This window comes from Heterodontus francisci, chromosome 30, assembly GCF_036365525.1.
Source record: "Heterodontus francisci isolate sHetFra1 chromosome 30, sHetFra1.hap1, whole genome shotgun sequence".
Classification (NCBI taxonomy): Eukaryota; Metazoa; Chordata; class Chondrichthyes; order Heterodontiformes; family Heterodontidae; genus Heterodontus; species Heterodontus francisci.
Window position 1 is genome coordinate 25,169,639 of NC_090400.1, and position 126,317 is coordinate 25,295,955.

General features: G+C 45.5%; 2 protein-coding genes across 3 annotated transcripts; one reads left to right on the top strand and one right to left on the bottom strand.

The window, feature by feature from the left end:
* Positions 1-10,593: 10,593 nt before the first annotated feature.
* Positions 10,594-121,032, top strand: LOC137346487 (fibrinogen-like protein 1-like protein). 2 transcript variants are annotated; one of them, XM_068009950.1, is made up of 3 exons: positions 10,594-10,678; positions 117,743-117,871; positions 119,879-121,032. In XM_068009950.1, exons 2-3 carry the CDS (start codon positions 117,811-117,813, stop codon positions 120,514-120,516), a joined length of 699 nt encoding a protein of 232 aa, XP_067866051.1. In that variant the 5' UTR covers positions 10,594-10,678; positions 117,743-117,810; the 3' UTR covers positions 120,517-121,032. The 2 variants fall into 2 exon arrangements, with proteins under 2 accessions (XP_067866051.1, XP_067866050.1); XM_068009949.1 differs by lacking the exon at positions 10,594-10,678 and adding an exon at positions 115,233-115,250.
* LOC137346488 (fibrinogen-like protein 1-like protein) lies at positions 10,795-13,941 on the bottom strand. Its single transcript, XM_068009951.1, has 3 exons — positions 13,919-13,941; positions 13,031-13,110; positions 10,795-11,485 (listed from the first exon to the last, which is right to left on the bottom strand). Coding segments are annotated over exons 1-3 (672 nt in total). The 5' UTR covers positions 13,921-13,941; the 3' UTR covers positions 10,795-10,895.
* Positions 121,033-126,317: the final 5,285 nt, after the last annotated feature.

Here is a 126,317-nt window from a genome sequence, read left to right on the forward strand (position 1 = left end):
TCCCTAAATGATCAGACAGCTTATCGGACATTCAGTACTGGATCAGCAGAAATTTCCTCCAATTAAATATTAGAAAGACTGAAGCCATTGTCTTTCATCCCTACCACAAACTCCACTCCTTGGCCATCAATTCCATCCCTCTGACTGAGACCAAGCAGACTGTTCGCAGCCTTGGTGTCATATTTGACCCCAAGATGGGCTTGCAACCATGCTGTCACTAAGACCGCCCTATTTCCACCTCTGTAACATCGCCTGTCTCCTTCCCTGCCTCAGCTTTTCTGCTGCTGAGACTTTCATCCGTGCCTTTGATACTGCCAGACTTGACTATTCTAACACACTTCTGGCCAGTCACCCGTAATGCCATCTAAAACTCTGCTGCCCTTGTCCTAACTCGTGCCAAATGCCATTCACCTATATCACCCCTGTGCTCACTGCCCTAGTTTAGCTCCCAGTTAAACAATGTCTCAATTTTAAAATTCACTTTCTTGTTTTCAGATCTCTCCATGGCCTCTCCCATCCCTATCTCTGTAATCTCCTCCAATCCTAAAACTCTCCGATATAGCTGTGCTCCCCTGATTCCAGCATCTTGAGCACCCCGATTTTAATCACTCCACCATTGGTGGCTGCGCCTTCAGTTGTCTAGGCCCCAAGCTCTAGAATACCCTCCATTCACCTCTCTGCCTCTCTACCTCACTTTCCTCCTTTCAGACACTCCTTAAAACCTATCTCTTTAACTAAGCTTTTATTCATCTGCCCTAATATCTCCTTATGTGACTCGGTGTCCTATTTTGTTTATAATGCCTCGGTGAAGCACTTTAGGATATTTTGTTACCTTAAAGGTGCTATATAAATACAAGTTGTTGTTGTTGGTGAAAAGATGGTAGGATCTGTGGGGCTAGCAGAGGGCAGTAATGCAGCGCAGGAACAGGAGTAAAACTCATAAACCAGAAACAACAGACCATGAAACACAGCAGAGCTAGAGAGAACCCTAACCTACACCCCAGTAACACAGTTTGTCCCCTTTTCTCACTTGTCCCCATCTTTTTCTTTTATTCATTCATGGGTGTGGCCATCGCTGGCCAAGCCAGCATTTATTGCCCATCCCTAATTGCCCTTGAGAAGGTGGTGGTGAGCTGCCTTCTTGAACCGCTGCAGTCCATTAGGGGTAGGTACACCCACAGTGCTGTTAGGGAGTTCCAGGATTTTGACCCAGCGACAGTGAAGGAACAGCGATATAGTTCCATGTCAGGACGGTGTGTGACTTGGAGGGGATCTTGCTGGTTCTGGATCTTGCAAGTGCATTTGCTGTCCTTGTCCTTCTAGTTGGTAGAGGTTGTGGGTTTGGAAAGCGCTGTCCAAGGAGCCTTGGTGCATTGCTGCAGTGCATCTTGTAGATGGTACACACTGCTGCCACTGTACGTCGGTGGTGGAGGGAGTGAATGTTTGTAGATGGGGTGTCAATCAAGCGGGCTGCTTTGTCCTGGATGGTGTTTCCAAGAGAGATTCTCTCCCACTCCCCCACAACAACAGATTCCTTTCTTTCTCTTCTCCAATTCATTTTTACTCTTCACTCCCCATCTCTCTCATGAGTAACCCAAAATTGCCGTTCTCCTTCACACCCACCCACTGAGGTTCTCACTCCCTTTCTTCACTCCCCCTTTCCCCAGGCAACAACACAGTTGAAATATATTTGGGAGTTTATTATTTGAAGTTGGCCTTCTGGGGCATATTGGGGCTGTTATATGTGTCATCATGTAAATGGCATTTAGAATTACTATATTTCTCTTTGTTGTTTATCCCTACATGAACCATCATTTTTGTGCCTTCCTGTTCTCTTCAATATCCTTTTCATCCTTAGTATATACTGCTCCAGCTCCAGGTAGGCACCCAACCACCCTATGGGTGTTGTCTTTATGAAACATAGGTCTGTCTACTTTCCTGAGCAAATAATCTCAAAAGACCACAATCTTTTTGTGACTTCCAGGATGCACCTTTCTCTGAGCTGTCTTCTCTGGTTTACTAACTGTCTCTTCTTCTATGATCTCGTATCTTTTTGCATTATTGGATAGTGCCTGGAATCTGTTAGTGAATGCAATGACATGGGCAGCTTCACAGGCTTTTTTTTTGCTAACTTTTCCAATCTTAATCCATTCAGTATCCCCATTTCCTTGGTTCACATCATCACATTTCCATTTCATGGAAACTCTGTCCTTGGTTGGACCATACTCCAGCTCTGATCCCTGATGATTCAATCCTGAAGACTAATGCAAGCCTGGAAGTATCACTGATATGTGATAATTCCTTTACTGAATATAATATTATCCACTTGACCTTGACAATCCCCTTACTTACATCTGCCCCTTTATGTTCTTGTATCTTCATCTCTAAAGCCTTAATCATTTCCTTGAGCTTTTTGATCAACATCTAGTTTTGGCATCTATTTATCTTTCTGTTGTACCCAATGTTCTCATTCACAAATATTGCACAGCAAACCAGTCACTCAGGTTCACTAACAGAACATGGAGGATAGACCATTGATGAAGGATGATTATTTTTCTCACTTTGGCTCCAATCTGTCTAACGTAAAAGGTTAGGATGATCCTAGCTGAACAAGTAGCAGAAGCTTACCTTGTATTTTGTGCTGGTCGGCTGTGTGGATTTTACTTGGCTGATCTCCAACTCCGTGTAAATTTTGGGGTTCCAAATGCTTGACTCTTGCCAGCCTGTACCAAAGCTCTCGAGCCTTAAATAAGTGAAGTGTATCCCTACGGGAAGAGAGTTTACTTTCTGTATCAAGCAAACTAAAAGTACTATTGTGGATTTCTTAGTAGTTTGGTGTGGATGCTCATAAGTATTCTTAAAATCGTTGAGCCTGGCAAAGTAAGTTGATAAAGCTATAAAGAAAGCATACAGGTTCCTAGGCATTATAAGTAGGGATAAGGAGTACATAAGTAATGAGGTCATATTAAACCTTTACAAGTCAGCAGTTAGATGGATGTTAGAATATTGTGTCCCGTTCTAGGCATCTAACTTTAGGAAAATCATGAAGAGGGTACACAAGAGATGATTAAGATGACACAAGGGATTAGAGACTTCAATTTTGAAGAGACTATAACTGAGCAAGTAGAGAGGAAACCTGATAATGATGTTTAAAATTATGAGGGATTTTGATAAGGTAAACAGGGGAATATGATTTTGAATGGTTACTAAGTCGGTAACTAGAAGCCATCGATATAAGATCATCACGAAAAGACTGAAAATAGAAGCAGATTTATTTTTTACACTGAGAGTTGTTAGGGCAGCAAGTGTCCATCTGAAGAAGGCGTAAAACCATAATCCATAATAGTTTTCAAAAGAGAAATGAATAGATATTTGAAAAATAAAAATGAAAAGAGTATGGGGAAAGGGACTTAAGTGAATAGCTCTTTCAGAAAACCAGCAGTGGCTAATAGGCTGAATGACCTTCTGCAGCAATGTCCTCGGGACGTGAGTGCGGTTTAGCTGAGTTTAGTACAGGTTATGAGGCAAAGATAAAGAGAAAAAGACTTCAGCAGCTGAACACAAAAGCTTCTCCTTTCATTCTGTCTTAGTTTAACTTTTACTTTGCTAGCATGTGTGTTCTACAGCCGCCTGCAGAGTACACAATGCACAATGCAGCTGCAATTTCAAAACACTACAACACTACATCCCTCCCTTTCTTTGTAAATGAGAGGCATAGCATGTTTCAATGATTTGTTTCTAAAATGTAAACAATAAACTTAAACATAATAGTTCACTTTGTAATATAGTCACTTAAGTATGGTGGGCAGTTTCTCTCAGGAGTAGGATATCGTCTGAGATCAGATGTAGTCTCATTTGACTTATGTTCTTCATCTGAGGTGTTGATATCGGAATCAGATTGAGTGCTTGCGAGTGGTGTTTTCAGTGCTTTGAAGAATGGCATGTTTCTTGTAATGATTTGTGAACCGCGCCCAGCAGTGATCATTGATCCTTTTGTGTTGGTCACAACAAATGGTTGGATGTCATAAGGGGTTGTTTGCTTTCCTTTCCAATATGACCATCACGTTTCACAAGTACTTTAACTCCTGGCTTAAGGGATGTGGTTCTAAGTTTTATGTTTTGCTCTGCATGTACTTTCATTTGATCCTTCTGTTCTCGGTGGCATTCGCGTACAAGTTGATCATTGGCTCTGCGGGATAGCTTAGGTTGATATGTGCGTATAGGATGTGTTAAAGACAAGTGTAGCTGGAGGTTTTCCAGTAATCGAGTGAGATGTCGCTCTGTAATTATGAAGAAAGTGATATAGCTCCTGCTTCCATGACTGTATGTATCACTGCTTTCAAGGTTCACATAAATCTCTCAACTTCACCATTAGCTTTTGGCCAACAGGGTGTGATTTTCCTATGAATGGGTCCTAGGTAGTTTGGGAATTTACTGAACTCATTGCTGCTGAATAGGGGTCCATTGTCACTTCTTACCGTTTGAGGGATTCCAAACAAGGTAAAGATCTGGTCAAGCTTTGGGATGACTGCTTTCATTGAAGTTGACATCGCTATTTCCACAATTGGGAATCTGCTGTAGTCGTCAGTGATGACAAGAAGGTGTTCACCTGTGGGCAAATCAGAAAATCAACACTGACTTCAATCCATGGTGCTGGAGGTAGTTCAGATGTCTTGAGGGGATCATGAAGATTTGACATTGTGATTGCTTGACATGGCAAACACTGACTGACTTTGTGCTCTATCATGCAGTCATTCCTGGGAACCATACGTTTACATTTATTTTTTATTTATTTAGAGATACAGCACTGAAACAGGCCCTTCGGCCCACCGAGTCTGTGCGGACCATCAACCACCCATTTATACTAATCCTACATTAATCCCATATTCCTATCACATCCCCACCTCCCCTAATTCCCCTACCACCTACCTATAATAGGGGCAATTTATAATGGCCAATTTACCTATCAACCTGCAAATCTTTAGCTGTGGGAGGAAACCCACGCAGACAGTACCTAGAATCGAACCCAGGTCACTGGAGCTGTGAGGCTGTGGTGCTAACCACTGCGCCACTGTGCTGCCCTAAGGAGTTGTTTGGTTTTGACAATTCCCTGAGTCCTTCAGGTGCTAAATCAACGACACATTCCCTCAATGAATTTGGAATGACAATACATTTGTTGCGTAATACAAAATCAGATGCGGTTGTAACGGTGAGCTCATTTCAAACATTGTGAAGACCTTGGAGTGTTTGAGCGATTTCGTTTGTGGACGCTTTCTCGATTGCATCTTTCCAATTTCATGATTCCATAGCCTTCATACATAGTTGCAAAACTTCAACTTATTGCTGCTTTGATGTCGGCTAGTTTTAGTGACTTTGGCACCACGTTTAGGCTTACGGTAGCTTACAGCAACCTTTTCCTCACGACTAGTAGGACTGACTGTCGGCAACGGATGTCATGAAAGGTAGTTCGCTGGATTGAGTTTGCTTGGCTGATACTTGACTTGGAACTCGTACTCTTGTAGTTTGAGTATCCAATGTTGTATTCAAGTGGGTAGTTTGCTACGTGAATTGTTGAACAAGCTCACTAGTGGTCTATGATCGGTTATTACTTTAAACTTGCTTCCATATAAATAGAGATGAAAGTGATTGAGAGTGCTTCTCTCTCTGTTTGTGAATAACATTGCTGTACGTGTGTCACTGATCTGCTTGCCATCGCAACGATTGATGGGTTACCTGTCTTGTCTTTCTCTACGAGAACTGCGTCTAAGCCAACTGGGCTTGCCTCCACGACTAGCTGGGTGGTTTTCGTAGGATCAAAATAGGCATTTGTGCAACTTGCTGACAAACATCTTCTGATCTGGTGTACCACCTGTTTGTGTGATTTAGTCCATTCCCACTTGGTGGTCCGCTTTGTCAGATCGCATGACAGGTGGGGGGCGGGCAGACAGAGTAGCGAGGTCAGGAATGAAGTGACAGCAGTAAGTGACGAGTCCTGGCAGAGTCCGGACTTCTAGCACGTTTGTAGGATCTGTAGTGTTTTCAATTGCTTCAAACTTTCCGAGGATCAAGTGATATTCTTTCACCACTGAACACACGAATGATGAATTCAACTTTGCTTTCATTGAACAAGTACTTGACTTTGTTCAAGATGAGGTTGCATTCTCTGAGATGTTGTAGGCATGCATGTAGGCATGTCTTGAGTTCCTTTTCAGTGTGGCCATAGATGAGAATGTCATCACTGATGTTCAGCGTGCCTTCAAGTCCTTGAAGTGCAGATTGAATGAAGTGCTGAAATACCTCAGCTACTGAGCTGACTCCAAGGTTGAGCCACTGTATCGGAAAAGTCCGATGAGAGTAGAGAATACAGTAAGATATCTCGATTCTTCTGCAAGCTTGATTTGATGGTAGCCTACATTGAGGTCAAGTTTAGCGAAGTGTTTAGCACCATTTACTTTCTCTATGATGTCATTGATTGTCAGTGTCAAATGTCTTTCTCATTGTATGGCTGGCTTTGATAATCGCATATCAACGCAGATTCTAATCTGGTTCTCGCTCTTGGGTTTCTTGCTGACTTGTATGGGTGAGACCCAAGGGATCGGTTTATCCCCAACTATCTCAATAATGTCAAGGTCAAGTAGGCATTGCAGTTCCTTTGCTCTGTCTGTTTCCTGACATGAAATGGTATTCGTCACCATTGATGTGCAACTGGGGACACATTAGGGTGGACATGCAGCTTGTATGTAACACCTTTCACTTTACCGATACCAGTGAAGCGATCAGCATACAGTTCAAGAATATTTTTGTTATGTAAAGGATTCGCGTATGCGATTGCAATCATGTGCAGATCTGTTGCTGTGTGGAAACTGATAAACTTGTCACATTCTCCAGATATGACATAGAATAGAGCATTCTTTCTAGTGTCTTTGAATCAGATTGGCATTTCAAATGTCCTTAGGATTTTCAATGGTTTGTCACAGTTGTAAGGAAAAGTTTTTGTGTTCCCGAGTTTGCAGAGAATGGGACAATCCTGAAGTTTGTTGAATGTTTTGTATCCCATGACATTGACAGCTCCTGTGTCTATGAGAGCACCTACATTCGAGTAGCCAATGGTCACAGTCACATATGGCTGTTTGCTGTGTCTGAGGGAGAGTGCAAAGGGTCATCCGCCTCTACGTTAGATACATTCTCTCGCCTTTTTACTGTGGTATGCATATGTGACACCCTTCTATTGATGTTGGTCTTAGTAGTTGATTTGGCTGATGAGTCACAAACACGAGCAAAGTGGTTGGGTTTTCCACAGGCTTTATACCATTTACCAGTAGCAGGACACTCTGGTGCGGGTGAGCACTACCACATTGGATACATTCTTTGGATAAGTCACAGCTCTGTTTGTGAGACGGCTGTTGTTGCTTTGAAGGTGGTTTCCTGGCATGTGAGTGATGAATAGTGTTCACAGGAGTTGAACTTGAAGTGTGGTAATTACTGTTAACCTCAACTTCAGTAGCTCTGGACTGTGAGAGTGATAATAATCTTGCTGACTCCAGCAGCTCTGACATCTTTCTGTCTTTCTTGAGTGCTTTTCAGAATAGTTGACTGGAGAGACAGCCTTCGATTATTTGTGTTCTGATTTCCCGTTCAACATGTTCAGCATCACCAAAGTCATATTTGGTTGCTAGTTGCCTCAAGCCCATGCAATATTAGTCAAGTGTCTCGTTTGCTTCTTGCTTAGTGTGTCGGAAGACAATAGTTTCGTATATGATGTTTATCTTGGGCGTGAAGTAGGTTGTCAACACATTTTTTGCTGAGTTGGAGTCATTTTGCTCAGGCATAAGTGTCTCAAATGTATCTTCTAGTTCTTCACCTCCATACTAGAGAAGTAAGACCTTTTTTCTTGCTTTGCCTGATTGTGAAACCTGTCTTCAGAAATTCGAAACGTCGCAGCCACTTTTGCCAATGTGGGGATACAGATGACAGCTCTGAATGCACATCAGAAGGTGGTAGGTTGGCATAGACAGAGCCATACTGATCAGCAAGGTAGTGACAAGGGATCCAGAATCGCACTCCTTTCAGAGGAAACTTCTCTGCAGTGATCCAAACTTATTTTTTTTTATTGGATGGCTATTTTGGAGAGATCAGTGTTTGAGTATACACTGTATTAGTTTCCTGTGTGCCACTAACAGTCTTCAAGTTAAAATGCTGTCTGTGAAAGTAGACAAAAACCTGCCAAAATTTTCATACCTGAAAGCAATGTTTGCGTTTTTTTTTCATCCTTTTTCTGTTTACCACATCATCATTGTGGTGTTCTCGGACTTGAGTGATGTTTAGTATAGGATATGAGGCAAAGACAGAGACTCAAGATTGCATCAGTTGTCTCGGTTTCAGTTTCTCTTTGCAAGCATGTGTGTTCTACAGCAGCCTCTAAAGTCCATAATGGAATTGCAGTTTCAAAACACAACTACATTACATCTGCTATGTTGAAAGATTTGATGATTCGGTGATGACAGGTTTCTGCACAGGTCAGACACCCGGCTGACTTAAGAAAATATATTTTTCATTTTTTTAAATTTGCCTTAGTACATCTTTCCCATAATTTATCTTTCCCTCAGTATTTCTCTCTCCTACTTCTTCAGTATTTAATTCTCTCTCAGTACAGGATAGCAATTCCAAGTGGCTCTGCTCTTTTGCAAACACTTAACATGCTGGTACCAAATTCTGCTCTGAACTATTTTAATATAGTAGTAATCTGTGTATGTTAACAATCCCCTCCCTCTGTCAGTATTTCTTCCACAGTCTTGGTTTTTAACTGTGCTTTGTTTTAGATTCTTCACCAACTGAAAAGATGTCACAGAGGGATGGTTCGCATTGTTTCTGAGTCTGCCGCTCTTTCTGTTGATGGTGGTGTTGGCTGAGACACACTAACTAACCAAGGCAGGAAGAATTTGGGTGAGAGAATGAAATGAGACCTGGGCCAGAATTTTAGGCTCCCCCTCCCAGGAGCGGACTGGGAGGTTTGGGGGGAGGGGACGTAAAATTAAGTGGGAGGTGGGGGGTGCTGTTCCAGTCGCCTATCCACCCCTGCTGGTGTAGCGGCAGGGGGTAGTGGCAAATGGCCTCCCCGTCTCAGGCCAAATGAGGCCCGTAAGTGGCCAATTAATTGTCACGTAAGCTCCTCCTCCTGCCACCGCTGGTATCTTGCCAGCGGCGGACGGACACTTTGACACCTGAATAGGCCGGCCAGTAATACCTGGTAGCCTCCTTGTGGGCTAGGGGGGTGTCCTCCTGATCGGGCATCCTGCAGAGGGCCCCCGCTCCTCCCACCCCCCGGCCCAGCAGCACAGCCCGCCCCTGCTAAAACTACACCCCCACCCTGCAGTCCAACCCTAGCCCTTACCCCTATCCCAGCCGATTGTCCCCGGCGAGGCCCGACCCCCACTTTCCCTGTGTCTGCGTGGGTTTCCTCCGGGTGCTCCAGTTTCCTCCCACATGCCAAAGACTTGCAGGTTGATAGGTTAATTGGCCATTATAAATTGCCCCTAGTATAGGTAGGTGGTAGGGAAATATAGGGACAGGTGGGGATGTGGTAGGGATATGGGATTAGTGTAGGATTAGTATAAGTGGGTGGTTGATGGTCAGCACAGACTCGGTGGGCCGAAGGGCCTGTTCAGTGCTGTATCTCTAAACTAAACGTAAACTAAACTACCTGCTCCTTGGCCAGCGTCCATGGTCCTCTTCTGGCTGGGTGCAATTCCAGCAGTGGCCACTGTTCCTGGTGGCACTGCTGGGACGGAAGAGCTGCCAGCCCTCTGATTGGCTGGCAGCTCTTGGAGGAGGGACTTCCTATCTTGGGGTGGTGGGGGTGGTACCGAAGTTCTGACAGAGGCCAATCAAAATTGCAGCGTGGTTTCCACGCCCCAGCGGAGGCAGGCTCGCCCCCGACTTTTCAGCCAGTGGGTGGGGCGGCACAGCAACACTGATGATATCAGTTATAAATTAAATCATTTAAATATGTGAATTGTTAACAATACTGCTTCATGCTAAAATCAGGCCAGAAACACCTGTAGTTTCTGAAGATACAAACACAAATCTTTGCTGATGCAAATTTATTGGATGGGATCACAGTAATCAAACAAACACTGAAGAGCTCTGATTATTAAAATACAGCAGATCTGGAAAAAGGCTGAAGCGGATTCATGAAATTCTCTCTGGATTAGAGTGCCATGTTAGTCCCAGTAATAACAACCCAAATGCTGCTTACAAGGTTACACTTTGCTGTAAATTATTTCCCAGACTGCAAACATGTTCACATATGCTTACACAATACAATTTGCTGCATTTGAATTTTGCAAAAGCTGATTGTGGTGTGAAAGATATCGAGATTGCCATGCATGTGATGAGATGCAGTGTTATTTTAGTGATGCGAAAGACTCAGAATTCATGAAAATCCCAGAAATATAAAAACCTTTTGCACCCTGAAGTAATAGGACATCACCACTGCCAGAGAGACTCAGTTCATTCTGTGACCATTAACCAGGGGATAGGGAACCAATGACAGGAGCAATGATGAATATTGTAGTGCCTGGAATGAATAGTAACCATGTAAGATAGTGTATATGAGTTGTTCAAAGAGTAGAATAAACAGCAAGAACTGGATCCAAATGCATTTGGGATCAGGAGAGTGGTGAGTAATGGGGCATCTGGGTAGGGGGAAAATATTTCAGGCTCCCTGTGGAATTGATCACTTCAGCATATAGTTGTAGCTAAGAGTGAAGTGGATACTGCACACTACTGGCATTTTATAATAATGGAGATAACTTGATTTCTCCTCTAATAACTAAGTGATGGCCACTGAATAAATAAGAGTGGCACAAAAACTGATACCTTTCCTTGAAGCCCCATTAACATGTTGGTTGAATCATCATGGTAACTTTCTGGATGGTCAATCCAGACCAGTATGGGTACTTGTAATTAAGATACACACTTCCACAGGCATCATACCACCATCCACCACGACTAGTGGCACAACAACGTTGGTAGTTATCATTATCTTTATCCTTTGTAGTAAATTTCTGGTTATCGGTAATTGTATTAGTTACAACACCCCCAGAGAAGTGCCCAAGTCTGATAGTATACTTGTCATTCTCATGTTCTAGGTAAAAAGAGGAATATTCTGCATATTTTATTTTGTTTTTATTGTCTGTAAACTCTATTCTCAGCTTGTACCTAGCCTGCCTAGTCAGAAGGTGGATGTATTCATTACCCAGCCAGTGATCATTCAACACATCACCAAAGCCATATTTATATGTGGTCCAGCTTTCTGTCCAGGTGATCTTGCTGTATTTGCTGTTTCTTTGAATCACTGTCCAGCTACCATTGCTTCTCATGACACAGTTGACCACAAGTGGAGGGGATTGTTCAGGCTTGATGACGTAAAGTCCCGAAATAGCATTTTTGTTCTTTCGTTGAATCTCTGTGCAGTCATGTGGCACTAAAAACAAACAAAATCATGAGAATCATTATAAGAAAATAAAGGATAAAAAAAGCCAAAGGCCTTTAAGTTCACTGAAGCTTGTCATCTGGTACCCAAACTCTCTCGTTACAGTCTCTAATGTATGTACCTGCATTGCTTTGCTTGGAAAGCAGTTCCAAGTATTTATTTCAGTGACCCGGGTTCGGTTCTGGGCACTGCCTGTGCAGAGTTTGCAAGTTCTCCCTGTGACCGTGTGGGTTTCCGCCGGGTGCTCCGGTTTCCTCCCACAGTCAAAGACTTGCAGGTTGATAGGTAAATTGGCCATTGTAAATTGCCCCTAGTGTAGGTAGGGGAATTGAGGGGATGTGGTAGGAATATGGGATTAATGTAGGATTAGTATAAATGGGTGGCTGATGGTCGGCACAGACTCGGTGGGCCGAAGGGCCTGTTTCAGTGTTATATCTCTAAATAAAAAAAAACTATTTCTTACTCATTTAAATTTATACATTCTGACCCTCAGTACTGATTTATTGAAGTCATAATCTGTGTTCAACTGACATATAACATTTAATAATTTTTTTATATCTCAGTGGGTTCCCCCTTTACTGTCTGGTCTTTAGACTGTAGACCTCTAATCTTCCTTCACAGCTGATCTCTTTGTATTGGAAGCAGACATGTTGCCCCTCTCTGCATCCATTTCAGCAGATGTATATATTTTTTTGGTGTGAGGACCAGAACTATGATGGCACTAATCTGAACAGGATAATTATCGGTAAAAGACTTAGAAAAAATAGTGACTGGTCCTAATGTTGATATTTGTAATTAATGGGCTGAATTTTCCCAACCCACTGGGGTCAGGCTGGGAGGAGGGAGGGTGGGCAATATGGCAGGGAAGGTGTTGGGAGGGGGGCCTTCCCACCGCCATGGCATATTTCCAGCAGCAGGCAACTCAACGGTTTGGCTGCCCACCGGATGGCCGATTGTACCAATCGTGGACAATTAATGGCCACTTCCTGCCCTCATGGGCATTTTGCCCACACCAGGGAGGCCCGCCGGCATGTGGGGAGACCACCAGGTAAATCCTGACGGCTGCTCAGCGGGTTCTGGACACTCCATGACCCATGGAGGGGAACCTGGAAATAATGGCTGCCCCGGCAGCAACGGCACCACCGGAGCACTGCAACCACCCTGCACCCCCGCCACCGCCCCACCCCTCGCCAATTGCAGGGGCCTGCCTGCCTGGCTGCAGCTTCCCCAAAAGATATCACCTTCTCTTCAAGGGTGCCTCACCATTGACGCTTCCTCATCCTGGAGCTGCAGCCTCAGCAGTGGCCACTGCTAGTGTTGGCGCAGCTAAGGCTGCTGAACAGTCAGCCCTCTGATTGGCCGGCAGCTCTTGGGGTGGGATGCCTTCCTCAATTGAACGGCAGTCCAGGCAGCACCGCCACCGGCAAATTGCTGCCCCGGGGTCCCGCCGCCTGCCGGAGCGGGGTAGGCTCCCACTTTTGGCCCTGGCGGCCGGACTTCAATGTGCTCTGTAAAATTCAGCCCAATGTTTCTTACCTGCTGAAATTGTTGCCATTATAAGTAAGAGGAAGAAACTAATCTGAAAGAGGGTTCCTTGCTCCATTTTCATCATTTTCCTGAAAGAAAAAGATCATTCATGAGATCTTAGTCACAGTGTTCTATTTTTTAAAAGACTTAGTGAAAGTGACTTAAAAGTCCACCTGTCACAGTGAATAAAGTACATCAACAACATCAATACATACTCTCCATTCATGGCTAGGTTACTTGTCCAGCTCAATGAGACTGGTTCCACTTTTACCTATTTAATGATGGTCAGAGCATCTCCAGCAAAGCCTTCTCTTCTGGTCGTTACACTGTTACCTCTTCTTATGAGGCTCGGTGTTGAATTTTGTCCGATAACATTCCTGTGAAGCACCTTTGAATGTCTTACTAGGTTAAGGGCGTTATATAAATGCAAGTTATTGTTGTTCCACTACTGAACACATATCTCATTGGCATATACTCCGATATTATTAATACCTCATTACCAAATACACCTATATTAATGAAATGCCTCATTACGGTATAACCCAGTAATGTTACTTATTCATCTCAGTACTGTATAATCCTATATGAGGTGCCTCATTACTGTTAAAGAATAATCCTATAACGTGTAAAGACAACAACAAACGTGTTCACATCAACAAGGATTTAACAATCCAAGAACAACCGGCAAAATGGTGTGGATCAGAACTCAGATCTGTTTGAGAACATTTCTGTAAATCCTGCACCTTGCACGTGGTTTGCAAGCTACATGCAGGTAGGGATTGTAATCCTGGATCAGGCTCTGCGCACAACATACATTCAAATCTGCGATGTTACAGCAGATTGTGAATTACAGTTCAGAACAACAAACAAGGCTGCACAGATACCTGAGTTACTTACATTGTGAACAGGATTCCAGTCACTGAGAAGTTGGAAGGCACACTGTATTTTAAGGGGTTGGGTGATGTATATTAAAGGGATACACATGTGACCTCCAATAGAGGCGTTCTCAACTACCTGTCAAACAGGCTTCACTAGAACATGATTTTAATGTAACTGGTTTATTAAATTTGCACAGAAATATAAATTGGGGAGAATGGTGCCATGAGGAAGTATAAATGGTGGAAAATGTGAGAGGCTGCTTTACTAAATCTGATTGTAGAATGTAAGTGTATTAAGAGTGAATTGGAGCTGAGATTTCTGCAGGATGTCTGAACCTTGCTTTTTCTTTTGGTCACAAGTGACTGATACACATGGAAAACTATTCACTTATTTAAGAGTCTCCAAATCAAGTTTACAGATTTTCTATTTACCCTGTATATAATGTACTCGCTCCCTATAAGGATACTCCCCACTTATCTAAGCCCAGAGGCCTTGGAAAAAGCCAAGACTTAAGGGCCCTGATGTGTAGCACTTTACTGCTAAAATTTTACATTTTATGATCACAGAACATTGGGAAGTTTTTTGCTGATTATGCAGCAAGAACCATCTTGCATTACGTCTTTGGTTCGCAGGATTATGTGAAATGAGTGGGAAACACCCCAACCCTCTATGACTTGTTTACCCTCCATTTCCCATCAGTGAGCCATGTTGGCTGGTCACTCATCAGCAGTACCTTGGACAGCTGTAGACTTGTCTGGCTCAGGTGTTGGGTAACCTAGTTTGCTGTGGAGGCTTGGCTTGATTTCAGTCATCTTTTGCCAGCCTTGTCAGTGTGGAACCAATTTGATCCTAAAAAGACTGCATGCCTTCCACTCACCCCTCCCTTTCCCCAAAGAGGGTGAACCTTGCCTTCCAGTTTCCACTATTCTTTCCTGATTCAGTAAAAATAATACAAATCCCAGACTGTAGGATTGTGTCGGTAAAATCTATTTGAATTATGCGTGGGTCAATGGAAATTGACAACTGTTTTTAACCTTTCAACCCTCTTAGTCCATGAAGCCCAAGATGACGTCACAAGCAATGGAAATGTCACATTGCAGTAGAATGGGTACACAGGAGAAACGTGAGGATTGTGGGAGCAGTGCAGATGAATTTGGTTCAAGTCAGAACTAATTTTTCTACATTATAATCAAACATGAACCAGGTTTGAAATGCTGGTTGTTTGCAAGTACTTTTAACAAACAAGAAGTAGGGCAAGGAACCTTTTAGTCTGTAGTTCCATTTAAAACATCCGGGGGTGGTGGGCGGGGAACGGTTTTAGCCAAATAGCGTTAAAGAGGTTGTCAAGATGGAGGTGTTAAGCTGAAATGCCAGTTTAGCTAGAATTTAGCACAAGACACCACCTTGGTAAAGAAATTGAAGCCAGCATATGGAACAGCCACCCAGAAGCTTTTTAAAGAGCTGATTGCCACCTAAAATGCCTACTAGGTCCCGTTAAAGAGTCTGCATAGCATTTTAGTGGCTAGTACGTCAACTGATGTCCTCTCCTATGAGTGGCCAGCTGTTGGGAGTAAACACGGCGTTGATGTTGATTTCATATGTTACCTCTAGGGATAGTCACCACTTTAAAGGGATATATTCACTATTTCATGTTCACTTGCTGCTGGAGCTGTGCGGAGGACCTCTAAAACACATCGGGAGATTTTCTGGACTTTGTCAAGACTTCAACATTCAAGCAACGTTTATTCTTGAAATCCTCTGAGGACGTCACCTATAAAAAGCTGTGCTACTCCACCTTTCGGACACCCTGGGCTGAATTTTATGAGGAGAGTCAGGACCCCAACATCAGGGTAAAAAGAGGGTCCTGAGCTTGCACTTGCTGGCAGCAGGACCTTCTTGGCAATTTTACCACAGGCAGGCTCCTAATTGGCCTCCTGCAGGCTCCTGATGCTGCTGGCCCAATCAGAGGGCTGACAGCCCTGAAGCCTCAGCAGTGCCACCAGGGGAGGTGGTCAGAGGAATGCAGGAGACCTGGGGCCTATAGGAGGTACTCCATTTAGCTGGCAGCCTCCCTACGCATCAGAGGGTCACTGTAAAATGGCCCTGAATTGGGCCTTTAATTATGGAAATAATTATGTAAAATTCCCAAAGGCAGGACCACGTCAAGGAGCCAATCCGACACGGCTCCCCACGATTAACCAACCCCCCCCTCCCATCTCCCAGGGGCTGGTAAAATCCTGGCCCTTATAGGTGTTCCCAGGATAAAAGGAGTGCTTGGTCATTGGTTTCCTGCTCAGGGTTCCCCTTGGTCTGGGCAAGAAATGGGAGGAGGACATGAGGGCAGGTAGAGCAGTACCAGCAGCTGCAGGGGAGAGGGACAAGATGGGAAGGAGGGCAAGGTGGCATCCTTCCTCCCTGCAGGTACAAGACATCCCTCCTCCACCAGAGCCTCCAACACCAGAACCTCCAGTGCCACATCCAAGAACCTATGTGCCCTCTCCCTTGGTCCCTCACCCACCTGCAAGATGTTGCTGACAGAGCACTCCACAGCTTCAGTGGAAATGAATACGAAAAGCCCACATATACTGCTCCACAAAAATTGCATCCAATCAGCATTTGAATGCTAAACCAGCAAGTTTCTGGTTAGCATCAGATTACCAAATCATTGCAATCAGCAGTTAGGACCAAAATTGTGTGCTCAATCCAGACTTTCAAACAGGCTAGTTTTATTAACACCGCACCCATCGAAGGCCTGTTTTCGCCCTTTGTCCAAAATAACCCTCAGTTCTCTGAAACACAAGAAAAATATTTAGTTTTTTTAATGTTCCTTATCACTAGACTATTGCCTTTCATTCAGATTTTAAAAGGATGACCTTGAGACTGGCTATCTCATAGACAATATAAATCTTTAATTTGCTACAGCCTCAGGATTTTAGTTATGTACATTTGAGTATTCTATTCAAGATTACACTGGAGAGTGGCATCATGTATCTATTTTGAGCATTCATCATTCAACTTTTATCTATTTCTCTTTGTCACGTTCACATTCCCATAGAGTATGATCATTTTCAGTAACTACATTTGAGATCCGGTAATACCCACAAGAAATGTTCCAGGACATCTGCTGGTACTTTCAGATTGGAATTTCTTGGACCGTCAAGAAGTTATATTGCATTCTTCTGTACGCTTATCTATCTAGATCATTATCTATCATAACTTCCTTATTGCCTAAGTACATTTTTCTTTGTTATTTAGTTTAGAGATACAGCACTGAAACAGGCCCTTCGGCCCACTGAGTCTGTGCAGACCAACAACCACCCATTTATACTAATCCTACATTAATCCCATATTCCCTACCACATCCCCACCATTCTCCTACCACCTACCTACACTAGGGGCAATTTACAATGGCCAATTGACCTATCAACCTGCAAGTCTTTGGCTGTGAGAGGAAACCGGAGCACCCGGCAGAAACCCACGCAGTCACAGGGAGAACTTGCAAACTCCGCACAGGCCACCCAGAACTGAATGCGGGTCGCTGGAGCTGTGAGGCTGTGGTGCTAACCACTGCACCACTGTGCCACCAAAGTGTTTTTGAGCATTGCATATTTGGTTTTACAGAAGTTGTTAACAACTTGAGGATGAATGAGGAAGAATTTTCCTAAGGAATCCACCTTCTAGTGGCTACTACATAGTTACTGATTTGGTCTTGGTGTCAATAAAACACCATAGCGCCAATGTTCTTCTCCAGTCCCACGCTAGGCACATAGCAAGTGCTGCATATCGGAGGAGCACTGCACTTGCTAGGGGGAGTTGTGTCCATGATCTTTCTGGTCTGGGAAGCGGAAGCCAGAATTTCACAAGGCCCAAAGATCATCCTGGGAACAGGGGCAATATTAAACTCAAATGGCCACTTGCCTGCTTTTCTTCCTGTGCTTTTCCAAGGATTCCTGCAGACAGTCCTGCCTGCCAGCCCAGTGATGGGGTTTATTTGGGGGTGCCCAGGAAATCTCAGGGCAGTATGTGGGGGAAGCTATCAGGTATAATAGGGTAATTTTTAACCTAACTCACAGGGTGGGAAATGCACTGGATCTGGTGGAACACTGATATTACACCTCTCCCAATGGGGGCAATTTTAACCCAGGAAACTGGCAGGATTGGGTGCAGTGTTGGGTCTTACACCCCGCCTGATTTTACTGTCCATTGAAGTCAATGAGTACAAGAACACAAGAAATAGGAGCAGGAGTTGACCATTTGGCCCATCAAGCCTGCTCCACCATTCAACTCCACTTTCCTGCCCACTCGCCATATCCCTTGATTCCCTGACAGACCAAAGATCTATCTATTCTAGCCAGAAATGTATTCAACAATGAAGCATCCACAACCATCTGGGGGGTAGAGAATTCCAAAGATTCACAACCATTTGAGTGTAGTAATTTCTCCTCATCTCAGTCCTAGATGATTGGCCCCTTATCGTGAGTCTGTGCTCCCGTGTTTTAGATTATCCAACCGGCAGAAACAATCTCTCGGTGTCTACCCTATCCAGCCCCTTCAGAATCTTGACGTTTCAATGAAATTGCCTCTCATTCTTCTAAACTCCAGAGAACACTGGCCCAATTTACTCAGCTGCTCATAATAGGACAACCCCTGTCATCCCAGGGACCAATTTAGTGAACCTTCGCTGCACTGTCTCCAATGCAAGTATATGTTTCCTCAAATGTGGAGATCAAAACTGCACACAGTGCTCCAGATGTGGTCTCACCCAAACCCTGTACAATTGTAGCAAGATCTCTTTATTCCTGTACTTTATTTATAAAATATAATATGGGGAGGGGTGTAAAATCAGTGTTCCGCCTGATCCCATATGTTTCCCACCCAGTGAGTCATGTTAAAATAGCCCCCTGTGGGTCTCTGCCCAATATCATTTGTTCATCGGTTGTCCAATTCTGTCTGCTTCTGCTTGCAGTGGTTCAATCATGGCTTGTTTTTCAAACTGGGAAGGTAGTTCTTGTTTGCCATCTGCAAAGTAATTGAAATTGAATAGGGACAAATGCATTTCCCTGTGGAATCTCTGGATGTTTCCCTTTGGCACCCATATTGTGATAAGATGAAGGTTCATTTGTCATGAACTAATGTTTGCATCCTCTGTTGAAATCACTGGACTGGAATCATATTGCATGATATAAATAATTAATGCATTCATAAGTTCTACCAACTACTTACAGGGCACAACACAAGAGGGCAGCTATTCAGGGAGGCTGTGATGCCACACCCTATATGAAATCATGGAAATGTCAGGAGCTGATACTTTAACTTTGTGTCAAGCGTCCCTTTGTGTGCACCATGAGATTCTCACAAGTTAATTAATTTGCTCTGAAATACAGAAGTGGCCAGATAGCAGATTGTTATAATTGGGATATCATAACAGCGTAATAAAAACAGCAATATTTTAAATTTATATAGTGACATTAATATAGAAAACATTTGGGCCAAAAAATTTGAATAGGTAGCACCTGTACTATGTATGGGCGCTGTCTTGTGTCCAAAGTGGAGACCGCGCCATGCGTGCACACTTCTGATGTGGGCTGCGCCATTTTGCTGAGGTACGAGTGATGGGATAATAGGCCAGAAGCATGCAAAATAGGCCCATCATGACATCAGTCAGCGTGGAATGCTGATTTGACTGTAGCAGTACCATTTTCAACCTCAATGGTTCAGATAGTGTCCTCTCTTCCTCTCTTAAAATCATTGAAATGTACAGCACAGAAGGAGGCCATTCAGCTCATCGTGTCTGTGCCAGCCGAGAAATAGCTATCCAGCTTAATCCCATTTTCCAGCTCTTGATCCAGAGCCTTGTGGATTATGGCATTTTCAAGTGTGTATCCAAGTATTTTTTAAATGTGATGAGGGTTGCTGTCTCTACACCCTTACAAAGCAGTGAGTTCCAGACCCTCACCAGCATCTGGGTTAAATAATTTCTCCTCAACTCCCCTCTAATCCTTTTACAAATTACTTTAAATCTATGCCCCCAGATATTGACCTCCCTGCTAAGGGGTATAGGTCCTTCCTATCCACTCTATCTAGGCCTTATACACTTCAATTAAATCTCCTCTCAGCCTCCTCTTTTCCAAAGAAAACAATCCCAGCTTATCCAACTTTTCCTTATAGCTAAAATTCTCCAGTCCTGGCAGCATCCTCACACATAGCCTCTGTATCCTCTCATAGTGTGATCACACCCTTCCTGTAATACAGTGACCAGAACTGTACGCAGTACTCCAGCTGTGGCCTGGCTAGTATTTCACACAATTCTAGCATAACTTCCCTGCCTTTATATTCTATTCCTTGGCTAATAAAGGAAGGTATCCTGTATGCCTTCTTAACCACTTTAACTATCTGATCGGTTATCTTCCTGGACCTGTGGACATGCTCTCCAATGTCTCTCTGTTACTTGGCACTTTATGTATTCCCTTGCCTTGTTTGCTCTCCTCAAATGCATTACTTCACACTTCTTGGATAGAATTCCATTTGCCACTTTTCTGTCCACCTGACCAGTCCATTGATATCTATGCTGACAATCCTTGATTAATGTGTGTTTTTCTGATGACAATTTGTTTTAAAGTTTACCCAGCACTGAGGTTAAACAGACGGACTTGTAATTACTCAGTCTTTCCCTTTCTCCCTTTTTAAACAACAGTACAATGTTAGCAAAGTCCTCCAGTTCTCCAACACGTACCGTGTCTGTAGCTAGAGAAGATTGGAAAATGATGATCAGAGCCTCCTTGCACTACTGAACATGTATTCAGCAGCAGGAAGAACCCCTCCCACCAGCACTTGGGGGTTCATTGCTGATTAGTTTCTACAGGCTATTGCTAAGTTGGTAGAAATGTTTGATGGTTTGTACGGTTATTTAAAATTGGTGAAGTCTACAGGCAGTGATGTGGCACGTGGTGTATACCTTGTTCTAACTTCAAGGGTTCTACTCAGACCATTTGCTCCCAGTCGTGGGTGCTGTAGTTTCTATCCAGATTGGCCTGCAGCATGACAGGGAGAATAAACAGAGGAGACACAGAGGAGGACAAGCCGCTCAAAGTGGGAGGAGGAGGGAGAAAAGGGATCTCAGCATGAGGCCATATCCACCTAAGGGCTTCAGGGAGCAATTCTTCTACCTCAACCTAAACAAGGAACAGTGCTTGCAATGTCTCCACTTCACTAAGGCGGTGCTCACTGAAATCTTCTATCTCTTGCAGGCAGACTTACAGCCTCAGAACAGGGTGAGGACAGCAGGTCTGTGGCTGGCTCCTTCCAGGCTGGAGGGACATCTCCAAAATCTTGCAGTCTGCTGTCCACTGTTGTGTAAGCAAGGTGACCGAAGAGAGGGGAATACATTCCCTTCTGTCTCTCTCCAGAGCGAAGCATACTGAGTGAGCACATAGCTTCACCAGGATAGTAGGTGTAGGGTACCATTGACTGCACACTTGTTGCTTTGCAGGTGCTGCATGTAAGTTCAGAGATGTGCCACAACTGCAAAGGGTTCTGCTCCCTCGCTCTCCAGCTGCTGTGCAACCATGCTTAGTGCATCATGCTTGTCAATGCATGGTATACTTGCAGCAGTCATGATGCCTTTATTCTGTACCAGTCTGCTGTACCATCAGCATATGAGCCACCATGAGTGACCAGACGATGGCTACTGTATGATAAGGATTACCTGATGACCACCTGGGTGTCTGCTGTTTTCATGTGGGAAAATTATCATTCTGCAAATTTGTTTCTATCAGTGACAGGATTGACCAATGGCGCCCCACCTGCCATAAGTAAACAATTAATGCTTATGAAGCAAATAACAACTGCCTCTTGGCTTCAGAAGCGAAAGGGTAATTCATCCATTAGGTCACAGCACAAAACTCATATCAGATTATAACACTGCTAGGAAAGATCTATTTTATCAATGCAACCCTGCAGGTACTTTTTCTGTTTTGTTCATATTGTGGTGCTCAGGTAGAACAACATTGTGTATTGGTCTGTGATAGAAGCATAGAATTAGTGTGGGAAATATATACAAAGGGGATCATGGACTTACAGCGAATACATATAAGAACATAAGAAATAAAAGCTGGAGCAGGGCATTTGGCCCCTCAAGCCTGTTCCTTCATTCAACAAGATCATGGCTGAACTTCTACCTCAACTCTACCAACCCACATTATCTCTACATCCCTAATTCCCTAAGTGCCCAAAGATCTATTGACTTCTGTCTTGAATATACTCAATGACTGAACATCCACAGTGGCTTTGAGAGGGCAACTTACATCAAGGAGGATGGCGGGAGGAGCTAGAGCTGAGCACAAGGAATATTCCTGGCTGAGGGGGAAAGGTGTGCAACTGCATTCAAAGGGCCGACCCATTCAATAACCATCAAGCTAACAGAGCCCTTGGAGGGCCAGAATCCGCTTGTGGCAATGGTAGAGAGAGGCAACCGCATGGCCCCAAGGTTCTCTGAAGACTCCCTGCATGCCCTCCTCCATGCGGTTGAGGCAAGGTGGAAGGTCTTCTTCCGAGCAGACAGAAGGAAGAGGCCTCCCAAAGTCACCAAGAAGGCATGGTTGGAGGTTGCGGAGGAGGTCAGCAGCCGTGAGGTTATGAGGAGGACATGGCTCCAGTGTCACAAGCGGGTCAATGACCTTCTGCGCTCTGCCAGGGTAAGGGGCATTCCGCAGTCATTGTAACTTTGAATGTAATGTTGATGCTGTAAAGTCGAAGCCATCCAACTGGAGTGAATGGCTGCAGCCCTGTCATGGGCCATATGCTGGGCACACCTGAGACGCACCATGGTCCAGAAGTGTGACAACCGTGCCCTTCAATGGCATTGATTCCAGATGCAGCATGCAGCACAAGGGATCAGCAGGTGCTCCTTCAAGTCAAGGAACTGAACTGATTTCCATGTGTTTCCACAGGAGAAGAGGGCACAGAATGCCCCAGAGAGGGCACAGACCAGTGGCGGTGTTGCCAACATCGCAATTCTCACCAGCGTGGAGGAGGATGCATTGCTGATTGCTGGGGGGGATGGAGGATGCTCAGTAGCCAATGGTGAGGCCGGAGCACCTGGCCAGGAGGGCGAGTTCCCCAGAGTGCAGGCAAGGGGGTGGGTGGGGGGCTGGCTCAAGAAATGAAGGTTGCTCGTGAGTTCAAAGTCACACACATGTGGCCACACTGCAGTCTATGACATGTCCTTCAGTCAGGAGTGCTGATCACACCTTATCATTCTGTTTTCCCCTGCAGGTGAAGCACAGCAGCAGCCAGGCAGCATCTCTGGGGTACAAACATCCACCTCTGAGGAGGAGGAGGAGACCTCAGAGGGTGCAGTGTCACATCCTTTCCCCACACCAAGCACCAACTCAGAAACAGTCACCTCAGTTGGCCTGTTAGTGTCCTTGGATTCGTGGTCACAACCTGGTGTCAGCACCGCACAAGTGCCAGACCAGCTGCCAGAGGCAATAACGGCCCAAGCCTCTGACATTCGGACGACTGTGGGAGGCCAGGCCAGTGCTGAGCCCAATGCTGATGATCAGCCTCTGCGGACATCCATTCAGCGGGAGATGCTGCAAGTGCAGCATGAGCTGCATGGAGATCTGGTGGAGTTACCGGAGACGGTGCATGCTCTGGCTTGGACTTTGAAGATCCCCGGCCAGGCCATGAGTACCGCACAGTCTCTGTCATCCACGCAACTGGCCTCTTCCATTGACAGCTTGGCAGCTGCAGTGAGGGCCCGATTCAGCAGGCCCTGCAAAACCTCATAGAGAAAGTGAGCTCCATGCAGCAGTGCCTCAGTAAGCTGTCAACAAGGCTCCTGCGACATCCAACAGCTGCTCATACCTCTGAGGTCAGCAGGGAGACTCAATTGAGCCTCGCAAGGGCACAGAAGCAGCAGCAGAATGCATCAGGGGGTTCCTCTCAGGGCGCTTCTGATACGTGCAGCAGCTTTTTGTCCCCTCCGCCAGTGACGTTAGCACCTCAGAATCCCAGGATGTCAGAGGGTGGTCCTGAGACAGTTCAGGGTCACCGCAACATTGCGGGGCCCACACGGCCTCAGGCAGTCAGAGGACACCCGCCAAGGTCATCCCACGTTAGGGGATTACTCACTCAGGGGTACCCTGGAGAGCCAGCAATCACAGCTCCGACCTTGCAAACAACGCAAAAATCCAATACCTCCAAATCCTTCACAGACACACTGGTTGCTGCTATTTTAAAGCTGCCGGGTTCCCGACTCCCCCTTCAATCCATTTGCCATAAGTAAAATGTGACAGCTGACGTATTAGATTTTCAAGTATTTCAATTGGCTCTTAATTGATGTAAATCAATTGAGATCAAGGCGCCGCCCGCCGTCCGACCTGTGTAAGATGGGGATTGGGTGTCATGACGTCGGGGACCCGACCCAATGTCCTCGCCCGCAATTTTCAGCTTGGCTGCCTTGGAAGATGCCCAATTTGACCAGGTAAAATTACGGCCTGTATAAAAGATTAAGGAATTTCAATTTAGAGATCCTTTGTTCAGTGCTAGCGTTTAAATTGCTGGATTGTGCCGAAGGGGTCGCATATGGACAGGCTCCTGGCTCTAACTGGTATTTCGCTCTCGGAGACAGATTCCCTGTTGGATCAGATGTCTGCGACCTTGAAAGAATTCCTTAAGAAACAGTCACTTCCTGCAGCCTTGGTGGAACAAATGGAACATTCTACGGTGACACAGAGAAAAGATGACTCAATGATTGTCAATTTTCGAAATGGTCCAGATATTGGACGCAGTTGTCAGCATAATGGAAGGGTTATAGACAGGCAGAATATGGATGAAAGCACTGTTACGCTAATGTGAAGTGCAGCGATTGAAATTACAGAACTCACCCTGAAGAGTTATAAGAACAAAGAACAAAGAACAAAGATAATTACAGCACAGGAACAGGCCCTTCGGCCCTCCAAGCCTGCGCCGATCCAGATCCTCTCTCTAACATGTCGCCTATTTTCTAAGGTTCTGTATCTCTTTTCTTCCTGCCCATTCATGTATCTGTCTGGATACATCTTAAAAGACTCCATCGTGCCCGCATCTACCACCTCCGCTGGCAATGCGTTCCAGGTGCCCACCACCCTCTGCGTAAAGAACTTTCCACGCATATCCCCCCTAAACTTTTCCCCTTTCACTTTGAACTCGTGTCCTCTAGTAATTGAAACCCCCACTCTGGGAAAAAGCCTCTTGCTATCCACCCTGTCTATACCTCTCATGATTTTGTACACCTCAATCAGGTCCCCCCTCAACCTCCGTCTTTCTAATGAAAATAATCCTAATCTACTCAACCTCTCTTCATAGCTAGCGCCCTCCATACCAGGCAACATCCTGGTGAACCTCCTCTGCACCCTCTCCAAAGCATCCACATCCTTTTGATAATGTGGCGACCAGAACTGTACGCAGTATTCCAAATGTGGCCGAACCAAAGTCCTATACAACTGTAACATGACCTGCCAACTCTTGTACTCAATGCCCCGTCCGATGAAGGAAAGCATGCCGTATGCCTTCTTGACCACTCTATTTACCTGCGTTACCACCTTCAGGGAACAGTGGACCTGAACACCCAAATCTCTCTGTACATCAATTTTCCCCAGGACTTTTCCATTTACTGTATAGTTCACTCTTGAATTGGATCTTCCAAAATGCATCACCTCGCATTTGCCCTGATTGAACTCCATCTGCCATTTCTCTGCCCAACTCTCCAATCTATCTATATTCTGCTGTATTCTCTGACAGTCCCCTTCACTATCTGCTACTCCACCAATCTTAGTGTCGTCTGCAAACTTGCTAATCAGTCCACCTATACTTTCCTCCAAATCATTAATGTATATCACAAACAACAGTGGTCCCAGCACGGATCCCTGTGGAACACCACTGGTCACACGTCTCCATTTTGAGAAACTCCCTTCTACTGCTACTCTCTGTCTCCTGTTGCCCAGCCAGTTCTTTATCCATCTAGCTAGTACACCTTGGACCCCAAGCGCCTTCACTTTCTCCATCAGCCTGCCATGGGGAACCTTATCAAACGCCTTACTGAAGTCCATGTATATGACATCGACAGCCCTTCCCTCATCAATCAACTTTGTCACTTCCTCAAAGAATTCTATTAAGTTGGTAAGACATGACCTTCCCTGCACAAAACCATGTTGCCTATCACTGATGAGCCCATTTTCTTCCAAATGGGAATAGATCCTATCCCTCAGTATCTTCTCCAGCAGCTTCCCTACCACTGACGTCAGGCTCACCGGTCTATAATTACCTTGATTATCCTGCTACCCTTCTTAAACAAGGGGACAACATTAGCAATTCTCCAGTCCTCCGGGACCTCACCCGTGTTTAAGGATGCTGCAAAGATATCTGTTAAGGCCCCAGCTATTTCCTCTCTCGCTTCCCTCAGTAACCTGGGATAGATCCCATCCGGACCTGGGGACTTGTCCACCTTAATGCCCTTTAGAATACCCAACACTTCCTCCCTCCTTATGCCGACTTGACCTAGAGTAATCAAACATCTGTTCCTAACCTCAACATCCGTCATGTCCCTCTCCTCGGTGAATACCGAAGCAAAGTACTCGTTTAGAATCTCACCCATTTTCTCTGAGTCCAAGCATAACATTCCTCCTTTGTCCTTTAGTGGGCCAATCCTTTCTCTAGTTACCCTCTTTCTCCTTATATATGAATAAAAGGCTTTGGGATTTTCCTTAACCCTGTTTGCTAAAGATATTTCATGACCCCTTTTAGCCCTCTTAATTCCTCGTTTCAGATTGGTCCTACATTCCCGATATTCTTTCAAAGCTTCGTCTTTCATCAGCCGCCTAGACCTTATGTATGCTTTCTTTTTCCTCTTAGCTAGTCTCACAATTTCACCTGTCATCCATGGTTCCCTAATCTTGCCATTTCTATCCCTCATTTTCACAGGAACATGTCTCTCCTGCACGCTAATCAACCTCTCTTTAAAAGCCTCCCACATATCACATGTGGATTTACCTTCAAACAGCTGCTCCCAATCTACATTTCCCAGCTCCTGCCGAATTTTGGTATAGTTGGCCTTCCCCCAATTTAGCACTCTTCCTTTAGGACCACTCTCGTCTTTGTCCATGAGTATTTTAAAGCTTACGGAATTGTGATCACTATTCCCAAAGTAGTCCCCGACTGAAACTTCAACAACCTGGCCGGGCTCATTCCCCAACACCAGGTCCAGTATGGCCCCTTCCCGAGTTGGACTATTTACATACTGCTCTAGAAAACCCTCCTGGATGCTCCTTACAAATTCTGCTCCATCTGGACCTCTAACACTAAGCGAATCCCAGTCAATGTTGGGAAAATTAAAATCTCCTATCACCACCACCCTGTTGCTCCTACATCTTTCCATAATCTGTTTACATATTTGTACCTCTATCTCACGCTCGCTGTTGGGAGGCCTGTAGTACAGCCCCAACATTGTTACCGCACCCTTCCTATTTCTGAGTTCTGTCCATATTGCCTCACTGCTCGAGTCCTCCATAGTGCCCTCCTTCAGCACAGCTGTGATATCCTCTTTGACCAGTAATGCAACTCCTCCACCCCTTTTACCTCCCTCTCTATCCCGCCTGAAGCATCGATATCCTGGGATATTTAGTTGCCAATCATGCCCTTCCCTCAACCAAGTCTCAGTAATAGCAATAACATCATACTCCCAGGTACTAATCCAAGCCCTAAGTTCATCTGCCTTACCTACTACACTTCTTGCATTAAAACAAATGCACCTCAGACCACCAGTCCCTTTTTCTTCATCATCTGCTCCCTGCCTGCTCTTCCCCTTAGTCACACTGACTTCATTATCTAGTTCCTTACAGGCTTTAGTTACTACCTCCTTACTGTCAACTGACCTCAATTGGTTCCCATCCCCCTGCCACATTAGTTTAAACCCTCCCCAACAGCGTTAGCAAAAGCACCTCCAAGGACATTGGTTCCAGTCCGGCCCAGGTGTAGACCGTCCAATTTGTAATAGTCCCACCTCCCCCAGAACCGGTCCCAATGTCCCAAAAATCTGAACCCCTCCTTCCTGCACCATCTCTCAAGCCACGCATTCATCCTGACTATTCTTTCATTTTTACTCTGACTATCACGTGGCACTGGTAGTAATCCTGAGATTACTACCTCTGAGGTCCTACTTTTTAACTTGGCTCCTAACTCCCTAAACTCTGCTTGTAGGACCTCATCCCGTTTTTTACCTATATCATTAGTGCCTATGTGCACAATGACAACTGGCTGTTCACCCTCCCCCTTTAGAATGTTCTGCAGCCGATCTGAGACATCCCTGACCCGTGCACCTGGGAGGCAACATACCATTCGGGAGCCTCGTTTTCGACCACAGAACCGCCTATCTACTCCCCTTACAATCGAATTCCCTACGACTATAGCCCTTCCACTCTTTTCCCCGCCCTTCTGAACAGCAGAGCCAGCCACGGTGCCATGGACCTGGCTACTGCTGCCTTCCCCTGGTGAGCCATCTCCCTCAACAGTATCCAAAACGGTATACTTGTTTTGGAGGGAGATGACCGCAGGGGACTCCTGCGCTGCCTTCCTGCTCTTTCTCTGCCTTTTGGTCACCCATTCCCTTTCTCCCTCAGCAATCCTAATCTGCGGTGTGACCAATTCACTAAACGTGCTATCCACGACCTCCTCAGCATCGCGCATGCTCCAAAGTGAGTCCATCCGCAGCTCGAGAGCCGTCATGCGGTCTAACAAGAGCTGCAGTTGGACACACTTCCTGCACGTGAAGGAGTCAGGGACATCAGCCATGTCCCTGAGCTCCCACATTGAGCAAGAGGAGCATGACACGGGTCTGAGATCTCCTGCCATTTTTAATCTTAAGCTTAACTTAGTTAAATGAAAAAGGAACGAAAAGTTTTTACCAATCACAATAAAACCAGAGAAATCGAAAAAGCCTTACCTTATAAACACCCCACCGAGTCCTTTTTTTTTTGGTTAGAGGAGGAGGGCGGGTGGGAGACACGACAAGTGTGGTGTCTCAGGTTCAGAAACCGCCCAAATATATAGTGTTTTACTTACCCAGCAGCCCCCTGGCCTCCGCCGAAAAACAAAAGGAAATTAAATTTACTTTCAAACTGACCTTCCCAGCTGCTCACTCGCTCACACTCTGCTCCCGAGAAAGCTGCTGCAATGAAAGGAAAGTTATTTTAAACCGCCCAAATATATAGTGTTTTACTTACCCAGCAGCTCCCTGGCCTCCGCCGAAAAACAAAAGGAAATTAAATTTACTTTCAAACTGACCTTCCCAGCTGCTCACTCGCTCACACTCTGCTCCCGAAAAAGCTGCTGCAATGAAAGGAAAGTTATTTTAAACCGCCCAAATATATAGTGTTTTACTTACCCAGCAGCCCCCTGGCCTCCGCCGAAAAACAAAAGGAAATTAAATTTACTTTCAAACTGACCTTCCCAGCTGCTCACTCGCTCACACTCTGCTCCCGAAAAAGCTGCTGCAATAAAAATGGAATTTATTTTTAAAAAGTAGACAATGTGCTAAAACATGGCCGCCAAAGGTTAAAAGACCTGGCTTTGTATATTCAAACTGTCTGGCAAAGACAAAAGAATGCATTCAAAAGAAGAGGTGTCAATTATACCCATCCTGAACCCATCAGGAAACATTTTTGCATTGAATACCTCTGTATGAAGTAGCCACATCCTGGGCTATTGTCAGTCATCACAGAGAGGAAAATCCCTGTCTCCCAGCAGAAGCGAGATGTGAGAAATTTTTAGCTTTAACGGTATCTTTCTGAGGAGAGACAGAGAGACACCCAAGAAGAAGTATCACAAAAGCTATCCAGCTGCGAGCTGGGAAAAGATCCAACAAACCAAGAAGGCCCTGCTGTAAATTCTACATTTTCAACTTGTGCAGCAGTGAATTGGAAGTGATTCTCTGACTTCAAACTGAACTTCCAACTAACAGAGAAATCTACAAATACCTCAGGCCAGCAACCAAAGAGAACTTGACCTCCGCGACAATTCAACAGGTTCACCGCAAACCCCAAAACTCTACCTCACTTAAAAACTTACCCGTTTTCCTCTCTACCTGTCTCTTCTTGTGTGAATGTGTGTGAGTGAATGTGAGTGGATGTGGTTGCAATGATTTCAGGATAAGGCATATTGGTCAATAAATGATTAATCTTCTGTTTTAAACCTACAAGAAATTTATTTGACAAATAAAGCACAAAGGGGTTAAACCCTAACAACAAAAAAACTTGCTCTGGTCAGGTGGAAGTTGAACAGTGGGAACCACCCACACCCCTCACCACGTGGTCGTAACAGCACGATTAGCAGATCTGGCTATTCCAGCAGAAGACAGAATTGGAACAGCAATAATAGGTGAATGAATCCCAGGAGTTCCTGAGGAACTGTTAATAGGTGTTTCAGGTGTGACTCAAAGTATCATAACACGCTGAACTGTCCAAATTGGAGAGGCAGGGTCCTCAAAATAACCTATGACGCAGAGAATTCTGAGGCAGAAGATGAATTGTACTAGTCTCAAAGAGTTTTATTCCAGTGATAAATGTGTTAATCACAGGCTTGTTCAACTGTGCTGTGCTAGATAGTACTTGCCCATCAATAGTATGTGCAACAGATTGGTTAAAATGTTAGCTAGGTTCACTAAGTATTGAGAATCGATGCACGGTTAAGGAGTATAAAAGTAGCACTTGTTTTAGGTTTGGTGATGGCAACACATTGAGGTCAGTAGAGAGAGTTGTAATTCCATGTAAAATAGCTGGAGATGTAGTCTCTAGACTACATTGGCTGTTGAGTAAACCTTTTATGAAAAAGACACAAATGATACTTGACATAGAGCATGATAAGGCAATTGGAAAGTCAGTGAATCTGCAGTTTACCCAATCAGGATATTATTGTATCCCCTTACCAAAACCTCATGTTTCTCGTCAGAGTGTAAGACAAGTAGTAATGGCATTAGGTGATAAGAATCAGACAGAAAAAAAGCAAATTGTCTTAAATTTACATAGACAATTTGCTCACCCTAATTGTCAAAGATTAAAAGCCCTGCTAAAGGATGCCGATGTGGTTAATCAAGAATATACAAAGCGAATAAAAAAGATTAGTGAGAAGTGTGAATTCTGTAAAAAGTATCGGAGGATGCTGTCATGTCCTATTCTAAATCTTCCATTGGCATGTGACTTTAATGAAGTAGTTGCCTGGATCTAAAGGTATGAGACAAAGACAGAAATATTTTCATTCTACATTTTAGAATTGGGGCGGCACAGTGGCGCAGTGGTTAGTACTGCAGCCTCACAACTCCAGCGACCTGGGTTCAATTCTGGGTACTGCCTGTGCGGAGTTTGCAAGTTCTCCCTGTGACCGTGTGGGTTTCCTCTGGGTGCTCCGGTTTCCTCCCACAGCCAAAGACTTGCAGGTTGTTAGGTAAATTGGTCATTATAAATTGCCCCTCGTGTAGGTAGGTGGTAGGGGAATTGAGGGAAGGTGGGGATGTGGTAGGAATATGGGATTAATGTAGGAATAGTATAAATGGGTGGTTGATGGTTGGCACAGACTCAGTGGGCCAAAGGGCCTGTTTCAGTGCTGTATCTCTAAATGAAAAAATAAACATTTTATAGGCCTGGCAACACAATTTAGTCTTTCTACAATAATACATAGTCAGGACAAAAATGTGATCATAGACAAAATCATGACAAAATGGATAGGGACTGGTCTGGGGGCACCAGCTAAGTTTCTGATAATGGAGGGGAATTTGCCAATGAGGAATTCAGAGACATGTGGGAAAACATGAACATTATGATCATGAATACTGCAGCTGAAAGTTCTTTCAGCAATAGACTCTGTGAAAGGAATCATGTGGTGATTGATGAAATGCTGCATAAAATCTTAGCTGATCAAACCAGACTGCAAATGGACAACTGCCCTGGCATGAGTGGTTGGAGGGTATAGTCCCTATCAATTGGTCTATAGGCAAAATCCCATACCAGTTGTTATCAAACATGGCAATCAAACTGTTAAGGTTCATTCCTCACAATTAATTGGGATTGATTACAAAATCTCAGAATCTGAGCAGCTGATAGAAGGAAACAAGAAACCTTGTACCTCAAATACTTGTGTGTTTTGTGATGAAGGTCTTGAGGAACAGAATATGACAGGTCAAGGGCTGGATAGTGGTAATGTGAGCGATCATGACACACAGGACAGAGCTATCACATCCAAAGACCAATTGTCCAGAGTATGTTCTCAGGTGATATATATTCCAGAGAGGTCAAGTGGATTGAGGGATGTGACAATTGTAGGACTTGAAGGAGAAGCTACTGGCAACTTAAATATTGGTTGAATGTTCAGGATGATGGTCAAGAAGCAGCGTCCATGGATGGGCAGAATGGGGTAAAAGAGTGGAGAGTAAGAAAGCACAGTGCCAGTTCTAATAGTGGGTCTGGAGGTGACCCTTGCGTCAGCAAATGATCACATACCAGGGAAAGAGCCTCCAATAGAGCGAGAGAGAGAGATCTCACAGTAGGAATCCCGACAGACATAAAAATGCAAATAGAGGCTGATGGGATTGAAAGGGTGGTTGAATGTTGCTCTTGGAAGTACATGGGCTAAATTCGATAGCCCCTGAATTTGGGCACAGGGATTGTGATGCGCTATGATCCCAGATTGAAGTGATGCAGACAGCATGCAAACTTCCTGCTGCCTGTTTGTTTCCATAATTGCAACTGAACATGCTGCTGAGTGGCTGCATGCTTCAGCAGGGCACCCAAGTCTGTACGAGGCTAGCACCACTTAAAGCTATCCTGCATTACTTAAAGCCAGGCTGCACCTCTTAAAGTGGCACGAGTGAGCTGCAGCCAGGTCAGGAGGAAAGGATTTTGTGTGTGCGAGCTCACCAGAGGGCAAGGTCTGCTTCATCTTACTCTGTATCTGTCTTGTCATCCAGGGAGCTCTGGCTTTGGTTGCTCTATCTTTTCCGCCCTGTGGGAATTTACCTTAACTGCACCCGAACCATCTCACCTTTAAAGGCAGCCCATTGTTCCGCTACAGTTTTGCCTATGAATGCTTGATTCTAATTTACCTGGGACAGATCTGTTCTCATGCACCTGAAATTTGCCCTCCACCAATTTAGTCTTTTTTTTACATTGCTCCTTGTCCTTTTCCATGGCTAACCTAAACCTTATGATACCATGATCACTGTTCTCTAAATGTTCCCTAAACCACTTGACACGCAATCTACTTGACCCACTTCATTCCCCAGTACCAGATCCATCAACGCTTCCTTCCTTACTGGGCCAGAAACATACTGATCAAGAAAGTTTTCTGGCACACACATCAGAAACTCTTCCCGCTCTCTGCCTTTTACACTATTACTATTTCAGTCTCTATTAGAATAATTAAAGTCCCCCATTATAACTATACTATAATTTTTGCACCTCTCTGTAAATTTGTTGCAAATTTTCTCTTCTATACCTTTTCCACTGGTTGACAGCCTATAGAATATACCCAGCAGTGTAATGGTACCTCTATTGTTTCTAATCTCTAAGCAAATAGATTCAGTCCTTGACCTATCTCTCCAGCACTGTAATATTCTCCGTAATCATTACAGCCATCCCTCCTTCTTTCTTTCCTTTCCTATCTTTCCTGAACACCTTACATCCAAGAATTTTTAGTACCCAGCCCTGCCTGTTTTTGAGCCACGACTCAATTATCTCCACAACATCATGTTCCCATGTGGGCATTTGCACCTGCAACCTTATTTACCACTCTTTGTGTATTTACATACAAGCACTGTAAACCTAATTTAGCCTTCTTGCATTACCTTTTAGTCTGACCCTACTTAATACCTGATTATTTCTTACTCTAGTGTGACCTGCTTCACCCAAACTTTGGTGCACCTTGGTTATCCTTTCTAATGCTAAATCCTGACTCCCATCCCCCTGCCAAATTAGTTTAAACCCTCCGCAACAGCGCTAACAAAGTGCCCCGCAAGGACATTGGTCCCGGTTCTGTTTAGTTGCAAACCATTAAACCCATGTATAGGTCCCACCTCCCCCAGAACCATTTCCAATGTCCCAGGAATCTAAAGCCCTCCCTCCTGCACCATCTGTACAGCCATGCACTCATCTGCTCTATCCTCCTATTTCTATACCCACTGGCACATGGCACCAGGAGTAATCCTGTGATTACTACCTTTGAGGTCCAGCTTGCTAGTCTCTTTCTTAGCTCCCTAAAATCTCAACCGTCTTTCTATCTAAGTTGTTGGTACTGATATAGACCATGACCGCTGGATGTTCACTCCCCCCCCCCCCCCCCTCAGAGTGCTCTGCAGCTACTTAGTGACATCCTTGACCCTGGCTCCAGGGTGGCAATATATCACGCTGGATTCATGTCTGTGGCCACAGAAACACTTTTCTATTCCCCAAACTACAGACTCCCTTATCACTATTGCTTTCCCAATCATCCTCCTGGCCCCCTGTAGAGCTGAGGCACTCGTGGTGCCATGGACCTGGCACTGCACCACGAAAAACTGAATGCTGGTTGGAGAGTGAGATGCACACAGGGGACTCCTGCCTGATCCTGTTTGACTGCCTTACGGACACTCATTCCCTTTCTGCGTGTGCACTCTTAAGCTGTGCGGTGTCCACATATAGAAATGTTCTATCCATGTAGCTCCCAGCCTTGCAGATGTACCGCAATGATGCCAGCTGCTTAAACCCAGAGCTTGAGCTGCTCCAGCTGATGACACGTCCTGCACATGTGGTTGCCCAGGAGAGGAGAAGTGTCCTGGAGTTGCCAAATGGCAGAGAACATACACTCTACGGGACTGAGGTGCCCTGCCATGCCTCTATTTATTAGACTAACTAAACCTAACAAAAAATAAATGAAAGACTTATTAAAGGTTTAAATAGAAAAATACACTAGCGACTTAGCAATTAGCACCTTCCCTTGTGCTGATGTCACTTTTTGTTTTGTTTTAGCTCACTCCCAGAAACCCGTGCTCACTCTGCTTTGCTGCTTCATTCCGTACTCCTTCAGGTATGTGCTGCATACCTCTGAGCTCTCCAAACAACTGATCACCTATCTGCTGTGCTGTGATGCCACTCCTTGATTTGCTCTCACAGTGTTCTCTCTTTGACTCCCATGGACTCCCTGCCACTGCTTTTACCTGTTGGACTCTGACACTACTTCCCCTCAGACTTGCTCTCTCTGATTGAGATTGATAGATTTTTGATCTCTCAGGGAATTAAGGGATATGGGGATTGGGCAGGAAAGTGGAGTTAAGGTAGAAGATAAGTCTTGGTCTTTACTGAATGGCAGAGCAAGCTTGAAGCACCAAGTTGGAGATGGACTCCTCCATGCTCCGCCACATTGTAGGAAAGCTGTCAGGCAGCCTTTCCAGTGTACCAAGCATTTTCTGGTGTATGCCTATTAGCTTTCTTCAGTATTCTGGCCCACATAAATCTGTATTTGAGTCCTCTGCAGCAGAACTAATATGCAACCTCGCCCTCCAGCAAGCTGACACCTTTGGTGACTTTCCACTTTCCCCAAGCTCCAGCTGAAAGAGGATGACCCTCCTCCTCTCCATTTCCTTCATCAATGTTTCCAGTGTGGCATCAAAAAAACCTGGTGCCTGCTCTCTCCTTGCTTCAGCCATTTGAATATCAGGTACAACGACAGTTTTTCCAGGCAGAATGCACCTTCCCTTCAAGAGGGACTTGTGGCCTTTAACTGGCATCGTGACCTCCCAATGTTGGGTCCCCCATTCATGCATGCAACCTATAGCAGCGTGGGTACACACAGCAATCATAGAAATAGGCAAGCAGCAAGAATTTTAGGAGATGCCTCAACAGCACACCACAACATCCATGCAACTTAACTTCCATGTATGTTTTGCCACACTAATACATTTTGGGCCATTAACTGTTCATTTACCTATTCTTTGCCACTTGCGGTGCTTGCTGTGTGCAAAATGGCTTTTGAAGCTGATTCCAAAATAACAGAGGCAGACAGCAAATTCCTCCCAATATGCAGGAATTTCACAATGCTATAAGATGTGTTCCACACAGTAAAATAATAAGGTGATGGAATCAGTTAGAAATCTCAATGTGCCACATTCCTTAGGAGCACATTGTGAATACAAAAAAGATTATTGTTTCTCTTGTGAGCATTTCAGCTGTTGCCAGTAAGGAAGATGTCAACTAACGTGTCAGGTTTATGATGGGCTGATGGGCCTGTTTCTGTGCTGTATAACTCTATGACTCTATATCTGTGTCAGTTGTGTTAAATCAACAGAATTGCCAAGAAGGAAATGTATGTGTTTATCTGCATTGAGGTAGAATCCTGTGGGGGCAATTTTAACTTTGTCTGCCACATTGGCTGGCAATCATTAGCAGAGCCTTTGAGTACCGTAGACTTGCCTGTCTTAGGTATTGTGTAATCAGGTTTGTTATGGAGGCTTGGCTTGATTTGAATCTTCTATTGTCAGCCATGTTATGTTGGAGCCAATTTGATCCTAAAACACTATTTGTCTTCCATACACTGCTCCCCTTTCCCCCAAAAGGGTAAACCTTGTCTTCCATTTTCTCAATTTTTTCCAGGTTTGGTACAAATAATACAAATCCCTGACTGCAGGATTGTGTCAGTAAAATATAATTGAAGTATGCATGGGTCAATGGAAACTAACACGTCTTTGGAATCTTTCAAACCTCTTGGTTGATGAGGCCCCGGGATGGTGTAATGAGCAATGGAAATGTCGCACTATAGTAGAATGGGGTGCACAAGAGAAACTTGGTTTGAGGTGGATTGTGAATTTGGTTCAAGAAAGAACTGACTTCTCCATTTTCGAATAAAATGTGAACGAGGTTTGAAATACGTGTTGTTTGTAAAATAAAAAGGTACTTTTAATACACACATCACTGGCATTAGGACAAGTATTCTGTGACCCCAGAGTCTCATTTCCAAAATGTCTGGAAAACAAGAAAATTCCTTAGTTTTTTTTTACAGTTCATTATCACTGGACTTTGAGCATTGTGATGATTCAGATTTTGTTGAGACTCGGTACCTTTTAGACAATATAAACCTTTAATTTGTTAGAGCCTCAGGATGTACATCTGAATATTACATCAAAGAAAAGTTTGCAGGGAAGACTTTCAAAAGGCCTCTGATAAAGTACCACATAGTAGGTTTGTTAACAATAATGAAGCTCATTGGATAAAGGGGTAGCAGCACATAGATACAAAAGTGACTATGGGATAGAAAGCAGAGTTGTGGTGAAGCAGAGGGAGATTTACAGTGGTGTTCCCCAGGGTTCAGTACTAGGATCAGTGCTTTTTTTGATATACATTAATGACTTGGATTGGGTGTACATGGCACAATTTTGAAATATGCTGATCACATGAAACTTAGCAATGAATAGTGATAGTAACAGACTTCAGGAGGACGTAGGCAGGCTGGTGGATTGGGGAGACACACGGAAGATGAAATTCAATGCAAAAAAGTGTGAGGTGCTACATTTTGGTCAGAAGAATGAGGAGAGACTACAAGCTAAATGATACAATTTTAAAGCATGTGCAAGAACAGAGAAACCTGGTGGGGTTTGTGAACAAATCTTTGACAGGACAGGTTAACAAACTAGTCAATAAATCATATGGGATCCTGGGCTTTATAATTAGAGACATAACGTACAAAAGCCTGGTTGTTATGCTAAACCTAAATAAAATATTAGCTCGGCCCTAGAGGAGTATTACATCCAATTCTGGGCCCATACTTTAGGAAGCACATGAAGGTTTTGGAATTAATACAGAAGAGATTTACTAGAATGGTTCCAGGGATGAGGTATTATGGTTTATGTGGTGAAGCTGGGAATGGTCTCCATAGGGGAGAAAAGGCTAAGAGAAGACTTGACAGAGTTGTTAAAAATCATGTAGGGTTTAGATAGAGTAAATAAAGAGAAACTGCTTCTAATGCGAGAAGCAGAGAGCATAAATTTAAGGTGACTGGCAGAAGAACAAACAGCGACTGGAGGAAAAACTTTTTTAGGCAAAAGTGGTTAGGATTTAGAATGCAATGCATGGTAGGGTAATTGGTACAGATTTAAATTGTAGCCTTCAAAAGGGTGTTGGATAATTCTACAATGAGAAAAAATTTCAAGTTTATGGAGAAGAGTGGGGAAATGGGATTAATTGGATTTCTCTACAAAAGATCCGCCATAGGCACGATTAGCCAAATGGTCTCCTTCTATATCTGGATTATTTGATGATTCCATGTACATATTTTGAATATTCACCTTTTAACTTTATGTGTTTCACTTTTGGAACAAGTATATACACATTGCATGCAGTAAGAGGCTGGGGCCTAAAGTTGCTGTTGGGTGGAGAGATGGAGTAGGAGGCAAGGGTGGGAGAGAGTTAGTTGACTGACCAGGAATGGGTGAGCATCAAAGGGAAGCTGAGTTTCTGCCCCTTTACAGTTCATGACAATGGCTGTAGTTAACTGGGGAAAGCAGGGAGGAAGAGACCGATAGCTTGAATCCCCAAAGTGGGACATCTGTCGCCTTTGGCTAGTGATATCAAGTTGTAAAGGAGGCACAGAAAGAGGAAAGCTGGATGAACACTCACCATCATTGGAGAACAACAAAACTGAAGAAGTTCATAGCCCACAGAGAATATGGTTATCACAGACCAATCAGATTATTAAGGTGTTATAAAGGCATTGGTTGCACAATTTTCAGGGATAAATCAAGTCGTTAATAGAATAGTGGAGACATGAATCCTGTGATTCCCAGAAATCAATTAGATTTCTAATAAGTAGCATTCACTCAAGGTGACAAATTGGATGGCCAGAGGAGGACCTAAATTCAATATTTTGTTTATATGTTAGTAAATATGGTAAAAAAATCAAATTTCTTTCCCGTAGGTCAGCCTCTCAGGTCAATTCTCCTTCCCTGACATTCCACAACTTCATGGATAAGGAGCTTTTTGTCGGTCCCAGAGTAACTCTCTTGAAAACATAGAGACTGCTGCATCCCCATCCATAAGATGGTTTTCTGGGATTGTAAACATGAAGACTGGCTCATGGTGTTGTCTGAAGCTTCCACACAAATTACAAATTCACTTTGGGATGAAGAACCAAATCTCATATCATGTAAATAACTGAGAATAGAAGGTTTTGGGAAGAAAGGAGAATAAATAATAATTTTTCTTCATTCATGGGATGTGAACATCACTGGCAAGGCCAGCATTTATTGCCCATCCCTAATTGCCCTTGAGAAGGTGGTAGTGAGCTGTCTTCTTGAACTGCTGCAGTCCGTATGGTGTAGGTGTAATGCTGTTAGGAAGGGAGTTTCAGAATTTTGATGCGGCCATGATGAAGGAACTGCGATACATTTCCAAGTCAAACTGGTGTGTGACTTGGAGGGAAACTAGCAGGTGGTGGTGTTCCTGTGCACCTGCTGCCCTTGTTCTTCTAGGCGGTAGTGGTCATGAGTTTGGAAGGTGCCTTCGAAGGCGGCTTGGCAAGTTGCTGCAGTGCATCTTGTAGATGATACACGCTGCTGCTACTGTGCGCTACTGGTGGAGGGAGTGCATGTTTAAGGTGGTGGATGGGGTGCCAACCAATTTGGCTGCTTTACCCTGGATGGTGTTGCGTTCTGGGGAGTAAGGGGGTGACTTGCTTGCCACAGAATTCCCAGTCTCTGACCTGCTCTTGTAGCTACAGTTGGCTATTCTAGTTAAGTTTTTGGTTGATGGAAACATCCAGGATGTTGATGGTAGGGATTCAGTAATGGTAATGCCATTGAATGTCAAGGGGAGAAGACTAGATTCTCTCTTGTTGGAGGCAGTCATTGGCTGGCACTTAGATGGTGTGAATGTTACTTGTCACTTATCAGCCCAATCCTGAGTGTTGTGCTGGGTATGACTCCAACCAATGGAGAGTTTTTCTTGATTTCCATTGACTTCTATTTTACTAGGGCTCCTTGATGCCACACTCAGTCAAATGCTGCCTTGATATCAAGGGCAATCAATTTTACGTCACCTCTGGGATCCAGCTCTTTGTCCATGTTTGGACCAAGGCTCTAATGAGGTCTGGAGCCATGTGGTCCTGGCGGATTGGTGAGCAGATTATTGGTGAGTAAGTGCTGCTTGATAGCACGACTGACGACACCTCCCATCACTTTTCTGATGATTGAGAGTGGACTGGTGGGGTGGTAACTGGCCGGATTGACTTTGTCCTGCTTTTTGTGAACAAGACATACCAGTACATGAAAAAATTACATGAATCCAAGTAATCCACTGCAGGAAGTTAGGGTTAGGGAGGGAATTTATTTGCACCTTAAGCAATTTTGTAAAGAAATGTAACCGATAAATTCAGCACAAATGGGTTGTGTAATATTTTTACCTCCCGAAGTCATGTGTTACATACCTCGCAGCACATATTATTATCTACCACACCCTCAGTCTCAGTATGTTTTTCGATGTTGTGTTTTTGTTTGTTACATATTTGGCATATGTGGTTTCACAGAAGTTGTCAACAAAGTTGGAGAGTAATGAGGAAGAACTTTCTTAAATAATCGACCTTCTAGAGGCTGATACATTGTTATTGATTTGGTTTTGGTGTCAATGATAACACCATAGGGTAAATGCCCTTGTTCAGCCCCTGGCAGGCACAGAGGAGGTGCTGCACCCTGAGGAATATTGCAGTTGTCAGGGGAGCTGTGCCCATGATCTTTCTAGTCTGGGAAGCAGCAGCAAAAGTTCCCGAGGCCCAAAATTTGTACTAGGAACAGGGGAAATATTGAAATTAAATGATCACTTGCCTGCTTTTGTGCTTGTCCAAGGATTGCTGCAGACCCTCCTGTCTGCCAGTCTAGTGATGTTTATCTGGGGGATGTCCAGGGAATCTCAGGGTGTTTTAGGGGCAGAAATCATACATAACGGATTTTGCCATGGAGGAGGGGGCAGGTTAGGAGGCAGGTGTGGTGGTCATTTTTGCGCAGGAGCGTAGTGTGCCAGTTGCCTGACGTGTTCCTGCCTCTGCGTGATTTTTCCGGAGGAGGCATCTCAGGGAGGAAGGCTACCTGCGGGGAAGCAGTGAGACATCTATTAGTCTCATTATTAATCCAATTAAGTGGTCTATTTCCTCATATCTGCAATTTTTCCAATAGTGGACGGGGCCACTACTAAAGCTGAAGCCTGGCTGCTGCCTGGAGGCGGCCTCAGCCAGAACCTTGGTGGTGGGAACGCCAGCAGAGCCTCCTTTAAATCCTACCCTGCCTGGAGCCATGGGGATCAGTGGGCCACAGGGCTCCCCCTCCACAATGATGGCCTGGCAGCTGTGGCCTCACATTCTTAAACATTTTAGAATTCTTCAGAGGGCACCTCTTACATGCATTGGGAGTGCCCACCTCTCCTGGGGGGGCTGCCAGCCGCCCACAGCCTTAGGTGCTCCGACTGGCCCTCCTACCTGTGCAACCCACCCACCATCTCATTTAATGGGGTCCCGAAGGCACCTGATAATTGGCCGCCTCCAGAAAAATTGCGCAGGTGAACAGGACTCGGACACGATCGGCCTCGGAACCTGCATATGGTCCCAATATTAGGGTCCAGACACCTGCCAGAAAATTCAAGTGATTGGGCCCAATCGTAACTTGGAGGTGGCGAGGCAGTGGGAGGGAGGTTTTGCAGTTGGTGAACCCAAAGAATGGGTTTCCCTCAGATCCTGATGAACTTAACAAAGGACCTGCTTACCATTTGTAATTCTGTTTCTTGGCAAGAGCCAACCAGATTGAGAGTCTGCCAGACACCAGGCCTTAGTTGAGAGGAGGGAGGGAGGAATTGGAAAGACCGCAGCGGGGTGTGGGGGGAGAGGGTGAGGATCATGTGGAAAATCAAAGGCCAGATTGGAGACCAGGGCCGGAGGAGGATCGGGGTTCTCAGTGGGGGGGTGGGGATATTGATTAGAGATCAGGGTTGGAGGCAGATTGGAGGCCAGAGATAATAGTGGAGACTGGTGCAAGGGGGAGATCGGAGGACATAGGAGAAATCAGAGATGGGGGTCAAAGGAAAATCGGAGGCCAGAAGGCAGATCGGAACAGTTGGCAGGGAGATTGGAAGGTTGACCGATCACAGGGGTTGGGTGAAGCAGGTAAACTGAATCCAGCAGAAAAGCAGAAAGGCACTTACCTCCTGGATTCAGCAATCCTCCTTTTAATCACCGAGTTTCCCGAGGACCAGGAAACCCAGCCAGCTAGGGTTATATTTAAAATTGTGGTTAAATATGAAGCATGGAGCCTCATTATAATATATAAATGGCCAGTTCATCTCTGAGGAACAGCGTGGCTGCCCGCTCTCCCGACACACCTCTGTTAAATTCTGGACTTTTAACATTTTAACATCCCATCTGAACCAAACAGACATGTTTTTCGAGGTTAAAATTCACCTCAGTGGGTCTCTGCCTCAATATTCCCTGCTTTATACCTGGAAACAAATAGTTCCCTAAATGCAACAAAAAGGAAAAATCTCTCTTCATTTGTTCACAGCCTGTCCAATTCTGTCCGTTTCTGCTTGTAGTGATTCAGTCATGGTTTGTTTCTCAAACTGGGAAGACAGTCATTGTTTGTCATCTGCAAAGTGCTTGAAACTGAGTATGTTTCCTTGTGAGACTCCTGCATGTTTATCCGTGGAACCTCTGCACGAATATTGTGATAAGATAAATATCCATTTGTCATGATCCAGTATTGCATCCTCTGTAGAAATCACTGGACGGAAATCACACTGCACGACATAAATAATGAATGGTTTGCAGGTTCAACCAACTACTCACAGGGTACAACACAAGAGAGCAGCTTTTCCAGGAGGCTGTGATACCACACCCTATATAATATCCTACAAACACCAAAGGCTGCTACTTTAACTTTGTGTTGAGCATCCCTTTGATTCTCAAGTCCTGTTAGCTCGAGCCTCTGAGTCAGAAGCTTGTGCGATCTAAGTCCCACTTTGGAGACTTGAGCACAAAAATCTTGACTGACACTCCAGTGCAGTACTGAGGGCGTGCTGCACTGTCAGAGATGATGGGCTGAATTTTGCAGCAAGGCCCAAGGTCCCACCGCCAGGAGTGGAAGCTGCAGCTCGGGCGGGGGCGTGCTCGAGAACACGATTCAGTTGCGGCCGATCAATTAACTGCCAGGAGGTGGAGGCGGTGTGAGGTCACACCACTGGAAGTACTGGCGTCATATTTAAAGGGCTGCCAGCACTCTCTCAATTCATTCCTCCCACTAAGGCAGAACCTGTTGAAGCCTTGAGGGAGAAGGTTCTTTGGAGAAATGGCAGAAGTAAGGTCCCGGCTGGCCCCAAAGTACAGTGACGCCTCCCAGTATGTTCTCCTCCAGGTTGCTCGGGCAAATAGGGAGTTCCTCTTTCCCCGGGATGGGAGAAAGAGACCAAGCAAGTCTGGACAGAGATTGCAGAGCAGGTCAGTAACTGTGGTGTTGTCCTTCCAACCTGACTGCAATACTGCAAGTGGGTTAATAACCTCAGGCGATTTGCCATGGTGAGTGTACCACAATTACTTTCCTTATAGCCTTATGTTATGACCAGGTGAGAAAGGGCTCTCAGCCTTCACCTGGTCTTACTGTAACTTCTTTGACCTCCTTATCTTGAGAGACAATGGGTAAGCACCTGGAGGTGGTCAGTGGTGTGTGGAGCAGCGCCTGGAGTGGCTATAAAGGCCAATTCTAGAGTGACAGGCTCTTCCACAGGTGCTGCAGAAAAATTTGTTTGTCGGGGCTGTTACACAGTTGGCTCTCCCCTTGCGCCTCTGTCTTTTTTCCTGCCAACTGCTAAGTCTCTTCGACTCTGTAACAGGGCTTAATTTTTAACATACCATTTTTTTTAGTTCCCCCTTAGTGAATCCTTGTTCACTAACTTCCAATTATAAGGCAAAGAAACAAGCCAAACAGGTTTTCTTAGGTTTAAAGAAAAAAGGTTGAACTTTATTAAACTTAAACTCTAATTCAGTTAACGCCTATGGAGACATGACGTGCCTACTCTAGCATGCATACACATTGTATAAAGAGTTTGAACTGAAGAAAAAGACTGTTTGCTCCTGGAGTGAGAAGGCCTCACCTGTCTGCTCCCATTCTCTTTCTCACAAGCCTCTGGACCCGCTGAGGACACCTGAACTTCAAGACAGAAAAGTCTCCTATATCGAACAAGATTTAAGAAGAATACTGGGCCCCAATGAAAAGCAAGACCTACCTACTCTCAAGGACTTTACAGCGAGCTCGAAGAACAGTAACCAAAACCATCTTCAGAAATTGCCTCAAACATTTCCACTTTATTTCTTCTGCTCGTTTCTGTTTAACAAGTCATTTCCTCACTCCAGCAACAGTTTAAAATCAATGTTCATATGACAAAATTAATATGCCTCATTCTTGGCAGGTGGAGCCTGCATGACACTTATATGTGACTAGGCCGTGAATGTGAGATTGGTAGAAAGAGAATGCCAACCTCCCTCAGTACCAATTGTCAGGCGGTAGCATTGCCTGTCAGAGGCATGGCAGACTCTCTGTGAAGGGCCCTGATGAGTCAGAGTTTCTGGGTGGCAGGAGGTATTCCTGTGGCACCACCATAGACAGTCAGGCTGCCACCAGCAGAAGCATTATGCTTGTCTTTGTTGGGTGACTAACAATGGATATTTATGTGCTTGCAGGAGGAGGTAGCACACAATGCGAAAGCAAGGACCAGGATCAGTGGCAGCATCCTTTTCCTCACCATCCTGACACCAATGGCGGAGGAGGCTCTGGAGCTTCATGGGGGCTGTTTCATAGCTGATGGTGAGACAGGAGTTAAGACACAAGAGAGTGAGAGGCCTAATGGCTGGGCACAAGAGACTCCCCTGGCGAACATGCGGCATAGTGCAGATGTGTCCACCACAGTCACATGGAGCTCCACACTAGGAGTAGGCTGAAGGATGTCATGGAATGCACATAAACATCTAATTAATCTACTCTCTCACGTAGATCAAATACAAGACCAGACAGATCCAGCTATCCACTTCTGAGGAGGAAGAAGGAGCCTCAGCAGGTGCACTGTAACATAATTCCCCCGCACCCTCCACCAGCGCAGATACTGTCATGTCAGGGGGGATCGGTTCATGAATAGATCTGTGATCACAACCTAGTAAGCTAAGCAGAGACGCACCTGAGCAGCTGATGGAGGCTGTGACAGCCGAGGCCATCGACACTCAGAGGCCTGTGGGAAGCCAAGGTTATGCTGAGCCTCAGGCTGATGACATGCTTCTGGAGTGATCAGCAAGGCAGCAGATGCTGGAGCTGCAGCGTGAGATGTGGGAACATCTGGGGGAACTTTGAGAGGCTATGCGCACACTGGTATGGACGATGGAGTCCACCCAGGCCATATTTCTGGCGTGAGGGTGCTTGGCTTCCTCTATCGAGAGATTGGCGACCCTCATGGAGAACCATATCCAGCAAATCACTCAGTGGATGCTGGAGATGCATGTGGACCTGCCTGCCATTGACACCTCCATGGACCTTGTGCAGCAATGGTTGGGTAAGAAGGGTGGCAGGATGCCTGGACTCACTGCCAGGTCCTTGGACTCCTCAGGTGAGCAGGGAGTACATGTACCCTGAAAGGGTAGAGGAGCAGCAGCCTGATGAATCTGGGGACTCCTCTCAGGGTGCACCTGGTGTGGATAGTTTCTCCTCAGCCCCTCCTTCAGTGACACCAGCACATCACTTAGTTTCAATTACAGAGGAAGCCCTCTACATGCCGGGGCCCTTCAGGCCTCAGGCAGCCAGAGGACGACTGCCAAGGTCATCCAAAGCCATGAGGGCAACAGCTTCAGCAGCCTACCTCCAGCTAAGCCGACAGCACAGGGGCAACACAATGTAGAAGCATGTGTAAGAGATTTAAGAAGAGCACCTAGCTGCACTCAGGATTCACAGGTTATTATCTTGTTGAAGCATGCTTCCTTGCAATCTGTTTGCTCTCCAATAAATGTGGAATGTGACAAGGCAACAGTAATCCTTCCATTTCTCACAGGCCTTGAGCAGTACCCTCAAAGGGTGTGATGGGAAGAACCACACTGCGTGAGGTCGATGCATTCCCCATACCACAGTCTAATGTCCAACTGGGTGTGGGTAAATGGTAAAGGCAATGAAGGTACAGGCAATAGTGGTGCAGAATTTTGTAGCTTTATTGGATTTCGTGGATTTGATAGTAAGGATCATCTGAAATGTGCCTGTATCAGCATACTCCGAGCGTCCCTCGCAAATATCTCATGGAACCTTGTCTGTGGTCCCTGGAGTTCTTCAGCATGCAAAGCCTGGTCATCATCTTCCCCATATCCTCACCATTGGAGGAGGCATCAAGCTGCACAATATCTTCATTAGTCAAAGCTCACCCTTCTGTAGCCAGATTGTGCAGAGAACAGCGCACCAACACGATACGTTTGCTGAGGCATACTGGAGGGTACCAATGGATCGATCCAGGCATCTGAACCCCATCTGCAGAGGCCCTCTAGCCTGCTCATTGGTTGCTTGTGTTGTCCCCTGGCAGTATTGTACCTCTCCTCTGCATCAGTGCTTGGGTTCCTCACGGGCATCAGTAGCCATGTCTTCACTGGGTAGCCCTTGTCACCCAGTATCCATCCTTGAAGGCATATGGGAGCCCTGAAACACTCTGGTACCTGGGACTGCCTTAGTATGTAGTCATCGAGACTGCTTCCCAGGAACGATGCAAACACCCCCGTGGGAACCGCTTGCGGTGATCACAGATCTGTTGTACATTGATGGAGTGGAAGCCCTTCCTGTTGCTGAAGGCTGCAGCCTGGTCTATGGGAGCCTTAATGGCCACATTCATGTGGTTGATGACATCCTGAACCTGGGGAAATCTAACGATGGCCCTGAACCCTATGTCCCTCTTAGCTTGACTGTCCAGATCAGTGTAAAAGTGCACATATTGGCTGGCACCCTTCAACATGGCATTGATGACCATCTTAGTGCAGTGATGAGCCGCAGACTGTGAGATCCCACACATATCCCCAGTGGATCCCTGGAGTGATCCTGAGGGGTAGAAATTCAATGCCACAGTGACTATCAGCACAACTGGCATTGGGTGACCACCACTTCCCCTGGGGCTCAGCTTTTCCTCCATCATGGCACACAGCCCTGTGATGGCTTCCCTGGAGAGCCACAGTCTTCAACAACACTGCAGCTCTGACATTTGTAGGTAGCTGAGTCTCAGATGGTGGACCTTCTCTGGAGGGTAACCTCTTCTGAGCACAGGTGGCTGGTTGTGTACCCCCGCTGTGCCCTCCTTCTGCCACCTTCCGCCCTCACCCTGAGGCTGGTGCTCCTGTTGGCCTTCAGGAAGCTGCTGTCCTGCTGCCTGTGACTACAGCTCTCTCCTTCTCTGATGCTCCTCCTCACTGGAGGTCCCAAAGCCTCAGTGAAAGATGCTCATGGCAGGTAGCTGCACTTAGTTTTCAGGGCTTCTTACCATCCCTGCTTTATTCACACAAGTACCACTTCTGAGATGTCACTCTAGTGGTATGCCCCCGATGTGCTGTCAACCTTGTCCCTGCTCTTAACTGACACTGCCAATACCCACGCTGTTCCACCCTCACTGCTAAGTCACACTAGCGTTCACGATGGCTGCCGTCTGGAGCCAGAACTGACCTCCCACTAACTCACTGACTCATTATCCATGTCAAGGCTCTGAAGCCCCATGGTACCCGTACACTCTTTCTAAAATTTGAAAACCCCTGTAAAATTGCAATTAATTGCCTATCAACTGGCTTAATTACCTTCCCACCATGTTTGAGCGCGAGGTCCTCCAGCCATGCCCACTGCTCTTCAGAATATCCAGTAGCCATATAGACGTTGGGCTTCCGTCCCAATGCCTTTCGTCACGATATTCCAACTCCTCCCGCCTCCCAGCCCGTTGCCATAGAGCTGGGAAAATTCAGCCCAATGTCTTTCGGATGAGCTATTAAACCGAGGCCATGTTTGCTCTTTAAAGTGAATGTAAAAGCTCCCCTGCACTACTTTGAAGAAAGGCAGGGAAGTTATCCCTCCTGTCCTGATCAATATCTATCCCCTCAATCAACATCACTAAAAACAGACTCTGTAGCCATGATCACTTTGATGTTTGTGGGAGCTTGTGTTTGTAAATTGGCTGCCGTGCTTCCTACATTATAGAGACCATACTTCAAAAGTATTTTTGAAAATTGTCTGTAAAGTGCTTTGTCTTGTCCTGAGGTTGTAAAAGGTGCTATATAACTGATATTCAATTTTTTTCTTTCAAGTCAACTGATTTACTCTGAAGCCAAAAACTGACCAGATAGAAAATTGTTTTCATCAGATGCCATATCAATGCAACAATAATGACAATGGCAATTTTATGTAGTGTCTTAAAATAGAAAATATCCCAAGACACTATACATTTGGTATATAGTTACCATGAGCCTATAATTAACAGCAGGAATACTGGCCTGCAGTTACTAAGATCTGACTGATCCCTTTCCTTTGAATAGGCACAATATTTGCTAATGTCTGGGGCTAAACAAGACTGTTCATAATCTTGGTGTCATATTTGACCCCGAGCTGTGCTTCCAGCCACAGATCCACTCCATCATCAAGACTGCCCACTTCCATCTTTGTAACATTGCCTGATTCCGCCATTGCCTCAGCTCACCTGCTGCTGAAACACTCATCCAGGACTATGTTACATTTAGACTTGACTATTCCAACACCTTCCCGTTCACCCAACATCCCTGTGCTTGCTGACCTACATTGACTCTCAGTTGAGCAACAACTCAATTATAAAATTCTGATCCTTGTTTGCAAATGTCCCCATGGCCTTGCCTTTCCCTATCTCTGTAATCACCTCCAAGATATCTGTACTTCTCCAATTCTGGCCTCTTATGCATTCCCAGTTTTAATCGCTCCATCATTGGTGATCATGCCTTCAGCTGACTGGGCCCTAAGCTCTGGAATTCCCTCCCTAAAGTTCTCCGAATCTCTACATTTCTTTCCTCTTTAAGACGCTCCTTAGTACCTGCCTCTTTGGTCATGCTTTTGTCATCTGCACTAATATCTCCTTATGTGGCTTGATGTCAAATTTTGTTTGATGAAGATCCAGTGATGCACCTTTGGACGTTCTACAACCATATTTATGCCAACCGTCACTCATCATCCACACTGTTCTATTCTGACATGTGCATTAGGATACAGACTAGCACACTCTTTCTTCTTACAGGACAATCTGGCCCACAATAATAGGGAATTGACTGACACAGGAGGAGGGCCAGCATTGTTTCAAGTGCTCTCTCCAATAAAAGAAGCTGCCCTTGATGCAGTGGCCAGAGGGTGGGCCAGAAGTGTGGTAAGACAGGAGAACACATTCCATAGGGTATTCAACCATTTTACATTCCTTTACTCTTCTCACTGAACTCTGTCCCTCACACACTCTGCATAACTTGGTGGTACTCTAAGAAGGGGAAACAATGCAGTCAAAGATGTACTGTCACTTGAGATTACACTTGCAAGCACTGACTCAGAAATTGCAACTAAGGTCGAGCTTGTGCTCTAGCCCAGCTGTATAGGACATAGACGAAGACCCCCAGGGCCTAAGCTATAAAAGAAGGCTGATGGCTGTGCACCACAAACTGCTCAATGAATTGGACAGTCTGCCAGGAAGCCAGCGCTCAATGTTGGACAGTGTGGAGGAGGCCATCTCCAACTGGTCTGGAGTCATCATGTCTGGCACTGAATCAATGAAGTCAACCATGAAGTGTGTGGTGACATCTATACACAGTGTAGCAGGGTCCTCAGTTATGGAACCTGTGGTGACAGTTCTGATGGAAGCTCAGACTGCTGCCATTCAGGCTCTGGATTCCAAAATTCTCGTATCCAAATTGCCTCCAGCTTGCTATCCGTGAAGGAAAGCATGGATGGAACACTTTGTGGTACAGCTTGAGCAAGAAGCAGCAGCGGCGGTGGTGAGAGGAGCCGGAGTATAAAAGGAGCGGAGAGTCGAGGCCCGAGAACAGAAGCAGTGGCAGTGGTGAGAGGAGCCAGGGTATAAAAGGAGCAGAGAGTCGAGGCCCGAGAACAAAAGCAGTTGCGGTGGTGAGAGGAGCCGGGGTATAAAAGGAGCGGAGAGTCGAGGCCCGAGAACAAAAGCAGTTGCGGTGGTGAGAGGAGCCGGGGTATAAAAGGAGCGGAGAGTCGAGGCCCGAGAACAGAAGCAGTTGTGGTGGTGAGAGGAGCCGGAGTATAAAAGGAGCGGAGAGTCGAGGCCCGAGAACAGAAGCAGTGGCAGTGGTGAGAGGAGCCGGGGTATAAAAGGAGCGGAGAGTCGAGACCCGAGAACAGAAGCAGTTGCGGTGGTGAGAAGAGCCGGAGTATAAAAGGAGCAGAGAGTCGAGGCCCGAGAACAGAAGCAGTTGCGGTGGTGAGAAGAGCCGGAGTATAAAAGGAGCGGAGAGTCGAGGCTCGAGAACAGAAGCAGTTGCGGTGGTGAGAAGAGCCGGAGTATAAAAGGAGCAGAGAGTCGAGGCCCGAGAACAGAAGCAGTTGCGGTGGTGAGAGGAGCCGGGGTATAAAAGGAGCAGAGAGTCGAGGCCCGAGAACAAAAGCAGTTGCGGTGGTGAGAGGAGCCGGGGTATAAAAGGAGCGGAGAGTCGAGGCCCGAGAACAAAAGCAGTTGCGGTGGTGAGAGGAGCCGGGGTATAAAAGGAGCGGAGAGTCGAGGCCCGAGAACAAAAGCAGTTGCGGTGGTGAGAGGAGCCGGGGTATAAAAGGAGCGGAGAGTCGAGGCCCGAGAACAGAAGCAGTTGCGGTGGTGAGAGGAGCCGGGGTATAAAAGGAGCGGAGAGTCGAGGCCCGAGAACAGAAGCAGTTGCGGTGGTGAGAGGAGCCGGGGTATAAAAGGAGCGGAGAGTCGAGGCCCGAGAACAGAAGCAGTTGCGGTGGTGAGAGGAGCCGGAGTATAAAAGGAGCAGAGAGTCGAGGCCCGAGAACAGAAGCAGTGGCAGTGGTGAGAGAAGCCGGGGTATAAAAGGAGCAGAGAGTCGAGGCCCGAGAACAGAAGCAGTGGCAGTGGTGAGAGGAGCCGGGGTATAAAAGGAGCAGAGAGTCGAGGCCCGAGAACAGAAGCAGTTGCGGTGGTGAGAGGAGCCGGGGTATAAAAGGAGCAGAGAGTTGAGGCCCGAGAACAGAAACAGCAGCAGCGGCAGTGGTGAGAGCACTCTATTCTGTTCAATTCTGAGGACTGGGGTGACCAGCAAAAATTGAAGCACAGGAGACCTCTTAAGTGATTGGTGGGTATTTCTTCTGTGTCTCTTTTTTGTTTTTTTTGTTTTTGTCTTGACCAAGTGATTTAAATCAGGAGACGTCATTACAGGTTAAGAGTGCACTTAAATAATTTTTGTTTTGAATACCAAGATCCAAATTAATTAATTAAATAGAATAGAGATGGTTGGACAGGCGATGTGTTGCAGCTGTAGTATGTGGGAGCTGGTGGATGCCGGGGCAATCCACGATGACCACATTTTCAGCAAGTGTTGGCTGCTCGAGGACCTTTGACTCAGAGTTGATGAGCCGGAGTCTGAGCTGTGGATACTGCAACACATCAGGGAGGGGGAGAGTTACCTGGACACAATGTTTCAGGAGACAGTCAGACCCATTAGGTTAATTACATCCAATCTCTCCCGTGGTCAGGGACAAGAGGTTGTGACTGCGAGTGAGGCAGGTATGGGGATCCAGAATTTAGCTTTGGAGGAGCCTCAGCCTGTGCCCTTATCCAATAGGTACGAGGTTCTTGCTCCCGATGTGGACGAGGGCACAGACTGCAGGGAGGATGAGTGAACTGACCACAGCACCGTGGTTCAGAGCGCCATTCAAGTGCGGGGAGAAAATAGAAATGTTGTAGTCATAGGGGATAGCAGAGGTAGGGGAATAGATACTGGTCTCTGCAGCAAAGATAGAGAGTCCTGAAGGCTGTGTTGCCTACCTAGTGCCAAGGTTAAGGGCATCTCTTCTGGGCTAGAGAGGAACTTGGTGTGGGAGGGAATGGATCCAGTTGTAGTGGTCCATCTAGGTACCAACAACATAGGTAGGACTAGGAAAGAGGTTCTGCTGAGGGACTATGAGCAGTTTGTTGCTAAATTAAAAAGCAGAACCACAAGGATAATAATCTCAGGATTACTACCTGAGCCACGTGAAAATTGGCATCGAGTAAGTAAGATTAACTAGGTAAATGCGTGGCTCAAAGATTGGTGTGGGAGAAATGGGTTCCGATTCATGGGACACCAGCACCAGTACTGGAGAAAGAGAGCTGTTCCGTTGGGATGGGCTGCACTTGAACCATGCTGGGACCAGTGTCCTGGCGAATCGTATAACTAGGGTTGTAGATAAGGCTTTAACTAAATAGTGGGGGGGAGGGTTCAATTGAAGGGAAGTTTAAAAAGTCGAAAAGTAACAAGAGAGCAGAGGTGCAGCATAGTGAAGGGGCATACATTAATCAGAGTGTAACAGATAAGGAAAGAGAATATGAGCATCAGAGTACAGCAAAAATTAGAACCAGAGTAGGTAAAAATGGTAATAAGTCAAAGCTTAAGGCTCTTTATCTGAATGCACGTAGCATTTGCAACAAGATAGATGAGCTGACGGCACAGATAGAAATAAATGAACATGATTTGATAGCTATCACTGAGACGTGGTTGCAGGATGACCAGGACTGGAATCTAAATGTTCAAGGATATTTGACGTTCCGGAAGAATAGGCAGAAAGGAAAAGGAGATGGGGTAGCTTTGTTATTAAAGGAAGGGATCAGTGCAGTTGTGAGCAATGATATAGGTGTAATAGATCTTGATGTAGAATCAGTTTAGGTGGAAACAAGGAATAGCAAGGGGAAGAAATCATGGGTGGGAGTGGTCTATAGGCTCCCAAGGAGTTGCCTGTCTGTAGGACAAAATATTAATCAGGAAATAATGGAGACGTGTAAGCAATTATCATGGGTGATTTTAATCTACATATATTTATATTTAATTTTATTTAGAGATACAGCACTGAAACAGGCCCTTCGGCCCACCGAGTCTGTGCCAACCAACAACCACCCATCTATACTAACCCCACAGTAATCCCATATGCCCTACCACCTACCTACACTTGGGGCAATTTGTAACAGCCAATTTACCTATCACCTGCAAGTCTTTGGCGGTGGGAGGAAACCGGAGCACCCGGAGGAAACCCACGCAGACACAGGGAGAACTTGCAAACTCCACACAGGCAGTACCCAGAATTGAACCCCGGTCCCGTGAGGCTGCGGTGCTAACCACTGCGCCACTGTGCCGCCCTAATATAGATTGGACAAATCAAATTGGCAAGGATAGCATAGAAGATGAATTTGTAGAGTGCATCAGGGATTATTTCTTAGAACAATACATTGCAGAGCATACCCGGGAACAGGCTATTTTAGATTTGGTAATGTGTAATGAGGTCGGATTAATAAGAGATCTCGTAGTTAAGGATCCTCCAGGGGGAAGCAATCATAACATGGTAGAATTTCAAATTCAGTTTGAGGCTGAGCAACTCGGGTCTCAAACCAATGTCTTCAACTTAAACAAGGGCAATTACAGAGGTATGAAGAAAGCGGGCTGGGATAATAGACTAGAGGGGAAGTCAGTAGATGAGCAGTGGCAGACTTATAAGCAGATATTTCACAACACTCAGCAAACATTTATTCTGGTCAGAAGGAAGGACTCGAAGAAAACGATGAACCACCCGTGGATAACAAAGGAAGTTAAGGAGAGGATCAAATCAAAAACAAAGGTGTACAAAGCGGCGAAAGCTAGTGGTCGGCCAGAGGATTGAGAATTTTTTTGGAAACCAGCAGCGGATGACTAAAAAAACTAATAAAGAGAGAGAAATTTGATTATGAGAGCAAATTGGCAAGAAATATAAAAACAAACAGTAAGAGCCTCTACGCGTATATAAAAAGGAAGAGAGTAGCTAAAATAAATTAGAGGATGAGACTGGGGAATTAATAACAGGGAACAGGGAAATGGCAGATAATTTAAACCAATATTTTGCATCGGTCTTCATGATGGAGGGCACTATAAACATCCCAACAAGAATAGATGAGCAAGGCGTAAATTGGAGGGAGGAACTGGTAACAATCTCTATCATGAGGGAAAAAGTGCTGGACAAACTGATGGGACTAAAGACAGACAAGTCGCCAGGACCTGATGGCCTGCATCCAAGGGTTTTAAAAGAAGTGGCTGCAGAGATAGTAGAGGCATTGGTCATAATATACCAAACTCACTGGATTCCGGTAGGGTACCAGCAGATTGGAAAACCGCTAATGTGACGGCCCTATTCAAGAAAGGAAGGAGAAAGAAAGAAAGCAGGAAACTATAGACCAGTTAGCTTAACATCTGTCATTGGAAAAATGCTAGAGTCCATTATTGAGGAAGAAATAGCAGGACATTTGGAAAAACATCAAACAGAGTCAACATGGTTTTATGAAAGGGAAATCATGTTTGACAAATTTTAGAGTTCTTTGAGGATGTAACAAACAAAGTGGATAAAGGGGAGCTGGTAGAAGTAGTGTATTTGGATTTTCAGAAGGCATTCGATAAGGTGCCACATAAAAAGTTATTGCACAAAATAAGAGCTCAGGGTATTGGGGGCAATGTGTTGGCATGGATTAAGGATTGGCTAACACACAGAAGGCAGAGAGTCAGGATCAATGGGTCTTTTTCATGTTGGAAAGCCATAACTAGTGGGGTGCCACAAGGATCGGTCCTCAGGCCTCAACTATTTACGATCTATATTAATGACTTGGAGGAAGGGACAGAGTGTAGTGTATCCAAATTTGCTGACAAAACAAAAATAGGTGGGAAGGCATGTTGTGATGAGGACACAAAGAATCTGCAAAGGGATATAGATAGGTTAAGTGAGTGGGCAAAAATTTGGCAGATGGAATTCAATGTGGGAAAGTGTGAGGTCATCCACTTTGGTAGGAAGAATAAAAAGTCAGATTATTATTTAGATGGAGAAAGACTACAAAATACTGCAGTACAGAGGGATCTGGGTGTTCTTGTCCATGAAACACAAAAAGTTAGCATGCAGGTACAGCACGTAATTAGGAAGGCAAATGGAATTTTGGCCTTTATTGCTAGAGGGTTAAGGTTTAAAAATAGGGAAGTCTTATTACAACTGTACAGGGTGTTGATGAAGCCACACCTGGAGTACTGCGTACAGTTTTGATCCCCGTATTTCAAGAAGGATATACTAGCATTGGAGGCAGTTCAGAAAAGGTTCATTAGGCTGATTCCTGGGATGAAGGGGTTGTCTTTTCAAGAACGGCTAAACAGGTTCGGCCTTTATTCATTGGAGTTTAGAAGAATGAGAGGTGATCTTATTGAAACATATATGATTCTAAGGGGGCTTGAAAGGGTAGATGTTGCGAATATGTTTCCACTGGTGGGGGAATCTCGAACTAGAGGACATAATTACAGAATAAGGGGGCACACATTTAAAACTGAGATGCGAAGGAATTTCTTCTCTCAGAAGGTGGTGAATCTCTGGAATTGTCTACCTCAGAGAGTTGTGGAGGCCAGGTAACTAATTGTATTTAAGGAGGAGGTAGATAGATTTTTGAAGTCTTGGGGAGTCGAGGGTTATATGGAGCAGGCCCGAAAGAGGAGTTCAGCCATGATCTTATTGAATGGCGGGACAGTATCGAGGGGCTGAATGGCCTACTCCTGCTCCTACTTCTTGTGTTCTTGCATATGCAGATTTGTCATTATATGCTGCATGCTTACGACCACCTATGAACCAAGAAAGTCAGGAGGAGGAACAGGAAGAGGAGGAAACTAATAGGATGAAGAGGAGGAGAGGCAGCGACCAAGAAAGCCTGTATTTGCTGAGCTCTCAGAGACCAGCTCATCAAGGAGCTGTTCCACTAAATCAAATCTCCCATTCCCCATTCACCAACAGTCCCAGAATCCTTATCCCTCTTACACCTCCATCACATTGCCTTCTTTCACTGCACAATTATTGGTCTTGTGCCCACTGCATTTCAAAGATAAATACCAAAACCAAACCAAATTTATCAAATAATGTCATAATTTACTGAATAAAAATTACTATTCACCCTTTCTACAAATAGATAAAAAGGAGGCCATTAGCAAAGTAAGTGTGGGTCCCTTAGAGGCAGAGACATGGAAAATTATGATAGGGAATAAGGAAATGGCAGAGATGTTCAAACAAATATTTTGTGTTTGTCTTCACAGTAGAAGACACAAATAAAATACTGGAAACTCAGAGTCTAATGAGACTTAGCAACTTAAATGAATTAATATTAATAAGGAAAAAGTACTGAAGGATAATGGACTGAAAGCCACCAAATTCCCTGGATCTGATTGCCTACATCCTGGGGTTTTAAAAGAGGTGCCTGCAGAGATAGTTGATGCATTGGTTTTGATATTCCAGAATTCCCTCGATTCTAGAATGGTCCCAATGATAGGAAGGTAGCAAATCTATTCAAGAAAGAAATCTATAGGGAGCTATAGGCTGGTTAGCCTACCTTCAGTGGTTGGGAAAAATGCTAGAATCTATTATTAAGGATATGGTAACAGGACACTTAGAAAATCTTAACATGTATTAGGCAGAGTCAACACAGTTTTATGCAACGTAAATTATGTTTGACAAATGGATTTTAGAGATTTTTTGTGTGTAACTAGTAGCATAGATGACGGGAAAGCAGTGTATGAACTGGGAACAGAGGAACAGAGGAACAGCAGTAGGCCATTCAGCCCCTCGAGCCTGTTCCACCATCCAATGAGATCATGTCTGATATGCGGCCTAACTCCATATACCCGCCTTTGCCCCATATCCCTTAATATCTCTGACTAACAAAAATCTATCAACCACAATTTTAAAATTAACTATTGATCTAGCATCAATTGTCGCTTGCGGAAGAGAGATCCTTAATTCTACTACCCTTAGCGTGAAAATGTTTCCTAATTTCAATCCTGAAAGATTTGACTCTAATTTTTAGACTACGCCCCCCTAGACTAAGACTCCCCAAATAGCGGAAATTTCTCACAAAACACCCTATCTGTTCCCCTTAATATCTTGAAAACTTCGACCATATTATCCCTCAACCTTTTAAATTCCACAGAATACAACCCTAATTTATTTAATCTTTTCTCATAACTTAATGCTTGGAGACCAGATATCATTCCAATAAATCTATGCTGCACTGCCTTCACTGCTAATATATACTTCCAAAGATGAGATGCCAAGAAGGGCTTTGTATAACTGAAGTATGACTTCTACCCCCTTGTATTCTGTTCCTCTATATAGAAAAGCCAGCATTTGATTTTCTTTTTGATTATTTTCTGTATCTGTTCATGACATTATAATGATGTGTGTACCTGGATCCCAGGTCTCTTTGGACCTCTGCTGATACTAGCTTTTCACCATTTCAAAAGTATTCTTGTTAGGTTAATTGGTCTATAATTCCCTGGTTTCCCTCCCTCAACTTTCTGAAATAGTGGAGTGAAGTGTGCAATTTTCCAATCTAAAGGAACGGTTCCTGAAGCGAGAGAACTTTGGCAGATTATAGTTAGGGCATCTGCAATGTTCTCACCTACTTCTTTTAAATCCTGCTCCTGTGGATTTGTTGTTCTTTAGTGTCATTCATTTCTCATTAAATGGCTTACCTTAATTTTGTTGAGTCCTTGTCCTGGATTCAGTAATAGTTTCCTTGGATGTCTAGATGCTGATGTAAATACTGATTGAACATAAGTCGGCCTTTTCCTTATTTTCATTGACACATCACCATTATCAGTTCGATTTTCAAATTAGGGTTCATGGGATTGGTTGTAATTTATTCGCTTGGACTGAGGATTCGTGAACAGACAGAAGGCTGCAGGTGCTCACTCATTTGGTATGTTCAAGACTGAGATCAACAGATTTTTGATTTCTAAGGGAATAAAGGGATATAGGGATGGTCAGGAAAGTGGAGTTGAGGTGGAAGGTCAGCCTTGATCTGATTGAATGGCGGAGCAGGCCCGAGGCGCCAAGATAGAGAGGGACTCCTCCGTGCTCCACCACATTTTGGGCAAGCTGTCTGGTAGGCTGCCTTCTGTACCAAGCATTTCCTGGTGTATGCCCATTCACTTTCTTCAGTACCCTGGCCCATCGAAGTCTGCATTTGATTCCTTTGCAGTTAAAGTTGTATACAACCTCGCCCTCTACAAGCTGGCACCTTTGGTGTCCTTTCTGTTGTCCCCTAGCTCTGGTAAAAGAGGATGACCCTCCTTTTCTTGACTTCCTTCACTAGTGTTTCCAGTGCGCCATCAAGGAACCTTGGTGCCTGCTCGCTTCCTGCTTCAGCAATTTGAATATCAGGTACAACTACAGTTTTTCCAGGCAGAATGCACTGGAAAAGGAGGTACTGGCTGACTTTAATTATCATCATGGCCTCCTGATGTCGGAGGCTCCCCCTTCACGCCTGCAGCCAATGAACATCACAGATAGCGTTGGTGCATTCAGCAATCATGGAAATTAATTTTATGTGCTGACTCTTTTGTGCTCAAATGCAATGGGTTAACCATGCACCATGCCATCCGCATCCACACAACACATCTCCTGTGTACATTTTGCCATGCTCATAAAATTTGGGGCCAATAACTGTTCTCTTATTTACCCTTTTCCATTCGTGGTGCCTTGCTGTGTCCAAGGAGGCTTTTGAGTTTGTTTCCAAAACAACAGAGAAAGAGAGCAAATTCCTCCCAATAGGTATGCAGCAATTTCACAAAACTACAAGGTGTGTTCCGCATAGCAAAATAAAACATGAGGGTTGTGTGATGAAATTGATTAAAAATCTAAACGTGCAACATTACTCAGGATTTTATCATGCGTATAAGAATGATTTATGTTTACCTTGTGAGCATTTCAACTGTTTCCAGTAAAGAAGATGTCAACTAACGTGCCAGGTTCAAACATATCTGTCAGTTGTCAACAGAATTGCCAAGAAGGAAATGTTTATATTTACCTGCATTGAAATAGAATCCTCTGGGGGTAATTTTAACTTTGTGTGCCAGTTTAAAATGGTGATAATGAAATCTCTCCCAATATTGATTTCTATTTTAACAACCTACCAATTCACTATCACCCATTCTATACCATTATACAAAGTTAAAATGACCGCCCTTCAATGTCCAGATCACAGTTGGTCAATGCAATGTATGAATGGTGCAAAACAATGGTCTTCACCAGTCACTGTTATATTCAATGGGGAGTACAACAAAGAATAAAAACGGAAATTCCATCACAACCAATCTTTTGCTTATTCCTACCTTTGGAAAATTATTGTGTAAATAAACAAGACTGTTAAATTTGTATGTTCGGAGAATTTTGTGCTCAGTTGAAGCACTTTTCCACTTTTCACACCCAGTGTGAGCCACAAATCCTTTCAAGTCAAATATAACACGGATTTGATTTGGACTAAAGCTTCCACGTGCAGAACCATATCAATGTTTCTTAATCCCAATGTCCGAAAAGTATTTTTATTGCACCACTGTGACATTACCGTTTCCCCCACCAGCCAACTTAATGCTGTCTCTGAATGAAACTTTTATCAATTGCTTCGGTAGATTTGTGCTGCACCATAGGAACTGTGTTGAGAAATCCCACATTCCTCTCAGGGACCCTTGCAGTTTAAAGACAGAAAGGAAATTAAGTGCTCCCTAGGCACAACAAAAAGAAAAACCTCTCCTCATTTGTTCACAGGCTGTCCAATTCTGTCCATTTTTGTTTCCAGTAATTCAGTCATAGCTTTTTGCAAGATTATCTGAAACCAGGGGGAAATATCCCAACCCTCAGTGACAGGTCTACTCTCCCTTAGCCATCAGTGAGCCACGTTGGCTGGCAATCATCAGCAGTGCCTTGGAGTGTTATAAACTTGCCTGGCTTAGGCATTGAGTAACCTAGTTTGCTCTGGCTTGATTCCAGTCTTCTATTGCCAGTCTTGTCATGTGGGAGCCAATTTGATCCGAAAAGCTCTATTTGTCTTTCATACACCCATTCCCTTTTCCCAAATAGGTTAGGAACATAGGAACATATGAAATAGCAGTAGGAGTAGGCTATTCGGCCCCTCAAGCCTGCTCCACCATTCAACCAGATCATGGCTGATTGTTTACCTGTCATTTTCCTGTTTCCCTTGATATCTTTAATATCTAGAAATCTATTGATCTTTGTCTTCAATATACTCAATGACTGAGCCTCCACAGCCCTCTGGGGTAGAGGATTCCAAAGATTCACCACTCTCTGAGTGAAGAAATTTCTCCTTACCTCAGTCCTAAATGGCCAACCTCTTATTCTGAGACTGCGTCCCCTAATTCGTATGTTTGTATTCTGGTGTTCTACTGTGCTATGCACAATCTGGCGCAGCAGAGGGATAAGGCCTTGCATGAAGAGGACATGATCACAGAATCACAGAATTGTTACAGCGCAGAAAGAGGCCACTCAGCCCATTGTGTCCACACTGACTCTCTGAACGAGCAATTCACTTAGTGCCATTCCCCCGCCTACTCCCCGTAACCCTGAGCATTCTCCCTTGTCAGATAACAGTCTTTTCAAAGCCTCAATTGAACCTGCCTCCACCACACTCTCAGACAATGCATTCCAGAATTTAATCACACGCTGCGTGAAAAAGTTTTTCCTCATGTCACTTTTGCTTCTTTTGCCAATCAATTTAAATCTGTGCCCTCTTGTTCTTGATCCTTTCATGAGTGAGAACAGTTTTTCTTTATCTACTCTGTCCAGCCCCCTCATGATTTTGAATACCTCTATCAAATCACCTCTCAGCCTTCTATTCACCAAGGAAAATATTCCAACTTTAGTTTAGTTTAGTTTAGAGATACAGCACTGAAACAGGCCCTTCGGCCCACCGAGTCTGTGCCGACCATCAACCACCCATTTATACTAATCCCACATTCCTACCACATCCCCACCTGTCCCTATATTTTCCTACCACCTACCTATACTAGGGGCAATTGCTAATGGCCAATTTACCTATCAACCTGCAAGTTTTTTTCATGTGGGAGGAAACTGGAGCACCCGGAGGAAACCCACGCAGACACAGGGAGAACTTGCAAACTCCACACAGGCAGTACCCAGAATTGAACGCGGGTCGCTGGAACTGTGAGGCTGCGGTGCTAACCACTGCGCCATCGTGCCGCCCCTTGTCTAATCTATCTTCATAACTGAAGCTCCCCATTCCTGGAACCATTCTCGTGAATCTTTTCTGTACTCTCTCCAATGCCCTCGCATCTTTCCTCAGAACTCACACAATACTCCAGCTGAGGCTGAACTAGTGTCTTATACAAGTTCAACATAACCTTCTTCATGTACTCTGCCCTGTTAATAAAACCCAGGATACTGTATGCTTTATTAACCACTCTTATCCTGTCCTGCCACCTTCAATGACTTATGCACATATACACCTAGGTCCCTCTGCTCCTGCACCCCCTTTAGAATTGTACCCTTTATTTTATATTGTCTCTCCATGTTCTTCCTACCAAAATGAATCACTTCACATTTCTCTGCATTGAACTTCTGCGTTCTGGGGAGTAAGGGGGTGACTTGCTTGCCACAGAATTCCCAGTCTCTGACCTGCTCTTGTAGCTACAGTTGGCTATTCTAGTTAAGTTTTTGGTTGATGGAAACATCCAGGATGTTGATGGTAGGGATTCAGTAATGGTAATGCCATTGAATGTCAAGGGGAGATGACTAGATTCTCTCTTGTTGGAGGCAGTCATTGGCTGGCACTTAGATGGCGTGAATGTTACTTGTCACTTATCAGCCCAATCCTGAGTGTTGTGCTGGGTATGACTCCAACCAATGGAGAGTTTTTCTTGATTTCCATTGACTTCTATTTTACTAGGGCTCCTTGATGCCACACTCAGTCAAATGCTGCCTTGATATCAAGGGCAATCAATTTCACGTCACCTCTGGGATCCAGCTCTTTGTCCATGTTTGGACCAAGGCTCTAATGAGGTCTGGAGCCATGTGGTCCTGGCGGATTGGTGAGCAGATTATTGGTGAATAAGTGCTGCTTGATAGCACGACTGACGACACCTCCCATCACTTTTCTGATGATTGAGAGTGGACTGGTGGGGTGGTAACTGGCCGGATTGACTTTGTCCTGCTTTTTGTGAACAAGACATACCAGTACATGAAAAAATGACATGAATCCAAGTAATCCACTGCAGGAAGTTAGGGTTAGGGAGGGAATTTATTTGCACCTTAAGCAATTTTGTAAAGAAATGTAACCGATAAATTCAGCACAAATGGGTTGTGTAATATTTTTACCTCCCGAAGTCATGTGTTACATACCTCGACCACATTTCCGTATTTCAGCAATGAGTGAATTGCCATGATTACCTAAAATGTGATGGTTATTTTCAGTAAATACATCTGAGGTCCCGGAATATCTGCAAGAAATAATACAGGGCATCTGCTGGCATTTTCAGATTAGAATCTCTTGGCACATAAATAAATTATATTCTGCAGCACATATTATTATCTACCACACCCTCAGTCTCAGTACGTTTTTCTATGTTGTGTTTTTGTTTGTTACATATTTGGCATATGTGGTTTCACAGAAGTTGTCAACAAAGTTGGAGAGTAATGAGGAAGAACTTTCTTAAATAATCGACCTTCTAGAGGCTGATTGTTATTGATTTGGTTTTGGTGTCAATGATAACACCATAGGGTAAATGCCCTTGTTCAGCCCCAGGCAGGCACAGAGGAGGTGCTGCACACCTGAGGAATATTGCAGTTGTCAGGGGAGCTGTGCCCATGATCTTTCTAGTCTGGGTGTTTCTTTCTAGTCTGGGAAGCAGCAGCAAAAGTTCCCGAGGCCCAAAATTCGTACTAGGAACAGGGGAAATATTGAAATTAAATGATCACTTGCCTGCTTTTGTGCTTGTCCAAGGATTGCTGCAGACCCTCCTGTCTGCCAGTCTAGTAATGTTTATCTGGGGGATGTCCAGGGAATCTCAGGGTGTTTTAGGGGCAGAAATCATACATAACGGATTTTGCCATGGAGGAGGGAGCAGGTTAGGAGGCAGGTGTGGTGGTCATTTTTGCGCAGGAGCGTAGTGTGCCAGTTGCCTGACTTTATTAAACTTAAACTCTAATTCAGTTAACGCCTATGGATACATGACGTGCCTACTCTAGCATTCATACACATTGTATAAAGAGTTTGAACTGAAGAAAAAGACTGTTTGCTCCTGGAGTGAGAAGGCCTCACCTGTCTGCTCCCATCTCTTTCTCACAAGCCTCTGGACCCACTGAGGACACCTGAACTTCAAGACAGAAAAGTCTCCTATATCGAACAAGATTTAAGAAGAATACTGGGCCCCAATGAAAAGCAAGACCTACCTACTCTCAAGGACTTTACAGCGAGCTCGAAGAACAGTAACCAAAACCATCTTCAGAAATTGCCTCAAACATTTCCACTTTATTTCTTCTGCTCGTTTCTGTTTAACAAGTCATTTCCTCACTCCAGCAACAGTTTAAAATCAATGTTCATATGACAAAATTAATATGCCTCATTCTTGGCAGGTGGAGCCTGCATGACACTTATATGTGACTAGGCCGTGAATGTGAGATTGGTAGAAAGAGAATGCCAACCTCCCTCAGTACCAATTGCCAGGCGGTAGCATTGCCTGTCAGAGGCATGGCAGACTCTCTGTGAAGGGCCCTGATGAGTCAGAGTTTCTGGGTGGCAGGAGGTATTCCTGTGGCACCACCATAGACAGTCAGGCTGCCACCAGCAGAAGCATTATGCTTGTCTTTGTTGGGTGACTAACAATGGATATTTATGTGCTTGCAGGAGGAGGTAGCACACAATGCGAAAGCAAGGACCAGGATCAGTGGCAGCATCCTTTTCCTCACCATCCTGACACCAATGGCGGAGGAGGCTCTGGAGCTTCATGGGGGCTGTTTCATAGCTGATGGTGAGACAGGAGTTAAGACACAAGAGAGTGAGAGGCCTAATGGCTGGGCACAAGAGACTCCCCTGGCGAACATGCGGCATAGTGCAGATGTGTCCACCACTGTCACATGGAGCTCCACACTAGGAGTAGGCTGAAGGATGTCATGGAATGCACATAAACATCTAATTAATCTACTCTCTCACGTAGATCAAATACAAGACCAGACAGATCCAGCTATCCACTTCTGAGGAGGAAGAAGGAGCCTCAGCAGGTGCACCGTAACATAATTCCCCCGCACCCTCCACCAGCGCAGATACTGTCATGTCAGGGGGGATCGGTTCATGAATAGATCTGTGATCACAACCTAGTAAGCTAAGCAGAGACGCACCTGAGCAGCTGATGGAGGCTGTGACAGCCGAGGCCATCGACACTCAGAGGCCTGTGGGAAGCCAAGGTTATGCTGAGCCTCAGGCTGATGACATGCTTCTGGAGTGATCAGCAAGGCAGCAGATGCTGGAGCTGCAGCGTGAGATGTGGGAACATCTGGGGGAACTTTGAGAGGCTATGCGCACACTGGTATGGACGATGGAGTCCACCCAGGCCATATTTCTGGCGTGAGGGTGCTTGGCTTCCTCTATCGAGAGATTGGCGACCCTCATGGAGAACCATATCCAGCAAATCACTCAGTGGATTCTGGAGATGCATGTGGACCTGCCTGCCATTGACACCTCCATGGACCTTGTGCAGCAATGGTTGGGTAAGAAGGGTGGCAGGATGCCTGGACTCACTGCCAGGTCCTTGGACTCCTCAGGTGAGCAGGGAGTACATGTACCCTGAAAGGGTAGAGGAGCAGCAGCCTGATGAATCTGGGGACTCCTCTCAGGGTGCATCTGGTGTGGATAGTTTCTCCTCAGCCCCTCCTTCAGTGACGCCAGCACATCACTTAGTTTCAATTACAGAGGAAGCCCTCTACATGCCGGGGCCCTTCAGGCCTCAGGCAGCCAGAGGACGACTGCCAAGGTCATCCAAAGCCATGAGGGCAACAGCTTCAGCAGCCTACCTCCAGCTAAGCCGACAGCACAGGGGCAACACAATGTAGAAGCATGTGTAAGAGATTTAAGAAGAGCACCTAGCTGCACTCAGGATTCACAGGTTATTATCTTGTTGAAGCATGCTTCCTTGCAATCTGTTTGCTCTCCAATAAATGTGGAATGTGACAAGGCAACAGTAATCCTTCCATTTCTCACAGGCCTTGAGCAGTACCCTCAAAGGGTGTGATGGGAAGAACCACACTGCGTGAGGTCGATGCATTCCCCATGCCACAGTCTAATGTCCAACTGGGTGTGGGTAAATGGTAAAGGCAATGAAGGTACAGGCAATAGTGGTGCAGAATTTTGTAGCTTTATTGGATTTCGTGGCTTTGATAGTAAGGATCATCTGAAATGTGCCTGTATCAGCATACTCCGAGCGTCCCTCGCAAATATCTCATGGAACCTTGTCTGTGGTCCCTGGAGTTCTTCAGCATGCAAAGCCTGGTCATCATCTTCCCCCATATCCTCACCATTGGAGGAGGCATCAAGCTGCACAATATCTTCATTAGTCAAAGCTCACCCTTCTGTAGCCAGATTGTGCAGAGAACAGCGCACCAACACGATACGTTTGCTGAGGCATACTGGAGGGTACCAATGGATCGATCCAGGCATCTGAACCCCATCTGCAGAGGCCCTCTAGCCTGCTCATTGGTTGCTTGTGTTGTCCCGTGGCGGTATTGTACCTCTCCTCTGCATCAGTGCTTGGGTTCCTCACGGGCATCAGTAGCCATGTCTTCACTGGGTAGCCCTTGTCACCCAGTATCCATCCTTGAAGGCATATGGGAGCCCTGAAACACTCTGGTACCTGGGACTACCTTAGTATGTAGTCATCGAGACTGCTTCCCAGGAACGATGCAAACACCCCCGTGGGAACCGCTTGCGGTGATCACAGATCTGTTGTACATTGATGGAGTGGAAGCCCTTCCTGTTGCTGAAGGCTGCAGCCTGGTCTATGGGAGTCTTAATGGGCACATTCATGTGGTTGATGACATCCTGAACCTGGGGAAATCTAACGATGGCCCTGAACCCTATGTCCCTCTTAGCTTGACTGTCCAGATCAGTGTAAAAGTGCACATATTGGCTGGCACCCTTCAACATGGCATTGATGACCATCTTGGTGCAGTGATGAGCCGCAGACTGTGAGATCCCACACATATCCCCAGTGGATCCCTGGAGTGATCCTGAGGGGTAGAAATTCAATGCCACAGTGACTATCAGCGCAACTGGCATTGGGTGACCACCACTTCCCCTGGGGCTCAGCTTTTCCTCCATCATGGCACACAGCCCTGTGATGGCTTCCCTGGAGAGCCACAGTCTTCAACAACACTGCAGCTCTGACATTTGTAGGTAGCTGAGTCTCAGATGGTGGACCTTCTCTGGAGGGTAACCTCTTCTGAGCACAGGTGGCTGGTTGTGTACCCCCACTGTGCCCTCCTTCCGCCACCTTCCGCCCTCACCCTGAGGCTGGTGCTCCTGTTGGCCTTCAGGAAGCTGCTGTCCTGCTGCCTGTGACTACAGCTCTCTCCTTCTCTGATGCTCCTCCTCACTGGAGGTCCCAAAGCCTCAGTGAAGGATGCCCATGGCAGGTAGCTGCACTTAGTTTTCAGGGCTTCTTACCATCCCGGCTTTATTCACACAAGTACCACTTCTGAGATGTCACTCTAGTGGTATGCCCCCGATGTGCTGTCAACCTTGTCCCTGCTCTTAACTGACACTGCCAATACCCACGCTGTTCCACCCTCCCTGCTAAGTCACACTAGCGTTCACGATGGCTGCCGTCTGGAGCCAGAACTGACCTCCCACTAACTCACTGACTCATTATCCATGTCAAGGCTCTGAAGCCCCATGGTACCCGTGCACTCTTTCTAAAATTTGAAAACCCCTGTAAAATTGCAATTAATTGCCTATCAACTGGCTTAATTACCTTCCCACCATGTTTGAGCGCGAGGTCCTCCAGCCATGCCCACTGCTCTTCAGAATATCCAGTAGCCATATAGACGTTGGGCTTCCGTCCCAGTGCCTTTCGTCACGATATTCCAACTCCTCCCGCCTCCCAGCCCGTTGCCATAGAGCTGGGAAAATTCAGCCCAATGTCTTTCGGATGAGCTATTAAACCGAGGCCATGTTTGCTCTTTAAAGTGAATGTAAAAGCTCCCCTGCACTACTTTGAAGAAAGGCAGGGAAGTTATCCCTCCTGTCCTGATCAATATCTATCCCCTCAATCAACATCACTAAAAACAGACTCTGTAGCCATGATCACTTTGATGTTTGTGGGAGCTTGTGTTTGTAAATTGGCTGCCGTGCTTCCTACATTATAGAGACCATACTTCAAAAGTATTTTTGAAAATTGTCTGTAAAGTGCTTTGTCTTGTCCTGAGGTTGTAAAAGGTGCTATATAACTGATATTCAATTTTTTTCTTTCAAGTCAACTGATTTACTCTGAAGCCAAAAACTGACCAGATAGAAAATTGTTTTCATCAGATGCCATATCAATGCAACAATAATGACAATGGCAATTTTATGTAGTGTCTTAAAATAGAAAATATCCCAAGACACTATACATTTGGTATATAGTTACCATGAGCCTATAATTAACAGCAGGAATACTGGCCTGCAGTTACTAAGATCTGACTGATCCCTTTCCTTTGAATAGGCACAATATTTGCTAATGTCTGGGGCTAAACAAGACTGTTCATAATCTTGGTGTCATATTTGACCCCGAGCTGTGCTTCCAGCCACAGATCCACTCCATCATCAAGACTGCCCACTTCCATCTTTGTAACATTGCCTGATTCCGCCATTGCCTCAGCTCACCTGCTGCTGAAACACTCATCCAGGACTATGTTACATTTAGACTTGACTATTCCAACACCTTCCCGTTCACCCAACATCCCTGTGCTTGCTGACCTACATTGACTCTCAGTTGAGCAACAACTCAATTATAAAATTCTGATCCTTGTTTGCAAATGTCCCCATGGCCTTGCCTTTCCCTATCTCTGTAATCACCTCCAAGATATCTGTACTTCTCCAATTCTGGCCTCTTATGCATTCCCAGTTTTAATCGCTCCATCATTGGTGATCATGCCTTCAGCTGACTGGGCCCTAAGCTCTGGAATTCCCTCCCTAAAGTTCTCCGAATCTCTACATTTCTTTCCTCTTTAAGACGCTCCTTAGTACCTGCCTCTTTGGTCATGCTTTTGTCATCTGCACTAATATCTCCTTATGTGGCTTGATGTCAAATTTTGTTTGATGAAGATCCAGTGATGCACCTTTGGACGTTCTACAACCATATTTATGCCAACCGTCACTCATCATCCACACTGTTCTATTCTGACATGTGCATTAGGATACAGACTAGCACACTCTTTCTTCTTACAGGACAATCTGGCCCACAATAATAGGGAATTGACTGACACAGGAGGAGGGCCAGCATTGTTTCAAGTGCTCTCTCCAATAAAAGAAGCTGCCCTTGATGCAGTGGCCAGAGGGTGGGCCAGAAGTGTGGTAAGACAGGAGAACACATTCCATAGGGTATTCAACCATTTTACATTCCTTTACTCTTCTCACTGAACTCTGTCCCTCACACACTCTTGATAACTTGGTGGTACTCTAAGAAGGGGAAACAATGCAGTCAAAGATGTACTGTCACTTGAGATTACACTTGCAAGCACTGACTCAGAAATTGCAACTAAGGTCGAGCTTGTGCTCTAGCCCAGCTGTATAGGACATAGACGAAGACCCCCAGGGCCTAAGCTATAAAAGAAGGCTGATAGCTGTGCACCACAAACTGCTCAATGAATTGGACAGTCTGCCAGGAAGCCAGCGCTCAATGTTGGACAGTGTGGAGGAGGCCATCTCCAACTGGTCTGGAGTCATCATGTCTGGCACTGAATCAATGAAGTCAACCATGAAGTGTGTGGTGACATCTATACACAGTGTAGCAGGGTCCTCAGTTATGGAACCTGTGGTGACAGTTCTGATGGAAGCTCAGACTGCTGCCATTCAGGCTCTGGATTCCAAAATTCTCGTATCCAAATTGCCTCCAGCTTGCTATCCGTGAAGGAAAGCATGGATGGAACACTTTGTGGTACAGCTTGAGCAAGAAGCAGCAGCGGCGGTGGTGAGAGGAGCCGGGGTATAAAAGGAGCAGAGAGTCGAGGCCCAAGAACAGAAGCAGCGGCAGTGGTGAGAGGAGCCAGGGTATAAAAGGAGCAGAGAGTCGAGGCCCGAGACCAGAAGCAGTTGCAGTGATGAGAGGAGCCGGGGTATAAAAGGAGCGGAGAGTCGAGGCCCGAGAACAGAAGCAGTTGCGGTGGTGAGAGGAGCCGGGGTATAAAAGGAGCAGAGAGTCGAGGCCCGAGACCAGAAGCAGTTGCGGTGGGGAGAGGAGCCGGGGTATAAAAGGAGCGCAGAGTCGAGGCCCGAGAACAGAAGCAGTTGCGGTGGTGAGAGGAGCCGGAGTATAAAAGGAGCAGAGAGTCGAGGCCCGAGAACAGAAGCAGCGGCAGTGGTGAGAGGAGCCGGGGTATAAAAGGAGCAGAGAGTCGAGGCCCGAGAACAGAAGCAGTTGCGGTGGTGAGAAGAGCCGGAGTATAAAAGGAGCAGAGAGTCGAGGCCCGAGAACAGAAGCAGTTGCGGTGGTGAGAGGAGCCGGGGTATAAAAGGAGCGGAGAGCGAGGCCCGAGAACAGAAGCAGTTGCGGTGGTGAGAGGAGCCGGAGTATAAAAGGAGCGGAGAGTCGAGGCCCGAGAACAGAAGCAGTGGCAGTGGTGAGAGGAGCCGGGGTATAAAAGGAGCAGAGAATCGAGGCCCGAGAACAGAAGCAGTTGCGGTGGTGAGAGGAGCCGGGGTATAAAAGGAGCGGAGAGTCGAGGCCCGAGAACAGAAGCAGTTGCGGTGGTGAGAGGAGCCGGAGTATAAAAGGAGCGGAGAGTCGAGGCCCGAGAACAGAAGCAGTTGCAGTGGTGAGAGGAGCCGGGGTATAAAAGGAGCAGAGAGTCGAGGCCCGAGAACAGAAGCAGTTGCGGTGGTGAGAGGAGCCGGGGTATAAAACGAGCGGAGAGTCGAGGCCCGAGAACAGAAGCAGTTGCAGTGGTGAGAGGAGCCGGGGTATAAAAGGAGCAGAGAGTCGAGGCCCGAGACCAGAAGCAGTTGCGGTGGGGAGAGGAGCCGGGGTATAAAAGGAGCGCAGAGTCGAGGCCCGAGAACAGAAGCAGTTGCGGTGGTGAGAGGAGCCGGAGTATAAAAGGAGCAGAGAGTCGAGGCCCGAGAACAGAAGCAGCGGCAGTGGTGAGAGGAGCCGGGGTATAAAAGGAGCAGAGAGTCGAGGCCCGAGAACAGAAGCAGTTGCGGTGGTGAGAAGAGCCGGAGTATAAAAGGAGCAGAGAGTCGAGGCCCGAGAACAGAAGCAGTTGCGGTGGTGAGAGGAGCCGGGGTATAAAAGGAGCGGAGAGCGAGGCCCGAGAACAGAAGCAGTTGCGGTGGTGAGAGGAGCCGGGGTATAAAAGGAGCGGAGAGCGAGGCCCGAGAACAGAAGCAGTTGCGGTGGTGAGAGGAGCCGGAGTATAAAAGGAGCGGAGAGTCGAGGCCCGAGAACAGAAGCAGTGGCAGTGGTGAGAGGAGCCGGGGTATAAAAGGAGCAGAGAGTCGAGGCCCGAGAACAAAAGCAGTTGCGGTGGTGAGAGGAGCCGGGGTATAAAAGGAGCGGAGAGTCGAGGCCCGAGAACAGAAGCAGTTGCGGTGGTGAGAGGAGCCGGAGTATAAAAGGAGCGGAGAGTCGAGGCCCGAGAACAGAAGCAGTGGCAGTGGTGAGAGGAGCCGGGGTATAAAAGGAGCGGAGAGTCGAGACCCGAGAACAGAAGCAGTTGCGGTGGTGAGAAGAGCCGGAGTATAAAAGGAGCAGAGAGTCGAGGCCCGAGAACAGAAGCAGTTGCGGTGGTGAGAAGAGCCGGAGTATAAAAGGAGCGGAGAGTCGAGGCCCGAGAACAGAAGCAGTTGCGGTGGTGAGAAGAGCCGGAGTATAAAAGGAGCAGAGAGTCGAGGCCCGAGAACAGAAGCAGTTGCGGTGGTGAGAGGAGCCGGGGTATAAAAGGAGCGGAGAGTCGAGGCCCGAGAACAGAAGCAGTTGCGGTGGTGAGAGGAGCCGGAGTATAAAAGGAGCAGAGAGTCGAGGCCCGAGAACAGAAGCAGTGGCGGTGGTGAGAGGAGCCGGGGTATAAAAGGAGCAGAGAGTCGAGGTCCGAGAACAGAAGCAGTGGCAGTGGTGAGAGGAGCCGGGGTATAAAAGGAGCAGAGAGTCGAGGCCCGAGAACAGAAGCAGTTGCGGTGGTGAGAGGAGCCGGGGTATAAAAGGAGCAGAGAGTTGAGGCCCGAGAACAGAAACAGCAGCAGCGGCAGTGGTGAGAGCACTCTATTCTGTTCAATTCTGAGGACTGGGGTGACCAGCAAAAATTGAAGCACAGGAGACCTCTTAAGTGATTGGTGGGTATTTCTTCTGTGTCTCTTTTTTGTTTTTTTTGTTTTTGTCTTGACCAAGTGATTTAAATCAGGAGACGTCATTACAGGTTAAGAGTGCACTTAAATAATTTTTGTTTTGAATACCAAGATCCAAATTAATTAATTAAATAGAATAGAGATGGCTGGACAGGCGATGTGTTGCAGCTGTAGTATGTGGGAGCTGGTGGATGCCGGGGCAATCCACGATGACCACATTTTCAGCAAGTGTTGGCTGCTCGAGGACCTTTGACTCAGAGTTGATGAGCCGGAGTCTGAGCTGTGGATACTGCAACACATCAGGGAGGGGGAGAGTTACCTGGACACAATGTTTCAGGAGGCAGTCAGACCCATTAGGTTAATTACATCCAATCTCTCCCGTGGTCAGGGACAAGAGGTTGTGACTGCGAGTGAGGCAGGTATGGGGATCCAGAATTTAGCTTTGGATGAGCCTCAGCCAGTGCCCTTATCCAATAGGTATGAGGTTCTTGCTCCCGATGTGGACGAGGGCACAGACTGCAGGGAGGATGAGTGAACTGACCACAGCACCGTGGTTCAGAGCGCCATTCAAGTGCGGGGAGAAAATAGAAATGTTGTAGTCATAGGGGATAGCAGAGGTAGGGGAATAGATACTGGTCTCTGCAGCAAAGATAGAGAGTCCTGAAGGCTGTGTTGCCTACCTAGTGCCAAGGTTAAGGGCATCTCTTCTGGGCTAGAGAGGAACTTGGTGTGGGAGGGAATGGATCCAGTTGTAGTGGTCCATCTAGGTACCAACAACATAGGTAGGACTAGGAAAGAGGTTCTGCTGAGGGACTATGAGCAGTTTGTTGCTAAATTAAAAAGCAGAACCACAAGGATAATAATCTCAGGATTACTACCTGAGCCACGTGAAAATTGGCATCGAGTAAGTAAGATTAACTAGGTAAATGCGTGGCTCAAAGATTGGTGTGGGAGAAATGGGTTCCGATTCATGGGACACCAGCATCAGTACTGGAGAAAGAGAGCTGTTCCGTTGGGATGGGCTGCACTTGAACCATGCTGGGACCAGTGTCCTGGCGAATCGTATAACTAGGGTTGTAGATAAGGCTTTAACTAAATAGTGGGGGGGAGGGTTCAATTGAAGGGAAGTTTAAAAAGTCGAAAAGTAACAAGAGAGCAGAGGTGCAGCATAGTGAAGGGGCATACATTAATCAGAGTGTAACAGATAAGGAAAGAGAATATGAGCATCAGAGTACAGCAAAAATTAGAACCAGAGTAGGTAAAAATGGTAATAAGTCAAAGCTTAAGGCTCTTTATCTGAATGCACGTAGCATTTGCAACAAGATAGATGAGCTGACGGCACAGATAGAAATAAATGAACATGACTTGATAGCTATCACTGAGACGTGGTTGCAGGATGACCAGGACTGGAATCTAAATGTTCAAGGATATTTGACGTTCCGGAAGAATAGGCAGAAAGGAAAAGGAGATGGGGTAGCTTTGTTATTAAAGGAAGGGATCAGTGCAGTTGTGAGCAATGATATAGGTGTAATAGATCTTGATGTAGAATCAGTTTAGGTGGAAACAAGGAATAGCAAGGGGAAGAAATCATGGGTGGGAGTTGTCTATAGGCCCCCAAGGAGTTGCCTGTCTGTAGGACAAAATATTAATCAGGAAATAATGGAGACGTGGAAGCAATTATCATGGGTGATTTTAATCTACATATATTTATATTTAATTTTATTTAGAGATACAGCACTGAAACAGGCCCTTCGGCCCACCGAGTCTGTGCCAACCAACAACCACCCATCTATACTAACCCCACAGTAATCCCATATGCCCTACCACCTACCTACACTTGGGGCAATTTGTAACAGCCAATTTACCTATCACCTGCAAGTCTTTGGCGGTGGGAGGAAACCGGAGCACCCGGAGGAAACCCACGCAGACACAGGGAGAACTTGCAAACTCCACACAGGCAGTACCCAGAATTGAACCCCGGTCCCGTGAGGCTGCGGTGCTAACCACTGCGCCACTGTGCCGCCCTAATATAGATTGGACAAATCAAATTGGCAAGGATAGCATAGAAGATGAATTTGTAGAGTGCATCAGGGATTATTTCTTAGAACAATACATTGCAGAGCATACCCGGGAACAGGCTATTTTAGATTTGGTAATGTGTAATGAGGTCGGATTAATAAGAGATCTCGTAGTTAAGGATCCTCCAGGGGGAAGCAATCATAACATGGTAGAATTTCAAATTCAGTTTGAGGCTGAGCAACTCGGGTCTCAAACCAATGTCTTCAACTTAAACAAGGGCAATTACAGAGGTATGAAGAAAGCGGGCTGGGATAATAGACTAGAGGGGAAGTCAGTAGATGAGCAGTGGCAGACTTATAAGCAGATATTTCACAACACTCAGCAAACATTTATTCTGGTCAGAAGGAAGGACTCGAAGAAAACGATGAACCACCCGTGGATAACAAAGGAAGTTAAGGAGAGGATCAAATCAAAAACAAAGGTGTACAAAGCGGCGAAAGCTAGTGGTCGGCCAGAGGATTGAGAATTTTTTTGGAAACCAGCAGCGGATGACTAAAAAAACTAATAAAGAGAGAGAAATTTGATTATGAGAGCAAATTGGCAAGAAATATAAAAACAAACAGTAAGAGCCTCTACGCGTATATAAAAAGGAAGAGAGTAGCTGAAATAAATTAGAGGATGAGACTGGGGAATTAATAACAGGGAACAGGGAAATGGCAGATAATTTAAACCAATATTTTGCATCGGTCTTCATGATGGAGGGCACTATAAACATCCCAACAAGAATAGATGAGCAAGGCGTAAATTGGAGGGAGGAACTGGTAACAATCTCTATCATGAGGGAAAAAGTGCTGGACAAACTGATGGGACTAAAGACAGACAAGTCGCCAGGACCTGATGGCCTGCATCCAAGAGTTTTAAAAGAAGTGGCTGCAGAGATAGTAGAGGCATTGGTCATAATATACCAAACTCACTGGATTCCGGTAGGGTACCAGCAGATTGGAAAACCGCTAATGTGACGGCCCTATTCAAGAAAGGAAGGAGAAAGAAAGAAAGCAGGAAACTATAGACCAGTTAGCTTAACATCTGTCATTGGAAAAATGCTGGAGTCCATTATTGAGGAAGAAATAGCAGGACATTTGGAAAAACATCAAACAGAGTCAACATGGTTTTATGAAAGGGAAATCATGTTTGACAAATTTTAGAGTTCTTTGAGGATGTAACAAACAAAGTGGATAAAGGGGAGCTGGTAGAAGTAGTGTATTTGGATTTTCAGAAGGCATTCGATAAGGTGCCACATAAAAAGTTATTGCACAAAATAAGAGCTCAGGGTATTGGGGGCAATGTGTTGGCATGGATTAAGGATTGGCTAACACACAGAAGGCAGAGAGTCAGGATCAATGGGTCTTTTTCATGTTGGAAAGCCATAACTAGTGGGGTGCCACAAGGATCGGTCCTCAGGCCTCAACTATTTACGATCTATATTAATGACTTGGAGGAAGGGACAGAGTGTAGTGTATCCAAATTTGCTGACAAAACAAAAATAGGTGGGAAGGCATGTTGTGATGAGGACACAAAGAATCTGCAAAGGGATATAGATAGATTGAGTGAGTGGGCAAAAATTTGGCAGATGGAATTCAATGTGGGAAAGTGTGAGGTCATCCACTTTGGTAGGAAGAATAAAAAGTCAGATTATTATTTAGATGGAGAAAGACTACAAAATACTGCAATACAGAGGGATCTGGGTGTTCTTGTCCATGAAACACAAAAAGTTAGCATGCAGGTACAGCAGGTAATTAGGAAGGCAAATGGAATTTTGGCCTTTATTGCTAGAGGGTTAAGGTTTAAAAATAGGGAAGTCTTATTACAACTGTACAGGGTGTTGATGAAGCCACACCTGGAGTACTGCGTACAGTTTTGATCCCCGTATTTCAAGAAGGATATACTAGCATTGGAGGCAGTTCAGAAAAGGTTCATTAGGCTGATTCCTGGGATGAAGGGGTTGTCTTTTCAAGAACGGCTAAACAGGTTCGGCCTTTATTCATTGGAGTTTAGAAGAATGAGAGGTGATCTTATTGAAACATATATGATTCTAAGGGGGCTTGAAAGGGTAGATGTTGCGAATATGTTTCCACTGGTGGGGGAATCTCGAACTAGAGGACATAATTACAGAATAAGGGGGCACACATTTAAAACTGAGATGCGAAGGAATTTCTTCTCTCAGAAGGTGGTGAATCTCTGGAATTGTCTACCTCAGAGAGTTGTGGAGGCCAGGTAACTAATTGTATTTAAGGAGGAGGTAGATAGATTTTTGAAGTCTTGGGGAGTCGAGGGTTATATGGAGCAGGCCCGAAAGAGGAGTTCAGCCATGATCTTATTGAATGGCGGGACAGTATCGAGGGGCTGAATGGCCTACTCCTGCTCCTACTTCTTGTGTTCTTGCATATGCAGATTTGTCATTATATGCTGCATGCTTACGACCACCTATGAACCAAGAAAGTCAGGAGGAGGAACAGGAAGAGGAGGAAACTAATAGGATGAAGAGGAGGAGAGGCAGCGACCAAGAAAGCCTGTATTTGCTGAGCTCTCAGAGACCAGCTCATCAAGGAGCTGTTCCACTAAATCAAATCTCCCATTCCCCATTCACCAACAGTCCCAGAATCCTTATCCCTCTTACACCTCCATCACATTGCCTTCTTTCACTGCACAATTATTGGTCTTGTGCCCACTGCATTTCAAAGATAAATACCAAAACCAAACCAAATTTATCAAATAATGTCATAATTTACAGAATAAAAATTACTATTCACCCTTTCTACAAATAGATAAAAAGGAGGCCATTAGCAAAGTAAGTGTGGGTCCCTTAGAGGCAGAGACATGGAAAATTATGATAGGGAATAAGGAAATGGCAGAGATGTTCAAACAAATATTTTGTGTTTGTCTTCACAGTAGAAGACACAAATAAAATACCGGAAGCTCAGAGTCTAATGAGACTTAGCAACTTAAATGAATTAATATTAATAAGGAAAAAGTACTGAAGGATAATGGACTGAAAGCCACCAAATTCCCTGGATCTGATTGCCTACATCCTGGGGTTTTAAAAGAGGTGCCTGCAGAGATAGTTTATGCATTGGTTTTGATATTCCAGAATTCCCTCGATTCTGGAATGGTCCCAATGATAGGAAGGTAGCAAATCTATTCAAGAAAGAAATCTATAGGGAGCTATAGGCTGGTTAGCCTACCTTCAGTGGTTGGGAAAAATGCTAGAATCTATTATTAAGGATATGGTAACAGGACACTTAGAAAATCTTAACATGTATTAGGCAGAGTCAACACAGTTTTATGCAACGTAAATTATGTTTGACAAATGGATTTTAGAGATTTTTTGTGTGTAACTAGCAGCATAGATGACGGGAAAGCAGTGTATGAACTGGGAACAGAGGAACAGAGGAACAGCAGTAGGCCATTCAGCCCCTCGAGCCTGTTCCACCATCCAATGAGATCATGTCTGATATGCGGCCTAACTCCATATACCCGCCTTTGCCCCATATCCCTTAATATCTCTGACTAACAAAAATCTATCAACCACAATTTTAAAATTAACTATTGATCTAGCATCAATTGTCGCTTGCGGAAGAGAGCTCCTTAATTCTACTACCCTTAGCGTGAAAATGTTTCCTAATTTCAATCCTGAAAGATTTGACTCTAATTTTTAGACTACGCCCCCCTAGACTAAGACTCCCCAAATAGCGGAAATTTCTCACAAAACACCCTATCTGTTCCCCTTAATATCTTGAAAACTTCGACCATATTATCCCTCAACCTTTTAAATTCCACAGAATACAACCCTAATTTATTTAATCTTTTCTCATAACTTAATGCTTGGAGACCAGATATCATTCCAATAAATCTATGCTGCACTGCCTTCACTGCTAATATATACTTCCAAAGATGAGATGCCAAGAAGGGCTTTGTATAACTGAAGTATGACTTCTACCCCCTTGTATTCTGTTCCTCTATATAGAAAAGCCAGCATTTGATTTTCTTTTTGATTATTTTCTGTATCTGTTCATGACATTATAATGATGTGTGTACCTGGATCCCAGGTCTCTTTGGACCTCTGCTGATACTAGCTTTTCACCATTTCAAAAGTATTCTTGTTAGGTTAATTGGTCTATAATTCCCTGGTTTCCCTCCCTCAACTTTCTGAAATAGTGGAGTGAAGTGTGCAATTTTCCAATCTAAAGGAACGGTTCCTGAAGCGAGAGAACTTTGGCAGATTATAGTTAGGGCATCTGCAATGTTCTCACCTACTTCTTTTAAATCCTGCTCCTGTGGATTTGTTGTTCTTTAGTGTCATTCATTTCTCATTAAATGGCTTACCTTAATTTTGTTGAGTCCTTGTCCTGGATTCAGTAATAGTTTCCTTGGATGTCTAGATGCTGATGTAAATACTGATTGAACATAAGTCGGCCTTTTCCTTATTTTCATTGACACATCACCATTATCAGTTCGATTTTCAAATTAGGGTTCATGGGATTGGTTGTAATTTATTCGCTTGGACTGAGGATTCGTGAACAGACAGAAGGCTGCAGGTGCTCACTCATTTGGTATGTTCAAGACTGAGATCAACAGATTTTTGATTTCTAAGGGAATAAAGGGATATAGGGATGGTCAGGAAAGTGGAGTTGAGGTGGAAGGTCAGCCTTGATCTGATTGAATGGCGGAGCAGGCCCGAGGCGCCAAGATAGAGAGGGACTCCTCCGTGCTCCACCACATTTTGGGCAAGCTGTCTGGTAGGCTGCCTTCTGTACCAAGCATTTCCTGGTGTATGCCCATTCACTTTCTTCAGTACCCTGGCCCATCGAAGTCTGCATTTGATTCCTTTGCAGTTAAAGTTGTATACAACCTCGCCCTCTACAAGCTGGCACCTTTGGTGTCCTTTCTGTTGTCCCCTAGCTCTGGTAAAAGAGGATGACCCTCCTTTTCTTGACTTCCTTCACTAGTGTTTCCAGTGCGCCATCAAGGAACCTTGGTGCCTGCTCGCTTCCTGCTTCAGCAATTTGAATATCAGGTACAACTACAGTTTTTCCAGGCAGAATGCACTGGAAAAGGAGGTACTGGCTGACTTTAATTATCATCATGGCCTCCTGATGTCGGAGGCTCCCCCTTCACGCCTGCAGCCAATGAACATCACAGATAGCGTTGGTGCATTCAGCAATCATGGAAATTAATTTTATGTGCTGACTCTTTTGTGCTCAAATGCAATGGGTTAACCATGCACCATGCCATCCGCATCCACACAACACATCTCCTGTGTACATTTTGCCATGCTCATAAAATTTGGGGCCAATAACTGTTCTCTTATTTACCCTTTTCCATTCGTGGTGCCTTGCTGTGTCCAAGGAGGCTTTTGAGTTTGTTTCCAAAACAACAGAGAAAGAGAGCAAATTCCTCCCAATAGGTATGCAGCAATTTCACAAAACTACAAGGTGTGTTCCGCATAGCAAAATAAAACATGAGGGTTGTGTGATGAAATTGATTAAAAATCTAAACGTGCAACATTACTCAGGATTTTATCATGCGTATAAGAATGATTTATGTTTACCTTGTGAGCATTTCAACTGTTTCCAGTAAAGAAGATGTCAACTAACGTGCCAGGTTCAAACATATCTGTCAGTTGTCAACAGAATTGCCAAGAAGGAAATGTTTATATTTACCTGCATTGAAATAGAATCCTCTGGGGGCAATTTTAACTTTGTGTGCCAGTTTAAAATGGTGATAATGAAATCTCTCCCAATATTGATTTCTATTTTAACAACCTACCAATTCACTATCACCCATTCTATACCATTATACAAAGTTAAAATGACCGCCCTTCAATGTCCAGATCACAGTTGGTCAATGCAATGTATGAATGGTGCAAAACAATGGTCTTCACCAGTCACTGTTATATTCAATGGGGAGTACAACAAAGAATAAAAATGGAAATTCCATCACAACCAATCTTTTGCTTATTCCTACCTTTGGAAAATTATTGTGTAAATAAACAAGACTGTTAAATTTGTATGTTCGGAGAATTTTGTGCTCAGTTGAAGCACTTTTCCACTTTTCACACCCAGTGTGAGCCACAAATCCTTTCAAGTCAAATATAACACGGATTTGATTTGGACTAAAGCTTCCACGTGCAGAACCATATAAATGTTTCTTAATCCCAATGTCCGAAAAGTATTTCTCTTGCACCACTGTGACATTACCGTTTCCCCCACCAGCCAACTTAATGCTGTCTCTGAATGAAACTTTTATCAATTGCTTCGGTAGATTTGTGCTGCACCATAGGAACTGTGTTGAGAAATCCCACATTCCTCTCAGGGACCCTTGCAGTTTAAAGACAGAAAGGAAATTAAGTGCTCCCTAGGCACAACAAAAAGAAAAACCTCTCCTCATTTGTTCACAGGCTGTCCAATTCTGTCCGTTTTTGTTTCCAGTAATTCAGTCATAGCTTTTTGCAGGATTATCTGAAACCAGGGGGAAATATCCCAACCCTCAGTGACAGGTCTACTCTCCCTTAGCCATCAGTGAGCCACGTTGGCTGGCAATCATCAGCAGTGCCTTGGAGTGTTATAGACTTGCCTGGCTTAGGCATTGAGTAACCTAGTTTGCTCTGGCTTGATTCCGGTCTTCTATTGCCAGTCTTGTCATGTGGGAGCCAATTTGATCCTAAAAGCTCTATTTGTCTTTCATACACCCATTCCCTTTTCCCAAATAGGTTAGGAACATAGGAACATATGAAATAGCAGTGGGAGTAGGCTATTTGGCCCCTCAAGCCTGCTCCACCTTTCAACCAGATCATGGCTGATTGTTTACCTGTCATTTTCCTGTTTCCCTTGATATCTTTAATATCTAGAAATCTATTGATCTTTGTCTTCAATATACTCAATGACTGAGCCTCCACAGCCCTCTGGGGTAGAGGATTCCAAAGATTCACCACTCTCTGAGTGAAGAAATTTCTCCTTACCTCAGTCCTAAATGGCCAACCTCTTATTCTGAGACTGCGTCCCCTAATTCGTATGTTTGTATTCTGGTGTTCTACTGTGCTATGCACAATCTGGCGCAGCAGAGGGATAAGGCCTTGCATGAAGAGGACATGATCACAGAATCACAGAATTGTTACAGCGCAGAAAGAGGCCACTCAGCCCATTGTGTCCACACTGACTCTCTGAACGAGCAATTCACTTAGTGCCATTCCCCCGCCTACTCCCCGTAACCCTGAGCATTCTCCCTTGTCAGATAACAGTCTTTTCAAAGCCTCAATTGAACCTGCCTCCACCACACTCTCAGACAATGCATTCCAGAATTTAATCACACGCTGCGTGAATAAGTTTTTCCTCATGTCACTTTTGCTTCTTTTGCCAATCAATTTAAATCTGTGCCCTCTTGTTCTTGATCCTTTCATGAGTGAGAACAGTTTTTCTTTATCTACTCTGTCCAGCCCCCTCATGATTTTGAATACCTCTATCAAATCACCTCTCAGCCTTCTATTCTCCAAGGAAAATATTCCAACTTTAGTTTAGTTTAGTTTAGAGATACAGGACTGAAACAGGCCCTTCGGCCCACCGAGTCTGTGCCAACCATCAACCACCCATTTATACTAATCCCACATTCCTACCACATCCCCACCTGTCCCTATATTTTCCTACCATCTACCTATACTAGGGGCAATTGCTAATGGCCAATTTACCTATCAACCTGCAAGTTTTTTTCATGTGGGAGGAAACTGGAGCACCCGGAGGAAACCCACGCAGACACAGGGAGAACTTGCAAACTCCACACAGGCAGTACCCAGAATTGAACCCGGGTCGCTGGAACTGTGAGGCTGCGGTGCTAACCACTGCGCCATTGTGCCGCCCCTTGTCTAATCTATCTTCATAACTGAAGCTCCCCATTCCTGGAACCATTCTCGTGAATCTTTTCTGTACTCTCTCCAATGCCCTCGCATCTTTCCTCAGAACTCACACAATACTCCAGCTGAGGCTGAACTAGTGTCTTATACAAGTTCAACATAACCTTCTTCCTCATGTACTCTGCCCTGTTAATAAAGCCCAGGATACTGTATGCTTTATTAACCACTCTTATCCTGTCCTGCCACCTTCAATGACTTATGCACATATACACCTAGGTCCCTCTGCTCCTGCACCCCCTTTAGAATTGTACCCTTTATTTTATATTGTCTCTCCATGTTCTTCCTACCAAAATGAATCACTTCACATTTCTCTGCATTGAACTTCATCTGCCACCTGTCTGCCCATGCCACCAACTTGCCTATGTCCTTTTGAAGTTCTACACTATCCTCCTCATAGTTCGCAATTGTTTCAAGTTTCGTATCATCTGCAAATTTTGAAATCATGCTCTGTACACCAAGATCTAGGTAATTAATACATATCAGGAAGAGCAAGGATCCCAACATTGTCCCCTGGGCAACTCCACTACAAACCTTCCTCCAGCCTGAAAAACATCCATTAACCACTATTCTCTGTTCCCTGTCACTCAGACAGTTTCGCATCCATTTACTCCTGTCCCTTTTATTCCATGAGCTACAAGTTTGCTCACACATCTGTTGTGTGCCATTATATTAAACGCCTTTTGGAAGTCCATGCACACCACATCAATAGCATTGTCTTCATCAACCCTCTCTGTTGCCTCTTTGAAAAACTCCAACAAGTTAGTTAAACACGATTTTCCCTTAACAAATCCACACTGGCTTTCCTTAAGTAACATGCATTTGTCGATGTGATTATTAATTTAGTCCCGAATTATTATTTCTAGAAGTCTCCCCATCACCAAAGTTAGACTGAATGGCCTGTCATTGCTGGGCTTATCTTTACATTCGTTTTTGAACAAGGGTGTACCATTTGCAATTCTCCAGTCCTCTGGCATCACCCCTGAGTCTAAGGAAGACTGGAAAAATATGGCCAGTGCCTCCGCAATTTCCACTCACACTTCCTTCACTATCCTTGGATGCATCTCATCTGATCCTGATGTTTTATTCACTTTAAGTATAGACAGCCTATCTAATGCCTCCTCCTTATCAATTTTAAATCCTCCTCGTGTATTAATTACCTCCTCTTTCACTGTGGCCAGGGTAGCATCTTCATCCTTGGTAAAGACAGATACAAAGTATTCATTTAATACCTCAGCTGTTCTCCCTGCCTCCATACGTAAATCCCCCTTTTTGTCCCTCATTGGCCCTACTCCACCGTTTACCACCCTTTTACTATTTATATGTCTATTGAAAACTTTGGGATTCCCTTTTATTTCAGCTGCCAGTCTCTTTTCATATTCTCTCTTTGCTTCTCTTATTTGTTTTTTCACTTCCAGTCTGAACCTTCTATATTCAGCCTGGTTCTCTATTGTACTATCTATCTGACCTCTGTCATAAGAACACTTTTTCTTCACCTTCACCTTCATCTCTATCTCTTTTTTCATGCAGGGAGCTCTGGATTTGTTTACCCGACCTTTCCTCTTCGAGGGAACATGCTTTGACTGTGCCCAAACTATCTCTTCTTTGAAGGTAGCCCATTGTTCAGCTACTGATTTTCCTGCCAACCTTTGATTACAAGTTATTTGGCCCAGATCCACTCTTACCCCATTGAAGTTGGCTTTCCCGCAGTTAATTATTCTTACTCTAGATCATTCTTTGTCCTTTTCCATAACCAGCTTAAACCTTATGATACAAGTATCATGTCCCCTAAATGTTCTCCTCCTGATATTTGATCCACTTGGCCCACCTCATTCCCAAGAACCAGGTCGAGCAGTCCCTCCTTTCTCGTTGGACTGGAAACATACTGCTGTAGAAAATTTTCCTGAACACACTCTAGGAACTCTTGCACCTCTCTGCCCTTTACACTACTACTATTCCAGTCTATATTGGGATAATTAAAGTCTATCATTACAACTACTCTAGAATCCCCCACTATCAATATCCTAGGGGCTACCATTGACCAGAAACTGAACTGGAGTAGCCATATAAATACCGTGGCTACAAGAGCAGGTCAGAGGCTAGGAATCCTGAGGCGAGTAACTCACCTCCTGACTCCCCAAAGCATGTCCACCATCTACAAGGCACAAGTCAGGAGTGTGATGGAATACTCTCCACTTGCCTGGATGGGTGTAGCTTCAACAACACTCAAGAAGCTCGACACCATCCAGGACAAAGCAGCCTGCTTGATTGGCACCCCATCCACTAACATTCACTCCCTCCACCACTGACGCACAGTGGCAGCGGTGTGTACCATCTACAAGATGCACTGCAGCAATGCACCAAGGCTCCTTAGACAGCACCTTCCAAACCCGCGACCTCTACCAACTAGAAGGACAAGGGCAGCAAATACATGGGAACATCACCACCTGCAAGTTCCCCTCCAAGTCACACACCATTCTGACTTGGAACTATATCGCCGTTCCTTCACTGTCGCTGGGTCAAAATCCTGAAACTCGCTTCCTAACAGCACTGTGGGTATATCTACCCCAAATGGACTGCAGCGGTTCAAGAAGGCAGCTCACCACCACCTTCTCAAGGGCAATTAGGGATGGGCAATAAATGCTGGCCTGGCCAGTGATGCCCACATCCCATGAATGAATTAAAAAAAAAGAATTCTTGCATCTCTCTGTAATTCCTTGCAAATTTATTCCTCTTCATCCTTTGCATGAGTTGGTAGCCTATAGACTACACCAAGTAATGTAATTGCACCTTTTTGTTCCTTCGCTCTAGCCAAATAGATTCCATCTTTGACCGCTCTAGGATATCCTTTCTCTCCAGCACTGCGATGTACACCTTAATCAATACCGCTACTCCTCCCACTTTTCTTCCTGTTCTCTTTCCTGAATACTTTGAATCCAGGAATATTTAACACCCAAATAAAAGCAAAATACTGTAGATGCTGGAAATCTGAAATAAAAACAGAGAGTGTTAGCGGGCGGCACAGTGGCGCAGTGGTTAGCACCGCAGCCTCACAGCTCCAGGGACCCGGGTTCGATTCCGGGTACTGCCTGTGTGGAGTTTGCAAGTTCTCCCTGTGTCTGTGTGGGTTTCCTCCGGGTGCTCCGGTTTCCTCCCACAAGCCAAAAGACTTGCAGGTTGGTAGGTAAATTGACCATTATAAATTGTCACTAGTATAGGTAGGTGGTAGGGAAATATAGGGACAGGTGGGGATGTTTGGTAGGAATATGGGATTAGTGTAAGATTAGTATAAATGGGTGGTTGATGGTCGGCACAGACTCGGTGGGCCGAAGGGCCTGTTTCAGTGCTGTATCTCTAATCTAATCTAATCTAATCTAATCTAAATACTCAGAAGGTCAGGGAGCATCTGTGGAGAGAGAAGCAGAGTTAACGTTTCAGATCTGTGACCTTTCAGCAGAACAGATCTGTCACACCGACAGGACAGACTCACCAGAAGTGGCGGCACAGTGGTATGCAGTCAGGAGGGAGTTGCCCTGGGAGTCCTCAACATTCACTCCGGACCCCATGAAGTCTCATGGCATCAGGTCAAACACGGGCAAGGAAATCCTCTGCTGATTACCACCTACCGCTCCCCCTCGGCTGATGAATCAATGCTTCTCCATGTTGAGAACAAATTGGAAGAAGCACTGAGGGTAGCAAGGATACAGAATGTACTCTGGGTGAGGGACTTCAATGTCCATCACCAAGAGTTGCTCGGTAGCACCAATATTGACCGAGCTGGCAGCGTCCTAAAGTACATAGCTGCTACACTTGGTCTGCGGCAGGTGGTGAGGGAACCAACAAGAGGGAAAAACCTTCTTGACCTCATCCTCACCAATCTACCTGTCACATATGCATCTGTCCATGACAGTATTGGTAGGAGTGGCCACCACATAGTCCTTGTGGAGACAAAGTCTTGTCTTCAGATTGAGCGTATCTGCCATCGTGTTGTGCGAAATGGGATAGATTTCGAACAGATCTAGCAATGCAAAACTGGGCATCGATGAGGCGCTGTGGGCCATCAGCAGCAGCAGAATTGTATTCAACCACAATCTGTAACCTCATGGCCTGGCATATCCCCCACTCTAACATTACCATCAAACTGGGGGACCAATGAAGAGTGCAGGAGGGCATGCCAGGAGCAACCCCAGGCATATTTCAAAATGAGGTGTCAGCCTGGTGAAGCTACAATACAGGACTGAGTGCCAAACAGCGTAAGCAGCATGCGATAGACAGAGCTAAGCGATTCCATAGCCAACGAATCAGATCTAAGCTCTGCAGTCCTGCCACATCCTGTCGTGAATGGTGGTGGACAATGAAACAACTAACTGGAGGAGGTGGCTCCACAAATATCCCCATCCTCAATGATGGGGGAACCCAGCACATCAGTGCAAAAGTTAAGGCTGAAGCATCTGCATCCATCTTCAGGCAGACGTACTGAGTGGATGATCCATCTGGGCTTCCTCCTGATGTCCCCCAGCCAATCCGATTCACTCCATGTGACATCACAAAACGGCTGAAGGCACTGGATACTGCAAAGGCTATGGGCCCTGACAACATTCCAGCAATAGTACTGAGGATTTGTGCTCCAGAACTCGCCGCGCCCCTAGCCACGCTGTTCCAGTACAGCTACAACATTGGCATCTACGCGACAATGTGGAAAATTGCCCAGATATGTCCTATACACAAAGAGCAGGACAAATGCAACCTGACCAATTGCCACCCTATCGGTCTCCTCCTGATCATCAGCAAAGTAATGGAAGATGTCGTCGACAGTGCTATCAAGTGGCACTTGCTTAGCAATAACCTGCTCACTGATGCTCAGTTTGGGTTCTGCCAGGGCCACTTAGTTCCTGACCTCATTACAGCCTTGGTTCAAACATGGACAAAAGATTTGAAGTCCAGAGTTGAGATGAGAGTGACTGCCCTTGACATCAAGGCAGCATCTGACTGGACATGGCATCAAGGAGCCCGAGCAAAACTGAAGTCAATGGGAATCGGGGGAAAACTCTCCACTGTTTGGAGTCATACCGAGCACAAAGGATGATGGTTGTGGTTGTTGGAGGTCAATCATCTCAGTCCCAGGACATCACTGCAGGAGTTCCTCAGAGTAGTGTCAAGGGCCCCAACATCTTCAGCTGCTTCATCCATGAACTTCCCTCTGTCATAAGGTCAGAAGTGGGGATGTTCGCTGATGTTCGCACAATATTCAGCACCATTTGCGACTCCTCAGATACTGAAGCAGCCCATGTACATCTGCAGCAAGACCTGGACAACATTCAGGCTTGGGCTAAGTGGCAAGTAACAGTTGCGCCAAACAAGTGCCAGGCAATGACCATCTCAAACAAGAGAGAATCTAACCATCTCCTCTTGACGTTCAATGACATTACCATCGCTGAAACCCCCACTATCAACATCCTGGGGGTTACCATTAACCAGAAACTGAACTGGACCAGCCACATAAATACCATAGTGACAAATGCAGCTCAAAGGCTGGGAATTCTGCAGCGAGTAACTCATCTCCTGTCTCCCCAAAGTCTGTCCACCATCTACAAGGCACAAGTCAGGAGTGTGATGGAATACTCTCCACTTGCCTGGATGGGTGCAGCTCCAGCAACACTCAAGAAGCTCGACACCATCCAGGACAAAGCAGCCCGCTTGATTGTCACCCCATCCACTGATGCACAGTGGCAGCAGTGCGTACCATATACAAGATGCATTGCAGCAACTCACCAATGCTCCTTCGACAGCACCTTCCAAATCATGACCTCTACCACCTGGAAGGACAACGGCAGGAGAGGCATGGGAACACCACCCCTGCAAATCCCCCTCCAAGTCACATACCATCCTGACTTGGAACTATATCACCGTTCCTTCACTGTCGCTGGGTCAAAATCCTGGAACTCCCTTCTTCACAGCCCTGTGTACCTACCCCAAATAGACTGCAACGGTTCAAGATGGCAGCTCACCACCACCTTCTCAAGAGCAATTAGGGATGGGCAATAAATGCTGACATAGCCAGCGACGTCCACATCCCACAAACGAATAATAATAAAAAAAATCTATCTCTCCCAGTATTCTGTTCATTTTGGTACTCCTCTCTGATATTTCCTCCTGATTCCCATACCCCTGTCAAGTTAGTTTAAACGCTCCCCAATAGCACTTGTAAATCGCCCTGCAAGGAAATTTATCCCAAATTTGTTCAGGAGCAACCCATCTGGCCTGCACAGGTCCACCTTCTCCTGTTCACCACCACCTTCTCAAGGACAATTAAGGATGGACAATAAATGATGGCCTAGCCAGTGATAGTGGGATGGGCTAGTAGTAACAGCAGTAGTGGGGTGGGCTAGTAGTAACAGCAGCAGTGGGATGGGCTAGTAGTAACAGCAGTAGTGAGGTGGGCTAGTAGTAACAGTAGCAGTGGGATGGGCTAGTAGTAACAGCAGTAGTGAGGTGGGCTAGTAGTAACAGTAGCAGTTGGGTGTCCTAGTAGTAACAGCAGTAGTGGGGTGGGCTCGTAGTAACAGTAGCAGTGGGGTGTCCTAGTAGTAACAGCAGTAGTGGGGTGGGCTCGTAGTAACAGCAGTAGTGGGGTGGGCTAGTAGTAACAGCAGCAGTGGGATGGGCTAGTAGTAACAGCAGTAGTGAGGTGGGCTAGTAGTAACAGTAGCAGTGGGGTGGGCTAGTAGTAACAGCAGTAGTGGGGTGGGCTCGTAGTAACAGCAGTAGTGGGGTGGGCTAGTAGTAACAGCAGCAGTGGGGTGGGCTAGTAGGAACAGTAACAGTGGGGTGTCCTAGTAGTAACAGCAGTAGTGGGGTGGGCTCGTAGTAACAGCAGTAGTGGGGTGGGCTAGTAGTAACAGCAGCAGTGGGGTGGGCTAGTAGTAACAGTAGCAGTGGGGTGTCCTAGTAGTAACAGCAGTAGTGGGGTGGGCTAGTAGTAACAGTAGCAGTGGGGTGGGCTAGTAGTAACAGTAGCAGTGGGGTGTCCTAGTAGTAACAGCAGTAGTGGGGTGGGCTCGTAGTAACAGCAGTAGTGGGGTGGGCTGGTAGTAACAGTAGCAGTGTGGTGGGATAGTAGTAACAGCAGTAGTGGGATGGGCTAGAAGTAACAGCAGCAGTGGGATGGGCTAGTAGTAACAGCAGTAGTGGGATGGGCTAGTAGTAACAGCAGCAGTGTGGTGGGCGAGTAGTAACAGTTGCAGTGGGATGGGCTAGTTGTACCAGCAGCAGTGTGGTGGGCTAGTAGTAACAGCAGTAGTGTGGTGGGCTAGTAGTAACAGTAGCAGAGGGATGGGCTGGTAGTAACAGTAGCAGTGGGGTGGGCTAGTAGTAACAGTAGCAGTGGGGTGTCCTAGTAGTAACAGCAGTAGTGGGGTGGGCTAGTAGTAACAGTAGCAGTGTGGTGGGATAGTAGTAACAGCAGTAGTGGGGTGGGCTGGTAGTAACAGTAGCAGTGTGGTGGGATAGTAGTAACAGCAGTAGTGGGATGGGCTGGTAGTAACAGTAGCAGTGGGGTGGGCTAGTAGTAACAGCAGCAGTGGGATGGGCTGGTAGTAACAGTAGCAGTGGGGTGGGCTAGTTGTAACAGCAGCAGTGTGGTGGGCTAGTAGTAACAGCAGTAGTGTGGTGGGCTAGTAGTAACAGTAGCAGAGGGATGGGCTGGTAGTAACAGTAGCAGTGGGGTGGGCTAGTAGTAACAGTAGCAGTGGGGTGTCCTAGTAGTAACAGCAGTAGTGGGGTGGGCTCGTAGTAACAGCAGTAGTGGGGTGGGCTCGTAGTAACAGCAGTAGTGGGGTGGGCTGGTAGTAACAGTAGCAGTGTGGTGGGATAGTAGTAACAGCAGTAGTGGGATGGGCTAGAAGTAACAGCAGCAGTGGGATGGGCTAGTAGTAACAGCAGTAGTGGGATGGGCTAGTAGTAACAGCAGCAGTGTGGTGGGCGAGTAGTAACAGTTGCAGTGGGATGGGCTAGTTGTAACAGCAGCAGTGTGGTGGGCTAGTAGTAACAGCAGTAGTGTGGTGGGCTAGTAGTAACAGCAGCAGTGTGATGGGCTAGTAGTAACAGCAGTAGTGTGGTGGGCTAGTAGTAACAGTAGCAGAGGGATGGGCTGGTAGTAACAGTAGCAGAGGGATGGGCTAGTAGTAACAGCAGTAGTGAGGTGGGCTAGTAGTAACAGCAGTAGTGGGGTGGGCTAGTAGTAACAGCAGTAGTGGGGTGGGCTAGTAGTAACAGTAGCAGAGGGATGGGCTGGTAGTAACAGTAGCAGAGGGATGGGCTAGTAGTAACAGCAGTAGTGAGGTGGGCTAGTAGTAACAGTTGCAGTGGGATGGGCTAGTAGTAACAGCAGTAGTGGGGTGGGCTAGTAGTAACAGTAGCAGAGGGATGGGCTAGTAGTAACAGCAGTAGTGGGATGGGCTAGAGTAACAGCAGTAGTGGGGTGGGCTGGTAGTAACAGTAGCAGAGGGATGGGCTAGTAGTAACAGCAGTAGTGGGATGGGCTAGAGTAACAGCAGCAGTGGGATGGACTAGTAGTAACAGCAGCAGTGGGATGGGCCAGTAGTAACAGCAGCAGTGGGATGGGCTAGTAGTAACAGCAGTCGTGGGGTGGACTAGTAGTAACTGCAGTAGTGGGATGGGCTAGTAGTAACAGTTGCAGTGGGATGGGCTAGTAGTAACAGTAGCAGAGGGATGGGCTCGTAGTAACAGCAGCAGTGGGGTGGGCAAGTAGTAACAGTAGCAGTGGGATGGGCTAGTAGTAACAGCAGTCGTGGGGTGGACTAGTAGTAACTGCAGTAGTGGGATGGGCTAGTAGTAACAGTTGCAGTGGGATGGGCTAGTAGTAACAGTAGCAGAGGGATGGGCTCGTAGTAACAGCAGCAGTGGGGTGGGCAAGTAGTAACAGCAGTAGTGGGGTGGGCTAGTAATAACAGCAGCAGTGGGGTGGGCTAGTAGTAACAGTAGCAGTGGGGTGGGCTAGTAGTAACAGCAGCAGTGGGGTGGGCTAATAGTAACAGCAGTAGTGGGGTGGGCTAGTAGTAACAGTAGCAGTGTGGTGGGCTAAGTAACAGCAGTAGTGGGATGGGCTAGTAGTAACAGCAGCAGTGGGATGGGCTAGTAGTAACAGCAGTTGTGGGGTGGACTAGTAGTAACAGTTGCAGTGGGATGGGCTAGTAGTAACAGTAGCAGAGGGATGGGCTCGTAGTAACAGCAGCAGTGGGATGGGCTAGTAGTGACAGCAGTAGTGGGGTGGGCTAGTAGTGACAGCAGTAGTGGGGTGGGCTAGTAGTAACAGCAGTAGTGGGATGGGCTAGAATAACAGAAGTAGTGGGATGGGATAGTAGTGACAGCAGTAGTGGGGTGGGCTAGTAGTAACAGCAGCAGTGGGGTGGGCTAGTAGTAACAGCAGCAGTGGGATGGGCTAGTAGTAACAGCAGTAGTGGGGTGGGCTAGTAGTAACAGCAGCAGTGGGGTGGGCTAGTAGTAACAGTAACAGTGGGGTGTCCTAGTAGTAACAGCAGTAGTGGGGTGGGCTCGTAGTAACAGCAGTAGTGGGGTGGGCTAGTAGTAACAGCAGCAGTGGGGTGGGCTAGTAGTAACAGTAGCAGTGGGGTGTCCTAGTAGTAACAGCAGTAGTGGGGTGGGCTAGTAGTAACAGTAGCAGTGGGGTGGGCTAGTAGTAACAGTAGCAGTGGGGTGGGCTCGTAGTAACAGCAGTAGTGGGGTGGGCTGGTAGTAACAGTAGCAGTGTGGTGGGATAGTAGTAACAGCAGTAGTGGGATGGGCTAGAAGTAACAGCAGCAGTGGGATGGGCTAGTAGTAACAGCAGTAGTGGGATGGGCTAGTAGTAACAGCAGCAGTGTGGTGGGCGAGTAGTAACAGTTGCAGTGGGATGGGCTAGTTGTAACAGCAGCAGTGTGGTGGGCTAGTAGTAACAGCAGTAGTGTGGTGGGCTAGTAGTAACAGCAGCAGTGGGATGGGCTGGTAGTAACAGTAGCAGTGGGGTGGGCTAGTTGTAACAGCAGCAGTGTGGTGGGCTAGTAGTAACAGCAGTAGTGTGGTGGGCTAGTAGTAACAGTAGCAGAGGGATGGGCTGGTAGTAACAGTAGCAGTGGGGTGGGCTAGTAGTAACAGTAGCAGTGGGGTGTCCTAGTAGTAACAGCAGTAGTGGGGTGGGCTCGTAGTAACAGCAGTAGTGGGGTGGGCTGGTAGTAACAGTAGCAGTGTGGTGGGATAGTAGTAACAGCAGTAGTGGGATGGGCTAGAAGTAACAGCAGCAGTGGGATGGGCTAGAAGTAACAGCAGCAGTGGGATGGGCTAGGAGTAACAGCAGTAGTGGGATGGGCTAGTAGTAACAGCAGCAGTGTGGTGGGCGAGTAGTAACAGTTGCAGTGGGATGGGCTAGTAGTAACAGTTGCAGTGGGATGGGCTAGTAGTAACAGTAGCAGAGGGATGGGCTCGTAGTAACAGCAGCAGTGGGGTGGGCAAGTAGTAACAGCAGTAGTGGGGTGGGCTAGTAATAACAGCAGCAGTGGGGTGGGCTAGTAGTAACAGTAGCAGTGGGGTGGGCTAGTAGTAACAGCAGCAGTGGGGTGGGCTAATAGTAACAGCAGTAGTGGGGTGGGCTAGTAGTAACAGCAGTAGTGGGGTGGGCTGGTAGTAACAGTAGCAGTGTGGTGGGATAGTAGTAACAGCAGTAGTGGGATGGGCTAGAAGTAACAGCAGCAGTGGGATGGGCTAGTAGTAACAGCAGTAGTGGGATGGGCTAGTAGTAACAGCAGCAGTGTGGTGGGCGAGTAGTAACAGTTGCAGTGGGATGGGCTAGTTGTAACAGCAGCAGTGTGGTGGGCTAGTAGTAACAGCAGTAGTGTGGTGGGCTAGTAGTAACAGCAGTAGTGGGATGGGCGAGTAGTAACAGTTGCAGTGGGATGGGCTAGTTGTAACAGCAGCAGTGTGATGGGCTAGTAGTAACAGCAGTAGTGTGGTGGGCTAGTAGTAACAGTAGCAGAGGGATGGGCTGGTAGTAACAGTAGCAGAGGGATGGGCTAGTAGTAACAGCAGTAGTGAGGTGGGCTAGTAGTAACAGCAGTAGTGGGGTGGGCTAGTAGTAACAGCAGTAGTGGGGTGGGCTAGTAGTAACAGTAGCAGAGGGATGGGCTGGTAGTAACAGTAGCAGAGGGATGGGCTAGTAGTAACAGCAGTAGTGAGGTGGGCTAGTAGTAACAGTTGCAGTGGGATGGGCTAGTAGTAACAGCAGTAGTGGGGTGGGCTAGTAGTAACAGTAGCAGAGGGATGGGCTAGTAGTAACAGCAGTAGTGGGATGGGCTAGAGTAACAGCAGTAGTGGGGTGGGCTGGTAGTAACAGTAGCAGAGGGATGGGCTAGTAGTAACAGCAGTAGTGGGATGGGCTAGAGTAACAGCAGCAGTGGGATGGACTAGTAGTAACAGCAGCAGTGGGATGGGCTAGTAGTAACAGCAGCAGTGGGATGGGCTAGTAGTAACAGCAGTCGTGGGGTGGACTAGTAGTAACTGCAGTAGTGGGATGGGCTAGTAGTAACAGTTGCAGTGGGATGGGCTAGTAGTAACAGTAGCAGAGGGATGGGCTCGTAGTAACAGCAGCAGTGGGGTGGGCAAGTAGTAACAGTAGCAGTGGGATGGGCTAGTAGTAACAGCAGTCGTGGGGTGGACTAGTAGTAACTGCAGTAGTGGGATGGGCTAGTAGTAACAGTTGCAGTGGGATGGGCTAGTAGTAACAGTAGCAGAGGGATGGGCTCGTAGTAACAGCAGCAGTGGGGTGGGCAAGTAGTAACAGTAGCAGTGGGATGGGCTAGTAGTAACAGCAGTCGTGGGGTGGACTAGTAGTAACTGCAGTAGTGGGATGGGCTAGTAGTAACAGTTGCAGTGGGATGGGCTAGTAGTAACAGTAGCAGAGGGATGGGCTCGTAGTAACAGCAGCAGTGGGGTGGGCAAGTAGTAACAGCAGTAGTGGGGTGGGCTAGTAATAACAGCAGCAGTGGGGTGGGCTAGTAGTAACAGTAGCAGTGGGGTGGGCTAGTAGTAACAGTAGCAGTGGGGTGGGCTAATAGTAACAGCAGTAGTGGGGTGGGCTAGTAGTAACAGTAGCAGTGTGGTGGGCTAAGTAACAGCAGTAGTGGGATGGGCTAGTAGTAACAGCAGCAGTGGGATGGGCTAGTAGTAACAGCAGTTGTGGGGTGGACTAGTAGTAACAGTTGCAGTGGGATGGGCTAGTAGTAACAGTAGCAGAGGGATGGGCTCGTAGTAACAGCAGCAGTGGGATGGGCTAGTAGTGACAGCAGTAGTGGGGTGGGCTAGTAGTGACAGCAGTAGTGGGGTGGGCTAGTAGTAACAGCAGTAGTGGGATGGGCTAGAATAACAGAAGTAGTGGGATGGGATAGTAGTGACAGCAGTAGTGGGGTGGGCTAGTAGTAACAGCAGCAGTGGGGTGGGCTAGTAGTAACAGCAGCAGTGGGATGGGCTAGTAGTAACAGCAGTAGTGGGGTGGGCTAGTAGTAACAGCAGCAGTGGGGTGGGCTAGTAGTAACAGTAACAGTGGGGTGTCCTAGTAGTAACAGCAGTAGTGGGGTGGGCTCGTAGTAACAGCAGTAGTGGGGTGGGCTAGTAGTAACAGCAGCAGTGGGGTGGGCTAGTAGTAACAGTAGCAGTGGGGTGTCCTAGTAGTAACAGCAGTAGTGGGGTGGGCTAGTAGTAACAGTAGCAGTGGGGTGGGCTAGTAGTAACAGTAGCAGTGGGGTGGGCTCGTAGTAACAGCAGTAGTGGGGTGGGCTGGTAGTAACAGTAGCAGTGTGGTGGGATAGTAGTAACAGCAGTAGTGGGATGGGCTAGAAGTAACAGCAGCAGTGGGATGGGCTAGTAGTAACAGCAGTAGTGGGATGGGCTAGTAGTAACAGCAGCAGTGTGGTGGGCGAGTAGTAACAGTTGCAGTGGGATGGGCTAGTTGTAACAGCAGCAGTGTGGTGGGCTAGTAGTAACAGCAGTAGTGTGGTGGGCTAGTAGTAACAGCAGCAGTGGGATGGGCTGGTAGTAACAGTAGCAGTGGGGTGGGCTAGTTGTAACAGCAGCAGTGTGGTGGGCTAGTAGTAACAGCAGTAGTGTGGTGGGCTAGTAGTAACAGTAGCAGAGGGATGGGCTGGTAGTAACAGTAGCAGTGGGGTGGGCTAGTAGTAACAGTAGCAGTGGGGTGTCCTAGTAGTAACAGCAGTAGTGGGGTGGGCTCGTAGTAACAGCAGTAGTGGGGTGGGCTGGTAGTAACAGTAGCAGTGTGGTGGGATAGTAGTAACAGCAGTAGTGGGATGGGCTAGAAGTAACAGCAGCAGTGGGATGGGCTAGAAGTAACAGCAGCAGTGGGATGGGCTAGGAGTAACAGCAGTAGTGGGATGGGCTAGTAGTAACAGCAGCAGTGTGGTGGGCGAGTAGTAACAGTTGCAGTGGGATGGGCTAGTAGTAACAGTTGCAGTGGGATGGGCTAGTAGTAACAGTAGCAGAGGGATGGGCTCGTAGTAACAGCAGCAGTGGGGTGGGCAAGTAGTAACAGCAGTAGTGGGGTGGGCTAGTAATAACAGCAGCAGTGGGGTGGGCTAGTAATAACAGCAGCAGTGGGGTGGGCTAGTAGTAACAGCAGCAGTGGGGTGGGCTAATAGTAACAGCAGTAGTGGGGTGGGCTAGTAGTAACAGTAGCAGTGTGGTGGGCTAAGTAACAGCAGTAGTGGGATGGGCTAGTAGTAACAGCAGCAGTGGGATGGGCTAGTAGTAACAGCAGTTGTGGGGTGGACTAGTAGTAACAGTTGCAGTGGGATGGGCTAGTAGTAACAGTAGCAGAGGGATGGGCTCGTAGTAACAGCAGCAGTGGGATGGGCTAGTAGTGACAGCAGTAGTGGGGTGGGCTAGTAGTGACAGCAGTAGTGGGGTGGGCTAGTAGTAACAGCAGTAGTGGGATGGGCTAGAATAACAGAAGTAGTGGGATGGGCTAGTAGTGACAGCAGTAGTGGGGTGGGCTAGTAGTAACAGCAGCAGTGGGGTGGGCTAGTAGTAACAGCAGCAGTGGGATGGGCTAGTAGTAACAGCAGTAGTGGGGTGGGCTAGTAGTAACAGCAGCAGTGGGGTGGGCTAGTAGTAACAGTAACAGTGGGGTGTCCTAGTAGTAACAGCAGTAGTGGGGTGGGCTCGTAGTAACAGCAGTAGTGGGGTGGGCTAGTAGTAACAGCAGCAGTGGGGTGGGCTAGTAGTAACAGTAGCAGTGGGGTGTCCTAGTAGTAACAGCAGTAGTGGGGTGGGCTAGTAGTAACAGTAGCAGTGGGGTGGGCTAGTAGTAACAGTAGCAGTGGGGTGGGCTCGTAGTAACAGCAGTAGTGGGGTGGGCTGGTAGTAACAGTAGCAGTGTGGTGGGATAGTAGTAACAGCAGTAGTGGGATGGGCTAGAAGTAACAGCAGCAGTGGGATGGGCTAGTAGTAACAGCAGTAGTGGGATGGGCTAGTAGTAACAGCAGCAGTGTGGTGGGCGAGTAGTAACAGTTGCAGTGGGATGGGCTAGTTGTAACAGCAGCAGTGTGGTGGGCTAGTAGTAACAGCAGTAGTGTGGTGGGCTAGTAGTAACAGCAGCAGTGGGATGGGCTGGTAGTAACAGTAGCAGTGGGGTGGGCTAGTTGTAACAGCAGCAGTGTGGTGGGCTAGTAGTAACAGCAGTAGTGTGGTGGGCTAGTAGTAACAGTAGCAGAGGGATGGGCTGGTAGTAACAGTAGCAGTGGGGTGGGCTAGTAGTAACAGTAGCAGTGGGGTGTCCTAGTAGTAACAGCAGTAGTGGGGTGGGCTCATAGTAACAGCAGTAGTGGGGTGGGCTGGTAGTAACAGTAGCAGTGTGGTGGGATAGTAGTAACAGCAGTAGTGGGATGGGCTAGAAGTAACAGCAGCAGTGGGATGGGCTAGAAGTAACAGCAGCAGTGGGATGGGCTAGGAGTAACAGCAGTAGTGGGATGGGCTAGTAGTAACAGCAGCAGTGTGGTGGGCGAGTAGTAACAGTTGCAGTGGGATGGGCTAGTTGTAACAGCAGCAGTGTGGTGGGCTAGTAGTAACAGCAGTAGTGTGGTGGGCTAGTAGTAACAGCAGTAGTGGGATGGGCGAGTAGTAACAGTTGCAGTGGGATGGGCTAGTTGTAACAGCAGCAGTGTGATGGGCTAGTAGTAACAGCAGTAGTGTGGTGGGCTAGTAGTAACAGTAGCAGAGGGATGGGCTGGTAGTAACAGTAGCAGAGGGATGGGCTAGTAGTAACAGCAGTAGTGAGGTGGGCTAGTAGTAACAGCAGTAGTGGGGTGGGCTAGTAGTAACAGCAGTAGTGGGGTGGGCTAGTAGTAACAGTAGCAGAGGGATGGGCTGGTAGTAACAGTAGCAGAGGGATGGGCTAGTAGTAACAGCAGTAGTGAGGTGGGCTAGTAGTAACAGTTGCAGTGGGATGGGCTAGTAGTAACAGCAGCAGTGGGATGGGCTAGTAGTAACAGCAGTAGTGGGGTGGGCTAGTAGTAACAGTAGCAGAGGGATGGGCTAGTAGTAACAGCAGTAGTGGGATGGGCTAGAGTAACAGCAGTAGTGGGGTGGGCTGGTAGTAACAGTAGCAGAGGGATGGGCTAGTAGTAACAGCAGTAGTGGGATGGGCTAGAGTAACAGCAGTAGTGGGATGGGCTAGTAGTAACAGTAGCAGTGGGATGGGCTAGTAGTAACAGCAGTAGTGGGATGGGCTAGAGTAACAGCAGCAGTGGGATGGACTAGTAGTAACAGCAGCAGTGGGATGGGCTAGTAGTAACAGCAGCAGTGGGATGGGCTAGTAGTAACAGCAGTAGTGGGGTGGGCTAGTAGTGACAGCAGTAGTGGGGTGGGCTAGTAGTGACAGCAGTAGTGGGGTGGGCTAGTAGTAACAGCAGTAGTGGGATGGGCTAGAATAACAGAAGTAGTGGGATGGGCTAGTAGTGACAGCAGTAGTGGGGTGGGCTAGTAGTAACAGCAGCAGTGGGGTGGGCTAGTAGTAACAGCAGTAGTGGGGTGGGCGAGTGGTAACAGCAGTAGTGGGGTGGGCTAGTAGTAACAGCAGTAGTGGGGTGGGCTAGTAGTGACAGCAGTAGTGGGATGGGCTAGTAGTGACAGCAGTAGTGGGGATGGGCTAGTAGTAACAGCAGTAGTGGGATGGGCTAGTAGTGACAGCAGTAGTGGGGTGGGCTAGTAGTAACAGCAGTAGTGGGGATGGGCTAGTAGTAACAGCAGTAGTGGGGTGGGCTAGTAGTAACAGCAGTAGTGGGGTGGGCTAGTAGTGACAGCAGTAGTGGGATGTGCTAGTAGTGACAGCAGTAGTGGGGATGGGCTAGTAGTAACAGCAGTAGTGGGATGGGCTAGTAGTGACAGCAGTAGTGGGGTGGGCTAGTAGTGACAGCAGTAGTGGGGATGGGCTAGTAGTAACAGCAGTAGTGGGATGGGCTAGTAGTGACAGCAGTAGTGGGGTGGGCTAGTAGTAACAGCAGTAGTGGGGATGGGCTGGTAGTAACAGCAGTAGTGGGATGGGCTAGTAGTGACAGCAGTAGTGGGGTGGGCTAGTAGTGACAGCAGTAGTGGGGTGGGCTAGTAGTAACAGCAGTAGTGGGGTGGGCTAGTAGTAACAGCAGTAGTGGGGTGGGCTAATAGTAACAGCAGTAGTGGGATGGGCTAGTAGTGACAGCAGTAGTGGGGTGGACGAGTAGTAACAGCAGTAGTGGGGTGGGCTAGTAGTAACAGCAGTAGTGGGATGGGCTAGTAGTAACAGCAGTAGTGGGGTGGGCTAGTAGTAACAGCAGTAGTGGGGTGGGCTAGTAGTGACAGCAGTAGTGGGGTGGGCTAGTAGTAACAGCAGTAGTGGGATGGGCTAGTAGTAACAGCAGCAGTGGGATGGGCTAGTAGTAGCAGTAGTGGGGTGGGCTAGTAGTAACAGCAGCAGTGGGATGGGCTAGTAGTAACAGCAGTAGTGGGGTGGGCTAGTAGTAACAGCAGTAGTGGGGTGGGCTACTAGTAACAGCAGTAGTGGGGTGGGCTAGTAGTAACAGCAGTAGTGGGGTGGGCTAGTAGTAACAGCAGTAGTGGGGTGGGCTACTAGTAACAGCAGTAGTGGGGTGGGCTAGTAGTAACAGCAGTAGTGGGGTGGGCTAGTAGTAACAGCAGCAGTGGGATGGGCTAGTAGTAACAGCAGTAGTGGGGTGGGCTAGTAGTAACAGCAGTAGTGGGGTGGGCTACTAGTAACAGCAGTAGTGGGGTGGGCTAGTAGTAACAGCAGTAGTGGGGTGGGCTAGTAGCAACAGCAGTAGTGTGGTGGGCTAGTTGTAACAGCAGTAGTGGGGTGGGCTGATAGTAACAGCAGTAGTGGGGTGGGCTAGTAGTAACAGCAGTAGTGGGGTAGGCTAGTAGTAACAGCAGTGGTGTGGTGGGCTAGTTGTAACAGCAGTCGTGGGGTGGGCTAGTCGTAACAGCAGCAGTTGAGTGGGCTAGTAGTAACAGTAGCAGTGGGGTGGGCTAGTAGTAACAGTAGCAGTGGGGTGTCCTAGTAGTAACAGCAGTAGTGGGGTGGGCTAGTAGTAACAGCAGTAGTGGGGTGGGCTCGTAGTAACAGCAGTAGTGGGGTGGGCTAGTAGTAACAGCAGCAGTGGGGTGGGCTAGTAGTAACAGCAGTAGTGGGGTGGGCTCGTAGTAACAGCAGTAGTGGGGTGGGCTAGTAGTAACAGGAGCAGTGGGGTGGGCTCGTAGTAACAGCAGCAGCCGGGGAGGAGGGTCTCGTAGTAACAGCAACAATGTGGGGGAAGGGTCTAGTAATAACAGCAACAGTGGTGTGGAAGAGGTTCCAGCAGTAACAGCAGTGGTGAGTGGGGTGGGGTAGGGGACTAGCAGTAACAACAACAGTGATGGGGGGGTTCTGGCAGTAACAGCAGCAGTGAGGGGGTCCAGCGGTAACAGGAGCAGTGGGCAGGGGAGTGGGCTCGTGGCTATCCCTCATCCCCTTCCTAACTTTTTGCTTTACCTGCATGTTAACTTTCTGCTTTCCTTGTACAAGCACACCCAAGTCTCTTTGAGCATTGACACTTATAAGTTTCACACCTTGTAAAAAAATATTCTGCTTTTCTATTCTTACGATCAAAGTGAATAACTTCACACTTCCCTACATTATACTCCATCTGCCATCTTGTTGCCCCCCCCTCACTTTCCCTGTCCATATCTCTTTGTAGCCTCTCTGTGTCCTCCCCACAGCTTACCTTTCCATCTACCTTTTAAAAAATTCCGAATCTATCCAAAGTTCAGACACCGCTGTTGGCGATGTCAGGATCTGTCAGCTGTGAAACTGACTTGCGATCTTTTTAAAAGTCGGTCTGACAAAGGGAAATTTCCCATCTGCAATCACAGAGCCCTGGTGAGGATGAGCAATGGTCCCATTACAGTTTACAGTCGCGGGCCAGAGGGGAACCTTCGGTGGGCAGGATCCTGGCCCACGGGCCGTATGTTGAACAACCATGATATAGATTATAAATAGCTGAGGCGTCAGCACTGATCCTTGCAGCACTCCACGATTCACTGCCTGCCAACTTGAAAATGTCCCTTTTCCGCCCACTCTTTGCTTCCTGTCTGTTCTATCCATGCTAATATATCACACCCAACTCCATGAGCCCTTATCTTGCCTATTAACCTTTCGTGTGGCACCTATCGAATGCCTTTCGGAAATCCAGGTATACTGCATCTACTGGTTCCCCTTTATCAACCCTACTAGTTATATCCTCAAACAACTCTAATAAATTTGTTAAACAGAATTTCCCTTTAGTAAAACCATGTTGACTTGTTCTAATCATACTGTGCTTTTCTAAGTGTATTGTTAAGACTTTCTTTACAATAGATTCCAGCATTTTCCGAACGACTAATGTTAGGCTAACTGGCCTGTAGGTCACTGTTTTCTCTCTCGCTCCTTTCTTGAAAAGCAGTGTAACATTTGCCAACTTCCAATCTGATGGGGCCATTCCCGAATCTAGATAGGATAGACACAGAGATTATTTTCGCTGGTCGGGGAATCTAAAACATAGGAGCACAGTCTCAGGATAAGTGGCCGATCATTTAGGGCTGAGATGAGGAGAAATTACTTCACTCAAAAGGAAGGGCAGGACTGGCAGCTCATATTCCAGGGTATAGAATCTTCAGGCATGATGGGGATGGGGGGGGGGGGGTGGGGGGTGGTGTAAAAGAGGAGGTGGCATTGCACTATTGATCAAGGAGTCAATTACTACAGTAAGGAGGGATGATATCTTCGAAGGTTCCTCAAATGAGGTCATATGGGTAGAACTTAAAAACAAAAAGGGGGAAATCACTTTGCTGGGAGTGTACTACAGGCCTCCAAACAGTCAGGGAGAGATATAGGAGCAGATATGTATGCAAATCTCAGAGAGGTGTAAAAGTAATAGGGTAATAATAGTAGGGGATTTCAACCTCCCCAATATTAACTGGGATAGTCTTAGTGCAAAAGGCTTAGAGGGGGCGGTATTCTCAAAATGCATCCAGAAGAGCTTTTTGAGCCAGCACGTAGAAAGTCCTACAAGAGAAGGGGCGGTACTGGACCTAATCTTAGGGAATGAAGCCGGTCAAGTGGTAGAAGTGTCAGTGGGAGCGCATTTCGGGGATAGTGACCATAACTCTGTAAGATTTAAGATAGTTATGGAAAAGGACAAAGATGGACTGGAAATAAAGGTACTGAATTGGAGGAAGGCTGATTTCAATATGATAAAACAGGATCTGGCCAAAGTGGACTGGGAGTATCTACTTGCAGGAGAGGCTACATCAGACCAGTGGGAGTCATTCAAAAAGGAAATTGTGAGAGTTCAGAGCCAACATGTTCCTGTAAAGGTGAAAGGTAGGACCAATATGTCCAGGGAACCCTGGATGTCAAGGGATATAGAGGATTGGATAAGGACATAAAAGGGAGGCTTATGACAGATTCAAGCGCTGAAAACAGTGGAGGCCCTAGTGGAGTATAGAAAGTGTAGGGGGGGTACTTAAAAATTTAATTAGGAGAGCGAAGTGGGGGCTTGAAAAAACACTGGTGGGCAAGATAAAGGAAAATCCCAAGGCATTTTATAAGTATATTAAGGGCGAGGATAACCAGGGAAAGATAGGGCCCATTAGGGACCAAAAGTGGCAACCTATGTGTGGAGCCAGAAGATGTAGGTGAGGTTTTAAATGATTACTTTTCATCACTATGGAGAAAGACGATGTAGGTGTAGAGATCAGGGAGGGGGATTGTGATATACTTGAACAAATTAGCACTGAAAGGGAGGAGGTATTAGCTGTTTTAGAGGGCCTAAAAGTGGATAAATCCCCAGGCCCAAATGAGATGTATCCCAGGCTGTTGTGTGGGGCAAGGGAGGAGATAGCAGAGGCTCTGACACTAATTTTCAGATCCTCTCTGGCCACAGGAGAGGTGCCAGAGGACTGGAGGACAGTGAATGTGGTACCATTGTTCAAGAAGTGTTGCAGGGATAAACCAGGTAATTACAGGCCAGTGAGTCTCACATCAATGGTAGGGAAAGTATTGGAAAAAATTCTGAGTGACAGGATTAATCTCCACTTGGAGAGGCAGGGATTAATCAAGGTTAGTCAGCATGGCTTTGTCAGAGGGAGATCATATCTAACAAATTTGATTGAATTTTTTGAGGAGGTGACTAGGTGTGTAGATGAAGCAGTTGCTGTAGTCTACGTGGACTTCAGTAAGGCTTTTGATAAGGTCCCGCATGGGAGATTGGTCAAGAAGGTAAGAGTCCATGGGATCCAGAGCAATTTGGCAAATTGGTTCCAAAATTGGCTTAGTGGCAGGAGGCAGAGGGTGATGGTCGAGGGTTGTTTTTGCGTTTGGAAGCCTGTGACCAGTGGTGTACCGTAAGGATCATTGCTGGGACCCTTGCTGTTTGTAGTGTATATTAATGATTTAGACATGAATATAGGAGGTATGGTCAATAAGTTCGCAGATGACATGAAAATTGGTGGTGTCGTAAATAGTGAGGAGGAAAGCTTTAGATTACAGAAAGATAGATGGACTAGTAAGATGGGCAGAGCAATGGCAAATGGAATTTAATCCTGAGAAGTGTGAGGTGATGCATTTTGGGAGGACTAACAAGGCAAGGGAATATACAATGGATAGTAGGACCCTAGGAAGTACTGAGGATCAGAGGGACCTTGGTGTACTTGTCCATAGATCACTGAAGGCAGCAGCACAGGTAGATAAGATGGTCAGGAAGGCATATGGAATACTTGCCTTTATTAGACGAGGCATAGAATATAAGAGCAGGGAGGTTATGATGCAGCTGTATAAAATGCTAGTTAGGCCACAGCTGGAGTACTGTGTACAGTTCTGGTCACCACACTATAGGAAGGATGTGATTGCACTGGAGAGTGTGCAGAGGAGATTCACCAGGATGTTGCCTGGGCTGGAGCATTTCAGCTATGAAGAGAGACTGGATAGGCTAGGGTTGTTTTCCTTAGAGTGGAGAAGGCTGAGGGGGGACTTGATTGAGGTATACAAAATTATGAAGGGCATAGATAGGGTAGATAGGAAGAAACCTTTTCCCTTAGTGGAGACGTCAATAACCAGGGGGCATAAATAGGTAAGGGGCAGGAGGTTTAGAGGGGATTTGAGGAAGATTTTTTTCATCCAGAGGTTGGTTGGAATTTGGAATGCACTGCCTGAGGGGATGGTAGAGGCAGGAACCCTCACAACATTTAAGAAGTATTTAGATGAGCACTTGAAATGCCATAGCATACAAGGCTACAGGCAAGTGCTGGAAAATGGGATTAGAATAGATAGGTGCTTGATGGCCGGCACAGACACGGTGGGTCAAAGGGCCTGCTTCTGTGCTGTATAACACTATGACTCTATGACCAGCCAGGAGTGTTTTGGATAGTCAAGTCTAGAGCTAACAAAGGCGTGATTGAGGTTTCAGCATCAGATGATCTGAGTGATGTTACAGAGGTGGAAATAGGCTGTTGTCAGAGTACATGTAAAAATTAATGCTCTGCTTTCAGATGATGTCACCAAGGGGCAGCATGTAGATGAGAAATAGGAAGGGGCCAAGGATAGATCCTTGTGGGACACCAGAATTAACGGTGGGAGCTGGAAGAGAAACCATTGCAAGTGGCTACAATTTAATAAATAAGAATGGAATTAGGCGAGAACAGTTCCCCCCACCCGCTGGATGAGCTTTTCCTCCTGTCGGCACTGGTTTTTTCACCAGTCACTTTACATCTGTGTCCTCTAATTCTCGACCCTTCCATCAATGGGAACAGTTTTTCCCTGTCTACTCTGTCCAGACTCTTCATGATTTTGAACACCTCTATAAAATCTCCTCTCAACCTTCTCTTCTCTAAGGAGAACATTCCCAGTTTCTCCAATCTATCCTCATAACTGAAGTCTTTCGTCCCTGGAACCATTCTCTTAAATCTTTTCTGTCCCCTCCCCAAGCGTGGGTCCCCAGAATAGGACACAGTACTCCAGCTGAGGCTGAACCAGTGTTTTATAAAGGCTCACCATAGCGTCCTTGCTTTTGTAGTCTATGCTTCTATTTATAAAGCCCAAAATCTCATGCGCCTTATTAACCACTTTCTCAACCTGCCTTGCGATCTTCAACGATTTGTGCACATAAACCCCCAAGCCCCTCTGCTCTTGCACCCCCTTTAGAATTGTACCCTTTATTTTATATTGCCTCTTCTCATTCTTCCTACCAAAATGTTTCACTTCACACTTCTCTGCTTTAAATTTCATCTGCCACATGTCTGCCCATTCCACCAGCCTATGTCCTCTTGAAGTTTATCATTATCTTCCTCAGAGTTCACAATACTTCCAAGTTTTGTGTCATCTGCAAATTTTGAAATTGTGCCCTGCATACCCAGCCCTAAATATATTTGGCCTCAACTGGAGTATGTTTTTTCTCCATTCCTGTCCAGTTTGCAGTCAGAGTTCTGTTAATGCTACTAAGTCTAGGTCTTCCTGTAAAATAATAGTTTCCAATTCTCCCAGTTTATTTCTCACACTGTGCATTGCAAAACATGCCTTTTAACCTTCTGTGTTTTATTTAAAGTGTTAGTTCTTTACCCTTTTTTCTAAGATACCCCCTACCTTTACATCAGTCTTTTCCGCATTTATATCTAGTCCATCTGATTTTATTCCTTTATTCCATATCACACTTGTTAAATTGTTTTCTGCAAGAATGTTATCCTCATATATTTCTTCCTTCACTGTTAGCTGATCTTGTTTGGTTTCTTTTTCCCAGCGCTACTTTTTTCCTAGTTTAAATACCTTGTCATCTTTTGCCAGTACATTCGTCCCTCCCTGTTCAGATATAGTCCACTCTTGGAGAGCAGCTCACATCTCACCCAGTGCTGGTGCCAATGCCCAAAGTGACATCACACCTTTAGCCACAGATTGATTTCCCAAATTTTCCTGTCCCTCATTATGCCAGCAACTGACTGAAAGGTGAACCTGACTTACCACCCATGACGTTCTGCTTCTGAGGACTTTGCGGCTGAAGTGTAATACTTGGAGTGTGACAGATGCACAGTAGACATTTATATCTATAGTTGGAACTCCTACAGCATAACTCACTGGAAATCTGAGAACATAATGAAGAGTATTCAAAATACATCATGTACTGTTCACACTACCTTTATTAGACAGATATATCGAATTAGTCAGCACCTACCTAATTTTTTCCAGCACTGTGTGCCCTTTCTGCATATCTAAGTAATGTGGTGCTTCATCTAAGTGGTGTTTAATATGCAGGAACAAAGCAGCAGGATGGGCTTGGGCTCTCAATCTCTATCAGCATGCATGGTAGATGGAATATGATCAAGCAATAGCTTCTTCTATTGCTTGGGAGTAGACTGGCCTTGCTTGCTTCAGGTTCTATGCCATCTGTAGAACGTGGAAGTGGTGAGACATGCCAACATCCACAAGCTGTTCCTATCTTTCCCTTCTCTTGATCTTCATCTTTGATATTGTCCATTGGGGGCCACAAAACAGCCAAATGCATTGCAGCAATTTAAGCATTCATGAGAGAACCTAAAGGAGGCAACTGTGTAGGGTTTCACATTAGATGGCCGTGGACATTCCAAGGCTGTCTTCATCATGATCCCACACATCTGTGATGTGGACTCCTTCACCTTCGGCATCATGTTATAGAAACAGCTCGGCACATCACCTAAGGACTTCAGCAGTCAATCATGCCCTGAAACTATTTGTTTTGAAAGGAGGGCCTCGGACGAATGGGTCCACTGTCTGCAAAGTTGCTTCAAGAGATGTCCTCAGCTGCCTACAAATAGCTTCCTTTCCTGACATTTTTTCACTCCTAGTCCTGCATTTACTGAATCACTCTCTGTGTTTTCCACTACCTATATCACTGGGCTGATACATTCCAAGGTCACTGTCAGATTTCTGAAGGTTTTGAGAAGGGTCTAACATCTGTTTGCTGTACTGTTCCTGTGAAGACAGAAAAAGGGATAAAATTAAGAATATTTTCTTTGACTTTAGTTACCAGAAAGCTTTCATTCACAGCTTCATTTCCCAAGGTATGTTATGAATGTGGCCCTTTTGTGAGGATAATGTTATGAGTGGAAGAGAAAGGAAGAGCAGGGAATTATGAGCCATGAGTTGCAAAAAGCTCTCCTGTTCCCTATCTCCTGACCTCCAATGAAATTACCTTTTCATCAAAATGGGAGAATTCATAAAGAATGGCAGGGATCCTCCTTCAGTGGGTGTCATTTGTCTCTTGTATAAATCCACTTTTTCCTACAAAAACATAAATGAGAACATTATTACTGATATGAGTATATTGAATCTGAGACAGTCCAACATGAGATTGTGCATAAGACTTTAAACTAATTAGATGGAGGGAGGATTCTGGTAAAAATAACATAAGCCTAAAGATAAAAGAAAATGAGAGTAAGGTCAGACCAAGATAAAGAATAAGGCAACAAAATGGTCAGATAACAGATACAGTTATAGAACATTAAGTATAAAATGATTGTTGAAAATTAAATGACAGAATGATTAATAAAAATGAATTAAGTTGCCTGTCGAGTAATTTTCCCAGCATCTGAAACAAAGTGGGGGAGCTAGAGGTAATAACTCACAGCAATGAATCAGCTGTAGCAGGAATAACTACTACTACTTTCGTATAACGGGAAAAGATTATAGTGAGTTATCTAGTTTGGCTCTCCATTCGATGGCCTCCTGAGATGCTGAGTGGAGAAATGAGATGCCTCCCATAACAGATCTCAATGGGCAGGTTGATATGATGTGTTTCATGGTCTGAGACTCATGGCCACAATTGCACTTTGGGTCGTCTCTCATCTTCTGCTTATGGAGCAGGAGGCCACATCGTCCATGCCCTGTTGAGCACTGTCTGCTAAGTTCAAGGGAGGTTGAAGCCGGGACCCCTACTGTTGAGTCAGTGATGTGGTGCTGGTTCTATACGCTGTATGCATCCCACAATTCTGTCCATCTGAATAGTGGGCTGAAACCAGCTGCATGGATATTACCTGTTGTTTCTCAGAATGGCTGGAAGGATTTTAAGTACTTTCTTGGTGAGTTTTTCAAATCTTTGTGAACGGGAAGGTTAGTGTTGCTCATGACCTTTTCCATTTCATGGAGCACGATGGCATCACACCGAATGGCAGGCGGGGAAATGTGGCACAGCACTGGGAACCATTCAGTTGGAGTGTACTTAGTAATCTCTAACACTGTCCTCCTGGTGCTGTTTAGCTGCGTGTCCACAATCTTTGTGTAGTACCTGAAGGATGACGAGGCAGAGCAGTATTCTGCAGCAGAGTAGACCAGGGCCATTATTGCAGTGCAAAATGTTGTGGCTGTGCTCTGCCATGGTGTTCTAGCAAGTTTCTGGACCAGGTTCACCCTGGTTTTTACCTTTTGGTCAGTGTTGATGAGATAAAGTCATAGGTGAGAGTCCATACCCAACTATTTTGGGTGGGTGTCCTGACTAAGCCACCTTCTGCAGAGGGAAACGTTGAGTTCTTTCCCGGCGGCGTTATTGTTCCAATCAAACACTGACACAACAGCTTCTGATTGGGACAGAAGTGCAAGGTTCCAAAGTAGCATTCCAGTAGGTGCAGGTCGCTGGTGAGTGTCCTACTTGCTTCCTCTAGCCTGTGTCAGCAGTTAATGCTTGCATCAGCAGTGCTATGTCCTCCACATAGACTAATTTCTGGGATTTGATGCAGGGCATGTTTGTTGTATCGATGTTAAAAAAAGGCCAGTACAAGCTCCTATCCCTGAGAAAGACCATTGTTGAATGCCCATGTTGAGCTGGTGCATTGATGAGCTTAAGAATTTTGTAGCATTGAATGATTATTGAAAGCTTCAGTAGCAGGTTTTCATACCAAAGAGTATTGCATGCTGATAGAAAGTCTATAAGGCAGCTCCATTCTTCAACTGCCTCTGGAACCCTACCTCAATATTGGTAGTAAGTGCAAGGATCTGGTCAGAGCAGCTTCTCCTTCTCTAAAGCCAGCCTACTGGTTTGGGAGGGTGACTTCTAAAAGGGTTTTCTCCAGTTAAGGACGAGCCATTTAACCATCTTGTAGACTGTCAACAGAAAGGCGATGGGACAGTAGCTTTGGAATTAGGGACTAGTTTTCCTGGCTTTAGGTTGACAATAACTTTGAATTGGCCCCAGGCTTTCAGGATTATCCCAGTGTCAAGGACGTTTGAGGTGAACTTGGCAAGCCACATCTGTCCATTTGGGCCCTGGTTCTTGAGGAATTCTGATTGATACCATCAATCCCTGCAGCCTTCCCAGACTTGGTGACTGTCAGCACTATGTCCATCTCTTCGGTGACGAAGGCATCCAAAAAGGTTATGTGTGGAGTGCCCTTTTACAAAGAGAGCTTATGTGCCTTTTTCACTCTGTTTTTGGTGGCAGTTGTTGGTTACCTTCAAGTTAGTTAGGAATCTCCACTGACCTATGGTGCCTCATGTTGGGGTTATGAGGTAGTGCCAAGCCAGAGAGGCATGTTCCAGGATTTCCTGCTGAGACATGAGAAATCCAGGTTTCTCACTACTGCGCAAATCTGTCTTTGTCTCGGGAATCCATGAGTACAGTTTCTGATCTGGGTCTTGAGTGACATTAAACTCTGTTAGCAATCTCTCGCTCTCTTGGGACCAGCCTAGCACATATTCATTCCTGTAGCCACGCAGGATAATTCTGGCGGCCCCACTTTCAGCAATCGAGCAAAATGGTTGCAGTTGTTTAGGGAGGGTGATATTCTCTGGATTGTGTGCTGAACAATGTTGGTGAAGGTAGGCTATGAAGCTTTATGAAAGTTACATCTTGGTTTTGCGATTAAGGTGAGTGTTGACATCTTGATCCCTACATATACAGTGCTGGATCAGTGTTATTAGTGAGGTATGTTCTTAAGGATCTTCTGGGAGCAGGTCAGCAGCTGTCCTTTGCTGTCACGGTTGTGAAATAGAGGTCCACTGAATATTTCTTCCACCAGTAGGCAGAGAAAAAGGTGCCTGTTTTGACATTGTAGATGAGATAAATATCTGAGGCCAACGCCCAGTCTTCAAGTCGTACGCCTGTTTCATCTACTTTTTGATAGCTCTACACGCAGTGATGGCTTTTGAAAACACCGAAGTAGATGGATGGGTGGTTGACATTGGTTGGACGATGGTTGACTATGTCTCCGCTAGTTGGGGAGTTTGGGGAGGAATGCTCAGAAAATTAGAGCCAGACCTTTCATGAATGAAATTAGGCAACACTTCTTTCACACAAAGGGTGGTGACGTTTGGTACTTTTGTCCTTAAACGGCAATTTCTACTGGATCAGTTGTTAATTTTAAAACTGATTGATAAAACTTTTGACAAACAAAAATCTAAGGGCAAAGGCGGGTAGGTTAGGTCGCGTAGCAGCCATAATCTCACTGAACAGCAGAACAGGCTCAAGAGGCAAACTGGCCTACACACATTCCTATGTCTCTGTTGGTGGCTTGTAAACATTCACGATGGTCAGCTTTCCCACTCTGATTGTAATGGTGAATGGTGAGCTGTCTGCCAGTGGGATTTCTTCAGCTTCAGTAATCAGATCGGCCTGGATGTATGTTGCCATACCACATTTTGGTTGGTAACTATTGTGGAATCCATGGATCTGTAACCATTATGGATTGGGTTCCAATAGGTGGATTTCTTGGAGGGCAAGAATATCGAACACAATCATTTGGATTCTAAGTGCCCATGACAGGATCTGACACTTCAATCTAGATAGACCTTCAAAGCTGAGTTGATAAATACAGAGTGCTGGACCAATTATCTTGGTTAGTCCTGAAAGGGACCTTTGCTTGACACGTTTGATGTTTTCACACTTTTTTGACTGGGAGACCACTTTCGAGAGTTCGGTCATCTTGATGATATTAGCTGGCAAGTTCTCAGGGAGATCACATGTAGGTTGTCATCGACTCTCCAGCACTCCAATTTTCTATTCCTCCTTCTCTTTTCCTAATCACCATGTTTGGTGCCTGCTCACAGACTCCCTCCAAGTTTAAGATGAGCCCTGGCAAGACACTTTCAGGTTTTCATTGCATGAGAAATGGCAGATGAAAGATTTTGAAATCATTTGTGATCTGTGACAGTTGAAATTTGAGTCAATGAAAAATTGTGATCCCTGAATATGAAACATGTAATGTGACACCAGAGGAACAGGAAATGTCCACCTTGCTAATTTTTTTGAATGTATATTTTGTTATTTAGAGATACAGCATTGAAACAGGCCTGTTGGCCCACTGAGTCTGTGCCGACCAACAACCACCCATTTATACTAATCCTACATTAACCCCATATTCCCTACCACATCCCCACCATTCTCCTTCCACCTACCTACACTAGGGGCAATTTACAATGGCCAATTTACCTACCAACCTGCAAGTCTTTGGCTGTGGGAGGAAACCAGAGCACCCAGCAGAAACCCACATGGTCACAGGGAGAACTTGCAAACTCCACACAGGCAGTACCCAGAATCAAACCCAGGTCGCTGGAGCTGTGAGGCTGCAGTGCTAACCACTGTGCCACCCCGGCAAATAGACAAATAAAGATTTGTGCATTGTGCATTTCACCACAAATGAGATAACTTGCAAATCAAATTTCAAACTAGAATTCTAATATCTTAGCCTGAAGGCTAATGAGTTATTTAAAAACATCCTTACTGTCAGATCTGATAATTTCAAATCAAAACAGAAATTTCTTCCTTGTTACTGGAATGTTGTTTTCAACAAAGAATTTAGGCAAGTAGTTCTGTGACATATCCATTATATTATGATATGTATGTGATTAACTTCTGTCAACAGTCTCAATTTTACATGAAAGAGGACCAAGAAGTGTGGTGCAATATTGCACGGCAAACCCGTTATTGACTTTGCCAACTAGCTCATGATTTATGAAGGTGTGTCCTGAGCATGAATGGAATTCCAATTTTACTTGTACAGTCTTCCAGATTTATACGTAATAGGGAGGGAGAAAGTTGTTCTTCTAGCAGCGCTACAAAGACTGATGTCGATTCCCCAGTGTTGCCGGACACCATCTGCGCAGACTTCTCCATTGATATCATTGAACAATGCCACTTCAGTTGTGCAGGTAGTAGCCTGCCGCTGCCTTCCCCTGGTGAATTGATGCAGTCTGCGTAGAGCCGCTAGAAATGGCGCTATGTGAAGGAATTTCTCCCTCAACGTGTGTGTTCTAGTAAAAACAGAATTTTTAACGTTATCTTCAAGGAGTATGAACCCAAGGCTAAATAGTAACCTTTACTATCAGAATATTGGCTGTCAGCAACACAGTAATCAGTAGATCATCAAGAGTTAATTTTGATCTAATGAGAGGACAATAATTTGTATTTCCACAGCATTTGTCATGTGCAGGAAGACATCACAAAGAGCATTAACCTAAGCATTACAAGGACAAAATAGTATACATTAAGCAATGAAGAAGAATGGAAAACTAGAAAAGGGTGGAGAAAAAAAAAGGTATAGTCAAAGAGAAGGGTCTTGAGGTTTTTAGAAGCAGGGAAGGGAATAGCAAGTTCGGGAAAACTGGGTCGGGAGTTGACTTCCTTTATACTTTGTTAATGGTTAAGTCTCACAATTAACAAACAACTGGGAAGCAAACCAGATCACACTAGCAATAGCATTGCTGAATCAATGGTAAACCGTCCAAATAAGGACATAAGTGGTATAATTACCAAAAAGGGTTAATACAGAAAATGAAAGTGTTCGTGGAGGGATCAAGGATTGTGAAAAGGCCTATTTTGTTGATGGGGGTTTGCAGAGCATTGTGGGCACGTGAGGAAACAACAAATAAGAACATAGGAAGATAGGCATGTAGGAACATGAGTAAGCCATTCAGCCTGTCGAGCCTGCTCCGCCATTCAATTAGATCAAGGCTGATCATCTACTTCAACATCACTTTCCCACGCTAACCCCATATCCCTTAATGTCATTAGTCTATCTATTTCTGTCTTGAACATGCTCAATGATTGAGCTTCCACAGCCCTCTGGGGTAGACAATTCCAAAGATTCACTACCCTCTGAGTGAAGAAATCCCTCCTCATCTCAGTTTTAAATGGCCTACCCCTTATTCTGAGATTATGTCCCCTGGTTCTAGATTCACCAGCCAGGGGAAACATCCTATCTGCATCCAACCTGTCATGAAATGCTCACTTCTGCATGAAAGAGCATCCTGCGTAAACACAGGGTCCTGCATTTGTGGGAGGCAATCATACAGAGGTGAACATTTCATCTCCCATCCACTGCACATGGAGAGATGTGTAGGAGAATAAGTTTGATTCAAAGGAAAGTTACAAGATAAACAATAGGAAGGACTGTCAGCTTTCTTACATTACTGTAGATGGATATTCAGAGAGGTTTCAGATACAGTCATAGGGTTATAGATGTCAGAATCGTTTGCCTAACTTAATGTTGTTAACCCAAATTTATTTAATAACATGTGAGATTGAAGCACAAAAGAAAGGTAAGGAACATTACAAAAAGGAAATACTGCAGATAATGTCTCCTCTCATGCAATACATACTGGTTCTTTTCTTTCCAAAGAAGGTGATGACTGGTAGCAGTACTGCACAACTAAAACCCCTTCCCCCTTTTAGAAGATTGGTCATGGACATCATAGGTTCAGAAGTCATGCAGAACATGGGGCATAATCCAGTTTGTATAGATGATGACTCTCCTGGGTTTGTGCAATGATACATATCCATTCATTGTGGCAGTGGTTTTCACCATTAATTTAAAAACAGTGTTTGGGCCTGTGCCTCAAAACGCAGCCACCTGGAATTGCTTCAGGGATTCACTGTCAGGAGTTTGGCAAAACCCTTGAATAAACAGTGTGAGTGGCTGCAAATAGTTTCCAAACAGCTTCATCTCACTAATCTTCTTCTGAATGCTTTTAACATTTATATAGCGCCTTAAAAGGTTTAACCTAAACTTCACAACATTCCCTTTATTTGATCCCCCTGTTAATAATTTCCATTTTGATCTATTTTATTCACTCCTCCCCTGCCTTATAAACTTAAATCCTTCTCCAACTGCCTTAATAACCCTGCTGAAAGGATACAGATACAATTGGTAAAGTTCATCTTATCTGAACATCTTTCTTCGACCCAGAAAATGGGCATAAAATTCACAAGGTCACAGGGTGAAAAATATTTTCCCATTGGTGTAACTGAAGTGCATATTAAATTTATGAGTGGCTTGTACTGATGTTTTGGTTAAGTCCTTCAGAAAGGAGTGGGATCCAGTTCAGCATAGAAATGAAAATTACAGGAATAATTGTGGACAGAGATAATCAAATAGTGTGTTGAACACAATGGCACATGCACATTCCTGCATTTTTCCTAACAAGTCTATCACTAGTACTCACACTCACTGTTCACAGCCTCTGATTTGATTTTATCTGCTTGTGTTACATAGGTTGGAATGTTTAGTTGTGCAGAAAAAAATGAAAACATATCACATCTGGTACTGGCAATCTGCCCATTAAATCTGTGTTTTCTTTACAAAAGCAATATATTAATAAATATGATGGGTGACAGTGCCCACACATTGCATAAGGATACATAACAATATAAAACTGAGAATAAATTAGTTTATCCACCTTATCCTGAATTTATCTTATAGTTCTGGGTTATAATCAAATCACTGGTTCCCTTTCTCTAACACGCCATGGGGATTATTTTTGCCATAGGGTGAAAATAGGCATTAAATGGGTACAGTGCTCATAAGACTAGACTGTTTGAAAGTCAGGAATTAGCACACAATTTTGGTGCTATTTGTTGATTTGAACTTGCCTGGAAGTGCTCACCAGAAACCTGCAGGTTTAGCACTCAAGTGCTGTCAAGACACAATTTTCTTCAAGTATATGTAATGCTTTGTCTGACACACAGCAGCAGGTTGCAGGATGCCTCGGAGACCAAGGGAGAGGGTGTGCACATTCTTGGATGCGGTACTGGATGTCCTGGTGGAGATGGTCTAGAGGAGAAGTGATGTCCTCTACCCTCAGTGTGGTGAAGGAAGCCACCTCACCTTCTGTCCCTCTCTCCTGCAGCAGCTGGTGCTGCTCTGCCTGACCTCATGTCCTCCTCCCATTACACAACTAGAACAAGGGAAACCCCTATTAAGATGCCCATGACCAAGCACTCCCTTTCTCCTGGTGACTCCTAGAAGGTGTCCAATAAGGTGGAGTAGTGCAGCACTAACTCTTTTTAGGGGAACTCCTCAGAGAATTTCTGGAATAAATGTTGTTCGAGTGTTTGTGAAGTCTTGACAAAGTGTCCCTTAAGTGGTGACTATTCCTTTAAGTAGCCTTGAAATCAACATCAACCATATTTACTCCCATCAATACTGTGTTTACTCCCAAATAGTGGGTAACTTTTAGGAGAGGGCATTAATTGAAGAGCTAGCCACCAAAATGCCATGCAGCCTCTTTAATGGATGCCAGCAGGCATTTTAAGTGGCAATCAGCTGTTTAATAAGGCTCTGGGTGACTGTCCCTAGTGCTGGCTTCAACTCCTTTATAAAGGTGGCGCCTTGCAGTAAACACATACTAAACCGGTGTTTCAACTTAAGACCCCATCTTGGCCACCTCTTTACACTTTAGTGCCTAAAGTATTCAGTGAAAATCTCCCACCATACCCTCCCCAAAACAATTAATTCCAGTAAGAGATTTCACTTCTTAGTCACTTGTATGTGATGGCAGATGTCTGGGAGCCTGAAACTAGACCATAGCATAATCCAGAGAAAAAGAGAAGATTGGGGGCAGAAATAGCAATCATGACTGCATTGCTTATAGGGTTAATCAGACATTCTAGTTATAAACAAAATGTTTAACAGGTTCTGTCCTGGCATCAATATCAAATTACCAAATATCTCAAGTGTGTGCACTGGGCAGGCTGCTGAAAGTATTATGCAGGTGTGTCTATGCAAATATATTGGTCTCAGTCAGAATAAAATGCAGAAGTTTCAGCACTGAGTTTAGTCTGTGCTGTTTGAGACAGGATGGCAACCAACATGGGTGAGTCCGAGTTTCTGTGTTTTCTGCTAAACAAAAACATTCTTAAAATTGAGTTTTATTTTGGTTCCAGTTTTCTCTCCTTCTCTCACCAAGATGCTGACTCTTGCGGGGTGCATTCCTGCAGGTCACAGTGATCCCCGGTACTTCAGCCAAGAGGCCATACTTCAGTCTACTTAATGAATGTCAGCAGGCTATTTCGTTGTGGAGCGCATCAGTTAATATCAATCCTGTTCTACTAATATCCCCATATAGAAGTACTTTCCAGCACAGCAATCAGAAGCAGGAAACCTAGATGGCAATAGTAGCTATAATTAGCCCCAAATGTCCCTGGGTTATAAAGGCCAGAATCAGTTGTCCATGCACTTGTGAGGCAACAGATATGTGCAAATGTCAATGAGGACAGAATTGGGATGGACTTAGGGCCAACAGTGAATTACCTATTGAATTCACTCATATATAAAAGATGACTACTTGGGCAAGATACTAGAGGGTGCTGGTGACTGGTGCTTGCGAGTGTATTATACCTTCAGGAGGGGAGAAAGAGAGGGGAGAAGTGGTAGAAATAAAGGACATCAGCTTGTTGTTTTAATCACACAAACTGTTAGAGGATGAGGACAGGGAAATTGCTACCATTGTATCTGACCAGCCTTCTCTGCTGCTCACATAGAAACTGCCTGCGACTAATGAAAGATGCACTATATGAGCATAATGAGCAGACTATATCTTTGTGTTTAAAATTTAAATTTAAGATTTTTTTAAGTGAAAAAGGCAAGTTTATTTAATCTAACCCATATATTTAATGTAGCATGCTATTCTATAAAGCTATTACTTAAACTCCATATTCTCCAACTTGGCTGCCTTACGTGTACTTTCACTATCTCACTTGTTCTTTCTTTCTTATTCCGTTCTTTCTGTGTCTTGCACACTCCCTTTCTGACTTACAGTATTTCTTTCTCTCTCGTATACACCCCAAAATTTACCAAGGCACGAGTGTGAAGTAAAGTCTGGCTCATGTATAAAATTAAAACTCGACCTGGGACGGAACACAACCACAACGAACCCGAACCCGACTGAAGCCCGAGCCCTTTAATTTTTTTTCCCGCCTGACCTGACACGAATCTCCTTCATCTGTTCCTGCAGCTGGAGTTGTGGGGAATCATGGGTAAGCCTAAACTTCCCGGATGCAGCGTCCAGCCCAACCTGACCTGAGCCTGAATGCTGGACTCGGAATTTCGACCTGACCTGAACCCGACACATGTAATCGGGTTCGGGTCGGGTAGCCAGGCTTTAGTGTGAAGCAGAGGGAGGAGTTATGGTTGGAAAACCTGGAAGTGCAGATTTCCACAAATGCCGTGGGGTTTTAACTCCAGGGCATGTTTTAACTTGTTCCTCCAGGTTTCCTGCCCACAGCCAGCCTGATAGCTAGGCACAGGACTGCAGCTGCCGAGCAGGTAGGTGTATCGGTACGGAGGAAGAGATTGCAGGGGGTGGGAAGAACAGGGGGACTGCTGGGCGGGGGTGGGTTGGGGGGTGGGGTGAAGAGATCGAACGTGGAGAATGAGAGGAAACTGGGGGAGGAAACCCTGGGGGGGAAGAGATCATCGAGGATGGGGTGAAAAGATCATGGGTGGAAGAAATTATGCAGGGAGATCGTGGGGAAGTGGAGAGATTATTGGGGAGCAGAGAATTGGGGGTGAGCAGAGGTGTTGTGGGGAATGGGACAATGGAGAAGATCAAGATTGTGGGGTGGGAGGGTGTGGTTTACAGGGTAGCTTAAGAATATAGAACATAAAAAAATAGCTGGAGTAGGCAAGAAGAAATTCCTCATCTCCATCTTAAATGGACTACTCCTTATTCTAAAACTCAATCCCCTAGTTCTAGATGCCCCCACCTTGTCAAGCCCCTACTGAATCCTATGTTTTTCAAATAAGGTCACCCTTCATTCTTCTATATTCCTATCAATATAGGCCCAACCTAGTCAACCTTTCCTCATAATACAACCCTTTAATCCCAGGAATCAACCTAGTGGACCTTCTCTAAACTACCTTCAATGCAAGGATATCCCTCTTTAAATAAGGAGACCAAAATGGTACCCAATGCTTTCGGTGCGTTCTCACCAACACCTGTACATTGGTAGCAAGACTTCCCTCCTTTTATAATAAAAACAAGAAATGCTGGAACCACTCAGCAGGTCTGGCAGCATCTGTGGAAAGAGAAGCAGAGTTAACGTTTCGGGTCAGTGAGCCTTCTTCCGAAGAAGTTTCTCTTGCTCTCTTATCTTACTCCCTCCAATTTTTGCTCTATCTGCCTACCTTCCTGATTCTTGCATATGCCTCTCTCTCGCACTCTCTGACTCTTGCACTGTTACTCTAATTCTTGCTCTGTCTCTCTCCCTTCCTCTGAATCTTGCATTGCATGTGTCTCTCTGATTTTAGCAACTGACTCATTATTTGTACTATTCTGATTAATGCTGTTTGTTTTGTAAATCTCAGGTTCTACATTGACTGCAATCATTTTGCTTGCATTGGGTGCTGCAAATTGTGAAGAAGAAATCGATAACATGCATATGTTAGATGAAAATAGCAGGTTCACCAGAGCTCTTGCAAGCAGACCTAGATCTGGTTAGTATATGGGGTTCTGGTTAGTATTTGAGGTCATTATTTTTCTCTAAAGTATAAGCCCTATTATCCCAAACTTGGCTGGCTTCACCCAAAAACTGATTGTGAGAATAGAGTCAGAGTAGATCAGAACTACAATGGTAGTAGCCCTACTACTGCATGATGTTAGAATTGCACTGCAGGATAACAGTATAGGGTAACAATGTGATTGAAATCCTTATCTCCACTATATTAGCCAAGATAAAACCCATTTATTTTAAATAGGTTAATACTTCCAGTAATATAGTGGATAAAGCATTTCAAACATGTAATAAGCTTTGCTAGCTGATCATCCCATAATATAATTTCAAAGTTGATACTTCAAGAGACATTACCAGATGACAATGACTCTTTAAAGGCTGTGATTGACATGTGTATTACACTAAATGGCTGCAACTGTCACACATGCCAACCACTAGGCAGTGCTATGTGTCTCATACTAAATGGTGCAGGAGAAATTAATACCACAGACACAAACCATCGCTATTAAATGATAATCCTTCTCAAATGGTTGAAAAGTACCAGTGATTATAGTAGAATTCCTGGTACTCACAGGCTAAATCTAGTTCTCTTTGAAATACAGGACAAGAACAGGAATGCTTTGCTGTCCACAAGTCCCAGCATTCAGAAAAATATGATCCCATCCTTTAGTTTTTATACCCCTCAATCACTCTTCACCAAAAAAACTATTCATCTATCACACTGCAGGAGAGAGTAGGGATAAAGGGAATCTTCTCCAACTGGAAGAATGTGACAAGTGGGGTTTCCCAGGGATCTGTACTGCGGCCTTAGTTTTTTTACCATATATATTAATAACATGGATGAAGGAATCGTGAATTGGTTATCCAGGTTTGCACAGGACACTAAGTTAGGAGGCACAGATCACTGCAGCAACTGTAAGAGATCCCTGGAACCGGGACAAAAACCTCTACTGTAGTTAAAACTCCGGCCAGGTGTAGGTTACTGAACATGAAGCCATGACTTCCCCCATTGGCAATGCACTAATTGGCTCCTGGCACTTCAGTGAAATTGTCGACTGGCACCCATCTTCCTACTAAGGCCCAAACTATCACCGGCAATCCCTCCCATTTGGTTAAATGGGCTGCAACTGTCCCTGAGGTAGACTTTAACTTTCAACTTGCACCTCTCCTCCCTTGGTCATCTCCTCCATGCTCTTGCCCTCTCCGTTTTATCTCCAGTCCCCTCTTCTCATTTTCCCCATTCTTCTCTGTCCACTCCTTTGTTCTGCCCCCCTCTCACCAAGTTGTTCTTTGTTATTCCTCTTCCCTGTTCTACCTTTCTTACCCCTGTCCATCATCTCCCCATTCATTCCTCAATCCCTGTGTTTTTCCGCTCCTGTCTTGGTTCCTCCCCACTGCTCACTCCATCCCTTTACTCTCTCCATCCCTCATTTCCCCTTCTCCAATGTTACTACCTTCCTTGCCCTACCTGTCCCCCTCCACCCTGATCCTGCCCCTCTTCTCTCTATGTCCATCCTCTCCATTCATCATTCCTCCACCCACCCCCCCTTTCCTCTTCTCCTGTCCTTGATCTTCTATCTCTTTCCCAATCCACCCACCTCTTGTTCTGTCCCTATTCTGCTCTTTTTCTCCCACACTTCTTTTTCCCACCCCCACCTCCTTCTTTCCTGCCTTGCCTTTTCCTTCTTTCCTTGTGCCACTCACCTCCAGCTTTACACCTTCTTCCATTCTTCTCTCTTCCCCGCCACTCCTCTCATCTTCTTCCCTCACGCCTCTCAGCCCCTTACCTGACCTCTTTCCTACTTGTTCCTTCCTCACCTCGTCCCCTTCATTCCTCGTCACCTTCCCTCTTTCTTCTCCATCTCACATTTTCTTCACTCACCTCTCTTCGTTCCCTTTCCCGCTTTTGTCTCCTTCCCTTTCCCCTATCCTTCTGTTGTTCCCTTCCCCTTTCATCATCAAATCAATAAAATGATTTTACCAATTGCAGGTTATCCCAAGGATTGCAGTGGTGTCAAAGGTAGAAGTGGAGTTTACGTTATCCATCCCAACAATTCTCCCCCACTTGTTGTGTATTGCGACATGGGTATAGATGGTGGTGGATGGACCATGATTCAAAGGAACATTCGGCCTTCTGAAATTACTTGGACAGAACACTGGACAACTTACAAGTACGGTTTTGGCAATATCGTTCGGGATCACTGGCTGGGAAATGAGTATATATATAAGATCGTAAGTCAAGGAAATTACAAAATAAAGTTCTTGCTGTGGAATAAGCAGAATGTACGGTATTTTGCTGATTATGACTCATTCACTATAGGGAATGAAAGAAGTGGTTATGTATTGAGCCTAGGGAGATACACAGGAAATGCAGGCAATGCATTGATGGGATATGGGAGCAAAGTCATACATGATAACATGAAGTTTTCAACATTCGACAAAGACCAGGATAGGTCAAGGGCAAACTGTGCAGCATCCTGCCAGGGTGCCTTTTGGTTTAATAACTGTTACAGGGTTAATTTGAATACAAAGAATATCTACTGGTACAGCTTGTGCTCTGGCAACTGCAATTCTTCTCAGATTCTGATCAAACCCAACAAAGTGTGTAGGCTGGGATATATAGGGTAATTTAGAGCGAATGTGTTCTGGGTGATCCTTCACCTTCAAGAAGGGAAAGAAGCCCTCAGTATCTTAGACTAAGAGCCATGCCTATATATCAGTCTGTGCATTACTCTAGCCCATCTCAGTGCCCTCTGTTTTGAAAGTGTCTCTGGCCTGTCGACAAAGCAAGAAAGCAAAATGTTTGGAATAGATTTTTCTTGTGTATTGGGACTTTATCTATATTCTCTTTTGGGGAGCTCAAAGAACCAGAAATCACCAAAAAAAAAGGCTCAAAATTCACTCTCAGGCTTCTACTAGTCTGGATCTTAGTTTTGAGAAATTACAGATCTTATCACTGCATTTATGACAATCTTTAAATGTTTTGACTCATTCAAAGAGCAGAGCAATGTTGTGACAGTTGTTTGACTCTGTTTATGTTTGTCATCATGAATGTGCAGAAATAAGACCCTAGTTAAAAATCTGATATGTGAAAATGTAATGAGAGCTACAAGTCTGTTCTGTCAACAGAAATTGTTGTTTTATTCTGTATTTTATAATGATTAAAAAAATGCTTCTGGCTACAATAAAATCTACTTCAATATCCCTCTGATGGTTTGAGTGTAATCTGGTGTACACAGATTAACTACTGCAAAAAAAAAACTAGTCATTAAAAGAGTGCTTTTTCTTTAGACATTAAATTAGCAATCTCACTTAAAGAAGACATAAGATAGCTGATGTAAGGAATGAAAACACAGACAGCCTTGGGATTTTTGTGACCCAAGTGCAATACATTTAAACATACAAATTAAGAGCAGGAGTAGGCCACTCGGCCCTGTTCCATCATTCAATAAGTTCATGGCTGAACTGATTACTCCACATTTCTACCTATCCCCGATAACCTTCCACCCCCTTGCTTGGGCGGCACAGTGGCGCAGTGGTTAGCACCGCAGCCTCACAGCTCCAGGGACCCGGGTTCGATTCCAGGTACTGCCTGTGTGGAGTTTGCAAGTTCTCCCTGTGTCTGCGTGGGTTTTCTCCGGGTGCTCCGGTTTCCTCCCACAAGCCAAAAGACTTGCAGGTTGATAGGTAAATTGGCCATTATAAATTGTCACTAGTGTAGGTAGGTGGTAGGGAATTATAGGGACAGGTGGGGATGTTTGGTAGCAATATGGGATTAGTGTAGGATTAGTATAAATGGGTGGTTGATGTTCGGCACAGACTCGGTGGGCCGAAGGGCCTGTTTCAGTGCTGTATCTCTAATCTAATCTAATCTAAGAATGAATCTACCTCTGCCTTAAATATTCAAAGACTCTGCTTTCACTGCCTTTTGAGGAAGATAATTCCAAAGACACATGACCCTCAGAGAAAATAAAATTCTCTTCATCGCTGTCTTAAATGGGCGACCCCTTATTTTTAAACAATGACCCCTAGTTCGAGATTCTCCCACAAGGGGAAACACCCTTCCCACATCCACCCTGTCAAGACCCTTCAGGATCTTATATGTTTCAATCAGCCTCTTACTCTTCTAAATTCCAACGGATACAAGCCTAGCCTGTCCAATCTTTCCTCGTAAGACAGCCCTTCTCTGTACTGCCTCCAACGCATTTGCATCCTTCCTTAAATAAGGAGACTAGTACCGTACACAGTACTCCAGATGTGGTCTCATCAATGCCCTGTGTAGCTGAAGCATAACCTCCCTACTTTTGTATTCAATTCCCCTCACGATAAACGATAACATTCTATTAGCTTTCCTAATATGTGCTGTACCTGCATACTAACCTTTTGCCATTCCTGCACGAGACATCCAGATCTCTCTGCATCTCAGAGCTCTGGAATCTCTCACCATTTAGATAATATGCTTTTTTATTCTTCCTGTCAAAGTGGACAATTTCACACTTTCCCACACTATACTCCATTTGTCAGGTCTTTGGCCGGCGGGCAGGGCCTCCCCCCCGATGTAAAATTCCAGCCATAAAGGTAGCATGCAGGTACAGCAAGCAATTAGGAAGGCAAATAGCATGTTGGCCTTTATTGCAAGGGGATTGGAGTACAAGAATAAAGAAGTCTTGCGACAATTGTACATGGCTTTGGTGAGACCACACCTGGAGTACTGTGTGCCACTTTGGTCTCCATATTTAAGGAAGAATATACTTGCATTGGAGCCCAAGATCAGCCATAATCATATTGAATGACGGAGCAGGCTGGATGGGCCAGATGGTCGACTCCTGCTCTTATTTATTATGTTCTTATGGCCTTGCCCTCGTCCTGCAGCTTAATCTGAGCAGTAACAGATTTGGCCCGAGAAGAAGTGGGTCTCAATTTTCCTCTGAATTACTGCCCTCCCCACTCATTTTGAGGTAGATTTGTTGCAGTTAACTAACTAAATACATACTTGAAGACTACCATCTCCAATCAATCCCTCCAAAAAAACTGCACCTACATTTCCTCCCCAAGTGCCCCCAGTTCCTTTAAGGCCTGCTGGGAGCCAGTTCTGTTACTTTTAATGGGGTCAAGGGTGCATGGCTAACTCCTTTATCCCATTTCTTTCCCAAACCATTACCGCTGTTGTATCACGTATCCTTAAGGCAGATGCATGTTAAGGAGGCTATTTTAGATGCTACTGTTAAAGGTTGGCGTTTCTTTGCCTGCATAGTGATATTTTGAAAATGTTAGGCATTGAATCAGTACCTTTACTGCTATCTTTACTCAGCTCTGCTCAAAGTAGTGCTTTGTACCTTATTCATGGATTTTTCAATGGGAACATGATTATGCAGAGAGCAAAAGACATCAAACAGGCAAGGTTGGAAGCTCAGAATGATGCATCACTGAAGTTCTCTCTTCCCTATCTGCAGAACCTCACATATTATGGGCTACAGACCAAGACATTCTTACTTGGATGCCTTCACAACATAATAAAGGTGCACAAGGATGAGGGGAAGTGGAACTGGAGAGCCAGCAAGGTCAGCACAACTGATAGCCCAGGGCTTTCAAGAAATAAACATTGACTAACCAAATAAAATCACTTCTCACATGCATGTTCTGCTTCCCCACCCCAACATAAGCTCAGTCAAACTCTATGATCAAGCTGCCTTTAAAAATCCATTCTCTCGTTCTATAGCTACTTCTTAGCACATTGACTACATTGTGTGAGTTAATTTACTCTAGTTCCTAATCTTCTGCTCCTATGATGTACTTCCTGTGTCAGATGAGATTGAGTGGTGGGTGACTAGGATGGTTCCCCAGGAGACTTAGAGATGCAAGGTATCTCTCATCTCAGGGTAGAGGGATCAGTTTCTGGCAGCTTCATGCTTGCAAGTAGCAAGGGATCGTGTTTGAAACCCCTTCACATGCAGGCATTGGAAGGGCTGTTACGGAAGCAGGTTCATTGTCACTCTTTGGAAAGACATCAATATCTGTGCCCACTCCTCGAAGTCCATTAGGAGTGATGCGCAGGCTGTCCCACAAGGTACCTAATGAAACTACTACTCGGTTCTTAGAAGCTCTTCCTGGCATCTTGATGCTGAAGCAATTTCTCTATCATTGTTGCAGGGGTGTCTTCAAATCCTAAGAAATTTAACGCAATGGGCTATGGATGCACATAGTCAATTTCTTCCACTTGTCAATATGTATGGGAACTCTTTCCCCAGCTTCCACTTGAAATCGATGTTCCCAAATCATTGACCTTTGGAAGACTGGGCACCAAATACTGGGTCCACATGTGCCTCAACTGAGGGAAATGATTTCTCCTCCCTTAGGGAGGAAAGCTCTCTCACATCCAAGTCCTTACTCTCACCATGCTCACTCATCTGGTATCAACTCTTCTGAATAATTCCTTGCCAGTGGGTGTTGTTGTGCTGATCCTTGCAAGGTAAAATGCCATGACAGAGTTGGTGAGGACATGGCACAATTTTGGAGCTGGAAGTGCTTGGACAGTAATTGGAGTGGTTGGCCTCTTGGTGTGAAAGGTAGACATGTTTGTTTAGCTATGTAAACAGTGACTTGTCCCCTTGAATAAATGGCAGGTGACTGTAAGGGCATTGGAATACTTCAAGGCACAACATGAATCTTGTCCAACTTTACCAACTGTCTCTTGTTAGCATGCCTCCACCCAAGTCAATAAAGGCCAAGGAACTGGGACAGTGGTTTTGATTGAAGGTGGTGAGAGTTTTTGCAGACAATGGCCTTTGCAGAACTGGGTTTCCCTGACACCCAGAACTGAGAAAGAGCTTTTTAAAAAAAATTATTTCACAGGATGTGAGCATCACTGTCAAGGCCAACATTTATTCTCCATCCCTAATTGCCCTTGAGAAGATGGTGGTGAGTCACCTTCTTGAACCACTGCAGTAGGTACATCCACAATGCTTTTAGGTAGGGAGTTCCAGGATTTTGACCCAGCGATGATGAAGGAATGGCAATATATTTCCAAGTGAGAATGGTTGTGCTTGGAGGGGAAGTTGCAGGTGATGATGTTTCCATTCCCCTGCTGCCCTTGTTTGTCTCAGTGGTAGAGGTTGCAAGTTTGGAAAGTACCATCGAAGAAATCTTGGCGAGTTGCTGCAGTACATCTTGTAGATAGTACACATTGCTGTCACAGTGCACCATGGTGGAGAGTGAATGTTTAACATAGAGGATGGACTCCAACCAGTGGAGAGTTTTCCTCTGATTCCCATTGACTTAAAGTTTACTAGGGCCCCTTGATGCCATATGTTGTATGTTTGGGTCAGTCTAGCTCACAGAGATTTCTGAATCTTTGCTACGGTTGAACTATAACTGTTTATTGCATTTAAAGAACTATATACACTTCAATTAAACATGTCTAATTCCTCTGATGGTCATGATGATGCTTCTGCTCCTCAACTCTTTCACATGTGATCCCTTACATCATCACAGTGGGAGGTGTTACTCACACTGCCCCAGACATTAACCCTTTCAAACCCTTATACTACACCTCTCTCTCTTTGGCCTCCTTATCTTGAGAGACAATGGGTAAGCACCAGGAGGTGGTCAGTGGTGTGTGGAGCAGCGCCTGGAGTGGCTATAAAGGCCAATTCTAGAGTGACAGGCTCTTCCACAGGTGCTGCAGAAAAATTTGATTGTCGGGGCTGTTACACAGTTGGCTCTCCCCTTGTGCTTCTGTCTTTTTTCCTGCCAACTGCTAAGTCTCTTCGACTCGCCACACTTTAGCCCCGCCTTTATGGCTGTCCGCTGTCCCTGGCTCTTTAAATCAGTGCATTTTAGCCCTAACTAAAAGCTAATAGTTAGTTTAGTGTATGTTACCTGGATCCACTGCCCTCCCCCAGCCACACCTGCTCTTTGTTTTCTCAACGAAATTGATCCGGACGAAACTGAAGAGTACAGCTGTCGATACTTTAATCTCCGATCCTGCTGTCTTCACCGTCCAGAGTGTCTGTGGCCACGGCGTGCGGTAAGTCCATTGAGGAGAAGAAGGAGCAGTGGGACCCTAGGGAAGTCTTGAGAAAAGGTGCCCCGAACACCCAAAAAATCCATGAACAGCTCCTCGGCCGCAACTTCAAAGCGCCCGCGGGAGATGGCTTGGAGAGCATCTGCAGCGCACTGTCGGCAATGTGGTATGCCTTTATTTATACTACACCACACTTGGTCAAATGACATCAAGGCAGTAAGGGCAGCCACTCTCATCTCACCTCTGGAATTCAGCTCTTTTATCCATACTGGGGTCAAGGCTGTAATGAGGTCTGAAGCCACACAGTTCTAGTCAAACCCAAACCAAGCACCATGAGCAAGCTTTAGGGGAATAACTGCTGTTTGATGGCTCTGTCAATGACATCACTTTGCTGATATTTACGTGT

What these genes read in the sequence shown, in the direction of transcription:
- LOC137346488 (XM_068009951.1), bottom strand. An exon ending in AATGGCAACAATTTCAGCAG is followed by an intron (nt 11,486 to 13,030) that starts GTAAGAAACATT and finishes GTTTGTTTTTAG; the next exon opens with TGCCACATGACTGCACAGAG.
- LOC137346487 (XM_068009949.1), top strand. An exon ending in TGCAAGCAGACCTAGATCTG is followed by an intron (nt 117,872 to 119,878) that starts GTTAGTATATGG and finishes TACCAATTGCAG; the next exon opens with GTTATCCCAAGGATTGCAGT.